The 121896-nt window shown below is 39.9% G+C and overlaps 1 protein-coding gene across 3 annotated transcripts; it reads left to right on the top strand.

The window, feature by feature from the left end:
- The first annotated feature begins 217 nt into the window (after positions 1–217).
- On the top strand, positions 218–119854 carry CSRNP3 (cysteine and serine rich nuclear protein 3). 3 transcript variants are annotated; one of them, XM_060778261.2, is made up of 6 exons: positions 218–374; positions 25032–25199; positions 84495–84665; positions 104630–104889; positions 109001–109297; positions 111531–119854. In XM_060778261.2, the coding sequence occupies exons 2-6, from the start codon at positions 25055–25057 to the stop codon at positions 112602–112604; spliced, it is 1947 nt and encodes a 648-aa protein (XP_060634244.2). In that variant the 5' UTR covers positions 218–374; positions 25032–25054; the 3' UTR covers positions 112605–119854. The 3 variants fall into 3 exon arrangements, with proteins under 3 accessions (XP_060634244.2, XP_060634254.2, XP_060634263.2); XM_060778271.2 differs by lacking the exons at positions 218–374; positions 25032–25199 and adding an exon at positions 68136–68411; XM_060778280.2 differs by lacking the exons at positions 218–374; positions 25032–25199 and adding an exon at positions 70221–70341.
- The last annotated feature ends 2042 nt before the right edge of the window (positions 119855–121896 follow it).

The following is a 121896-nucleotide window of genomic DNA, read 5'->3' as shown; positions in this document are numbered from 1 at the left end:
TTTTATATATATATATATATAAATAATCTTATCAATGTATTCATAACAGATAATTTAAAAAATAAAGAAGGTTTGGTTGGACTGTGAGCACAATCCAGAAATCAGTCCCTTTCCCATTTTGGCCCTAGCATGTTTTGCCTTGAATCTGCTGCATCTCTCCCTGCTTCCCTCCCCACTCTCCCTCCCTCCTGTTGTTTGCACAGAACTTGAAAGAAAGGAGGCAGCAGAGGCAACAAGGAAGCCAGAGCAAATTCCAGGGGATGCCAGGATGTCTTGTCTCTGATTGGCCGACCACCATTGAACGGCTGATGGAGGACGGAGCAAGTCTTTCCTTCTGCCTTGATGGACGTGCACTAACAGCATCCCAATTGCAGGTAACTGAAATGCGGGAGGTCTAGGGAGAGAAATAAGGGGAAGAGGAGGTCCCATTCCTTGCCAACATCCCAGAATATTTTCTGTGCTTGGAAAATGCTGCTGTGTGCATTTTGTATAACCCGTCCGATGCTTAGTACTAATGGCTTTCATGCAATCGGACAATTTGCTACTAACATCTCTTTTGGTCCATATACAGGGGATGGGAAGAGGAGTGTATGCATGTGAGCCCTTTGGCAACTTTTGGATGAGGTGACTCACCAGGCAGTTGTAAATTAAGTTGAAATATTTGGAGCAGAGTGTCCCAGTGCAAAGTGAAGCTAGATTGTAAAGATCATAGCAGCGGCAAATAAGGACAACACCAGGAAATCAAAGGAGGCCTAGGACAAATTGAGACATCAGCTGATATATCTTTCCATCGAAATATGGTCTCTTTATTTAGATTGTACTCAGATATGTACTACTGAAAGAACTGAGAAAATGTTTTGTGCTAGTTGTTACCTTTAATGAATTTTAGAGTGTTATTTATTTTTAAATATTTCTTCTCCCCATAATATGAAAAAACAAGATATTAAACAATTTAACATACAGCCTGAAATTAAGATTAGTTAGAAAACAGAGATTTAGCACCAATATCCCAGTGTCGTAAACAGAAAAGTAGAAAATTCACGCATTGCAAAGGCTACAGTGAATTCCTTCAGCTGTTTAGCCTTCATTATTGCATAGCTACTAGGACTCCATCGACACCGTCATATAATGCAGTTTGACATTTTATTATATGCTCAGTGTAGACTCACATAGTGCAGTTTAACCTTCTCTGCCAAAGAGTATTGGTGTCTCACAAACTACAACTTCCATTATGCGTCTATTGTGATCATATAATGCAGTTTGAAACTGCATTGTACAGCAGTGTAGATGGGACCGTATATGATCAGTTCATATTATTGATCTAGATAGCTTCTCTACGTACAATTGTCAACTCTCGGCATTTGTGCCAGCATTATTCTAAGCATGATTTTAAACCTGATTGGCATATATTCAGTAGAGTCTCACTTTTCTAACCTTTGCTCATCCAGTGTTCTGTATTATCCAACGCAGTCTGCCTCCTGCCCGCATCCACACCTGTTTTAATATATTGCAATGTTTTGGTGCTAAATTTGTAAATACAGTAATTACTACATAATATTACCATGTATCAAACTGCTTTTTCTGATGATTTGTTGTAAAACATGGTGTTTTGGTACTTCATTTGTAAAATCATAACATAATTTGACATTTAATAGGGTTTTCCTTAATTCCTCCTTATTATCCAACATTTTCACTTCTCCAACGTTCTGCCAGCCTGTTTATGTTGGATAACCGAAACTCTACTGTACAATATCAATTAAATTTGGTCACCTGTGACCAGGCCCGTAGCCAGGATTTCGTTTGGGGGGGCTGAATTTTTTTCAGGGGGGATTTCGGGGGGCTGAGTTTCGGGGGGGCTGAGTCTGAGTGAAAGAGGGTCTAGCCTAGCAAAACTTTTGTATCATTACGCCAATACCCCCATGCATATGGGATATATTGAGTATGGTGATCAGATCATGATATGAATAAACACAGCAGTTTAAATAATGCACCAGTAAGGCCCTTTCGCGAACCACCATGAGAATTTCGGGGGGGGGGGGGGCTGAAGCCCCTCAAGCCCCCCCCCCCCCAGCTACATGCCTGCCTGTGACTATATATCTTGTACTGAAATCAAGTAACTCCTTACAATGAATACTGTGTTGCATTTAGGGAAAAAATGTACGTATTTCACAAATGGCTTGCAACTGCTGTCAGAGACGAAGGCACTCTGGATTTAAATGGTTTTTCTCTCATGGGATTTTAAAATCATTATTATTATGATTTGATAATGAGCACAGTATTTTTTGGTTAACGTACCAAAATCAAAGCAGTCCTGCTTCATACACAAATTATCAATTAAGCATGGAGAAATATTATGCAATTTCTGTTGTCTGAAATCTCAGGTCCTTTCCTGGGCTGCGGTAGACCCCAATCAACCCAATGAAACATACTCAGCAGGAGTGAAAGACAGGACAGAAATCAATGTATTCAGCTATGGCCAGAGTGGACACCTGGGGCAGTCCCAAATCCAGCATGACCCCCCTGGCTCAAACCTGAGTATTTTGTAGAAAAATTACACACATTCGAAAATATGAAGGACAGAACTGATTGGTGAAGTTCTCAAGATCTGTAGTTTCGCTGGGTGCAGAAGCTCAGCCATACCTGGCTGCAGAATGGCTAAAAGATTTAAGGTCCGTGAATCTCAGTTGATGATTGACTGAGCAGTCTGGAAGGACTTGTTTGAAAATGAAGATGTCTGTTGCCTGCTGTTTCTGCCTCCCTGAGAGGGTCTGGGAATGGAATTTGGGCATGACTGGGAGATAATGGTGCCTGAGAGGATTTTACCCAAGGACACAGTCTGGGATAATGGTATTCCAAGACATCCTGATGGGTTCTGGGATTTAGAGACAATGGCTGTTTAAGTGCTCTGAAGGGTCCCACAGATAAGACAAAGGGGCGAGGAGGTGGTTAAATAAGTTTTTTGGCTCCTGCTGGGCATGGACCCTTTGTGACACAGGAAGAACCAGCTGAGACCAATTCATATTTATAGTGATGGTGCAAGTATGGAGAAATGGGTGGTACTTATGCAAACTTGGGGCCACACCCTTGTTGGAAATACAACCTTCTGAAGCCTCCACTAGTTGTTTGGTACATATATAATTGCTTGCTGTATTTTATGTGTGTATTTATTTGATATTTTATTTAACTTCTTTGTTGTGGGAGGGGCTGCAGACCATGTGATCAGAACTGGGCATGTTCAGATCTAAGACTCTATTTTAGTTTGTAGAAGCCATTAGACAAGGGTTCCTCAAACTCAGGGGTCGGATATGGCCCTCCAAGGTTATTTACCCGGCTCTCGGGACCTAGAGAGGCAATTCATCCATTCCTCATTTTTGGGTCCATTTTCAATAGTCCTATGGACATAATTTCTGGACATTAATCACCGAAGTGTGAAATATGAAGACAGTTTTCCTATGTCTTCCGCATATCCCATGCCAGTAGTCCTGACCTTTCCAACTAAAAGGAGTGGATTATCAGGAGTGGCAAAGAACTTGGAAGGTTTAGGCTGGATCTACACAACCATATAACTGCATTATGTGGTCAGTGTAAACCCATATGTATTCAGTGTAGAAGTAGCTTGGAGGCATACAACAACTACTACAACATTATGCATCATCATTATAGGCAATCACTCGTGGCCGAGTAAAATTGTCTTCCAAGGGGAGAGTATTGACAGGGGGTCCGTAAGTGACTGTAGAGATCTATATCCACATGGCTGTTCACAATGAGGAATAGATTATGTGCATAGAGGCTGAGAGGAGACATGATAACCATGTATAAATATGTGAGGGAAAATCATGGGGAGGAGGGAGCATTCTTGTTTTTTGCTGCCCTGGAGATTAGGACATGGAACAATAGCTTCAGACTACAGGAAAGGAGATTCCATTTGAACATTAGGAAGAACTTCCTGACTGTGAGAGCTGTTCAGCAGTGGAACTCTCTGCCCTGAAGTGTGGTGGAGGCTCCTTCTTTGGAGGCTTTTAAACAGAGGCTGGATAACTATCTTCTGAGGGTCCTTTCATTACAATTTTCCTGCTTCTAATCAGGGGGTTGGACTGGATGGTCTCTTCCATGAGGTCTCTTCCAACTCTATGATTCTATGATTCATAGATTCAGTCATTGTTAAATCCCTTTTCTACATTTTCTCCTTTATCTTTATGTCAAACTACTCTGAAGGACTTATTCTTCCCCTCCCCTTCCCACTGCTACTTTCTTTCAGCTGTTTTAATCTGTTCTGTTTTGCAATTAGTAATTTACCGTTCGTAACAGGAAGGTAAACATTTAGTTTGCAACTATGGTTTCTGAAGAGCACATTTCAGAGTAAATCCTGTTATGGGAGGGAGAGAAAGCAGATTTATCACAGGAATATACATTCTCCTTAACATCGGTTTGATTCATAGGGTGTAATTCAGTCATCTGTCAAAGCTTTCACAAGTGCAGGCTGAAAGCATTTCCCTTTGGAGATGAGAAATTTTTCTTCCTCCTATTTTAAAAATGGTTGTAAAGCTTGCTTTTTTGCTTCGGCTATTGAAGTAACAGTGATAGAACTGTTTATGATTTATTCTGTTACTTGAGATGTTTTTCTGTTATTATTTTTATTTTTTTATATTGTAAGCCTTTTTTATCTTTTATATTATAAGTACAGTGTATAAATACTTAAAATGAATGAGAACATTCTGAATGTTTACTGTTTTCAAACCCATTAATACAGAGGCTCGGGCAGGCAAAGATCTTTTCTGAAGCTAGTGGTATTGACTTTGGTTTGTTAAACTGAACCCACCAAAATGAAACCTGGGGAGTGCTATCATTATTACCATTACCATTACCACCACCACCACCATCATCATCATCATTGCCCCGCTTTATCTCCTCAAAGGGGAGACAAAGCGACTTGACATGAAAACGTTAGTATACAATTTAAAATAGACAAATATGCAACCATTGAAACAAAATTAAACATAAACAGCAGTAAAAAATTCACAGTTAAAATCACAGAATTATAGAATAATAGAGTTGGAAGAGACCACATGGGCCATCTAGTCCAACCCCCTGCCATGCAGGAAAAGCACAAAGATGGCCATCCAGCTTCTGTTTAAAACCCTCCAATGAAGGAACTTCCATCAGACTCTATAATAAGGTCCACTCTCCCTCTTGACCACATTATCTGCCAGGCTCAGGAAAAGCCAAAATGAACATAAACATATGTTCATTTTAACATATGAACATCCCCTCCCGTGTCTAAGCATCACAGCTTATACCCATCCTACTCTGCCCTACTTTGGCCACATCATGAGGAGACAGGAAAGCCTAGAGAAGACAATTATGCTGGGGAAAGTGGAAGGCAAAAGGAAGAGGGCCCGACCAAGGGCAAGATGGATGGATGGCATCCTTGAAGTGACTGGACTGACCTTGAGGGAGCTGGGGGTGGTAACGGCCAACAGGGAGCTCTGGCGTAGGCTGGTCCATGAGGTCACGAAGAGTCGGAGACGACTGAACGAATGAACAACAACAACTCTGCCCTGTTTTGCCTTTAATTTACTCATGTCTCCTAATATGAAAGCCAGTGAGGTGTGGTGATTTGAATGTAGTACTGTATAATGTTTTGTCAGACTTAGAGGGAAATTAGGGCTTGAATTTCTGATAAACTATGGAAACCTATTGGATGGTTATATTTTCTCAGCCATGTAGGAAGGCAATGTCAAACCTCCTCTTGCTGCTGTCGAGTTCTAGGTGGTTCTCATCCAGTAACCAGGGCAGAGTTTAGTTAAACCAACACAAAATGAGCCAAGACCAGATTTACCTAAAAGGAGAACTAAAACATTGAGTCTTTCAAAGGACAGAAATATAGCACACAGCTGGGTTAACACAAAACAAGGTCAACCATTCCAGTTAACATCAAGAGTTTTACTAAGCCCGTCCAGGTGCAAGACCAAACAGTAGCCAAGGTTCCAGTCCAAAAAACTTTACTTAGGACCTTATCAGATGGGCAGGTGTAAAGCAGAAGACATTGGGGGAAATCGTGGGGCAGTGGAGGGAACTGTCAGGCTCCATTGCCTCCCGTCAGGCTCTGTTCCCTCCCATCAGGATCTGGCCTCTGCCTTCCCACATGGTTTCCTCTTCGGCTCCTCTTCTGTTCTTCAATGGGGAGTCAGGTATACACCCGACTCCTCTGGTCTCCACTGCCACAATGCTGCTGGTATGGAGCCCCACTGAGTAGCCCTGTGTCGTGATATGGGGTCAGTGGGACTCCGAGCCAGCTACAGAGATAAGCGGGGAAAAGACTCTTCTCTCACTGCATCTGATGAGATCCTTAGAATAACATTTCAAAATTCAAGAGTACAAACTGTAGTCAGAGCTCCACAGTCAAGTCAAATAGTCAAGGGTCAAATTGAAGTACAAGTCCATAAGTCACAGCCAGGGTTCAGGAAACAAGGTCCATGACAAGGTTACAGAAGTGGCAGAGTCCAAAATAGGATCGCAGGAATGAGATTAGGGCCCAGAGTTCTAATCTGGGACAACAGCTAAAGTCCAAGATATGAGTACAGCATTATCTGTTGCTGAAGTTTGATCCAGATCCATCACTGTTTCTTCCCTAAATCACTGTCATTTCTTCCCAAACCACTCCAGTATTTTCTGTTGTTCATGGTAGTTCTCTGTGACAAGTTTGGTCCAGGTCTGTCATTCGTGGGGGGTCTCAGTGGTCTGTGTAAATCATAGCTGAAACGGTTGAAGGGCATGCAAATCCCATTATCCATTGCCCATACTCCCCCAAACATATTATTTTTGTGATTAACCACTATACTTTAATTGTCTTCATTTTGTGAAAATGAAAATACATCCTGCATATCAGATTCTTACATTACGATTCATAACAGTAGAAAAATTACAGTTATGAGGTAGCAACAAAAATAATTTTATGGTTGGGGGTCACCACAACATCAGGATTAAGGAGTCATGGCATTAGGAAGGTTGAGGACCACTGTCATAGACACCTATGATGCATTCTTCAAGAGGGAAGGTCAGCTTGACCCCTTCCCTATAGTCAGATTAACCCCTTCTAAGCACTCAGTAGCAGCCAAGCCACACCAGACAAAGTGCTGATTGTCTTGGGGAGAAAGGTAAGATTGCCCTTTCTTAGCAACCTGATTAGATTAACTCCTCCCAAGCACCTCAGCAGCAACCAATCCAAGCCAAACAAACTGCTGGCCATGGCAGTTATCTGAGGCCAGGCAGATTCTCAGTAGAATTATTCCCAAGGCACTGGACAGTGGAATGCTAACTGGTGATGCATCCCACATTCTTTTGGCAGCAGGGCACGACACAATCTACAAGAAGAGGAGCACAGGCATTCTTACTGTTGCCTATTAGTGTGCCCCACTACTGGGATGACTGTCATCAATCAGCACCTTGTTCTCCAGCAACTTAGAAATCCATCTGTCATGGGCAGGATTCTGAGGAACTATTTTGGTCACCGCACACTCAGATGTCTCTTTTAATTGGCAATGGCACTGTTTGCTCTTCAAGAAGAATGTCCCAATCCTTCAAATTATGTAGAAAATCACCTTTCTTATTCTTGTGTCATGTATAGTTGGCTAGGCTCAGCACCATTGCTGCAGTATTGCTCAGACCAACATATTGCTCTTCTACATCTGCATAAATTATGTTGGAGCATGCAAGAAATCAATTAGTGTGTGTGTGTGTGTGTGTGTGTGTGTGTATCAACTGTAAAATAAGATGCATGACACTGATTGGTCGGGCTATGCCCGGGGAGCAAGCTAAGCCTTTATTTATTTATTTCGTATCAAAAGCATTGCATAAATTAGTATAAAACTGACAGAAATAGAAGGCGCAAAGGCAGCTAAATATCTTTTGATCCAAAACAGGCAACAGCAATGGCATTGTCTGTAGCTTCCAACAATTCTTCCTCCATAAATGAGGCAGGACATAGTGGACAAGCATACAGATGTGGAGTTGTCTGTTCTGCTCCACAGTCACACAAGGTGGAGGATTCTTCTAGGTAGTGTCATTTTGCCAGGTTGTCTTTTGATCTACCCACTTCACTTCAGTATCTGTTCAGGGACTTCCAAGATACCCATTCTTGGCATGGAGGAAGACCCTCGTGGGGGGGGGGGGCATCCAATGGGGATTTCCTGATTTAGCTGCCCAGAGGGATACCCTTGCTGTTGCTGGGGGGACGCCAAGAGGAGTGGTAGTTCTCATAAAGCTTTTCCTTGATTTGAGTCTACTGGGAGGAGGCTGGTAGCTATGTAGTGGAGGGCTTTCACAGTGTTCAACCTTATTTTTCTCTCACGGGACACAGAAAGAGCCTCCTAAAAGACAGAGTAAACAGTCGGGCATCCCCCGGGCAACGTTCCTTGTAAACGGCTAATCTTTCCAAATTTATTTATTTACAGTATTTATATTCTGCCCTTCTCACTCTGAAGGGGACTCAAGGCGGATCACAATGTACATATACATGGAAAACATTCAATGCTGTTTTTGACATACAAGACATACAGACAGATAGAGGCCATTCAGCAGTTCTTCCATTTTGGATCTTGGAGGTTGCTCAATTCAGCCACTGAGGGAGCTGTCGCTTCATCCACTATGACACCGAGCCTTTTTGATCATAGTATTTCCTTCTTGCTCTCCAGCGGTCCCTAATTCCTCTACTCATAGCACACAGCTGTTGTCAAACTGCTTAGGTCGTCAGTGAGCTGGGCATTTTTTAACAGCTTTTTTAAAACAAACAGTTATTAACAGTCAGGCACTCAACCCTGGCTTAGGCTTCGAACTTGCCACCTTATGGTCGGCAGTGATTTATTGCAAGCTGATTAACCAGTTGTGCTACCAGCCCAGCCCCTTAGCATTGCTTTTAAACAAGCTAAGCTTGGGACTTTTGGATACTGTAACATTTTTTCAGGCTTGAGGTATGCATGTGCACAGACAGAAGCAGAGAGAGTTTGGTATGTGTTCTTGCTTCAGGAGCTGCTGAAGGAGTTTCCCTAAGGACACCAGACATGCCCCAACGCTGGCAGTCTTTAGGAGGAGCCTGAAAATGTGGTTGTTCCAGTGTGCCTTTCCTGAATAAGGGAAACTCTTAGCAATATGTCCTCAAATGCACTTTAATATTGATTTAGGATTGTCTGCATGCCCTCATCTTTCCTCAAAAACCCTATTCTAGTTTAATTTTAATTATTACATTTGGTCCAGCCATAGGTTTTTAAATGCTGTATGTTATTGTTATTGTTTATTGCTTATTGTGTATTTTTTGTTTTTGAGTTTTACTTTTCTGCATTGATTTTTGTTATCGCTTTTGTTTATAGATGTGCTGTGGGCTTGGCCTCATGTAAGCCGCACCGAGTCTCTTGGGGAGATGGTAGCGGGGTACAAATAAAGTATTATTATTATTATTATTATTATTATTATTATGTACATAGACAAAGAAAGACCATTTTGAATCTCTCATAAAAAGGACATTTTGTGAGTTGATGTAACTGATCACATTATTGTAAATATGTTGTTCTGATATACATAAAGTAAACTACTTGTTTTTTATTGTACTTTATTGTTCACCTGTGTGGCATATTTTCTTTATCTGGCAAGGCAGTGTGTGGGCTGATCAAACGTGACCTACACATGGCTTATTTTGCATTACGCCACAAATTATACCCCAAGAGACCTGGACAGTGGACACCATATTCTCTGCTTTAGGGGTGGTCCACCAAAACCCCCTTTTCCACTGCTGAAAAACTCTCAAATCCACAAAAGTCAAACCTGCAAATATGAGGGGCTGACTGTACTTGATTACTTTTCTTTGGAGCTCCATTTAGACAGGGATTAAGTAAGCTGTAGTTTATGGCTTTAGTTTTTATGAGGTGTCCCAAAATAAAAAAAAACCATAAAATACTCCCTCCCTGCAAAGGTAGACATGGGGTAAGGGGTCTGGCCTTTTACACAGAACATAATTTAAGGTTTTGGCTTGTATTAATCTGGCTCTGCTTCTCCCTCGTAGTTCCTGATCAATCAGCTGAACTCTTCTGCAAGGCTGGCCTAGTTGCAATTAAGAGTGGGTTGCGTGGGAGACACTGTACAGTGGACTGTGCCTACTAGCTCCAGTAATCAAGAGAAATTGGTAGAAACAGATCTGAGTTCCACACACATTTCAATTATTCAGTTTCCTTGGAAACCTTCTGCCGCAGATGGATTTGCCTTTCCGCGGCTAAAAATATCTATGTAGCCCCTCTTGGAACAACAAAGAAGCGAGAAATACAGAATGGGTGACTGCATAGAGCACTACCACACTAATTTCTTAAGTTCTCTTAAGAGCCAAAGTAGACTACATGAACTGCGGACCTGTAATTTCTTATCCCACGTTACCTTTCAGTGTGGTTGGCAAGCTTTCATCAGCCTTGCAGAATGGAGATAAGCTTCCTAGCTTTGGCTGCAACTCCTAAGGGGAGGCGGGGGGATGTGGTTGTGTGGGAGGGTGAGAGATAAAAGCTTCCAAAGAAAATAGCTGGTAGCTGGCAAGTGCAGAAAATACATGGGAAAATGTAGAAAAATACATTAGAGAATGTAGGGAAGTGTAGAAAAATACATTAGGGAATGCACCCCCCTTCTCTAATGCACCCCTCCTTCCCTTCATTTCAGCATGAGCAAAATTAGTGCTCTCTCTCTCTCTCTCTCTCTCTCTGCAAATTTGGTCTAGGCAAAGGATGCCAATCTTCTCTTCTTGTGGGTTATTTTAGGTTTGCTGCTTTAATTCGCACAAGAACTAGTCTTTGCATTTGCTGCATTTAGGAATAGGCTTTGAAATTTGCATTCCATCATATTTAGAGCTTGTCTACACTGAGAAAAAATCATAGTATTGTTGAAGGCTTTCATAGCTGTAATCACTGGGTTGTTGTAGGATTTTCAGGTTATATGGCCATGTTCTAGAAGCATTCTCTCCTGACATTTCACCTGCATCTGTGGCAAGCATCCTTAGAGGCTTGCCACAGATGCCACAGATGCAGGTGAAATGTCAGGAGAGAATGCTTCTAGAACATGGCCATATAGCCTGAAAAACCTACAACAACCCAAAAAAAAGTTTACAGTGACCCCAGTTTATAGTGACCCCAGGCCCTTCCATACAGCCCTATATCTCGGAATATCAAGGCAGAAAATCCCACATCATCTGAGTATAGACTCAGATAATCCAATTCAAAGCAGATATTGTGGGATTTTCTGCCTTGATATTCTGGGGTACAGGGCTGTGTGGAAGGGCCCCCTTTAACACCATGCATATCACACACATCATGGTGAGATTTCCCCGATGAACTAACCTCTGTTAGGGAGTGATCCTCATTGCCAATCCTCTGCAGTATGTTTGGCCACATGGCTATGGACATCCAGTTTTTTTTTTCTGTCATGCATGCAAATCAACATATTTCCTGTTAAGCAAAGGTATTCTAATAGAAGTATCTATATGAAATACTACCTGTGGGAAAAAAAATTAAAACTGGCAGTAATACTCATCTCTCACCAATCAGAGCAAACAAATTATCACAGCCGTTCTATATCAGAAACGGAGTGTCAATGAGATGAGAATGACTTTTAAGTCCATGTAAACAAGCCCTTAATCTTACCGCTGATTGATTTCAAGTGAGGTATTATCCCCACACCTTATTCTGTACTGGCTTCCAGTTTTAGCCAAAAGATACCCAGAGCTATTTTAAAAGGACCTTCTCAGTAGTGTCACCATAGGCTTGCAACTTCCTTCAGTGAAAAGCCCATCTGGCCATCTTTTTAATGGAACATGGTAAAAACATTTTTAGAAAAAACTTCGGCATCATTAAAAAAACGTTTTTGTACTGTAGGGGATTTTCAACTGTTTTGCTTTTGCATGTGAAGATGAATAATTTCTGTAGCTTTCTCTCCACTGCAGGAGAATATGAATATAAATGCAGGTTTATCCAGTACTAGATACATAGACTCTGATACTAAACAAATGTTTTCTGTCAGAAACCATACTTTTCATGTTTTATTGAAGGCTTTTATGGCCAGAATCACTGGGTTACCATGGGTTTTTCAGGCAATAGTGTGAGGGTTGGTAAATGTGAATAAGCAGAATAAGTAGAAGCTTTACCGTAGTATTTAAACCAAGGTATATCCTGCTGTATAATAAAATGTCACTCAGACTTGTGAAACAAATAACGGTATCTTTACTTTGGTTCAAAAGTTCAAACAAGGTAACAATATATACATCGATCTCTTTGGATACAGGCAGAGAGCAGAAAATAGCTCTTTTAAACAGTCTTTGAAATATGCCTCATGCCATAAAATGATCAGTCCTTAAGATAGTTGGCAGCCAGCACTTTCTCTTCACTGCCCAAAATGAGAACAATGACAGAATGACAGTTTGAACCGTTGGCCTCAGCAGCTAACCAGAGGCAGTAGCCAATCAGAACCCTGGCCCCTGGCATACTCAGCCAATCGGCTGCTGACACATCTCTCTCCAGTTAACTCACCATATCATGGTGTTCTTTTTCAAATCCTATCAAACAGAACCTCTGAAAATGCCAGTATGGATGAAGGTGAAATATCAAAAGAGTATGCTACTGGATTATGGTCATACAGCCCCCCCAAAAAAAACAACACAGCAACTCATATTTTTCATGTCAAATACACTTACTAGATATGTATGTTTTGCACAGACATAATGGATTTGCACAAAAAAAAAACAAAACCTTTTTTTCACAACACTTTCCCATGTATTTCTGGAAACTGGGCCAAAATCCTACATTGGGAGACATACATGCAGCTACTGCTCTGTTCTTGTGTTTCCTCAAAACCCGCCTTGCATGTCTCTACATGGCAGAGAGTGGAGGATCATCATCATCATATTATTATTATTATTTTCCTCTAGCTGAACACAACTGTGGTGAGCACCTGGAATATTTAAAATATCATTGCAGCATGTACAGCTAAAGCGAAATAACTGGATGAATATGCATCACTCCTGATCCCTTCACTCATCCTGATCCCTTCACTCATCCATAACCTAGAAGTTGGGGTGGGGGTTACAGCAGTGGTGTCCAACCTTTGGTCCTCCAGGTGTTTGGGACTCCAACGCTCAAAAGCCCTGGCCAACTTGTTTAATGGTCAGGAATTCTGGGAGATGAAGTCCAAAACACTTAAAGCACCAAAGGTTTGAAACCACTGATGTTCAGAGTGAGTTTAGGGAAAAGCTTTTGGTTGTTGCATATTTGGAAGAGAATTCTGATCTAGACAATGGCAAAAGAATTCAGTTACAGAGGTATACATTGGATGCAATCTAACATAAATTGCTAACAGAACACCAGGCTGTCTTTAGTTCAAAAACATTGTTATCCACAAGACACAATTTTCACACTTGTTTCCAGGACCATGGAATATTTTACTTTATTTTATTTTTGTGTGAAAAGCATGGATTTGTGCAAAGCCCACCGTTTCCTTTTCACATACCCTTTTCATGTACATCGAGAAACTGGTTTTTGCTCAAAGTCCACACTTTTGCAAATAAAACTATGTGTATCTGCCTTTCCTGAATTTCCCAATATGTAAATATCAGGTAAACAATTGTAATAGTCTCATACCTATATTTATTATTTCTGACTGAGTTTTCTGAATGGCAAGACATTCATCTTCTACCTGGGAAGTAAATAATAATAATCAGAGTGATCTTGTTTGCTGTGGACTCATCTTGTTGTGTTTCAAATAATAATAATAATAATAATAATAATAATAATAATAAATTATTAGAAATTATTATTATTATTATTAATTAAAATAATAATAATAATAATAATAATAATAATAATAATAACTAAAAGGCCACCTTACTTGGATCTGAGCACATCATTCGAAAATACATCACACAGTCCTAGACGCTTGGGAAATGTTCGGCTTGTGATTTTGTGATACAAAATCCAGCATATAGATCTTGTTTGCTGTGACATACTGTGCTTTTGTGTCTATTATTATTATTATTATTATTATTATTGCTATCTGGTATTGTAATTATCTTTAATAATTATCATATGGAAAACTGGGGAGGGCTTCTGTACCTTTAATGGTTGCATTGAAGGGGAAATTTCAGTGAGTTGTTGCTTGTTGTACATCCAGGTAACAAGCAATACCGGAAATTCCCTCTTCTACACAACAATTAGATATTAGATTTGCCAGTTTTTACTCTGGCAAATCTAATATTCAGAGTTAGCCACCTTGAACACACACACAAACAAGGTTGCGATACCTTTTTCAAGGTGTAAATATATTAATATGCCAAGAATTAACAGAATATCAGTTGTTGATGGGGGTGTTGTATTTACATCTCATTTACAAGCTTTCCAAAGTTGTCAGCTTGGCCAAGGGAGGAAACAGAATGCTGAACAGTATTGCTGTTTTAACACTGAAATATTACTAGGAATTGAACCAAGCTTAGAGCGAATCAGATACTCAGGCATAAATTCAATTTCCATTCTCAACCAGAGTTCAAGTGAATTGAATTAAATTGAATATGTGAAGCTAATATAAGGATTGACTTTCCCAGTGGGTCTCCTTAAGATGTGACCGGAAACAAGATTTAGGCCAGAATTTTCCATGAATTGCATTACAAAGCTACTTGTACATTTCACATGGGTGAAGTCATTACAACTGATTTCAGAATGTGCATTTTGAAAGTGGTCATATGTTAGGCATTGTTTTTGTTTTTGTTTCAAAAAATAGGTAGTTGAAATGAGTGTGGTGGTAAAAAGCATTTGTACTAGTATAGCTTCGACTGGAAGCCCCTGGTAGTGCAGCGGGATAAACAGCTGAGCTGCTGAACTTGCTGCCCGAAAGGTCAGTGGTTTGAATCCAGGGAGCAGGGTGAGTTCCTGCTGCTAGGCCCAGCCTCTGCTAACTTAGCTGTTTAAAAGCATGCAAATGTTGACAAATTACCAAGGAATATGGAAGAAAGAAAAAGATTGGAGCCCAGTGAGGGAATATCTACAACAAGAAAGAAAAAGAATGATGATCTAGATGAACAAAATAAAAGAAGTATGGCCCGAGGAGGGACAGAAATGAAGATGTGAAGCTTATATCAGATTATGTAACTAAAGACTGGAAAGAAAGGGAAGAACATACCACAAGGAAGAAGACTGGAAGTGAAAAATACCCTACCCCTTCTCTCTTTTTTCTTTTAATACACTCGCCTATCCTTCTATTATTTCCTACTTTATATTTTTTTAATTTATACACGCAAAATTTCAATATTTTTTTTAAAAAAAAGAAAACATGCAAATGTGAGTAGATCAATAGGTACCGCTTCTGCAGGAAGGTAACGGTGCTCCATGCAGTCATGCCGGTCACATGACCTTGGAGGTGTCTACAGACAACGCCAGCTCTTTGGCCTAGAAATAGAGATGAGCATCACCCCCCAGAGTCAGACACGACCAGACTTAATGTCAAGGGGAAACCTTTAACTTTTCTATTTTCGATATACAAAACTGATATTTTCCAAATTGCCCATGGCCCATTATTTTTCAATTGATAGATGTCCAAACTGCTGCTGCTTTTCTCCTATCAATTATATTAAGAAAATTATTTAGTTTTCAATGAATCATTATAATGCAAATAACATTTTGTTTTTATGCAAATGTTGCTGAGTAATAACTGCAGATAATTATTTGTTCTGCTTCCCTGCCAGACTTTTTCAGAGCACGTCGTTCCTCTCTATTTGATTAAAGTGAATGAAAACTAATATTTTTACACTCTTGGACATTTAAAAAAAAAGAAAACATTAAAATGATTCCATAGTTAATAAACATAGACAAATAAAAATAAGATTTCCCCCTCTATTTTGTCACAGCTTCCTGTTGAAACATTTAGAATTCCAGTGAGAATGCTTTTCGATATTGTGTGTTTACCTTCAACTAATATCTAAACAGATACTACCCCGTTGCACATCTTGATAATGTGTTTGCTTTTGATTAACTGAAATAACTGCTCTGGGTATTTCTTTCTTTGTAAAGCAGCATATTGATGCCATATATCAGAAAAGACATCTCATGGATTCATCCTTTATTTTTAAAGTATTTCAAATGCATATATCAGGTCTCCTTGAAGAAAAGAAGAATATCTATTTCATAGCAACAGATGAAAAAAAGAAAGACAATTTAACTACAATATTTTTCAGCCCAATCCACAAGGACCTGATAATGTTAAAGGACTGGAATGTAATTGCATTATCCCTCTTACCATAAGGCACACCTATGAGAGAGGCAGCATCTCCACCCACTTAAATACTCTGCTTTGCTCTCAAACCCCCCGGATGCAATTTAGGAGCGCCCCAAAACAGTTATGCTGTCCTAACAGCTGTTTCAGTGATCAGCACATTGGCACCAGTTCCCTGTCCTCATGGAGGCTGCGGCCCCATCTGCACTACCATATAATGCAGTTTAGATTCATATAATGCAATGCAGTTACACTACATTATATGAGTCTATACTGACCATATAATGCAGCCTGAAAATGCATTATATGGCAATCTAGATGGGGCCTGCTACCGCCACTATCTTGCCAGCATAAAGCAGCTCCCTAAAGGCAAAGCCATGCTTGCAATGCCATTTCTCATAGGTTACAGTGGGGCATCCAGCTATACTATCACCAGAAGAAGTTGCTAAATAATAATAATAATAATAATAATAATAATAATAATAATAATAATAATCGGCACAATGGGTGCAGTGCCTAAAGACCTTGGCCTGCACTTAAACACAATTGGCACTGACAAAATTACCATCTGCCAGCTGCAAAAGGCTACCTTACTGGGATCTGCACACATTATTTGCCGATACATCACAGTTCTAGACACATGGGAAGTGTCCGACATGTGATCCAATACAATAGCCAGCAGAGTGATCTTGTCTACTGTGGACTCATCTTGTTGTGTTTCGAATAATAATAATAATAATAATAATAATAATAATAATAATAATTTTATTGATTAGCCCTTAGGCCATATCACAATACCAAACAAAACAACAAGGCTTAATAAGTCTTGATTACACCCTATGTAGTAAATTAAAATAAGACACTATGTAGTAAATTAAAAGAAGACACGAATAAAATAAGATACAGTAAATAAATAAATAAATAAATAAATAAATAAATAAATTTGTTTTGCTTAAGTACAGAGCTGTTTTATATGTTATTTTTGGATCTTGGCCACATATAAAATATGTTTTTCTGATTTGAGATTCCCAATATATTGTCCGTTTGATATATGGACCAAGGTAGAAGTTTCTCACCTTCGGATACAATTTACAATCAAATAATATGTGTACTATATCCTCAATTTCAGGTGCTCCGCAGATACTACTACTACTACTACTACTACTTATTATTACAAGGCACTCCAAGTGCAGTATATAACATAAATGGTACATGAGTATAAAACAATATCACAAACAAAATTATAAAAGCAACCGCTATCAATACATAAAATAAAATAAAGTAACACAATTTAAAAATGCAGAGCATCTGTAGTTAAAACTAGCTGCCATCAGTCAAGGCTTCTTCTTGTCAGGGTTTTTCAACACTCAAAATGCATTTCCCAACTATTTTTCAAATATACTTTACATTCATAAGAACATAACTGAAAATGTAGGCTTCAATGGCTGTATCATTTCACCTGTTTCTAGGACATCTCAGTAGTAAAACATAACAAAACATCATGGCTACTTGATTTTATCAGTCCACTCATTCCTCATGCATTATGTATCACGAGTTATTATATTGTGATTTGTTGTGAGTAGCTTTCTGCACAATCCTATGGGAAAGTTGCATGCAAACAAATGGATTGTGATGCTGATGCTGACCTTTTGGTTTTCCATCCTCTTAATAGGCTTCCTGGGGGATTTCATCTACCTATACCCAGTGAATGCTTACCTTTTCCCAGTGATGGATTTGTAGCTATGCTTGTTGGTCTTAGATCTCTTGCATTATCGTAAAACATGGCTATTCTGTATGAGATATATCGTTACTGAATCACTTCATAGTGTCCAGTGCAAAATATTTTAGAAAAACTCAAAACCTGTGCCATATTTAGATTATGAAGGTGGCAAATAGAGAATATTGAAGAAAAAAAATCATGGCATGACCTATGTCAATGTTTTTAAGTGTTTTTATGTTGTTGGGGGCGTCGAATTGTGCCAAATGTAAACCGCTCTGAGTCGCCTTCAGGCTGAGAAAGGCGGCATATAAATATGGTAAATCTATATAAATAAATAAGGAGCCCCCGGTGGCGCAGTGGGTTAAAGCACTGAGCTGCTGAGCTGCTGAGCTTGTTGATCGAACGGTCGCAGGTTCGATTCCGGGGAGCGGCGTGAGCTACTGCTGTCAGCCCTAGCTTCTGCCAACCTAGCAGTTCGAAAACATGCAAATGTGAGTAGATCAATAGGTACCGCTCCGGCTGGAAGGTAACAGCGCTCCATACAGTCATGCCGGCCACATGACCTTGGAGGTGTCTACGGACAACGCTGACTCTTCGGCTTAGAAATGGAGATGAGCACCACACCCCAGAGTCAGACATGACTGGACTTAATATCAAGGGACTACCTTTACCTTTATATAAATAAAAATGTCATGTCCATTTGTGAGATTAACAGAACTCAAAAACCACTGGACGAATGGACACGAAATTTGGACAGAACACACCTAACAGCCCAATGTATGTCCTCCACTAAAAAAAATCAATTTTGTCATTTGGGAGTTGTAGTTTCTGGGATTTATAGTTTACCTACAATCAAAGAGCATTCTGAACCCCACTAACAATGGAATTGAACCAAACTTGGCACACAGTTCTCCCATGATCAACAGAAAATACTGGAAGGGTTTGGTGGGCAGTGTCCTTTGGTTTTGGAGTTGTAGTTCATCTACATCCAGGCAGCACTATGGATCAGGACCAAACTCTACACGAATATTCAATATGCCCAAATGTGAACACTGGTGGAGTTTGGTGAAAATAGAATCTTGACATTTGGGAGTTGTAGTTGCTGGGATTTATAGTTCACCTACAATCACAGAGCATTCTGAACCCCACCAACAGTAGAATTGGGCCAAACCTCCCACACAGAACCCCCATGTGGGCCACAGCAACGCCTGACAAGGGACGGCTAGTAAATAATACATAAATGAATTGATGCATCCATTCATTCTTAGGCATATTTTTTAAAACTGAAGAACTGTTGCATTTGGTGATGAGCAAATTTGCAAAGATAACTGAATGGTGACGGGTGGATTGGTTTGATAGTGGGGATGTAGAATCAATTATACCACAATGTTTATCAAATGGATTTATCCCTCATGTTGTCTCTAGATTTCTAATTTGTCATGAATCAAGAAAGAGTTGTGTGGGAAGGCCTAGTTTCATTTTTTCCTCCTTTTTTTTTTTAACTTTTACTACAATCTCTTCCTGGAGAAGGCAGGTAGCTTGATTGATCTTATCTGTTCCTTATCAGCGGAATACCAATAACTTTGCAAGCCGTAGCTAGCAATATCTCATCTATTTTTGAGATATCATCCTCTTACTTTTTTGTGTGGTTAGAATCTATTTGCTATTGGGGGCTCTGTTCCTACAGGCAAATTTCAGACCTTTCATTATGAAATTGCAGTTGCTTGATAGTAATTCGCAAATTTAATGCTGCATACATTATCAAAAAAAAAAAAAACACAATGGAGGACGTTGTTTCTAAGGGACACATTATGTAGGAAGTGGGAGGATAAGAAAGTATGCTGAACACGCTTCATCTCAAACCCTAGGGATCCCCGACCAACCGCATCTTTCTCATTCTCTCTCTGTTTCTTTTTCACCTTTTGTAGTCCCTCCCTCCACGTACATTTTACTCCTTGCAGTGACAGTTACAATTGCTGCAGTAGATACAAGAACAACTCTGTGTGTTTCACTGCTTCTCTTGTTCAGACAAAGTGATGTGGTTTCTCCCCTCACTGCCTCCAGTATAAACATGCAATTCTTTGTCTGCTGTCTCCATTAGCATTTCTGTCTTGCATCCATGCCGCACAATTATTTTTCTTGGGGAATGTGATGCCAGGAGACATCAGCTGGGTTATAATTAGCTCTGTGCCGGCAGCTCTCAAAAGCTATAGACAAAGTGGCACTCGGGAAGGTGCAAAACCATTTATTCCTGGACATTTGAAAACATTGACGATGCAGCTACTCATGTATCATAGAATCGTCGAGTTGGATGAGATCCCAAGGGCCATCCAGTCCAACCCTCTGCCATGCAAGGATACACAATTGACAGATAGTCTTCTATCTTCTGCTTAAAAATTACCAAAAAAAGGGTATTCCAGCACACTCTCCACCATAACCTTTACCATTTTGGTTGACATTTTCTTTTTCATTATTGTTTCTGCTCATGGGAGTCCTGTGTGCCACTTTTGGTTCAATTTCATCATTGGTGGAGTCTTTGATTGTAGGTGAACTATAAATCCCAGCAACAACAACTCTCAAATGACAAAATCATAATTTTTTGAGTTACGGTCACTCCTTGGGTTAGTAGGTGTCTTGGGGCCAAATTAGGTGGCAATTCGTCCAGTGGTTTTTGAGTTATGTTAATTTCACAAACGAACATTATATTTTTATTTATATAGATTGCATTTACTACATTTATATCCCGCCCTTCTCATCCCAAAGAGGCCTCAGGGTGGCTCACAACAAAGGCACAATTCAATGCCATAAATGCATATACAGAATAATAATAAATAATAAAACTTTATTTATACCCTGCCACCATCTCCACACGGGGACTCGGGGTGGCTTACATGAGGCCAAGCCCAGCAATACAATACATCAATATAACAGAACACAGCCATAAAATGTAAAAGTAAAAATACAATACAAAACCAATTATAAATAACACATCAACAATATAAAATCACGACATTTAAAACACAGAAGTCGAACACTATGGGTAGGGCCAATTCTAATAGAATTAAAAATTAAAACACTGGGTGAGACAGCAATGTAATATATCTGGATAGGGAAACCGAAGGATAAAATAGGATTGATTGCATTAACAGGAAAAATAAAGTGCTTCCGAGGGCATTCTGCACGAATTGGTCAAGTCTAGGGATTATTGTACATTCATTCAGTGAAGGCACACTGGAATAGCCAAGTTTTCAAGCTCTTCCTGAAGACTGCCAGAGTGGGGGCTTGTCTAACCTCTCTGGGGAGCGAGTTCCAGAACCGGGGGGCCACCACAGAGAAGATCCTCTCCCTTGTCCCCACAAGTCGCACCTGTGATAGAGGCGGGAGTGAGAGAAGAGCCTTTTAGGAAGATCAAAGAGATCATGTGGGTTCTATACAGAAATGTGGTCACGCAGGTAGGTGGGTCCCAAATTGTTTAGGGCCTTGTAAGTAAGAATCTGCACCTTGAATTGGGACCAGAAGATAAACAGCAGCCAGTGGAGCTCCTTGAACAGGGGGTTTGACCGCACCCTGTAATTTGCTCCAGAATAAACAACATATACTTTAAAACCACATAATTAAAACATATCAATCTTAAAATGATTAATTAAAATCACACAATCCAAAGGCATATTCCAGAAGCCATTCCCGTTGTCAATTGCATTATTCATTATTACACTGGGAGATCATTATTGCACTGGGAATCATTGTCCAAAGTCTTGGTCCCACATCCATGTCTTCACTTTCTTCCTGAAGGTCAGGAGGGAGGGGGCTGATCTAGTTTTCCTGGGAAGGGAGTTCCATAGTTGAGGGGCCACAAATGAGAATTGTCTCTCTGGGCAAGATCCTAAGGTGTATTTTGACATCTAGTGCCAATAGAATTGCGTCATTCTTTCCTTTGCTTTCTTGCTAAAGATCACTGTAACGTGTGTAATATGGTTCCACATCCCTTCAGAACAGTTTTTGGGGATGTATGGGGGTGTGGGCTGCAGTAGGAAAAGACACAAATTCTGGTAGAAATAGTGAGATCCAGCAAAATTTCACAATTAGATGCTTATAGTCATTACAACTATGGCTTAATGAATTCATAGATCTCTTACAAAGCAAGGTTCATTAAGATTTTTCTTTGTGCAATTCGGCATTCAGCGGTCTTTATGTTTTAAAAATGTTTTGCATTCTACATTTTATGCGCAAAGCAAAACTTTGCTGAAAATTCAGTATTTGTGACTTCTTGCCTTGCTAATACAGGTTGAGCACCCCATATCGGAAAATCCAAAATGTTTCCAAATCATCCACATGGGTTTGCAATATAATAATACCTTTGTGTTGCGATTATACAGAATAAACAAACTTTGCTGCATGATGTAAAATATTCGATATAAAATTTCCTTCAGGCTATATCTGTAAGATATATATGAAAAACGAATAAGTTTTGCCTTTGGAATTGGGTCCCATCTCCAAGATATCCCATCATGTATAAGCAAATATCCTAAAATCTAAAGGGGTGATCCATAACCCAAACTTCTCTATTCTGAAGCATTTTGGATAAGGAATATTTAACCTATACAATTTTGATATGTAAACATGTACTGTGTTTATGTAATACACGTTGCTTTATGCATATCAAAACAGAAGTATTCCACCTTCATTGGACTATGTGGGTTTAACAATTGGTGTAAACTTTAGATGTTTTAATTTCTTTGGTTTTAATGTGTGTTTTAATTATATTTTGATTTATGACATTGAATAATTGCCTATGTGTAAATGCCGCTCTGAGTCCCCTTTGGGGTGAGAAGGGTGGGATATAAATATGGTTAATAAATAAATAAATAGTAGATGCTGGTATAAGACTGCAATCCTGTGCGGTATGCATTTTCCTGAGAGAACACAGTCGGAATTACATCTGCATAAATATGCATGGAATTGTTCTGTAAATGGAACTGCTGAGTTCCAAGACATACAGAACTACTGCAGTCAGGATTTTGTTCTGACTGTACAACCATTATAAACCTACCACATCTTGTAACATCTCTTCTCTGTCTTTATTCGTGGAATATCAACTCGAAGACATTTTTTTATTCAGTTGTACACAAGTAACAATAATAAATACATCATGCCTTATACAGTTTTCTTCAGCCATTTAGAATGATAATGAAGGATGCAAATATAGCTGTAAAACTAAAATTTCAACAATTGAAACTATTACTTGGTTCCAGGTCAAATAATACACGATATTGTGAAGGGCAACATGTAGGACATTACCCAGTGCTCCATACCCTTTTCTTTTTCTAAACCTATGTTTCGATCTACACATAGGGCGCTTCCAGACAGGAGTCAAATCCACGCCAAAGCAGATTTTTAAAACCTGCTTGGGTGCAGATTTGAGTCCTCACACCCATACCCAGGCTACTGAGATGGCATGGGGCCATCCCCCCCCCCCCAAAAAGCCTTTAAATTAAACAAAAACTTAGGGGGTGGGGAGGGGGCAAGCAGGAGCAGCGTAATAGTGGCCTTGTTTTTGTTTAATTTTAAGGCTTTTGGAGGGATTGGGAAGGGGGCACCATCTCATTCCTCCAGGCTTTTGGAAGCCCAAAAAGGTGAGATGGCAATGGGGACTAACCCCCAGGTAATCCAAAGACTACCCATGCATCAATCCTCACAGGCCCAATACCACATTAGATCCAGGCCTTTCAGAAGATTTGGGTCAAATGGGGTATCAGATTAATTCACTTTTACCTGAAGCATCATTTGGACACCTCAAGTAAAAGCCCAACAGGCTCTGCATTTTGGTCCTGTCTAAATGGGCCCATAGTTTTTCTACATGTATATTCAGGAGTAAGTGCTGTCTGTGATGGAGGCTAGATGATACAACTCATACCAGCTTTTTCTGAATTACTATAAGGCCCCTTCTGCATTTTTTCTTAATTTATAGAGAATTGTCCTATTGCTTTTATGCTTAGTTATGTGGTGTTGATTTCTGATTTGGTTTACATATGTAAGACATTGAATTTTGTCATTATCTCTTTCTAAACAGCTTTGAGTTCCCCCAGGGGTGGGAAAAGTGATATATAAATATTGTAAATAAATAAAATAAAATAAATACACTGCCATATTAAATCTAGATTATCTGCTTTTGAACTGGATTATATGGTAGTGTAGACTCATATAATCCAATTCAAAGCAGATGGTGTGGTTTATTTACTTTAATAATGTGGATTATATGGCAATACAGAAGGCCTAAGATGCTATAAGATTGCTTTGCGTGCTAGAACAACTATGCCTTTGAAATATCTTTTTAAAAAGCAAAATGTACTAAAATTGAATGCAAACAGTTCTAAGAATTGTAAAGTTATTGCACTGTGTTATGGTTATTATTGGTCTTTTTCTTATTGCCTTTGGCATGGCGTGATTTCAGTTTTGAGTATTGTCCAGCTGTAGCTGAAGGTGCCAAGATCTGAAATATTGATCTTTGGCTCACAAAGTGTTCTCACTTTTATGAAAAGGAGACAGTATTCTTTCTCGTGGAGCAATACTGATTTGAATTAGAATTGATTGTTAATTTCAAAGCTCCACGCACAGAGAAACTAGGATTGTAAAAGTGAAAAACTGGAAAGGGCTTTTGGCTGTATAGAAGAAGCCATTTCAGCAGGTTTGTTACCTGATTGTGCGACAAGCAAGAACTGTTGAAATCCCCTTTGCTGCACAGCTATTAAGCGTATAGGATCCCCCTCCAGTTCTCAATCTGGCCATCCTACCATATATACACACCCTTTATCCAAGGGAGTAGAAATCCAGAATATGTTGAGCTTTGCTTTTTAATTCTCATTGACTGCTGTAAGAAGTACCAATTTCCCGGGAGAAGCAGCAAGCAAATGTGTTTGTAACTCCTTCCCCCTTCCTCCCCGCAAACCTGCCTCTAGCAATGACTTTGGAGATCTTGATAGCATGGTCAGCGGTCAAATGTTTTCATGCTTCATTTCTCCCATTCCTCTGACAGGTACATGTGACAATGTGGAAGCTATGAGTAGAATTTTAATGAGGAAGTTTGAAGAAGTTGGCAGCTCCTCTCTCTTCTCTGTGTGGGAATCGGATGATGAAGTTTCGAGCGGCAAAAGTGCTGACGATGGTGATAGCGTCAATCTGTCCACTCCAGACCCTTTTCTTCGTAAGTACCAAAGTAACAGATGCCAGGTTCTTTTGGGGCGAACGTTTGTGGCAATGTGTTCCTTTTGAAAAATATTCACTTTGGAATTCTTTCATCTCTTTAAATGCGTCGGTAAAACCTATATAGCACAAACATTGAGTCAGAGCTTTAAAGTACAGCTTGAAAGGCTGCTCAAAAACAGAATAATTTTCAGAGATTCAAGGGAGAAACTCTATGAAAATTGTTATTGTGGGCTCCCCCACCCCTCCCCCTGGCAAGATTGGTTGTGTAAGTTTGTTTTTAAGTTGAATTTGTATGTAAGTCAGAACAAGTATATTTTTAAATTGTAACTCCAGATATACATCTTCTGGTTTTGGATAGCATAGGGAAGAGTTAACACCCCTGTGGTGTTTGTTTTGCTATCTGTGCCCCTGTTCAGAAGATTTCACCTCACTTTCTGTCCCAGTGATACTTGGATTTTGGAAAAATTGGCTTATTGTAGATTGGTTATAAAGTGTTAGTGGAGACATCTTTTCCCATGATAACTCTTTCAGGAGAGAATTTATCTTCCTAGAGGCAGATTCCTCTCACTTCTTGTTGCCTCATCTCCGCTCTTAGCTATGAGTCGTATGTAAGTTGGATGTTTATAACTCAGGAACTGCCTGTATAGACTGTAGATTTTTTTCTTTTGCTGTGTAAAATTTTGTGAAACATCACTAATGAATGAATTGATTATTCTATTTGAACTCATATTTATCTGAATTTGCTTTGATCTTAATGATATATATAAATGATATATATCTTAATGATATATATAGAACCACAGTGGTGTAATGGCTTGGTTGTTGCGCTATGGCTCTGGAGACCAGGCTTGACTCCCTGTTCAGTCATGGAAACAATTGAGTGACCTTGGGCAAGTCACATACTTTCACAGCCTTAGGGCACTTCCAGGCAGTGTCAAAATCTGTGCCTGAGGAGACGGGAGGGGCGAGGAGGAAAATCCCCACCCCATCTTCTCGTGCATCATTTCTTTACACCAGGAGGACGTGAGGAGAACCTTTATGGCAGCCAGGTACCTTTTAAGTAACTTTTCAGGGCTAAATTTGGGGCTTGGGGAGAGGGGGTGGGCGCTATCCTGCTCCTCTGGGCTTTTCAAAGCCCAAAGAAGTGAGATGGCTGTGGAGACTGACTCCCGGGATGTCGAGGTAGTGAGTCTCTATAGGCTCAATATTTTAATAAACCTGGGCCCTTCAGAAAGGCCCGGATCTAATCAAGTATTTAATTAATTTGGAACAAACCAAGGAAACCTTCATTTGTTCTGAATTAATTCATTTTTACTGGAGGCGTCATTTGGATGTATCCGGTAAAAACCGAGACAGATTCTGCTTTTTGGACCTGCCTGGATGGGCCCTTGTAGGACGGTAATGGCAATCCTGAACAAATTCTGCAAAAAGGAGGAGGAGGAGGAGGAGGAGGAGGAGGAGGAGAAGCTTGAAGATTCCTCTTAAGGACATCATGAAACAGAAACAGAAACAATATATATATATAATGAAAATTTAAGAAACAGTGGTCATTCCTCCACCCACTTTTTGGACAAATTAAAGCAAACCTATAAGATCCCAGCAGTAGAGTCGTATGCTTGATTTTGTTTCCTTCCACAATTTCAAAATAGCTCCTGCATTGTGCTGCGGCATGCCATTATTGAAAGATAGACCATTTCGACAGCTGTTCTGTTGTGGCCAGTCAAAAAATGGTGGTGGAGCCCATGCCGCTACAGGCTTCCGAACCAGCCGAACATGTTGAAGGAAAATGTCCAAATGAATCCGTGCACAAGCCTATTCTGCCTGATTTTGGAAGTTAAGCAGGGAGTCCTGATTAATACTTGGATAGGAAACTGCCAAACAGTGCCTGGTGCTATTGGCTATATTTCAGGCCACATAGTCCATATATCCCAGGATCTAATTCCAGTTTATCTGCTTATCCTAGATTATTTGATTGTGGGAACTCATATAATCCAGTTTAAAGCAGATAATCTGCTATCTGATCCTGGGATAAAGGGCAGTGTAGAAGGGGCCTCAGTGAAAGGACCTGGGCAACCAGGGGCGGCTCAACCCATTACACAAAGTAAGCATTTGAAGTATAGTTGATTTTGCCCAGGGGCGCTCTTGAGGCACTCTTGGGGAAAAATAGACCTTGACATATGCCAGTTGTAATCACTGGGATGTATAGTTCACCTACAATCAAAGAGCATTCTGAACTCCACCAATGATGGAATTGAACCAAATATGGCACACAGAACTCCCACGATGAACAGAAAATATGTATCAGTGATTGGTTGGGGGGGGGGGCAAAATACTGTTTGCTTACCATTGAAAATTACCTAGGGCCACCTCTGTGGGCAACCACCACCTCTGAGTAGTCCTTGCCTTAGATAGCTATGTGAAAGTCTGGGGTTGCCATAAGGTGGGGTGATGTGTATAATATTATTTCCCTTGACATTGTGAATGAGGTGGAGAGATGTTTAATACTATGCTTATTTTTTAGGCTGTAAAATGTTAAGATTTTGCACACTGAATTCAAGGAAATGAATTTTACATAGAGGGAGAGAGGGCAGAATATAAATGAGGTATTATTATTACTATTATTATTTTTAAAATATATATTTCATTGGTTTTCTTAGAATACATCAATACCTTCAATACTCTTATATTCTGTCCTCAATTCATTACATCAACTATAAGTGTATATATATCTTGTATACTTTTTTTTCACCTCTGTGCCCCCCCCCCTTCTGAGCCACTTCAATTTACATTCTCGTTCCAAAATACCATTTCTTCTTGTGGAGGTAATTTCCCATCTACTTATTTTAAGCTGTTACTACTACTGTTAGTACTATTATTATTATTATTATTATTATTATTATTATTATTATTGGATGCCAAAGGCTAAATTTAACTTTGGACCTATATAGAGTAAATCCATTAAAATCAATGAAATTGAAGTTAGTTGAGACTTAACAGTGCCCATTCATAGTGCTAACACTTGATTTATATGTGAACAAAAGCTTGCTGTGGCATTTAGAAGCTGATTGTATTAAAACTGGGGCATTCATGTACCTTATATGAGGGTGGAAATAGAAAAATTATACTGCTGCATAGCACGGAGTCAAAAATGTTGATTGTAACAGCTACTGATATTTTGTATTTAATACTACAATGCTTTTAGATCTCGGGGACGACTTGGCTTTCCACTTAAATTCACCCAAGCATTTCCAACACAAAACCCTGGGCTGCTGAGTGATTTCCCAGCAGATCCTCCCCATTATGCCATTGCTATGTCATGACTGGCTTTCCACTTTTTGCAGTTTCCATGACGACCATGATCTTTGATCTGCAAAGAATAATAATGCATCACTAAGAGGTATAAAACATTTTTGGAACATAAAGTGTGGTTCCCTCAAAGGAATAGATTGCAGACAGCAGGGCACTTATCATTAATCAGGACTATAATTGCCAGGACGCTGTATAAATATGAATTCCTGTTGATGGCAGACAGCAAACCACATCTACTAATTTTCCAGGCTCCGCAGAAAAACTTGAAAGTACGGGAAGCCATCTGACAATAGCAACATTATTAGCTGGCATTCAGCTACCGCTGCTTGCTACCACTAGGAACATTAATGAAAGAGTAGCATGAAGGAGACTTTGGTAGAAAAATAAGGAGATCTTAAGAAACATTCAATTTCTATGAGCAACAGAGAGACGTTGACAAGGAATATATGACCAGGATAGCAAAGGAAAGAGATGTGTTTGCTTATATGTTTGTATTTGGGATTTATGCTTGCATGATCAGAACCGGTTCTGCCCTTATGGGGTCCTCAGCATTGGATCCCCTTTTGCTTCTTTACAGGTGGTAGCAGTTCTCCGGTTCTTGTTACTGGGCAGCAGAAGCAGTGTCAATGGAGGTAGTGCATGGAAGTGATACTATGCTACTAGGGAAGTTAAATGAATGGCTCTGAATGTCAAGGGAAAATCAAAAAAGTGGGTAGCCAGCTAAGTGGTGAGTTCTCCTGAATGTTAAGGAAGCAATAGACACTCAAGCAGCACACTGAGGAAAGGGTTTTGATGAAGTTTGTAGATTCCTTCTCCTTTTTTAAACAGTGGGTCCTGATCCCAAATGGGGTCTCTTTAGTTCAATGTTGGGGTCCCAGAAAATTTGGCATCAATAAAAAAGGTTGTTTCAGGCATTTACACAAATCTATTGTGCAATGTTTACAGACGACTCTGCAGAAGATGCTTCAGCTGTGCTTCATAACTTTGCAAATGCTGACTTGTTATCAGTAAATGTTTGATTTTTATACCTGTTTTATATACCACACCTATATATCTGGGGTCATGTAAAGTTTTCTTGGGCCAAAAGGGGTCCCGAGTGGAAAAGTTTAAGGAGTCCTGCCCTAGACAATGCAGAATGTCCTCTTCTTTTGAAGTACCTTGATCAATATTTGCCTGCAAGATCATGGAAATGGGAAAGACCCAAAGACCTTGGTGCAGTTCCACAGTTGCTTTGAGACATAGTATATTAATGGTATATTCTCCCATGAAACCTAAGCCATTCTCCAAATTTCCCTATTTTTTCTGTAATATAAGTAGAAAACTCTGTATTCCTTTGTTTTGAGTATATCATGGAAACATCACTTTGGTATGCCTTTAAGTCATATCTGACTTATGAGAACCCTAAAGCAAACCTATCATGAGGCTTTTGAAGAGCAAGAGTGTGAACTTGCCCAATGTCAAGTTTTCATAGGTAAGTCAGGATTGGAACCCTGGTTTCTAGAGTTTTTGTCCAATGCTCAAACAATTCCACAAGATTGTCTTTTTCACATATTTATTAATCTTTTTACCTATATCTGGTTTGTGGTCCCCACAAATCTCTCTTTGAACCTGTTTGGTGGCTCTAACCAGGGAACCCAGCTAATACATCCCCTTCGAGTCCCAATTACAATAGGCTTATTGGATGAATAGCAAATATAAATCTAATTATATTCTACTTTACTAGGAACTTTCAATTGGGAACATATATATCAGAACCAGTACTTTCATATGAATTGTGTTCTTAGCTTTTCTTTTGGTAAATAGAAAAAGACTGAAATTCAATGAGCCTTGTTATTCACTGGAATTTGGCTACAGGACTCTTCCCTTTCAAATCAATGAATGCTTAAGTCCAATTACATACAATGGTGTAGTGAAATGGTATCCCATATATAAACTGGAAAAATTCAGGTCTGCTTTTTTAAAAAAAAAAACTTTCAAGCTGTGGATGTTTGAATCGATGTATGCAAAATCGTGGATAAAAAGGGGCAACTGTACAGTTTTTCTAGTGTCATTTTATGTAATTTCATACCATTTTCCAGTGAACAATATGAGTAATAGCATTTTCTTCCCTTTGCTATTAATTCTTTCACCATCTTTACTACTGATCCCAGTAGATTTTATTTTCCTGTGGTGGGTGGGCAGCAGGAACAGCTGTGAATGCGTAATTTATGATCTCATCACATGTGGAAATTTTCCTGTGCTATGACACATTCACCTTAGTTCAGGGATGGAACCTGCTGGATCCCATCATACAATGTTTATCTACTTCTGGCAGGGCTGAGGTGAAAGTGTCGTAAGAAGGATCCAAGAGAACATGGCAGGTTTCTTATTGAGAAGAACAGGGCAAGCTGGGTGATGATGCTTCTTCCTGTGGGATAAGTAAGGGGCAATGCAGGGCAATGGGTTCTGCATGCTGCCTGCCAGATTTGCCACAGTGCATGGTGAATCCCCTTGATATCGCTCACCATGTGCACCTCAATGTGATGACGTCCCTGTGATTGTTCATATTCAGGGAATCCCTATGCATTCCCTGATTTAATGGACAGATAGGGACTGAGAAAGTCCCCCAATCCACACTAATCAGGAAGTAGCAACTGCGATCAAAAGACATTCTATTCCACTGTCAATCAGGAAACAGTTGACTTCTCTTGTGTGAGGAATATATTTGGCATGATGGAGAATTGTGACAGCGACTCTGCTTTTACATGTTGCAACAGAGATTACTCACATGAGGAATAGGACCATTCCTGATTGACTGGGGAAAAGACCCCTGTTGATCACAGCAACTGCTTCCCAGTACATGAGGATTTGGGAAGGGAGGGGTGTGAGCCAGAAGTCACTGAATAGCAACACTTAACTATGATGGTGAACACATTCTTAACTATGCTAGTGAATTCCTGTATGAAAACTGAAGAGAAACAATCAGGAGTCATCTAGTATTGTTTAGGCTTAGAGTCTTCTTTTCAGTCTATACCTTTCAGAATCCATCCCTTGTCATATTCCTTAAAATAGATGGGAAAGACTCTTGTCTCTGACCCACAAGGGAGTACAAGCTGTAGAGAGACCTTTAGTGCTTCTAGACATATATGAAACATCCAAGGCATTTGAGCACCATGGGAACTACAGCTCCCATTATGTTCTGATCTTTGGGATTCTCTGTGTAATAAAAGATTCAGAACTGTGGTGATGAAAACATTAATTATATATGTCCTGGAATGTAAATCAACCCCAGCCAGTGCATGCTTCTATTCAGGATCAGATATGGGCAAAGAGAAAGTAGAATCTTGTTTATCTCTATGTTTTCATTACAAATAGGGCACTACCCACTGGGCAAAGTGAAGAGAACCCAAAAAGGGGTGCCACTTGATCCTCCTTCTCCTCCCAATAGTGGACTGCACTGCTAGACTCCCTGTTTTGTTCTGTTCTGTTTTGTTTTTGTTTTTTCCTGCTACTCCTTCTCCAGTGTTTGTCCCTATAATAGCATTGCCAGCATGGCTACACTTATAAGCTACCCAGGACTAGCTGGCTGCACAAGGTTTTGCTCTGGGAATGCACCCTTCTTGACACCACCAAATGGGGTGGTGACGTCTCCAAAGACTGTAGAAACAATGCAGCTGCATGCTATCTCACAACATCATAAGTATTATTTTAAGTTTAACAGTATTTTATTTGATTTTTAAAGATGTTTTTTGACAAAGTGGAAAAACATGGGTCAAGATGGCACTGTAGCAATCATCATCATCATCATCATCATCATCATCATCATCATTTATACCACACCCCATTTCCCCAAAGAGACTAGGAGTGGCTTACAACAAACTTGAGCCACAATGCCTCACTCTGAGGAAGGGTTCTACCTTGTGATGTTTCTCTGGAAACTTTTAAATAGAGGCTGGATGACCATCTGTTAGGGATACTTTGATTGTGCTTTCCTGCATGGCAGAGGGTTGGACTAGAAGATGATCCATGTATCTCTTCCAACTCTGATTTTATGTCACAGTTTAAATTTATATCTGATTTTAACATGGCAACTTGTAAGGAACAAGTTGCCATGTTATTTAATGTTATTACTTTACCAGGAAAATGTATATATGACTGCAGATTAAAGCTGAAGTCCTAAATAAGATATAACTGGGGTGTCTGAATAAACAAAAGGTTGAAAATTACCTTCAGAATAAGTGGCTGTAACTGCATCAGATTATGTGGCTGTGAACATCCATCAGAATTGGGAGCACATAGAGTAAAACTTGGATTTACATTTGGATATATATTAGGTTGTAACCAGTGAAGTGTTCTCCATATAAAAAGGATTGAAATTCACTGGCAATTTTCAATGATTCCCCCCTGAAGTTCTCTTATCCATTCCAATCTCTCACATTTTTGTGAAGTATTTCCCAACTGTCTGAGCAACTTTGTAGGGGAATCTGGAAGAGAAGAGAAATCAACCCAATTTGGCTTTTGCCCCTTTCTTTTTGCAAGAATGTCCTATAAGCAGCTTAGGTCTTTTGGCAAACACCATAATTTTTGTTTTCTGGTAGTTAAGTTGTAACTGATTCTCCCTACAATATTGTGCCAATGCTTTCAATGCTCTTTTGAGGCCTATTGGTGTTCTTGAAATCAGAGCTGCATCATCAGCATAAAGTAGAGTGGAGATATGTTTCCCTGCGAGTTTTTGAGGGTGAAAGTCCATGTTGTGCAATTGGTCCACCATAGAGTTGACGTATAGGTTGAATAATGATGGGGCTAAGATGCAGCCTTAAAATTCGGCGGACAATGATTGAGGGTTAAAAAAACCTAAGCTTCTCCTGGAATATAGATGGGAAATCAGATATAGACTAATATTTATAGGGTTGAATATTCCCCCCTTCCCAGTGCCATCCTCACTATCTCTCTTTAGACTGCGTCGGATGATCTCGTGGGTTGAGTTAAGTTTTAATAACTTCTTGCATTGGTTTTTAGCTTAGATTTCAAAATTTGTTGGAGTTTGAAGTCTATAACCTTTTGGGTTTGATGTGAATGTACGGGACTGGGTCCCAATATTGTGATCTGGATTTGTATATACACTTTGTGCTGGTCATGGACTGTAATAAAGTTTTGATTGGATCCTATAAGCAGAGTTCCTTCCATGGGAAGTCTGGAGCCAAAACATTCTCTTTTTGTGGTTGTTCTCTGAAATACCACAATAAAAGTTAACACTGCACAGATAATGAAGTATAAAATCATGGGAATGCTCCACTGTCAGGATTTTCACATTTACTTGCAGAAATAAACACTCACCCTCAAGTATCTGACATGCACATAACGTTATGAACAAAGACTGTGCTTCAGGCTGCTCTACGAATATTACAAGCCTTTCTTTATCATAGTCTAAATAAGCTGTCAGTAAGTACATGTAACAGAATCAGAAAAAAAAATGATAGTGTTATTTTTCTGGGCATCTTTAAGAAGGATTAGATATAACCCTGGATGTGACAGACATATTGGTACAGGTTGAATATCACTTATCCAAAATGTTTGGGACCAGAAGTATATTTGATTTCATCCCCCCCCCCCCTAGAATTTTGGAATGCCTATACGTGCATATACATCCAAAAGTGATATCTTGGAGATGGGACCCAAGTATAAACACAAAAAGTATTTATGTTTCACAAACTCCTTGAGCACATAACTCAAATATAATTTTATATACAATATTTTAAAAATAGGTTTGTGCATAAAAAACTGGTGCACTGAACCATGGGAAAGCAAAAGTGTCACTAGCTCCGCCATCCACATGGACCATTTGGGTTTTTGATTATTTTGTATTTCGGAATTCTGAATAAAGAATGGTCAAATTGTATGATCTTTGAGTCGGAATAAGGCCGGGGATCCAAACTGCAATCTTCTTGGTCAATGCTCCTTATCATTGACAAGCTGGAATGTGTCCAGAGGAGGGCAACTAAAATGATCAAGGGTCTGGAGAACAAGCCCTGTGAGGAGTGGCTTAAAGAGCTGGGCATGTTTAGCCTTCAGAAGAGAAGGCTGAGAGGACACATGATAGCCATGTATAAATATGTGAGAGGAAGTCATAGGGAGGAAGGAGCAAGCTTGTTTTTTGCTGCCCTGGAGACTAGGACGCAATGGAAGAATGGCGTTCAATTGCGTCCTACAAGAACGCAAACTACAAGAAAGGAGAGTCCATCTGAACATGAGGAAGAACTTCTTGACTGTGAGAACTGTTCATCAGTGGAACTCTCTGCCCTCTCTGCCCTGGAGTGTGGTGGAGGCTCCTTCTTTGGAGGCTTTTAAACAGAGGCTGGATGGCCATCTGTCGGGAGGTACTTTGAATGCAATTTTTCTGCTTCTTGGCATGGGGTTGGACTGGATGGTCCATGAGGTCTCTTCCAATTCTATGATTGCCAAGTGTCTCTGAGCCAACTGAATTACAGGACATCCAGGAAACAATAGTAGAGAGGGAAGATAGTTCTATTTGCAGAATAGTATTAGAGTACAAGTAGAGGCAGCATGGTGTAATGGTTAGAGTGCTGGTTTTAATTCCTGCTCAGCCATGGAGACCCATTTGGTGACCTTGGGCAAGTCACGTACTTTCTCAACCTCAGAGGAAGGTGAAGGCAAATCTTGCCAAAAAAACTCCAGTCATGACAGGTTCACTTTGAGGTTTCCACAAGTTGGAAATGACTTGAAGGCATGTAACAATAAACAAACCATTATGAAAGAGATACCTGTATTGGAAGCCTACTGTTGTGAAATATAGAATTATGTTTTTAAATGGAAAAATACTTGGTTTATGTAGGCAATTTGCATAAATCTATTGCTTAAACAATCAACCATCATTGGAAGCTAGAGACTGCTGTGATCTTTAGGGTAGCAGGAAGGTTTTCAGAGAGCTTGTCTGGACATTCATTCAGAATCATCTTGGAACTACTGCTTTACTGGACCAATAATGGTCATTATTTCTATTGTAGGCTTCCAAAAGCTCTTCAAAAACCATTCAAAAATCATTCAACAGATCTGAAAATGCACTGAGGAATTTAGCATATTAAATAATTATGATGATCCTTTCATAGATATTTTGTGACCATCAAAAGAAGGAAATCATCATGAAGTTCTTTGGCATTTTTCTTTTATTCCAGTATGAAGGAAATGTGATGGTACATTTCAATACACTTTAACAAAGGTTTAACTACAATTTACAAAGTAAATTAAATTATACTGTTTTATTAAGAGTTTTGCTGTGCTGCGTATCTTTAAGAATCCATAGCTGAGTGGTTGGCAGTCACATGATATTTTTATTATGGAATAATCTATTTAACTGAGTATTTCAAATGGTGTAGAAACAAGCAAAGAAAGACTGCAGAACTATTGAAATGTACATTCACGACAACAACCAAAAACACATTTGAAGACATATTTTTGGGTCTATCTAGACACACCCTTTGGACATACTTGTAGGTTTGTTTCTGTACAAATCTGACGATCCAAAAAAGGAAGGAAGAGGGATGGAAGGAAGGGGAGAAAGAAAGAAAGAAAGAAAGAAAGAAAGAAAGAAAGAGAGAGAGAGAGAGAGAGAAGGAAGGATGGAAGCAAAAAGCAAAGGGGGGGGAGGAAAGAGGTAAAGAAGGAAAGAGAAAGAGGAAAAGAAAAAGGGGGAAGGAAAGAAAGAGGTAGAGAAGGAAAGAAAATAAGAAAGGAAGGAAAGAGGGAACGAAGGAAGGAGGGAGAGAGGAAAGAAAGGAGAGAAAGAGGGAGGGAAGGAAAGACAGACGGAAGGAAGGATGGAAGCAAAAAGCTAAGGGAGGAAGGGAAGAGGTAGAGAAGGAAAGAGAAAGAGGAAAAGAAAAAGGGGGAGGAAAGAAAGAGGTGGAGAAGGAAGGAGAGAATGAAAGAAAAAAAGGAAAGAAAGGAATGAGGAAGCAAAGGAAGGAGGGAAAGAAATAGAGAAAGAGGGAGGGGAGGAAAGACAGAAGGAAGGGTGGAAGCAAAAAGTAAAGAAAGGAAGGAAAGAAGTAGAGAAGGAACGAGAAAGAGGAAAAGAAAAGGGGAAGGAAAGAAAGGTAAAGAAGGAAGGAAGGAGAGAAGGAAAGGAAGGAAAGGGAGTGACAGAAGGAGGGAAAGAGGTAGAGAAAGAAGAAAGGAGAGGAAGGAAAGAAAAAAAGGAAAGACAGAAGGAAGAATGGAAACAAAAAGCGAAGGAAGGAAGGAAATAGGCAGAGAAGGAAGAAAGGAGAGAAAGGGGAGGAAATAAAAAAAGGGGGAAGGGAAGAGGTAGAGAAGGAAGGAGAGAAGGAGAGAAGAAAAGGGAAGGAAGGAAGGAAAGAGGGAGTGAAAGAAGGAGGAAAGAAGGAAAGAGGGAGGGAAGGTTGGCCACAGCAACACGTGGTGAATACAGCTAGTGTATAATAAAATAAAGGTGGTATATCCTAGAATCATAGAGTTGGAAGATACTTTGTGGGCCACCTAGTCCAACCCCGTGCCAAGAAACAGGAAACTCACATTCAAAGCACCCCTGACAGATGGCCATCCAGCCTCTGCTTAAAAGCCTTCAAAGATGGAGCCTCTGGGAGGTTGGGTACTCTTACGAGTGTACCTGCCCTCTTCTTCTGTGCTGTGCCATTGTCAATTCCCTTGCTTCCCTTTTTTTTAATTATCATTACCATTATGTTATGATTATGTTTATTTATACCCTTCTTTTTTTCTCCACAAGAAGACTAAAAGTGGCTTTTACTCCATCTGAATGATGTTGTGGTGATACTGAGCCTGCTGAGGCCAAGGCAAGCACACTAAGGGCAATTTGTATGAACTCCTATGTCTAGATCTAGCACTGATTCTCCCACATAATCTGGAGCTGAGCAGGGCAGAGGCCCCACTGTTCACATAGAATCACTTCTACATTGCAGGGGGTGGGAGGAATAAAGACACAAAAGGAATACATTAAAATGTCAATTTAATTAGCAAACGACTCAGTTGTAATCAACATTAGCAATGTAAAATAATTAAATTTTTGCCAGGTATGCCATCTGGTATTGCTGCAGTTGGAGAATACAAGAACTTGGTTTTCTTTGCAGCGTTGTTGTGCCAGATTACATTACATTTGGCCTTCCATACTCACAGATTCTGTATCCATGGATTCAACTGCCCATATTTTGAGAGAGAAAAAATTAATTCCAAAAGGCAAACCTTGATTTTGCCATTTTATACAAGTGACACCATTGTATTACACTATTGTATCTAATGGGGCTTAATCCACTATGATTTTGGTATCCACACTGTGTCCTGGATGGAACCAAACCTCAATGGATACGACTGGCTGTATTTGTTTCTTTGCTCAAATACAGCCTACAGCCTCACTGAATTTATATCTATACTATCATCAAATAAAGAGTAGGTATCTATAGGGTCACAATTTGGTCCAATGGAGAATGGTTGAAAAGAAGAAACATGATAGATGCATTGTTGAAGGCTTTCATGGCCGGAATCACTGGGTTGTTGAAAGTTTTTTGGGCTATATGGCCATGTTCTAGAAACATTCTCTCCTGATGTTCTGCCTGCGTCTATGGCAAGCATCCTCAAACCCTCTGAGGATGCTTGCAATAGATGAAGGCAAAATGTCAGGAGAGAATGCTTCTAGAACATGGCCATACAGCCCGGAAACCTTCAACAACCCAAACATGATAGACATCCCCCATTTTTGAACGAATGTGATGAAGAAAGATGTAATAGCTTTGTCCTCTGTTTTTCCAGAGGGAGGGATAAGACCAATCGGTGGAAAATCTAGGGAAACAACACTGTTTAGGAAAACTCTAATTTCTTTTTCCTAAGATGCATATACGCAGAGGCAGGGCATCCATTTGTCCAGGGTACTATAGCTGTGTCCATGCGGTTGTAGTACATAAGTTACGAAAGTTGTTATAACCCTATGGTTCTATTTCTTGTCATAGTGATTACAAAGACCACCTCTAATCCAACAACAGACATCTGTCTTTCTGGAAATTTTCCTTTAAAATGGCTCTGTGAATCCTTAACTTGGAAAACTTTGTGTAAATAATAGCGTATTAATATTAAATTGCTTTTAAAAGTGTTAACATGTTAATCTTGGGGGAAATGAAAATTGATTCATTAATCAATTATATTCAACATCATTTAAACTTCCTAAGAATACATAGTATTGAAGAAGCACTGTGCATACAGAAGAATGACACATTCGACAATTGACTAGAGGAGCAGCCTCAGTCGAGCTCAAGGACAAGTTCTGGTGTCAATATCTAATTACTTCTAGCTTATTTTAAACTTCCAATTTTAATTTTTAACTGAAGACTGTTGACCTTGAATTCCTCGCTTTTATTGAAGATGGTTCTTGTGTAGTTAATGCAGTCTTAATGGCTTTATCTGCAAACTGTTTGGAATACACCTTCCTTCGGCTGTCCCTCTCCTGCTCTTCCCTTCTCCTGAAGTGCTGCTATGTCAATGTTAATGCATCCCAGCTTCCTTGCAATGATAGCAGTTCTGCGTTTGGGGCGTTCGCTGTCAGTGTTGTCCGTATGTTCCACGTTCCAAAGTTCATTTTTCTTTTTTTGGCTGCAGGGTGGTGACCCCACTGGATGCTGCAGTCCAGTCAGGGATAAGAGAGGCAGGCTATGTTTGGGGCACCTTTTCTAGCCCCTTCCCCATGTGGGGTGAGCAGAGTGGATCCTCAAAAGGGCTGCTCAGTCATGGATACAGCTGCCGAACTACTCAACTTCCTCGGACCTTGAGGTAGAACGACTGAGTCCATATCCACGGGCCATGTGCCAGCCTGTGATTAAGGGCTTCCAGATTTCACAGTCCTGCCCTAAAAGCACCAGTAGAGGTCTCCTTGTTTTGGTTGTGATAGTGGAGTCTGAGGGGAGTTTGAGAAGAACATTACGCTGTTCTGAATCTCTGTTTGTTTTAAATGTTTTTTTCCTCGGTTGGCTGGAAGTGCCTGCAACGCTTTACAGCGTTCAAAGAACCCAACGTTTTTTTTTTCTACTCTGGTTTCCATCTGGTTGCTGTTTGCCACACTGGAGTGCCGCTCATAAGGAAGCAGAAAGCTCTCTATTATGCAAGGCTGATGACTCGAGGAACACTCAATTAGCTGTTTACACCTGAGAGCTTGTTTGAAGCACAAATCTCTGCTACAGTAGTACATTTGACATTTCACAATTCAAATATCAAAATTTCATATTATTTAATTGTTAAATCAAATTAATATTAATGCATTATTAGCTAGCTTTGTATGGGATTCGCAATAACACCTCTAGGAGTTCCAAACAAATATGTTTAGGACAGGTACGTCACAGGTAAAGATATTGTAACTTCCCATATTTGTCTATTTTTTTTTATAAAAGTGGTCAAAATACGTTTTCCACAAACATTTCTAGTTCTAAAATGACAAGCTGGAATGTGTCCAGAGGAGGGTGACTGAAATGATCAAGGGTCTGGAGAACAAGCCCTATGAGGAGCGGCTTAAAGAGCTGGGAATGTTTAGCTTGCAGAAAAGAAGGCTGAGAGGACACATGATAGCTATGTATAAATATATGAGAGGAAGTCACAGGGAGGAGGGAGCAAGCTTGTTTTCTGCTGCCCTGGAGACTAGGATGCAGAACAATGGCTTCAAACTACACGAAAGAAGACTCCACCTGACATTAGGAAGAACTTCCTAACTGTGAGAACTGTTCAGCAGTGGAACTCTCTGCCTTGGAGTGTGGTGGAGGTTCCTTCTTTGGAGGCTTTTAAGCAGAGGCTGGATGGCCATCTGTCAGGGGTGCTTTGAATGCTATTTTCCTGCCTCTTGGCAGGGGGTTGGACTGGATGGCCCATGAGGTCTCTTCCAACTCTAGGATTCTATGATTCTAAAGAAGACTAAACTGAAAACTCTGTGTGTGTAATCATGTCAATGACTTTAAATTTCACTGTGCACTGTTCATATCTATTGAAACAGTGCACAGCGTATAGCATTGTGAACAGTGATGTCACAATGGCAGTTAGATACTGGGACACTATGATGTGTGAGGAGCTGATCTCATCTCAGACTTCACTTCTCAGGTAGTGAGGTGGCATGAATCAAAAACAGGAATGTTAAAAGAGTGCCTCTCGCAGTTGTGGTCCATAATCCAGGGTCAATCTGTGACCCATCACCTGCTGACATGAAAGAAAGAAACAGTTGTAGTCAATGGACAAAAGTATGTTATTGGTGCCAGATACATAAAAAAAAATTGGGAAAAAACCCATATGAGAAACAGTACTCTTGAGACCTTTAAAAAGAGTAGGATCAACATTTGAATTCAATAAGAAAATAGATGAGTGGGAAGTGTAAAGACTTCACGTCTGGATTGTACCATTTCCGAGGAATATATATTTGCATTAGTTGTGGGCAGTGAAATTACCATGCAGAAAGCCAACTAACTTATTAAAATGAAGAGCTGAAAACTGTTCTCTAGGTATCTTTTCCTGTAAATCTGATACTAACCTGGAGCAAAGATGTTTAGTATGGATTATACTGCGTCAGAGGAAAATTTCTCTCTCCAGGGTCTCTTATGTAGAAGAAAAATGTGCTTTAATGTTTTTTTAGGGGCTGTGGTTTTGGCTTGAAGCCTTGAAGGTGTGTGAGCCTGGGAAATTTATGAGCAAAATATAGTGTCATAACTTATGCAGAAATGTTCAGCATGGTTACAAGGGCATATATTTCTGAAGAGTTGGTGCAACTTGCTTGTTTAATAGCACTAAGTCGATATTTTTCGTTCATTGCCATTTTATCTTGCTAGGTAAACAAGCATTAAATATTTGTATATAGTATACATGTTCCTTTAAATATGATATAAATACTTATACACTTCACATAAATCTATCCATATTTCATTCATGAATTCCTCATCTGATTCTAAGGTTCATTTATCATTTAGCTTAAATTTAAAGTTGTATATACTTGTATATATTTCTCATGCCAGTAAGGTAATGCTCAAGATCCTGCAAGGAAGACTCCAGCAATACATGGAGCGAGAGTTGCCAGATGTTCAAGCTGGGTTTAGAAAAGGCAGAGGAACGAGAGACCAGATTGCCAATATCCGCTGGATAATGGAGAAAGGCAGGGAGTTTCAGAAAAACATCTACTTCTGCTTCATTGACTATTCTAAAGCCTTTGACTGTGTGGATCATAATAAATTGTGGCAAGTTCTTGGTGGGATGGGCATACCAAGCCACTTTGTCTCTCTCCTGAGGAATCTGTACAAGGACCAAGTCGCAACAGTAAGAACTGACCACGGAACAACAGACTGGTTCAAGATTGGGAAAGGCGTACGGCAAGGCTGCATACTCTCACCCAACCTTTTTAACTTGTATGCAGAACACATCATGCGATGTGCGGGGCTGGATGAATGCAAAGCTGGGGTGAAAATTGCTGGAAGAAACATTAACAACCTCAGATATGCAGATGACACCACTCTGATGGCCGAAAGCGAGGAGGAGCTGAGGAGCCTTCTAATCAAGGTGAAAGAAGAAAGCGCAAAAGCCGGGTTGCAGCTTAACGTCAAAAAAACCAAGATTATGGCAACAAGAATGATTGACAACTGGAAAATAGAGGGAGAAACCGTGGAGGCCGTGACAGACTTTGTATTTCTAGGTACAAAGATTACGGCAGATGCAGACTGTAGCCAGGAAATCAGAAGACGCTTACTTCTTGGGAGGAGAGCAATGTCCAGTCTCGATAAAATAGTGAAGAGTAGAGACATCAGACTGGCAACAAAGATCCGCCTAGTCAAAGCCATGGTATTCCCTGTAGTAACCTACGGATGTGAGAGCTGGACCTTAGGGAAGGCTGAGCGAAGGAAAATCGATGCTTTTGAGCTGTGGTGTTGGAGGAAAGTGCTGAGAGTGCCTTGGACTGCGAGAAGATCCAACCAGTCCATCCTCCAGGAAATAAAGCCCAACTGCTCACTGGAGGGAAAGATACTAGAGACAAAGTTGAAGTACTTTGGCCACATCATGAGGAGACAGGAAAGCCTAGAGAAGACAATTATGCTGGGGAAAGTGGAAGGCAAAAGGAAGAGGGGCCGACCAAGGGCAAGATGGATGGATGGCATCCTTGAAGTGACTGGACTGACCTTGAGGGAGCTGGGGCTGGTAACGGCCGACAGGGAGCTCTGGCGTAGGCTGGTCCATGAGGTCACGAAGAGTCGGAGACGACTGAACGAATGAACAACATATACTTGGCAGAGCTCTAGATGCACAATCTTTTAAACACGCGAGACTTTTACTAAGGGTACAAGAAGGAGAAGCAGATTCAGTATCAAACAATGCATACATTTATATTAATTAAATGTAATGTGCATGAGTAATGAATCCCACAATACCATCTTCATTCAATAGGGGGGGGGGGAGACCCTATTAACTAGTCTACATCACACTAGATTCATCTTCTGAATCCATGTGGAAACAGACTTCCAACTCCCCTTTTGTGGGACAGTCCATCTTCACAAGTGTGTAAACTGGTGTGACCCCCCCCTCTCCCAGAAGGGTGAAAGCCATGTTTATGAGTCCGAGTGGTCATTATGTCATTCAGATGGGACAAGTATGCAAGCTTCCTTGCAAGCTTTGGTGCGTCTTAGGGTCATTCCACACAGCCCAATATCCCAGAATATTGAGGCAGGAAATTCCACATTATCTGCTTTGAACAGGAATATATGGCAATGTGGACTCAGATAACCCAGTTCATACTGTGGAATTTTCTGGCTTGATATTCTGGGATTTAGAGCTGTGTGAAAGGGCCCCAGTGAGGGATATTCCAACCTGCACAAAATTGAATTATTCTGCTAGTTTTAAATTATCCACATTGATTAATACACATGTTATTCTTAGTCATATAAACAGTGTTTAATTTTCAGAGTGGAAGAGAAAATGCTAGCTTTTTTTTTTGCTTTTTTTTTTTTTTTTTGGTGGAATCCCAATGTTCCAGCTTGTAATGTTCCTCTATCCCTAGTTTAAGAAACGGATTTTGGACTAAAGCCTGGTTACATTTGGCTACTTCTGTTGACAAATAGAATCTGGCCACAATTTGACAATTTGCTATTTTTTTCTTTTTTAAAACAGTAGTGTCACATTTAAACTTAGATTCATGTAACGCAGTTCAATGTATACATTTATTTTTAAACTCAATTATACGGCAGTATAGATGAGGTCTGGATCAGATTGTTTGTGTTTGGACACCATTGTTTGAATTATGTAAAATTAGGTACTATTTTCACTGAGTAAAACCAAAACAAGAAAGCAAATAAATACAATTATCCACGAGTCTTATGAAAATGGACATACCTAAAGCATTTCTTTTTTAGTTTGCTAAATTATGAAGAAACTATACTCCTGGCAATCTTCACTACTTGTAACAACACTGTTGTAAAATTGCTGGCTTAAATAATTGACAAACTGGTCACATTTACACATAATTCAAAAACATGGCTTAGGTTTATGCCCACTGGTTTCTGCAAGCGAGAAGAAACAGGATTAAGCTATTACTCAGTTTTACCATTTCCAGTTCTTCACCAAACCAGGAATAGTGAAAGGATGCTATCTCTGTTCACTTGCTAACAAAGCCAACAGCATGTCCTTAATGTTTTTGCTGGATTGTTTAACAACCCAGTAAATCACTGTTCTTGAATTTTACAATTCCTGCTTTGAGCATAGTAACAACATAATAGTAAGCCAGGAAATGGAGAACTAGTAACTAGTTGGGTGTCTTCCTCCGAGAAGAGAAGAGCAGAGTGCACATGCCTGGGGTTACCTTCAGGCTCTCAAAGCTCATATATATGATAATAAATCCTGACTTAATGCTACATGCAAGGTTATTCTCATTCTGGTTATATTTCGGTCACCAGTGTTGCATAGTCCAGGAGTTTGATTTGGGAGCAGAGAAGGGTTTTGTTTTTGTTTTTTGTCATGTCAGGAGCAACTTGAGAAACTGCATTGGCCATCTGCAAGGATGTTGCCCAGGGGACGCCCGGATGTTTTGATGTTTTATCATCCTTGTGGGAGGCTTCTCTCATGTCCCAGCATGAGGAGCTGGCAGAGGGAGCTCATCCACGCTCTCCCCGGATTCTAACCTGTGACCTGTCAGTCTTCAGTCCTGCCAGCACAGGGGTTTAACCTGAGAGGTAAAAACCTAGAATTCAGTGCTGATTTATGTTGCCCCTTCAGATGGGCCCTTAGCTTCACTGAAGACAATGTGTTAGGTCCTGGTTTGTAATGTTTTAGCAGGTCCCTTCGCATCAGTGGGAATTGAGTTAGCTTTGAGAAACTGGATTTATTGGTTTTAATGGGGTTTTTTTTGGCCTCAGTTTAATGTTTCCCACATTAGTCCTTATCTTTTAAAAGATATGGGATTGACTGAAATGTGGAGGGGGAGAGATGTGGGGCATTCTGCTGTAGAATCATCAAAATGTTTAGAGCATATTTGTTGATTATCGGGAGAATGGAAGTCTTAATTAAAGGCGATGCAGAGCTCTTTTTGGAGCCATTCTTTCAGTTGTGTGTGTGGGTGGTGCTTATGACGCAAGCTGTGCCATTCTCTTTCATTATCGTTATTTGGGTGGCTTGCCCATTATCGAACAAGGGCACAACCCCCATTAGTGGGGAAGAGCATGGTATTATGCTGTATGCTTTTCTCTAAAGATGTGAATGCTCATCAACACATGCTTTGTTACCTTGACAATTTGCCCATGATGTTTTTTATTTTTTTTATTTTTAGAATTATCATCCTTTGCCAACAGCCTCATGTTATCATCCTATGGTCTGGCTAATTAAGTAGCACTATTTTATTTCACATTCAAACATGTAAAGCACATCTATGAATCTAAGTCATAGAATCATAGAATCATGGAGTTGGAAGAGACCTCATGGGCCATCCAGTCCAACCCTCTGCCAAAAAACCAGGAAAACTGCATTCAAAGCACCCCTGACAGATGGCCATCCAACCTCTGCTTAAAAGCTTTCAAAGAAGGAGCCTCCACCACACTCTGGGGCAGAGAGTTCCACTGCTGAATGGTTCTCACAGTCAGGAAGTTCTTCCTCATATTCAGATGGAATCTCCTTTCCTGTAGTTTGAAGCCATTGTTCCGCATCCTAGTCTCGAGGGCAGCAGAAAACTCCTTCCTCCCTGTGACTTCCTCTCACATATTTATTAGGGCTGGGCGGTTTCGTTCATTAATTTCGTAATTTGTTATTAATTCGTTATTTTTTTTATAACGAAGCGATATTGAACCATTCAGGAGCAACTAAAAATCGAAACGAATTTTTAAAATTTATTTTGTAATTGTTTCGTAATTGTTTCAAAATTGTTTCGTTATTATTTCGTTATTATTTCGTTATTATTTCTGTATGTCTGGTGCAGGTTTTATGGTTGTTGTTTGTTTTATCAGTGATAAAAAATAAATTATCACACCAACAGTCAACAACAGAGGAAGAGGGAAGCTTCAGAAGTTCTCCCTGTCCCATTTGGAGGTTTTTTTAGCGTATTGCGCAATCGCGTCCGCCATTAACGAATCGATTCGTTATTGTTTCGAAATTGTTTCATAATTTCCGAAATTTCGTAAATATCGAACTTTTTTAAAGAAAAATTTCGGAATTCTTTTAAAAAACAAAACGCAAAAACCCCCTAAAAACGAATCGAGTTTAGAAACAATTTTTTCCATGGTTGCCCAGCCCTAATATTTATACATGGCTATCATGTGTCCTCTCAGCTGTCTCTTCTTCAGGCTAAACATGCCCAGCTCTTTAAGCCGCTCCTCATAGGGCTTGTTCTCCAGACCCTTGATTATTTTAGTCGCCCTCCTCTGGACACATTCCAGCTTGTCAATATCTCTTTTCAATTGTGGTGCCCAGAATTTGACACAGTATTCCAGGTGTGGTCAAACCAAGGCAAAATAGAGGGGTAGCATGACTTCCCTGGATCTAGACACTATACTCCTATTGATGCAGGCCAAAATCCCATTGGCTTTTTTTGCCACCGCATCACTTCTCTCTTCCACCTCCGCTCTCCTGTTTTTACATAGAGCCATTGCTCTTTTGGCTGAGTCATAATCTTAGGCATTTGCTACCAATTTGGGACATGCAAAAGGGAGAAAAATAATTGATCTTGTAAGGGTTGATGTCTATATAGACAATGCTTAGCGTGACTGTTGGATTGAGTTATTGCCCTGCGGGTCAGGATTTGATAAGTGCCCCGTGGTTTGCCTGTCAGGCAATTCTCCTTGTTCCTTTCAAAGTTCATTCCCATTTTGTCTCAGATGGCAAACTTCGTACTATATGGCAATGCCTTAGATTCCGTTTTATTTCCCCCTGTGGATTGGCCTTCTTTAGAAATGTCAACAGCAATCACTGCTTTAATGGTATGTTAATCAGAAAGCAAGGGCAATCAGAGGCATTCTTTGATGCTTGAGATGACTTTCTTTTTTTCAGTCAGTCCCTCAAACTGGAAACTGCAGGTCTTGATTTCATTCATTCATTCATTCCTCCTTCTTTCTTTCCTTTCTTCTTCTCTCCTGGCGTCACGTTGAGGGACTTGGAGGAAATCTTGCATCTTTAAAAGATGTGGCACGGAGTTAATTATACAGGTGCTGCCTTTGCTCCACATAAAAGGGAGCAATTGCTAGCTTATTATAATTCTACTTCTTATTGTCCCCTGGTCACACAGCAAAAGTGCTTTCCACCACTGAACATTTAGCCGATAAAAGCAAAAAATAAACTCCATAATAAAAAAGTGTTTCAGGATAAACTGTGTTGAAAAAGAATTGCATGAACTTCCACCTTGTAAATGTATTTTTTGAGTAGCAATGCCTACATGACAGACTTCAGGTGTCTCATTTATTTATGCCTGAACATCAACAACAAAAGCGTGGTAGAGATGAGACTCAGCTGTTTGGTACCATATTGTCATTTAATCCTGCTTCTGCACAGAAGATCGCTGAATGGAAACCATCATAGGGTTCTTGACCTTGCAGCTGGCAAAGCAGATACCATCCCACCTTTAGTCTTTGGAAGTTATTGGGGTGGGACTATTCTCAGAATACAATGAAAAGATGGGGAGATGTTAAATTAGAGAGACTTTTGTGGAACAAAGACAAGGTTGAATAAAGTGTCTGTTTTCTTGAGGCTTTTCCTACCGAGAAAAACAGAATGCAGAAACAAAATGAACCAACAGCAACTGCAACAAAAACTTCTCAAATATGTCTAGCAGAATCATTTTTCAGGAAACCGATGTATGCATGGGATAAAAATAAATAAATCCATTTCTAATTTATTTCTATAGCCCTCATTTTCTAACTCTACTATTTTAAAACAGAAAGCAAACCTCATGATGAAAAAAAAAATCATGATCAAATTGTACTATTATTTTAAAACAATGTGTTGAATCTACTCCTAGCAATTGAAATAATGGGAAAAAATAATCATGGATAGATTTATTTATTTATTTATTTGTCTACCACTTTTCTCACCCCCGGGGGGATTCAAAGCCGTTCACATGGTAAAATCCATGGCAAAATTCAATGCTATACTTGTTGACCGAAAGGTCACAGGTTCGAATCTGGGGAAGTGGCACGAGCTTCCGCTGTCAGCCCCAGCTTCTGCCAACCTAGCAGTTTGAAAACATGCAAATGTGAGTAGATCAATAGGTACTGCTCCGGTGGGAAGGTAATGGCACTCTATGCAGTCATGCCAGCCACATGACCTTGGAGGTGTCTACGGACAATGCCGGCTCTTCGGCTTAGAAATGGAAATGAGCACCATACCCCAGAATCGGACACGACTGGACTTAATGTCAGGGGGAAACCCTACCTATCATTCACCAAATGTCTTCTTGAACAACCAAATCTTAGGTTGTTTCCTAAATGCTAGGAGGGGGGGTGATCTAATCTTGGTGGGAAGGGAGTTCCACACCCGAGGGGCCACCACTGAGAAGGCTCTTGTTCCCGCCAATCACACCTGTGAAGGCAACAGGACCAAGAGCAGGACCTCCCCGGCAGATCTTAGTGTTCTAGCTGGCTCATAAAGGGAGATGCGTTTGGATAGGTAAGCTGGACCAAAACCCTCTGAGTACAATGAGGGTGTATCTACACTAAAGAATGAATGAATTTTGGCAGTGCTTTAGGGATCATTGCTCAATGATATGGAATCATAGGAGTTGTAATTTCACAAGATCTTTTGCCTTCTCTGCCAAGGAGTGCTGGTGTCTCACAAAGCTACAAATTCCAGGATTCCATTTCATTGAGCCATGACATTGAAAGTGGTGTCAAATTACATTATATTTATTGATTTATTTACTGTATTTATTTACTGTATTTATATACTGCCTTTCTCACCCTTGGGAGGACTCAAGGTGGTTTACAACATGCTAATGACAAAAATCTGACATCTAATGCCAACATACAGTACACAAAGAAATCATAATAACTAATTACTACATATAACTATGAACTTAAAATCAATTAAAACCATTAAACATAAGACATACATAAAATTTAAACATTCAGACATAGCATAAAATCATCCTAGTATAAACATTAAAATCCCATGATCGAGAAATCATACTGGGTAGGTTCACCCTAAGAATAAATCCAACCCAATGACACCTTAGTTTCTGAAAGTTTGATAAAAATCACATTTTATTTTCAGATGTGGATTCTTTAGTATTCATCTAAACACATAGGTAGCCAAACCAGTCTCTATGTAAACAAATGACCTTACTTCCCTACATTTAGGCTGGAATTCTGTCCACACTAATCTGAGAGTAAGCCCCATTGGGTTTGAGACTTCAGAATGCATTTGTAACAGTTTTAATTAACCAGTATTATGTTAATTTATCCATGATACAATGTGAAAATAGATGTGGCAATGAGAAGCATTTCTACTAGGTTTGGTTGATAAAAAAATGGTTCAAAACTCATTTCGGATTTAGGGGGATTTGGAATTGAATTATAAATTATTCCTTTAAAAAATTCCGAACTTTCTGAACTTTCCAAAATGTCCAAATCCCTTCGTTAAAGTTGATTTCACACCTTTAGGAAGAATATTTTGACTATATGGGATTTGTAGTGTCTTTTCTGGCAACACAAGGCAAACAAAGGAAACAAACAACGGAGAGAGGCCTTTGTAGTTTTGGAAGTTGATTTCACACCTCTAGGAAGGATAGTTGTATTCAGAGAGTGGCTTGAATTGATGGGAGATCTAGTTCTATTGAGGCAATGCACAACACAGAGGCCAGGCCAGAGAGACCTGCTACAATGCTGGGGTTTTTTCAAATGTTGGAGTGTTTTGTTTCTTCCGTGCTGTTCCTTCCTTCCACCTACACCACACCCCCTCACACCCCAATATTACCCATCCAAGCATCATCCACTTGTCCCAAATCCCAACAGCAACAATGCACAAGCAGCAAGGCAGGCAGCCCAGCCAGACAACAGCCCTTCTCTGCTTGCCCTGCTCTTCCAACCGCTCTTCTTCCAACCTCCCTTCACAACCTCCCTTTCCTTTCTCTTTCCTTTTCCCTTCTTCCTTCCCTTCCTGGCTCTGAATGAGCCTCTGAGCCATGTGCTGCCCTTTATATAACGCAATGGCTGCTGTGCTGAAACCCCTTCCCTCCCCAAAATGTCTCTCCTCATTGACTGGGAGGCAAGCAGCTTGCATGCTGGGAGGCTGCTTGCTTCCAAATACTGACTCACTTCCGACTCACTTCCTGAGTCATATCAAAAATGGCGAAGGAAGCTTCAAAAGGGCAAAGGGACATCCTGTTTTTAAAATAACTTCGAAATCGCTTCAAAAAGGTAACTTTTCTGACTTATTCCAAATTATGAATATTCCGAGGATACCTAACCATGCCTAATTTCTACTAATGTTTTGGCATTATAGTGCAAATATGCATTACACTCCCAATTATATCTCAGAGCAATTTCATGTGCAAACAGCCGGAGTCTGCTTGTGAATCCTACACAAGGGCAACCATTATTTTACTGACTTCAGTGGGAATCTCAGATATGGTATTCTTTGGCAATGCTTCTACTTTGGGATGATCCCTGGAACTATGCTCATCCCTACTGGGTTTTCCAGAAAAGAAAGAGACAAATGGAGACAACAGGCGTAAATATGGTGCCAGTCCTGGTAGCTTGGGGAAAAGATCAATCAATCCTCTGCATTTTTGTGTTTAACTTTTGAGAAATCAATTATTCATGGATTTGATTAATATATTCTCCCAAGAGCTCTCGAGGTACTGCATAGAATTGTCCTGGAGGATCTCAAGATTCCTAGAGAAATTTTTAAGAAGCTAGCATTTTTAATCCACATTTTCCCCACTTTCACAGAGGTCCTGCAACCCAACCCCATGTGCAAGTGGGGAGCTGACTGTAAGTCAAGCAGAGAGCTCTGAGGGGCTCCCACTGAAGCAGGTGGGCCACAAAGATTGCAGATTTCAACCTCAGTCTTTCTGTCTCTTGCTTCACTCTGCACGTCAACAGAAGACAAGGTTGATCATCTCCTGGAGTGTCCGATAAAAAGCAGAGTGATGCGGTGCTTAGACAAAATGTATAACTATGCCCTAGCCTGAAAAAATCCTGTGCTTCTAATCTCTCCTCAAGTGTATCAGCAACTCTTTATTTAGGCTTCCATACCTAGCACTCTAATGAGGTCGGAAAGGTCAGCGCTGGCCGGCAGGAAAGGTCAGCATGGGTTCTGCATTCATTCTTCCCCTCTATGTTGGTATTCGGTTTGCAGAGAGGTGCAAGCAGAGGGCTGAGAGGCGGCTGGGAGAAGGCTTGCATTGTCTAGCCAAATAATGGTGTGATTTGACAGGTAGTCTTCATTATTCTCTCCCATGAAACACAGCAATTTCGACAGCATTGATAAAGGAATTACCTGTGGGAAAGGATGTGAACAGTTTCAACTGATTTATAAACTCATGCTGTCCCTATTATGTGTGTGCATAATGCTACTATTCACCTTGTATGGAAGATTCACCACAATGAGCACTTTCAAGTTTCCATCTTAATTAGCTTGATGGTGCAGACAGTGGTTACCAGCCATAAGAAGATGCAGAGTTTGCTCTCAGGAATTATCTCTTTCTTTAAGAAAAAGAAAATTAAGAAAATGAGAGCCAGATGTTAGTGCTTACTTATGTGACCAAAAGAAGCCAGTAATCATTTCTTGTAGTGTACCACTGTTGGTTGGTTAGAAGATGCCAATAGGCAACCAGAAAATATATCTGGCTGTGAATGCGAGGGGTGAGGCAGCCGACAATTCCTTTCACTCTCTATACCAGTCTGGGGAATCTCTTAACTTCTACAGCCAGTTTACAAGCAATAGGAAATGATACAGGTATACATCTACCTCATCCACTGAGTTCCTTATTGTTGCCAAAATCTCCTCTAAGTCAATAGGGTACTTACTTACTTAGGCAATCCCTCATTGTTTGAGTATGATGACCTTCCTAGTATAGAGTCTTGGCGATGGGTCTGTAGATGACTGTGGAGCCCTATTCTTGGCCCGCATGTTCTTCCACAGTGAGGGCATCGGTTTCTAGGTGGAAGGTGGTTCCGGTTAGGGTTGGCTTGATGCAACTTCCTCTTGGCACATTTCTCCCATTCACCCTCTATTCATGCCTCTTCAAATTCCTCAGCACTGCTGGTCACAGCTGACCTCCACTTAGAGCACTCAAGGGCCAGATCTTCCCAGTTCTCGATGTCTATGCCACAGTTTTTATGGTTAGCTTTAAGCCCATCTTTAAATCTCTTTTCCTGTCCACCAACATTTTGTTTTCCGTTCTAGAGTTGGGGGTATAGTAACTGCTTTGAGAGACAGTGATTGAGCATTCAGACAACGTAAACCAGTCATCAATCTGGGACACCTCAGATATTTTGGATATACCTCCTTGCATTTCTGAACATGAGCCATGGTGACTAATTCTGATGTGAGTTGAAGAAGGTTGAGGAAGGCTAGAACTTTGGGTTAACATGTTTGAAACAATGACAAGTTACTTTTGGGAATAATGATGACATAAAGCTGTTTCTTTCAACAATATAAAGAAGGCAGAGCAATTTATAGGAGTGTGTTTTACATAAAGAATAAGGTCAAATTTGAATATATAGGACCCATTATTTCTAAAAATTAACAAATACAGGTGACATGGTCTTTTTCAATGAGAGAAGCCCAGTGCCCATTTCCTATAAATAAAATTGATAAAGTACAACACATTTGAAAAGTAAGTAATAATAGCTAATAACATGGCTCTTGCACAGTTTTTAGTACAATCCGTTCCTTTTTGCTGGAAATCTAAAATAAATTGTATGCCTTGAGATACCTGTGGCCAGCACATGACTAGAGTTGCCTGAATAATACACATCCATTCTGGACCAGATTAGTTTTTCATTGTTACTCAACTTGGTCAAGGTAAGTAGAAAAACCTCTTTTGGCTTCATTAGTAAAAGATTTGTTTCTGAATGATACTCCGCAAGGTCAGGAGCATGACAACGACAACAGCAACAATACTAATAGTAAGAATCATGCATTTTGGCGTCTATGGAGGAGATCATACACTCTTGCCAAGAACTTGCATTTCTGTGGAGTATAACACTCTGTCATGTGATTGGTCCGCTGCTGCTATTTTTTTTTTTTTTTTTTTTTTTTGCCAATATAAAAGCAATTTGTGGATTGTGTCTCTACAGCCATTTAATAGCCAGAGGAGTGCCTGGGGCAAGGGCAGCATTTAGCTACATATTTTCCACTGGGAGGAAACAGCACGAAAAATACACCCTACCCCAGATATCCATTGTGTACATGAGAGATCCAGCAGGAGTCTGTTTCTTTCAACATGTAGGCACCCTGCAATCCCCCAAGATACAAGGTGGTTGCTCCATTCCCCTGACCACAAAATGGCTAAAGAAATAGCACTCTAGCGCATTGAACATGCCTAGCTGGGAAGAGAAAAAAGTAATAGAGCTGCGGTTAGCACAGCAGGTGAAACTATCAGAAAATCTTGCCAACCGGAAGATTGGCAGTTCAAGCCATGGGTGAGGGTGAGCTCCCACCATCAGCCTTAACTTACCTAGCAGTTCGAAAACAGCAATGTGAGTAGATAAGTAGGTACAGCTTTGGCAGGGAGGTAAAAGGCACCCCTGAAGACATGCCAGCAATTCGATCAGGAAAGCATCCATGGACAACAGGCTCCTTGGTATGGAAAATGGAACAACAGCTCCTCCCCATGGCCGAGCTGAGCACAGCCTCCGGATGCTGTAAATGAAAAAGAGGAAAGCCTTGCCTCTGTCTATGTACTGTCTGTCTTTGTTGTTAATTATATAACACCATTGGATGTTTGCCATAAATATATTCTGTAATTCACTCAGAGTCCCCTTGGGGAAATAGAGCAGAATATAAATAAAGTGTATTATTATTACTATTATTATTATTATTATTATTATTTACACAAGGAATGCTGGATCTTCTCTTCCACAGCATACTTTAAAAGGTATAATTCTAGGATGTACTCATCTATACCATCAAGAGGATTCTAATCAATATCTTTGTAATCTTTATGCAAACTTTTGAAGGTCTATCACTTGGATCCATATTAAGGTGAGGCTGAAAAAGCAGTGTTGCCTAGTACTAGTTTGTGTATGCCTAACAACAGATGTAAGAGCTGGACTTAGAATTTCACACAAAACCTCCTCATATTTAGGAAACAGGGGCACACCATCAACTGTAATTTTGATATATGTGGGAATGAGCTCTATGGTGTATAGTTAGATTTTCTTATGCTTTAGATGAAGGGAGAACCTGGGTTGACCAAGGTTTCCACTTTCTGTATTGAGCTCAGAAACCAAACACCAAAAGCCCAGTTTGCTGTAAGGATCTCAGTTCAGCGGTGGTCAATTTGTTTCTGATGCTTTTTCCTTCCCATGAATCAGGAACTGGCTTTGTGGAAAAGGAAGATGGAAATATCATCGCCAGATTGCAAAATATATCCTTCTCAGACCTATCTTTGAGAAGGACAGAAGTCTAATTGCTCCCCTCCCCTGCACTCCTCAAGCTCAGAGGAGGCAAGGAGCTCCATCCCCATTTATCATGTTTTTTCTCTCTTATATCCCTGTGCTGCCTAACTACCTCCTAACAATATATGTATTCAATGGGCCCTTGGTATCTGTTGAGTTTAGTTCCAGGATGCGTGTGCAGGCTCAAGGACATGCACGAGGGGCTTTTACTCCATGCTGTCATGTTACCTGACATTTTACAAGCTCTCCATTATAGCTGGTGCTGGAAGACAAATGAAGAAGTAAATAAAAACTTGTGTTTATTTCTTCCTTCACTGGAAGAACAAGAGCGGGAAGTGGAATTGATGTGGATAAACAGAAACAGACAATAATATAAATGAAAATCTTCTTGCCAAGTGTCTGCAAGTGCATTCTGTGTGGTATTGAGTTAAATAACATTAGAAAGGTTCCAGAGAGAAAGATATGTTCTTTTCTGCTTTTAACAACTCATGTATAAGAAGCTGCATTAAAGCCAAGGTCACAGACTGAGATGAAACGACTGTTATCCACAAGTATAACAGAAGCTGAAATCATACCTAAAAGGATATGCTAAGCACAAAATTGCTAAAATGTGGTTATGTTTGTCCTAGATTTACAAATAGCATTCAGGCTTTCTTCAGTCTACAAAAAAGTACTTTTTTAGTTCCTATACAAACCACAGCCCTGATACATTGCAATCAAAGTGGAGTCGAACTGTGTTAATTCTACAGTGTAGATCAATGGTTCCCAATCTGTGGGCCACTGCCCACTGGTGGGCTGGGAGACCTAAAATAAGGTTCATGGCTCTAGATTATTAAATATGGTTTTCTGTGGGTGGAGACTACTGGATGGCATATGTTTTTTTTATCAGAAACTAGAACTGATGTGGTCTATCCAATACAATTTTCTGAATCATTGGCCCAAATAACCAAACCAAATCTAAAGTTAACCAAAAACTGATTAGTAACTCTTTTGGTACTCACGTTGGAGAGTGGTCTCTGGTCAGTGATCCCTGGCCAAAGTGGTCTCTGGTCAACAAAAGGTTGGGAACCATTGGTGTAGATGCACCCATTGACAATTTGAAGGGTAATACAGGGTCTAATGCTGGCAATGAAGTATAAAGACATTATTTGAAGTCAACTCCTGGGAAAGGAGTCTTGAGTAGTCCTGTTGGCATAAGCTGCTTCACTGAGCAAAACTGTGGATAGAACAAGAAACATCTTGTAACCGGGCACCCACATCTATGGCAGGCATCCTCAGAGGTTGTGAGGTCTGTTGGTAACTAAACAATTGTATGTTTAGTTACCAACAGACCTCACAACCTCTGAGGTGTTTATATATCTGTGGAATGTCCAGGATGAACATCTTGTAATTTTTTAAAAATTTAAAAGGTGTTTTTTATTCTCTGTTGTTTTTTACTCTTCATTTGGGTACAGTTATATTTTTTATTGTCTCCCGAAATAACAAAGAAATTTTATTTTGTTTTTTTTAAGGGTAACTTTACTTCATCTAGAAAATGTCTCTGAACTGAAAATATAATTATACAGCAAAATTCAAGCCAGATATAATTTCAGTGAGGGAATTTCTAAAAAGAGGGAGTAGAAAATTGCAACTTGCAAGACATTCAGTTTGGTTGTTGTAAATTGTTACTGAGATAACAATTTCATACAAGCTCTAAAAACCTCCTCAGTCCAAATCTTCACCCACACTTCAGGGAGCAAGCAAAGCTATCGGGGAAAGGGGGGAAATATATACTTTGTGATACAGCACTTAATAGTTTGTGATCCCCTTTCTCAAGAAACCCATATGACACCCTAAACAGTAATATTATTGCTAAATTTGTCAGTTTCCACTTTTTTTCACGGAGCAAGTGAACAACATAAATAAAATCACTTTGTGCTTCCAGAGGTAGAGGAGATAAGGCAACTGCATGCTAGAATACAATTGGAAAGCACTCTCAAAAATATTCTTATTTTTTTCTTACCAGTGAATATCTATTAAGGAAAAAAAGATAGAACAACTACATCATGGCTTTTAATTCATAGTGTTAGGAGCTGTCCATGCTAGGAGTACTAATAGACCTTATATTACTGTTCAAGATGGTCTATTTAGATTTGTATTTGGCCTTCTTCTTGAAGACGGTCAATAAATTTAAAATAATAACCCAATCAAATCACTAAATGAAATTAACTGTTAAAGTGGAATGAAATTAGGAGTGCCTCTACTCAGCAGAATTAATACAGTTTGACATCACTTTAACTGCCCGTGGCTCAATACAATAGAATCATGGAAGTTGTAGTTTTACCGCGTCTTTCACCTTCTCTGTCCAAGAGTGCTAGTGCCTCATCAAACTACAACTCCCAGAACTCTCTGACATTGAGCCATGGCAACCAAAGTGGTGTCAGACTGCACTAATTCTACAGGGTAGATACACCCTATAATTCAAACAATCTGAAACTTTCTTTAGAATTACGGACTGGAATGCACTCAGGGACTTGCGTTTTCATAAGTGGATTTATGTCTACAGGAACTAGAACTGATCAGATTTGCAGTGCTTGCATTCAGCAAGGGATTGCTATATAGGTGAGTCAGCAAAGTCATCATTATGCATCAGGACCAGTGCACAATGAGATCCAAGGCACAATGTGATACCCACTGAGTGCTAGCTAGTGTGCCTTGTAGAACCCAATATGCATCAGGACACTCTTGCTGGTGTCCTGATACGCATCTTTCCAATTCAACACAGACCCCAACAGAGTATTTGGCCACATTTCTGAACACTACAGCAACTAACAAGCCCTATCCTCAACCAGAAGTCAATTACTGAAATCCAGCAATTAAAAAAAGCCATTTTCACCTGCGTGTCTAAGGATAACAGGGAAGTGCCTGTCTATCTACTTTTGACCTTGTAGTTGTGCTACATCCTGGTCTCTCTAAAACTGTTAGTATGAAACATATGAATGGCCGTCTACATCAGAGCCTCCCGAATATTTCATGCTAGTGGCACACTTTTTAGACATGCATCATTTTGCGCCACAGTAATTCAGTTTTACTAGCAAACTGGAGTTTAATCCAACCCTTTGTAATAATAATAATAATAATAATAATAATAATAATAATAATCCATCTGCCTGTGACAAAGAACTGGTGGGATCACAAGCCTGAAAAGGTTAGAGAAAATGAACACGTCAAATTACTCTGGAACTTCCGAATTCATACTGACAGAGTTTTGGAGCAAAATACTCCTGACCTCACAATCATGTTGAAAAACAAAGTATGGATTGTCGATGTTGCAATCCCAGGCAACAGCAGGATTGAAGAGAAACAACTGGAAAAAATGACACGATATAAGGATTTAGAAAAAATCAAACTGCAAAGACTCTGGCACAAGCCAGTCAAGGTGGCCCCAGTGGTGATCAGCACATTGGATGCGGTGCCTAAAGACCTTGGCCTGCACTTAGACACAATTGGCACTGACAAAATTGCTATCTGTGAGCTGCAGAAGGACACCTTACTGGGATCTGCACGCATTATTCGCCGATACATCACACAGCCCTAGACACTTGGGAAGTGTCCGATGTGTGATCCAATACAACAGCCAGCAGAGTGATCTTGTTTGCTGTGGACTCATCTTGTTGTGTTTCAAATAATAATAATAATAATAATAATAATAATAACAACAACAACAACAACAACAATACTTTATTTTAATACCACCCTAATTCCCCAGAGGGACTCGGAGTGGTTAAGAGATATAGACACATACATATATTGTAATAATGAAAAGTAAGGGGACACAACATATCTCATTAAAACCTTTCATTTATGTTTTCAAAACTATATGATTTGTAAGATAAAGACATACATTTCCAATATTTTCCTAAATGGTGCCTTTGTTGCATAAAAATGCATGCAAGTCGTTATTGCTTATGTTACATAGACTCAGAGGTTTCTCATTACATTCATGTGGCATTCATACATACACACTGCAGTTAATGCACTAATGTATTGTGACACACTGTTTGTAAAGCTCTGGTCTACATGCAGTAGCATTCAAAGTCGTCTCACTGCAGCAGAAGAGTTTTATCAGAAACAGGTGGGCCACAATCTTAGAGCGTTATCACACAACACCTTTATGCCGCATTGTTATTTGAAATCTGTTCCATCTACTCTCATGCAGGTAGCTGACTGCTGATGTTTTCTATCTCACCCTTGCTGTAGTTGTTCTTTAACAGCACAGTTTTTCATCCGTATTAATGGCTTCGTTACTGACTCCTGTACCCTGTCTCTCACGTCATGATTGGGTCATTTGGGTCTTTTAAAAATCTTTCTAGCTATAATATTGTAGTAATGACATCACAACAGTATGACTATACAATGGCATTACAGAGCTTTTTGTGACTGGCAAGAACATCTATTGGAATATCTCTTTTAACAGAGAAATTACAGAGGAAAATAAAGTGACCAAAGCATCCCTTGCCATTTCATTCCTTCCTCTTGCAGAGAGAAAAGAGACTGTCATGTTTTGACTGTGCCAGTTTTGCCTTCCTTATAGTGTTTTGCAATGGAACTGGTTATATGATAGCCATATATAAATATGTGAGGGGAAGGCATAGGGAGGAGGGAGCAGGCTTGTTTTCTACTACCCTGAAGACTAGGACGCAATGGAATAATGGCTTCAAATTACAGGAAAAGAGATTTCGTCTGAACATGAGGAAGAACTTCCTGACTGTGAGAGCTGTTCAGCAGTGGAACTCTCTGCCAACTCTTTGGCTTAGAAATGGAGATGAGCACCACCCCCCAGACATGACTAGACTTAATGTCAGGGGAAACCTTTACCTTTACCTATGACAGTATAACAGCATGGTGTGATAATGTCTATAATTATAAGGAGGGACATAAAATCATCTGCTAAGTCAAGGAAAAAGAGAGAGAGGTAGAGAGAACGTTTGGAACACCCTGAGACAATTCCAAGGACAGGTATTGAAATCACTCTTTAGGGGAAGGAAACATTCAGTACATGTTTACCACAGAGAAGCAAGAGAAGCAAGAAGCAAATGCTGATCAAAGGAACTGCCCTGTTTCCAAGCCCTCTTCCTCAACAGGCTAAGCAGCAGCAGCATTTTGCTTTCAACCTTGCACTAACTTTGAGAGCAGGACAGGCTGGCACTATGCCTTCTTGTTTAATTAAAGATCAAGACAAAAAAACAAAAACAAGGTTGCCTAAAGGTTGCTGAGAAGCTGGTTCCTTCCTTAGCAATGTAGCTTGCATTTAAGAAATATGGCCATAGTGGCACGGAGGGGAAGAAGGCTTGCAGAAAATAGAAGTACTGTGCTGTAAAGGAATCTGCAGATATCCTGCTGAACTTGACAAATGACTGTTTTCTGTGTTTTAATCTGTAAGCTGATGTATGCTAGATGCAGTAACCTTTTGCCATTTCCTTCTTATCAAAGAAATAGGCTTGTCTAAAGAACCTTATCGCTTGTGCATCATGACAACACATGAACAAATCCCTTAACTGATCCTCTTTTACAGCAACTTTGGTACAATGGAATAATTCAGCAGGGCTTCTATAAAGTAGCAATGTGCCAAGATGAAATATGGTATGCAGCAGATGGGGGCATTATGCCCTAATTATTTTGCACAGTACTGTACTGACATTGGATGAAACAGCAAATCAGTTGTGATTCCACAGTGGATGGAGAGTGTGGGAACTACTTCAGCTTTCATTTACTCTTGTGCTCAAGATTTTGTGTATGTGCGTATGTGTTGCATAATTTCCATGCCTGATGAAATGGGCATAGAAATTAAGAAAGTAGTGCCAGAACACTGTTTTTGGTGTATTAAATGTTCCTTAAATTCTCATGTATCAAGGTGGATTGTATGTGTATGTCTGTAATACTGAATTTTACAAGCATTTCAAGAGCAATATTTAGTATGTGAAGGTTGTGGTACTTCATCCACACAACACTTTCATGGGAAATACTAGAGTAAGGCAGCTGCCTTTACATTGTCAGTGGCACTTAGGATATATTTTGCTTAACGTAATTAGTGTGAAAACTTCTCCTTCAATTCGCTACCCCAATATGACCAGTCTATTCAATCAATCCTTTAGAGCAGTGTTTCTCAAACTCTGCTCCTCCAGGTGTTTTGGACTTCAACTCCCAGAAATCCCAGCCATCTTATCAGCTGTTAGGAATTAGAATCATAGAATCAAAGAGTTGGAAGGGACCTCATGGGCCATCCAGTCCAACCCCCTGCCAAGAAGCAGGAATATTGCATTCAAATCACCCCTGACAAATGGCCATCCAGCCTCTGCTTAAAAGCTTCCAAAGAAGGAGCCTCCACCACACTCCGGGACAGAGAGTTCCACTGCTGAACGGCTCTCACAGTCAGGAAGTTCTTCCTAATGTTCAGATGGAATCTCCTCTCTTGTAGCCATTGTTCCGCGTCCTAGTCTCCAAGGAAGCAGAAAACAAGCTTGCTCCCTCCTCCCTGTGGCTTCCTCTCACATATTTATACATGGCTATCATATCTCCTCTCAGCCTTCTCTTTTTCAGGCTAAACATGCCCAGTTCCCTAAGCCGCTCCTCATAGGGCTTGTTCTCCAGACCCTTGATCATTTTAGTCGCCCTCCTCTGGACACATTCCAGCTTGTCAATATCTCTCTTGAATTGTGGTGCCCAGAATTGGACACAATATTCCAGATGACACTATGCTCCTATTGATGCTCCTATTGATGCAGGCCAAAATCCCATTGGCTTTTTTTGCCGCCACATCACATTGTTGGCTCATGTTTAACTTGTTGTCCACAAGGACTCCAAGATCTTTTTCACACGTACTGCTCTCGAGCCAGGCGTCACCCATTCTGTATCTTTGCATTTCATTTTTTCTGCCAAAGTGGAGTATCTTACATTTGTCACTGTTGAATTTCATTTTGTTAGTTTTGGCCCATCTCTCTAATCTGTCAAGATCGTTTTGAATTCTGCTCCTGTCCTCTGGACTATTGGCTATCCCTCCCAATTTGGCTTTGTCGGCAAACTTGATGATCATGCCTTCTAGCCCTTCATCTAAGTCATTAATAAAGATGTTGAACAGGACCGGGCCCAGGACGGAACCCTGCGGCACTCCACTTGTCACTTCTTTCCAAGATGAAGAGGAAGCATTAGTGAGCACTCTCTGTGTTCGTCCACTTAACCAATTACAGATCCACCTCACCGTAGTTTTGCCTAGCCCACATTAGACTAGTTTCCTTGCCAGAAGGTCATGGGGGACCTTGTCGAAGGCCTTACTGAAATCCAGGTACGCTACATCCATGGCATTCCCCGCATCTACCCAGCTTGTAACTCTATCGAAGAAAGAGATCAGATTAGTCTGGCATGACTTGTTTTTGATAAATCCATGTTGACTATTAGCGATGACTGCATTTGTTTCTAAGTGTTTGCAGACCGCTTCCTTAACAATCTTTTCCAGAATCTTGCCCGGTATCGACGTGAGGCTGACTGGACGATAGTTGTTTGGGTCATCCTTTTTTCCCTTCTTGAAGATTGGGACCACATTGGCCCTCCTCCAATCTGCTGGAACTTCTCCCGTTCTCCAAGAACTCTCAAAGATGGTTGCCAATGGTTCCGAAATGACTTCCGCTAGTTCCTTCAATACTCTGGGGTGTTGTTGATCTGGCCCTGGGGACTTGAACTCATTAAGAGCGGCCAGGTATTCCTGGACGACTTCTTTCCCAATTTGGGGTTGGATGTCCTCCGATCCCTCATCCACTCCATCTTGCTGAGGTTGAAGACTCTCTTTTTGTGAGAAGACCGAGGCAAAGAAGGCATTAAGTAGTTCTGCCTTTTCCCTATCCCCTGTCAGCATTGCCCCATCTTCTCCTCGAAGAGGTCCTATCGCCTCCTTGTTTTTCCTTTTTCTACTGACATAAGAATAGAAGCCCTTTTTATTGTTTTTAATGTCCCTGGCAAGTCTGAGCTCGTTTGTTGCTTTAGCCTTGCGGACCTTTTCCCTACAGGTGTTGGCTATTTGTTTGAATTCTTCTTTGGGGATTTCTCCCTTTTTCCACTTCTTGTGCATGTCTCTTTTGTGTCTTAGCACAGTTAGAAGTTCTTTGTACATCCATTCTGGCTTCTTTGCACTTGTCCTATTTTTTCTCTTTGTTGGCACGGTTTGCAATTGCGCCTTGAGTATTTCACTCTTGAGAAATTCCCATCCATCCGTACCTCCCTTGTCTTTTAGTATCTGTGTCCACGGAATGCTGCTCAGCGTTTCCTTCATTTTTTGGAAATCAGCTCTCCTAAAGTCCAAAATGCAGGTTTGACTTGTCTTAGTTTCGGCCTTCCTTTGTACCTCAAATTGCAGGAGCACATGGTCACTTGCCCCTAAGGATCCTACCACTTTGACCGCATCGATCAGGTCCTCCGCATTTGTTAGGATGAGATCAAGAGTAGCCAATCCCCTTGTTGCCTCTTCTACCTTCTGGACCATGAAATTGTCTGCAAGGCAAGCGAGGAATTTGTTGGACCTTGTACTCTTGGCTGAGTTTGTTTTCCAGCAAATATCGGGATAGTTGAAATCGCCCATGACTACTACATCTCTTCTCTGTGGGAACTGAAGTCCAAAACATCTGGAAGAGCAGAGTTTAAGAAAAACTGCTTTAGAGTGTCTATGCACAACACCATTCTAGCTCTAGCCAAAGTTCCATCCTAGAGAATCTTCATCAGGCTACACATTCCAGGAGTTCATAGAAAGAAGTGTTGGATGGTTGAATGTGTAGATAAAGATGGCTGACAAAGTTTTGTAGCTATGTAGTATAGATCTACTTTTCAGTTGTTGTGACAGCATCTAGTTGTTCAAGAGATGCCACCTGAACATTAGGAAGAACTTCCTAACCATAAGCTGTTCAACAGTGGAACGTTCTGACTTGGAGGCTGGTGGAGGATCCTTCTTTGGAGGTTTCTACACAGATGCTGGATGGCCACTTGTCAGGGGTGCTTTGATTGTGCTTTTTCTGCATGGCAAGGGGTTGGATTGGATGGACCATCTTCCAACTCTATGCTTCTGTGGTTCTATGATTCTAGTGTGGGAAGTGCTGTTGTACAACAAACAGCTGTCAGAAGAGTAGAAGACACTTCTAGACAATCAGGAAAGTTTTTATTTACCTGATAGAATGTTTCAGAATGAATGTTGCTGGTTGGATTCTCTATCAGTGTTTACAATACAAGATTTTCTAATACCATCTCAATAGTCAGACAGGTTGGTTGGAATACGATGTCATTAAGCCACATAACCTCAAAGACCTAATTAAATAATTAATATCTTTGTCCATTCAGTTACCAAAAGAAAATGAGAGTGGCCCTGACCAAATCACATGCCCCAAAGCATGGCCATTGAAATTGCCAATCCACAGGGATGCTTTCTCTCCCATATATAAGAAATGTCCCTGATGGAAAATATTTGCCTTCTCGGAACAGGCCTGGAATAACTATGCAAGACTTAGGGAGGCCTCTTCTGGTGAAGGACTGAGGCAACCATAACCAGTTTCTTCTGACTTGGCCTCTGTTTCTTACTTTTTCCAGATGTATTTAGAAGGAATGGGGTTGAATACATTCTAGGAAAGTAAACTGCCCTTTGGAACTTGTTATGAAATGCCATGGTATGTTCAAGCATGACCCTTATGTTTTGACACATCTGGGTGTGCTGTGGCAGAACTCAGAAAACCTATTATTTTGGAATGCACAGGGACACCATCTTATGGCAGCAAATGCCTTAAATTAACCATGGATTGTGAATAAATACTTTTTGTCCACCTTGAAAATATAGCTCATCATCTTCGCTTGAGGGCGCTTCTTGACAAGGCTTTTATTGTGCAACCACAAGTCCATCTTCACGACAGAAATATAGCCCTCTCATATCACTTTAAATGATATTGTTCCAACCTGTGCAATCTTGGGAATTGTTGTTCTGCTTTCCTGAACTAGTTTACTTGAGATAGCCCACAAAGGATTCTAACTGCCTCCACCAAACTACAAATCACAGCACTCCAGAGGGCAGAATATGAGCCAGCAACTGCTGTGGTGGTATAATGTAGATTCCCTTCATTGTGTCTTACTCATGGGATTCTGTAACAGGTTCAGACTTGGCCATTTTCCATTTGTAAATATGGTTTCTTCCATTTTGTCTTTTTTAAATAAGTGCAAAAAAATGTTAAGCAAGAAAACACAGTAATTGCATAGTGATTTTTGAGAAATAGCACCAAGAGCTGTCCATCTATAGCTGTAGTTCTCAACCTGTTTACCAGCTGTTAGGATTTCTGGGAGTTGAAGGCCAAAGCATCTGGGGACCACAGGTTGAGAACCACTGATCTATAAATAGTGACAACAACCTCAAGTTCTAACATTATTAAAGAGTTAAAAAACATTATCGGATTATTCACGCCATTCATATTTTTGTAAGCCTTTACAAAATGTGAACTCTGCCTCTAACCCACTTTCCAGGAGTGAGATACTACCAGCTCTATTCAATGGGCCTTTGGTATCTCTTGTGGTTTGATTTTAGGACCCCCACCCCACCTATGGATACCAAGATCCAAGGGATGCTCAAGTCCCATCAGACCACAAATCCTAGAATTTCATAGAATACAGTTATGAATGTTAAAATAGTACAGTGGATGTCTATTTTTTCCAATTTTCATGTGCCTCCATTTGCTATTTGTTCTGATATCTCTACTGCAGCAAAATGGCTACCATTCCTTTATTTATTTAGTATTTCGCCTCTTTGATCCAAGGTGACTTATCACATTTAAAAAAATATTCTTTATACAGAACTTTAAAAACAATTAAAAAGCAGATTGATTAAAGCAGAAGATAAAAACAATATGAAAATACAGACCATGATAAAAAGAATAAAAAGCACAACCTTGCCCCCAAACTCTTTCTGTTATATAGATTTTAAAACAAAGGTCTTCCTGGATGAGGTTTCAGCCTGCCAGGGAAAAGAGAGGAAAGAGGGAGTCAAATGAACTTCCCACGAGAGACAATTCCACAATCTGGGAGTATATTTATTTCTGCTTGGTATCCTATAACAACACACACACATACACACACACACACACACACACATATGGGGCTATTTTTAAATTCTCACTACAAACCATCTATCCAGTTAGTGCTGTATAACGTATTTTCACAAAAATGTTGGAACTTGACGATATTATTACAGATGTCATTTCTTATGTTAGGATTAGATTCTAAAGATAATTCAACATCTCATTAAACGACTTGACTTACTTGAAGAGCTATAGACAAAGGGCTCTATATCCCAGAATATCAAGGCAGAAAATCCCACAATATCTGCTTTGAACTGGGTTATGTGAGTCCACATTCACATAATGTGGGATTTCCTGCCTTGATATTCTGGGATGTAGGGCTGTGTAAAAGAGCCTTTACTTAGATAATATTATCTTTTCCTTCATTGGATTGCAAATAGATGTTTTAAAGCTTATAATTACAGTCAACTCTCCTTGTCCATGTATTCTGCATCCATGGATTCAACCATCCACAGCTCAAAAATATCCCTCCCCTCCAAATAAATCAGAAAAGCAAACCTCGATTTTACCATTTTATATAAGAGTCATGATTTTACTTCACCAATGAATATAATAGGACTTGAGAATCCAAATAATTTGATATCCATGGGGAATTCTGGAACCAAATCCTACTTTCCATATATTTATTTTTCCAGTTACAGTTTTTAAAAGAGAATGTTTCTTAACCATTGTATTTGAGGTTTTTGATGGCCCCATTGCTGTCTCCCTCCCATTTCTCATTTAAACAAATGTGGAGGTGGACTTTGGGATTGGACCTCCAGCATTTATTTTTGTTAAGAGTTGAATCTTGAATCCACACAAGTCGGAAACACCATTTGTGCTAACATCATTTGCACTGCTTTGGTCATACCCTTAATGAGCAACAAGCAGTCAATTACTTATGCTAATGAGTGAACCATTGAAAAGGATAACAAGTAGAGTTAAAGTTCCATTTGCAGAATGCTAATAAGTAAATGACATGATTATTTGTCATCAGTCTACTTTCAAAATGTAAACAGAAATCCAACAACATTTAATCACAAGTCAGTGTACTTTTATGTTGTGAGTAGTGAGCGCACCATTATTTCAACACCACTGATTTTCAGAGTAAAAGAGAGTTTTATAGATTTATACATTGTGTGGATTTTAAATTTTCTAAAATTATTCTTTATTTCCTTCCTGAAAATGACATATCATTTTCAGACTGCAGTGGTTTGTAATGCTTTTGAGGAAATCAAACAATTACATCCACGTGGAACCTCTACGTCTAAAGTGATTTATGATACATTCCCTTTGAGGAAGCATCTGACAATTCTTGTCATTCAAGATAATACATCCACAGTAAAATATTAAATATTTCTACATTCATTTATAAATCTTGATATTTGGAGTTACATTTTTAAAATCTGAATAGTTCAAAAGAAGTATACAGCAATTGTTGTCTGAAGAGCAATTTCATCCATATGCAATAAATATGTTAATCCAATAGGAAAATGTTTTACATGCAGCCCATGTTTACTCTGACATAACCCTACTGAGTCCAATGGGGATTAGTCCCAGTTAAATGCATACAGGATTGCAGCTGTAGCTGAGTCATTTTATTTCAATTCATGTCAGGATTTAATTCATTCAGAGTACTAGCATAATAAAAAAGAAAGAGAGAGAAAACATTATCCAGACTTTTGAGAATTGTTAGGTGTACCTTAATTAGTTATCTTCCCACTGTGATTTATTTTCTGTGTTTAAATTATTGTGATTTTACATTGCTTGATGATTATTTATATTGTTTCTTGTATTTTATTTTTTATATATATTTATATTTTACTGTTGTTGTATGTTGTTTATTTGCACTGCTGTATTGTTCGGCTTGGCCTCATGTAATCTGCCCCGAGTCCCCTTGGGGAGATGGTGGTGGGGTATAAATAAAGATTATTATTATTATTATTATTATTATTATTATTATTATGTTTACTCGAAAGTAAGCCTTCTGAATAAAGGTGCTTAGAATTGCAACCTTATTCTTCACACAGTATTAGCAACTTTAAAACATTTCAAGTTTATTGGCAAGATGCCACCTTTTATGAGCAGCAAGATGAGCCGAGATTACAGTCCTGCAGGAAGGCAGTATCCTGTGATGCTGTCATTAGCCTTCACAAAACAAGTATTAATCACATCTTCAAATCTCTAATGAATCCATGTTTTGTAAAACAGGCTGCGAAGGGATTTGTAATGGGCATGGAAAGAGGTTGTGGAGGGATTTCCATAATTTGCGTTTTGCATTAATGACTTAAAGCAGCTTTATCATTTGTTGTTGTTGTTTTTTTCCTCTTAGTATAGACCCTTAGTTGATAAACACACATACATACACGCACACACACACACACAGCCCATCCATACAGAGTGAAATCAGTAGTATGCCCGGCTTTATCAGACAAAACTCCCATGTGATCACATAGGCAGCGTCAGAGAGACCGAAGCTGCTAAGCAAGCAGTAGGTAATGAGTCTTTGTGCAGAGGGTAGCTCTTGTCGCTGAACAATAAAGCATATGGTACCGGCAATAAAACACAGGGCTGGGAAATTTAAGAAGATTTTGCTGGAACCAGGGAGGCAGATGACACATCATGCACTGACAAAATGACAACCTACGTTGGTGCATAATTATTAGGAAGAGCAAGAAAACAAATCCCCGTATGGATTGGAAAAAAACATTTGAACAGGTCAGTTTTTATGTACTCTATTTCCAATGATTCAAGGTTGAAAATGTTTTGGATGTAATTCAGTGCTTGGGTTGTAGCATTCAGTTGTTATTTTTGAATTTTGTAAGGTGTGGCTTCTTAGATGCCTAGCTAAATAACCTGTGCAAAGTATAGCAATTTATTTTCTATCTTACATTTCTGCAACCAGAAGCATTACAGAGCTACAAGTACTGGGAGAGCCATTCATTATCATCAACCTCCAATCTCTGATCAGGAGCCAATTCTGAAAATGCCATATTATTTTAATACAGCAACCATCTATTATGCCAATGCCTTGTCACCCTCATTATTTTGAGAGGATATCATGTGGTTTTAATGAGGCCAATTTTCTTTTATGCCTTTAAATGATAAATGGTATACACTGGAATGTTAATTAGGATGCATGCAATTTTTTAAACAGTCTTTTGTGAAATATTTTTAGGAGCAATGATGCAATGACAGATGTACACACACAGATGCACATATCGAACTAAACAGCATGCAACCCATCTTAGCAGACTCTAAATATGTGCACAACTGTGTGTGTGTGTTTTTTTTAATATATATATATATATATATATATATATATATATATATATATATATATATATTCTCTTGCTAAGAGCCAGGGGTATCTTTTCTAATACTCACTTTAACAAGCAAAGAAAGATTTCATATGTTTACTGTCACCAAGTGTTGGATGCCAAATTAAAATACTGCTATTTTTTAAAATATTCCGTTTTGAGCAATTATCACTGTATATAACAAAAGTTTGACAGGTTTACAGTGAAAAAAACAACACATCCAGCATTTTGGAAAGCAGTGGAAGCCTTTAATTTTCATTTCATTAATTGGGAAGCAGCAGTATGTTTGATGTATGCTACAGGGTGTCAATACAGGAAGCAAACTAGGAGGAAGCAGAAAAAAAAATAACAATTGATTAACAAATAAAACAAAACATGCCTTCCTGGCACATTTTACTGAATTTAATCAGAGAAGGGCAACCTCTTACATTTTATTATTTTGGCACAATATTAATTGCAGACACAAATGTGGAGAGCTTAGCAGTGTTATTTTTGTACAAATCTGTTAAAAGGGTTGAGTTGTGCGAACCTTGAAGAAATACTGCTTCGTTTCCTTCCTCTTATGCCATTTTGCTGTCCTATTCCCAATATCATCCTTCGGCCCTAAATTAGCTAAGGCAACGTGAGTCCCAAATGTGTTCTGAGTGAAAATATTAAAATTGACAATGATGCCTTTATTTTGAGAGATTTAACAATCTATACTTAAAATCAGTATTGAAGATTTTTAGAAAGCACTTTCTGGATCTAACTGGGTTATTATTTCTCTCCCCCCCCCCCCCCCGCCCTGTTTTTATGATCATCCTGGAAACCGGCCACTAGAGTGTGATTTGGGGTGAGTGATCTTGCAAGGTGGCTTTCCAGATTGTATTGAAAATAAAGCCTTTCCTCTCCCTCCCTTGCTCAGCCGTAGTTTCCTATCTGGCCAGGCTCATAGCCCTGCTTCGTGCAAATGTGCATGCCTCCTTCTCCTCAGAGTGGTGCAGGTATATTCCCACAGAACTGCAGTCCTTCCATTTCTGACTCTGCTGCCAGCATTCTGTTTTTAGCTGCTGGCCGCAGGCCTTTGCCAGCTCTATGCAAATCGGAGAGGCACAGAAGCATTGACTGCAGAGGGAGGTCTGGGACTGGCATTGGGGCGGGTGGGGGTGGGGGGTTGAGAGAAGGAATGGGTTCAAAGGTCACAGAACCCATGGAAGGCTATACGAGGAGACGGGTGGGAAGGCTGGACATGTACAGACAACTGCAGTGAGCTTTCGTTGACACAAAATGGGGTTTTGTGCCTTGTGTTGCAAAGACGGCTGTGCATCTGGAGCCAGAGCACAGTTCAGGTATGAGCTGCAGCGTGTGTCCTTATTTAGTTATTCCTACTGGGGAAATGGTCCAAGAGTCAATCTCTCCCTACTTTTGATGCTTCTGCATATTCTTCATTTTGCAAGCTGGGGAGAGAAGGATTATCTTTTTGTGGATCAGCATCTTTCACTCTGGGAATGCTAGGCCTGCCAAAATGAAAGGGCAGTTATTTGAAATGTGCTCTTCCATACATTTTTGAAAATGGAATTTAATGAAATACGATTGTCTTCCACAAGGATTTCTCTTTTAAAATATCTTAATAATCTTAAAGGCAGAACGGTGCATTCTTGATTTCTGGCATGTTGTTGTTCCCTGTGTCTTAATGTGCAGCTGTAGGTCACACATTACTGGCATGGCAAGTTTGATAGTGGCAATCATATTGTAGGGACTGCTATTGTGCAGCGGGGTTTGAGGGGTATGAATATGAACTGGATCCAACAAGACCATTTTATAACCATGGGTGGTAGATGTGCTGTTTTTATGTTGTGCATCACCTTTTAAAATGCATACCCAGAAATTAGCCTCTTGAAAGCTTTGTTCTAAGTCAGTGCATTTATGCTTTTATATCCAGATAAAATAAATATAAACCCAACTGCATGTGTAAAACTTCTGAATGTAGAACTTTCCTCATATTAAAATTAATTACGCTTAGGCATTTTGCGTAAAATCATACAATTCATGTACAACCCTGTAGCTACAGATAACAAATTATACAAGCTAGGAGTCAGCTCTGTCTTTTCTCTGCACAGAGCTCTGTTCAATCAACCCACCTCAAAAACAATTGTTTAGTCTGGCACATGATTTTAATAATGTAGTACTGATTGTCTTTTGCAACCAACCTTCCTCCCCTTCCCCTTTTCTTTCTTCCTTCTTTCCTTTCCTCCCTCCCCCTTTCCTTCCTTCCTTCCTTCCTTCCTTCCTTCCTTCCTTCCTTCCTTCCTTCCTTCCTCTTTCCCCACCCATTTAAAATTTACTCCATAGTATAAAAATAGCAATTTAGCAGTTCTTTTGGGACTTATGACTCCTGTATCCCTTCAACATTTTTAGTGGCAAACTGGAAACTCAGTATAAAAATAAAGAGAGGTGAATATCAGAAACCTAAACATGACAGCAAAATCCTCTTCCGAGAGTACTTAAATCTCCCATTGAAATTAGGGTGACTTAGGAATGTTTGACTTTCTTTGAACTATGCTCAGATTTTGAATTCATCTGTACAAATTGCACAATATTTTGTCCCTCAAAGCCTTGGAAACTTGGCTATATAAATGTATTTGTAACCTCTGTTCTGCATCTGCAAAATTAAGATGTTGTTATGAGAAACCAGGCCCATATTCATTTTCATGTATTCTTGACCAATCCTAATTAATTCACAGGTCAAGCATTCTCACTAAGCTGATTGACTCTTAATATTCAGGTATCATTTGGATAAAAATGTCAAGTGTGATGATGATGATGGTGATGATGAGTTGCATCCTTATCCCATCTTTTCTCCAAGGAGCTGAATATGGCATATATAGCTCTCTTTCTTCCTTAATTATCCTCACAACTTGTGAGTTATGTCCTGCTGAGAAAGAATGACTGACCATTCAATGAGTTTCATAGCTCAGTGAAGACTAGAACCCAGATTTCTTAAGGTAGTGGTTCTCAACCTGTGGGTCCCCAGGTGTTTTGGCCTACAACTCCCAGAAATCCCAGCCAGTTTATCAGCTGTTGGGACTTCTGGGAGTTGAAGGCCAAAACATCTGGGGACCCACAGATTGAGAACCACTGTCTTAAGGGTTAGTACACTACCACAACCATTGTGGTGTTCTTGCCCTGTGCTACTTCTCCTGTATGGTATGACAGAGGTGACAGGTAAGAGGGATCAAGTCTCAGTTATGCTTTGTACAGCCAGGTAGGTGTTCAGTAATGGACAGATGTTTAATAGTAGGCATAATTATATATTATTTAGTCTTATTTACTGACTACAAATGCAGAATCTTTTGCCAAGACATCAGGAAAACAAACATGGAGGATTGTGACTCCAAAAGAACATATCAGTTACTGTGACTTTTGCTGATTTATTATTTGAAAAAATATTCTAGATTAAGTGGCTAAAAATGTCCAGAAAAATCTTAATGTGGCCTAACTCTACATTCATTGAAATGAACAAAGTATACCAGAAAATTGCACAATATATCATGAATGCAACAGAAGGTTCCCATTACAGAATATGAAAGAAAAATATGAAAGCTAGGAGTATGAAGAGCTCTGGTTACTGATGAGATTGCAGGCAAGAGATCTCTAATATAAGACCAAGGTGTTTTATTTTGGTCATGCTGTCTGTAATTTGCAAAAAATTGCAAATTTGTGCCCTTTCTTTCTTTCTTTCTTTCTTTCTTTCTTTCTTTTGCTTTGTGAAAGTTTACAGCACCACAAAATGATGAACTGATTAGGGACCATCCAATTATTAATAATTATATCTTGGAACAACAATTCCCCCTTTACCCTCATCTCAATCCTTCAACAAGGACAAAACAAGTCAGGATTCAATCCCTAGGAAGGCATGAGGGAAGTAGAAGGAAGATGTCCTACAATGGCAGCTGTTGACATCCACATTAATGAAGGAGTGGATATGCCCTCAGTTTTAGCCTAAACTATAAAGGAGCTACCCAAAGTCTTGAATCTTATCATCCCAATGGCATCAGTACCTTGGATAGCTTATGTACAGTTCAGATTAAAACATGCTGAAAATTCACTGTCCCATTGACATGTGAGCTACTAGATACCACTGATGAAGGTAGAGTGACAGCGTCTTGGAATATGCAGAGCATGAAATCTTGGTAAATTATGAATTCTCTCTTTATTTCTCTCATACACACATACAAACCTACATTTCTCAAAGTAATATTTTGGAGTATTTATTCTTCAGCTGTTGCCTACATATTTCCAAACCGTTTAGTCCTATAATTTTTCTCCCCCAATGAAGCCTCGAATTCAGATTACAGAGTACTTTGTTGTATGTGTGTGGATGACAAGTCTGACATTGTGCCTTAGGGTTTCCATCTCCCACCTAGCAGCATTTCAAAACCCATAACCAGCAGCATAGGGGGGTCTCTGATGAACTTGGCACGCTGGTCAGCTTGATATTGCTGGCCTCCATTTTAAAAAGAAAAGAACTCCATGTTGGAATCAGCAAAGCCAGTTGTCTTGCTGAGCAAGTGCATTTCTTTGTCAATTACCCAGGCAACAAGATCTGGTTCTCCCCTCCCCTCCATTCATCTTGTTTGATTAATGTTTAGCCAATAATTAGAATTTCTCAAATGCTTTAGAGAACTTCCCCGTTTTTTACTGCTATAACAAAAGGCTCTACACTTAAAAGAGTGTTTAATTCAAATCAAGCTTCATTGACACAGGGAGTAGGAATTCCTTCTTAGAATATGTTTCTCTGATTAGCTTTTTGGAGGTTCTGCTTTGTCTTGCCTGGTGAGATACGTGTGGTTTCCATCAGAAGCGAGGGCCATTTGATCTGATCCCAAAGGCTTTGAGAACGACAGTGGGGTTAGTATCTCATTTGGAGGGAAGCACTTTTTCATTTATTTCTCTGTGATCACATTTTGACTTAAGAATCTTTTCTGGTTGAAGGTGGCTTTGAGCAATGTCCTCATTGACATGTACAAGAACTATTTAACCAAATCGTTTATTCCATTATAAAGTTGTTGCTTTTAATTGTGGTGAGGAGGTATTGGGAGGCTGCATAAATAGACTGGGGAATGCCTGTTGGGCTTAGGCTTTACAACTCCATTTGATGTCATTATGGGGTAAAGAGGGATAGTTTTAGGTGGAGTCAGAAATATTTTTCCTGACATTTTAAAATTTATTTTTAAATAATATTTTATATTGTTTTCTAAGTTGCTTTTGAGTGTGAATCTGCTTCTCTACATTCTTCATGCTATTAATAAACAGATACAGTGAGCTCTCTATATCCATTGGGGCTTTGTTCCAGGACTACCACCACCCCTCATGGGTTCCAAAATCTGTGATTCCATCATATGCAGTAAAACTATATGATATAGAATTGCAAAAACTAAGTTTGTTTTTGGATGTTTTTGAAGTGTGCGTGGCATAATCCAAGTTTGGACATTTTTGGAATATGTGTGTGTTATTTTTGAGCCATGGTTGGTTGAATTTGTGGGTGCAGAATCTGTGGATTTGAAGGACCAATTATATTTCGGCTTTGTCTGAGAAATGAGAAGAAGTTTTAAAAGATCCATCCTGCAATGCTAGAGCCACACACCTCTCTCAGCTGCTTCCTGTGTACTGCTTGAATGGGAACCCACCCTGCTTTCCCCCATAGTTATTCAAGAACTTCTGGAATGGTTCTATTTTGTGTTCTCATAATAGCAAGGGAAACAACAATCTTGGTGGAAGTTACTAGCAACAGCACAGATAAAACATTACTCCTGGCCTCAGTAGTTGTGGTTCCTTGGGAGTGACAATATCCATGGGTGATTTCAGAGACATAGGAGAAGTTTGAGAAAGGTAGACAGATCAATTTAAGCTGGTGGCTGCTCTTGGTCATAGGTTTTATGATTACTATCGAATTATAGGAATGTCTGAAGACGTTAGTTGAAGCAATTGGTAAAAACTTTTGCTTGGTTGAGGGTGTCCCATAGGGGCATCTTCTTCTCTTTCTTCTAGTTCAGGGCTGCCCTTTCTATACATAGGAGAATTAGCCATAAGAGAGTTGTACAGGAAAGTTAGAAATCTCATAAAAAGGTAGATAGAATGACTAATGATGATGCCAGAAAACAATTGCCTCTCCTAAGTGTCTCATTCTACCTGATTCTGGATTCTATTTTCTCTGCTTGCTGTCCGCAGTATTGTATACCCCTGGAAAATAGGATCTGGTCCCGAAAGTACTAGATTCAGATCCCGTGGGATCTTTGGATCCAGACTCTTTGAATCCAAATCCAGTGGGATTTTTTTTGAATTCAGACTATTATTTTTGGAGGATATGGTGAATCTTTTAACTAATGATATAATCTGAATCTGTTGAAAACTCATTTGTCAGGGGCATTTGCATGAAAGAATGGGTTATGAAAATATTGTAGAAGTTCAAAACCATTTAGGTCCCCACAGAAATCTGAAATGCAAACATTTGTTTGAGAAACATGTATGTAAAAGAAAAAAATCAGGAAAGAAATGGGGAGGGGGAGAAATAACCAGCAGAACAGCCAGGGCACTCTTAAGTCAGAATGCCAGACATGGTCCAAGCACTTCTGGGTTTCTGCCAGAAAAGCAGAAATGAGAGAGGAGCTTTGTTTGCCACTCTTCCTCTGTTTTGGTTTTTTATTGTCTGTCCAGTCAAAGCAGCTAATGTAACCTTCCTCCTAGTGAGTTGGGTGTGGTCAGGAACTTGGAGATCTTTCTTGCTCCACCCAAAGACTCCCCAGATTTTTCCATGCATGGCCCTTCTGATCACATCCCAGACTCTCCTTCTTTTTCTCCTTCATGATGTTTTACCTCAGACATTGGAGAGTAAGAACCATAGATCTATCCACAAGATTAGACATTGTGTGCCTAAGATCAGATTTCGTCCAAAGGGGAATCTCTCTCCTTCTTTCTGTTTCTCTTTTCCCACCAGGACCTCACAAGAGCTGATTCAATCTTTTTATGTGTTTGTAGATTCCCCTCTAGACTGTAAAGGCTTCATATTATTATTATTTTGTATCCATGAATCCAACCATCCATGACTTGGAAATAGTATTTTTTTTAAAAAAAAATCAATAAGAACCCCTTTATTTTGCAATTTTATATAACAGACATAATTTTATGATGCCATTGTATATAACAGGATTTAAGTATCCATCAATTTTGGTATCCACAGCAAATCCTGGAACAAAATTCTAGTGGATACTCATGTACATCTATGTTTGTCTGCTAGGTTTCAGGAATTAGTCTAAATCATGAATGCCATTTTTTGGAAAATGGGGTCTTCTGCCATCCACTCCGTTGACCTTGTACTGAAATCCTCTAATGGACTCTGGAGGTAGTGATTGCTCAAGTTTTCCATGATCCACTGCTAGGATTAACTTGAATCTTGAAATGGCTGTGTGCTGCCAATATGTGTGACTATGTATAAATATGGCATGACAATGAGTTTTACACTAATTTATGCAGTGCTTTTGATACAAAATAATAATTATAATGACAATGAAGGCTATTGAGGCATGTTAAAAACATGGAAAGCTATAGTGTTTCTCATGTTAGATGAAGTTTGACTCTCCTGGGAAGATTAAACCCTGAATATTGTAAAATCACATATTTTCAAAGGTGTGCATTTATGTGAATATGTATGTTTAATTTGCCTATCTGTATAGCAAGTATAGATTTCAGAATGACATATACAAGAGGAGATTTAAATATTTATAGTAAACAATATAAATGATTTTTCAAGGGTTACTGCATAAAAGCACCTCCAAGTTGATTACAGAATTATAGCTATGATTCTCCTAGGAGCCCCCGGTGGCGCAGTGGGTTAAAGCACTGTGCCGACAGGACTGAAGACCGACAGGTCGCAGGTTCGAATCCGGGGAGAGGCGGATGAACTCCCTCTATTAGCTCTAGCTCCTCATGTGGGGACATGAGAGAAGCCTCCCACAAGGATGATAAAACATCAAAAATCATCCAGGCGTCCCCTGGGCAACGTCCTTGCAGATGGCCAATTCTCTCACAACAGGAGTGGTTGCTCCTGACACGACAAAAAAAAAAAGCTGTGATTCTTTGAAACATTTTCAACCACATTTTCCAAAATCATTTTGGAAAGTCTCTTCGGTTTCAAATACTCGCTTATCCAACCTTCGCTTATCCAACATTCTGTATTTTCCAATGCAATCTACCTCCCATCTGGAACCACAGCTGTTTCAATACATTGCGGTGTTTTGGTGCTAAATTTGTAAACAACGTAATTACTACATAATGTTACCATGTATTGAACTGCGTTTTCTATCCATTTGTTGTAAAACATGATGTTTTGGTGCTTAGTTTGTAAAATCATCATGTAATTTGATGTTACATAGGCTTTCCCTTAATCCTTCCTTGTTATCCAACATTTTTGCTTATTCAACATTCTGCCGGCCCATTTATGTTGGATAAGCGAGACTCTACTGTACCTTCAAATAGCTGATTTATTTCAGGATGGACATGGTTCAGCCTGTGAATAAGTCAGTTATTTGAAAAGGGAAAAGCCAAAATGCATCATTGCCATCATTGATAACACAGAATTTTAATAAATGGCTTGCTCCCTTTTTAATGTTCCCCTTGTTTGTTTGGTCATTGAATGTATACCCTGCTCTTTTCTCAAGATGACATCCAAGGCCTTTAAAATTGATTCTTTCATGTAAGGTTGTTATCAATGCCAATGTAAAAGGAATCATCCTGAGACAAGGATGAGAAATACATTTTTTTTTCTGTAGATGCTGACACTCCACCTTTGAAAAAGGTACTTTTAATAACCAAACCTTGACATTTTAAGCACCCATCCCAAGGAAAGACCAGATGGCCAATTGTACTACACGAGACAGGTGCAATCTGCTGTGGGATCAAGAAAGCTTTTTTGAAAGATGAATTGGTGCGCTGTTTGTCAGCTGTCAGTCTTTGTCTTTGCTCTGAACCAATTATGGAGTTGAGAGAAATGGCATTATAAGGGTGCCACTCGAATGTGGTGAGGGAATACTGTGTTTGGGTCTGAGTGTCTGCTTTGTATTATCCATAAAAATAGTAATTTTAGTTTAAAAAAATTAAAAGCTTACTGCTGCAGTAATACTTCACTGCAGAATATCAATGAATGTAAATAAAACACAAAACAATGACTTTCTGTTTGTACTCTTGCATATGCAGCTCATATAATTTACCAGATTAAATTTAATCTAGGAGAAATAATATGGCATTTGTTTTTGCTGACCTTCCTTGAAAATGGCTGCAGCATACTAATGATAATCTTCTCTTTGAATGTTTTTAACAAAAACTTTAATGATCATATTATTGTTCTAATTTTTTTTTCCTATTTGAGCTCTTCTTTATCAACTCACTTCCTTCTGAATGTTTCTTCTGTTTTCACTTTTTAGTGCAAAAATATACTAAATAATAAACAGGCACAAAATGTGGTGTGTGTGTGTGTGTGTGAAGCTCCCTTCTCATTCACTTCATTTAGATAAACCTCTTAAGCTCGAGCAGTGCCAAATCTCTGATTTTTGTCTGTAGACCACAGATAAGCAAGTACAATATCCAGCATAAAAAAAAATCACATGTTCAAATAAACATGGGTTTGAGACCCAAGTTAATTGTACATGTCCACTGAAATTAGTGGAAAAATATAGGTCTCTTTCATATGACACATCCTCTGTTCGGATATCAGCCAGCAAGAAATGGTTTTCTAAGATCTACAGAGATACTTACAGGAACATCTCAGCAAGCGAGAGTCCAAAAGTGGCAGGCTAAAACCCGGAACCTCAACCCATGGCTGATACCAAATGAGAGACTTCCTCCTGGGCACACAGACATCTTTTAATGATTCCAGTCCCCCCAGTCTCCACTAACTGGAAGTAGTCATTGCAATCAGTAGGGTCTATTCCCCTGTTGATCAGGAAGCAGTTGACTTTCCCGCCTCCTCCCATTAGTGATCTCTAACCAAAATAAGATCCCTGTTGAAATTCTTCCGCACCCTCTACATTCTCACATGAGGGGCAGGTGTCCTTTTCTGATTGGCAGGGAAACAGATCCTAGTGAATGGAGATTGGGGGGATTTCTTGGCCCCTTGTTTTTGTATGCCTTCAAGTAGTTTCTGACTTATGGTGATCCTAGGGCAAACCTATCATAGAGCTCTCTTGGCAAGATTTGTTCAGAGGGCATTGCCTTTGTTTTCCTCCAAAGCAGCACAATGCCTAAAATAGAAGCAATGTTGGGATTGTGAATATAAAAGTCATGAGTGTGTAACTCTGGGTTATGCATTCATAACTGTCCAACAGGATTCTAGCCATTATTAATTTGTTTTATATAGATATACCCTATATAAGTCTAGAAGTTTTAATTAAAAAATCAATTCCAAAAACCTGGATAAACATCCATTGCTCACTGTAAGTAGTATTATATCATAACTTAGAGCTTTCAAAATGTTTCGTGGTGGTGACACCCCTTTTAAGAAATGCATTATTTTGTGACACAGTAATTCAGCTTTGCTAGCAGACCGGAGGTTAGACCAACTCCTCATAAGAGATAAGGACACATACATAAATTGTAATAATGAAAGAAGGGATCAAGAAGCATCTTCCAAATGATGATGTTGATGATGATGATGGAGAAACGTCACAGTGCAGGTGGGGTGTGCATAGGAACTTGTTGAGGGGCTGCCAGGGTGGGTAAAGGTGGGGTGAAGGCACAGGAATTTCCCTTAGCTTCCCACATGAACTTCCCTCTGCTCCCCAGAGTCTGGTGTCTATTGGTATGGTGCATAAAATGCATGAAGTTGATATTGCTTATTTCACATAGACTCGGAGGATTACTTACTTTTGTGCAACACACCTACACACTGCAGCTGACACTAACATGTCACGACACATAGTTTGGAAAGTTGTTTTGATAACTCTTATCAAAACAAGGAACCACTCCTGTTCTGAGTTGAAGGCAAAAGCTTAGTGCATCCCAGGAGAGCATAAACAAAGCACTGATCCACTCTCCGCCATGGTGGCATTTCTGGAATTTTAGAATGCCTTTGTTGGGAAATGCCGTGGTGGCAGCCAGGGACACCTGGCAGTATTGGTATTTTCCCCTCTTCAGAGTGACCCTTGAATTATCCATGAGTCATATAAGGGCAATTTATACATGAGTGCATACAATATGTGTATGTATGATTCATATTATAGGAGCCTTATCATATTAAGTCTCTGATTGTACTGATCCATTTAGTTTTCATGTCAAGAATACTGGGGTGGGTTGCCATTACTTTCCCCAGGAGTTGTATTATAAAGCATAATAAGTTAAAGAAAGGGGAAAAAAACTGATGGTGCAGGAGACATGGTGGGACTGTGTCTTTCTGGGTTCTCCCTCTTCACTCTGGCCCCAGAGCGGCAGTTTGTGCTGGGGGAATGGACTCCAAACTGATAGCACAGGAGACATGGTGGAAGGTCACAAAGAGTTGGAAACAATTGAATGAATAAACAACAAATCACAAGTGAGGGATTTGCCACACATCATGGCAAATCCAGGAGGTCCCAGCATGGGGTGTGGAGAACTTGTCACCCCACATCACCTGACTTACCGCCAGACCCATTCCATGGGGGGAAGTGTCTAACACCCAGTTTCCAAAGGCAACATGGGAAGCCTCTCATATTTACGCCAGGATGGCATATGCCACTTCCTCTCCCCTTTCACCACAAAGCACGTCTGGAAGTAGATGTGCATCGTGTAATGGGCTCTGTAGTAAAAGGGACAAGGAAGTGGCGTACGATGGGCAAATCGGCCCATAGGATATTGTAGGACAACTTGCCACCTGTTGAGATGGAATGAATAGCAATGAATCTTTCCATCTGCCAGCAAACGAAGAATATTATAGACCCCTATCCAGCACAAGTGAAAGGGCTGTTTTGACACTGTCATGGATAACAGAATAGACATTCTTAAGAAGTGATGTCTACAGAATTACATAGTGTTGTAGCAGCAGCATTTATCATTTCCAAGGGTAAAAGGTACAGCCTGGAGTCATTCTAGACTTTTCCTGTTGGAATGAGTAGTTGCAGTAGTAAAAATACTGATAAAAGAATACTGGAATAAAGTCTATGGACTCAGGTGTACAACCCTTATGTTCTACTATGAGAAAGTTAATTGTGCATATTTTTGGGTATTATGTGAAATATTTACTGGAGAAGAATTCATTGTTGCTTTAAATAACTGCTTAAAACTAGAATTTTCCTTCTGGGTTTCCAGATGTGAGGGGAGAGCTTTTTTTTCCTACACTGAAGGCATCATATAACCAGGAAGGAAGGCAGACAATGAAAGAATAATGTAATGGCGGAATTGCCCAGCACCAATTGATTCTTGCCAGAGGCAGTGCTAATTTATAACTTTACCCTTGGTTTGACTTTTAGCCTCCTTTTGCCTTCCTTCCTCCCAGTCTTCTCCATTCTTTGGCCACTTCCCTCACTCCCATCAATGTTCTTTGAGGAACATGTTTTAAATCATGTTTGTTAAAGGGTTGCCTTAGTCACTTCTCAGAACTTCAACTCACACTGATTGGTTCTTTGTGACTCTTAAATTATCAGTTCCCAATTCAGTATTTCAAGTTATAATCATGGTCGCCCCTGGATGGGATGAATGTCATCTGGATTTTCATAGGCTGCAAATACAAATACCTTTCAGCAATATTTGTCTCATCTGGATGTGTCCTTAGATAAAATCAAACTAGGGGTGAATCATGGTTTTGGGTTCATTTGGGTTAACACATTTTTAAATGATTTGTTACTCCTATATATAAGCTATAGAATTGTCTCTCAAGCTATCTGACTTCTTGGCAGGGATTTGGACTGGATGGGCCATGAGGTCTCTTCCAACTCTATGATTCTATGATTTAACTGGAATAAAGCAGAAAGATGAAAACAGAAAGGTGTTTTTGGCTCTATAGATAGATGTATAGTTCACCTACAACCAAAGAGCATTCTGAACTCCACCAATGATGGAATTGAACCAAATATGGCACACAGAACTCCCACAACAAACAGAAAATATATTTCAGTGATTCCTTGGGGGGGGGGGGAATACTGCTTGCTTACCGTTAAAAATTACCTAGGGCCACCTCTGATCCCATCACTGAAATATATTTTCTGTTTGTTGTGGGAGTTCTGTGTGCCATATTTGGTTCAATTCCATCATTGGTGGAGTTCAGAATGCTCTTTGGTTGTAGGTGAACTATACATCCCAGTAACTACAACTCGCATATGTCAAGGTCTGTTTCCCCCCAAGAATGCCTCAAGAGCACCCCTGGGCAAAATCAACTATACTGTAAATGCTTACTTCACGTAATGGGTTGAGCCGCCCCTGGATGGGATGAATGTCATCTGGATTTTCATAGGCTGCAAATACAAATACCTTTCAGCAATATTTGTCTCATCTGGATGTGTCCTTAGATAAAATCAAACTAGGGGTGAATCAGGTAGATTTAAATTGCTGCATAAAAATGATAACTATTTTGCGTGTCTTCCCTAAGGTCCATTTGGATGACGCCTGGTTCTTTTTGGATATGAAATAGAAATGGCAAGCATTAAAAAAAACCCTATAATTTTATTTAAAACATAGAAAGGGTTGACTATTTAAGCAAATGAAAAAAAACCTGCTTGAGAATCCATTATGGCCATCATGCTGTGAGGTCATAATGTTGCCCAAAGTGGGTGGGGCTAGCTTTTCACTTCCCACTTTATGTCACAGGCATGATGTCCATCCTGTGTGGCATGAAGACAGCATGAGCAGGATTACAAAGGGGTTAGTGAGGTAAAGAAAGGAAGTCCATAACTCCCAGTTTACTTACTGTGCGATGCACGGAATGTACTGTGCTGTGCAGCAGCATAACTAACAAAATGAATGAATGAATCTGGCTTACACTACAATAACCATATCTGTGGCACTAGTATCCATGGTTTCATTTATCCATGCCTGATAAAATGTGCTCTCCATAAGCATTTATTAGGTTCTCCAACAGAATTCTATGGTATTCTTGGGTCAGAGTTGGCTGTTATCTGTGTTTTCATGTAACCATGTGAACTCTGGGGTAGGCTCTTACTTTATTTATGGAGTACAATGGTCCCTCGCTATTTCGTGGTTTTTCAATATGAACTTAAGAGCGTTTGTCTTTAAGGAGAGGCTGCCTCTGCGGATAAAGCTGGAGCCAAGGGTTACGTTCAAGAAGGGTTATGTACTGTGCAAGTGTGTGGGGAGGGTTTTTAAAGACTTAAAATAATGTATATTAAAATAATGTATAAATATTAAAATAAATATAGTGCCCCTACTTTGCGGATTTTCACTTTTTGTGGGTGGTCCTAGAACGAAACATCCGTGATAAGTGAGGGAACACTGTAATAATTTTTTAATAGGCTGATATAGGAATTGTACAATACTGACTAAAGTAAATTCTTTTACCAAAAATTACTATTTTAATCCTAAAGACATTTGCCTTTTTAAGGCTTAAAATAGCTTTGGATTCTTAAAAAAAGATATGTACACAGGTTCTTGCAAAGACTGTTCTTCTCTGAAGATCTATTTGTAATATATATGGGTGTGTGTGTATTGTTTTATAAAAAAATTAATATCACAATGAATGAATGTTAATATTGCCCAGAATTTGAATTAACCTTCTCAGATGACTAACATTAGGAAACATGTATATGTATTTGTCGTTAGCTGCCTTGATTCCTGGAGGTGGGGGTGGGCAGGATTTTGCTTATGAACGTGGAAGTGGGATTAGCATTTAAAAAATTGATTCTTCCTTCCTTTTGAAACATGAAGAGTCTTAAAGCAGTTTTGTGTGTGTGTGTGTCAGGAGCTACTTGAGAAATTGCAGGTTGCTTCTGGTGTGAGAGAATTGGCCGTCTGAAAGGATGTTACCCAAGGGATGCCTGGATGTCTGATATTTTAGCATCCTTGTGGGAGGCTTCTCTCATGTCCCCGCATGGGGAGCTGGAACTGACAGAGGGAGCTCAACCCGTTCTTCCTGGTTTCAAACCACTGACCTGTTGGTCAGCAGTTTTTCCATCACAAGGGTTTAACCCATTGTGCCACCAGGGGCTCCACCTTGAACATTAAAATATACTATCGTGTTTATCCCTCTCAGATATCTAGAATTTGAGTTCCTCTTTTAAGACGAAGTTGTGACATTTTCCATTATTGTTTCAGTGTTTGGGTTTTCTCTCTGTCCACTGTTTAATAATGTGGTTTGGGTCCAAATATTAAACTTTTTGTCAGTTCTTTTGTTTTCTGTGAAGCTTATTCACGAGAGACTGGAGTTTCTCTCCTAAAACATCCATTTCAGAATGACTCTAAAGACCTTGATTGCCTGGTCTGCAGTCAAATGTTTCCATGCTTCATTGCCCCTGTTTCTGTATCACAGGTACATGTGACAGCGCTGCAGCTATGAGTGGAATTTTAAAGAGGAAGTTTGAAGAAGTTGACGGATCTTCACCCTGCTCTTCTGTGCGGGAATCCGACGATGATGTTTCCAGCAGTGAAAGTGCTGACAGTGGTGATAGTGTCAACCCATCCACTTCAAATCATTTTACCCGTAAGTTTTAACATCATAGAGTGGAACACAGTAGAGATTTATCAACAATTGTACTCTGTGTTTGGTTCTTCCCCATCCCTTTGTTTACTTACCGTTCAACGTTGTTTGAAGTTAATTCCGTGTTCGACAATAGACTTTTGTGATGAGTATTTGGTTTGGCTTCAGAGGGTAGCTCATGAATGACAACTCCATGCCTGCTGTTATTTTATAGGGTTGGGTATGCTGAGGTTGGCTCCATTCCTCATCATGCAAAAGCCTTTAACAACAATTTTTATTGATTAGCCAGTAAGCCTTATCAAAAACAGACAGTGCAGACACAACATACAACATACATCTAGTTCTCTTAAAATAAAATACAAATATACAGGTAGCCATAGATATATGCATCAATCTATCCTCATCTCCCCTATACTGCACCCCAATTTGATCTATGTACTCCGATCTCCTTTAAGCAGCTTTAAACAAATAACGGGCAACTGCAAAAGCCTTTAAAGTAGAGCCACGTGTCTCAGTGAGGCCAAAACTGATTTTGATCTTTCAGGCAATACATGGTCAGAGACCGTTATATCATATTAAACATTTTGAACCTGCCAATGTATTCAGAATAGCAACCGAAACTCCTCAATGTGCCCCTTAGCTGTTCAAATATTTGGTGGGTAGACCTAAGGGACAGAGCCTTTTGATAGTGGTAGCCTATGAAAAGCCACCACAGAAATGTGTTTCCTGGATCCATAATGGTTAAGTCTTTTGCAAGTCTGTTGAACTCTTTTGTTTCCTGCAGGCGCTTTTTGGGGAATATTTTAAAAATGCTTTAATTGGATAATTTTAAATATTTTTATATTTTATATTATTTGGTTCCATTCTGAAAGCTGCTTTGGATGCCATGTAAACATTTATTGAAATACAAATAGTAAAATAAATATACATCAAAATAAATAAATTGGTACTGTAAAAGATGCTGTGATGCAGATGTAACAAGTTCTGAGGAAAGCTAATAGAAATTCTTGTGAATTGGGTTGCTGTGATTTTTCCAGGCTGTATGTCCATACAGCTTGGAAAACTCAGCAAACCAGTGATTCTGGCCATTTTTCGTGTGTGTGTGTCAGGAGCGACTTGAGAAACTGCAAGTCGTTTCTGGTGTGAGAGAATTGGCTGTCTGCAAGGACGTTGCCCAGGGGAAGCCCAGATGCTTTGATTTTTTTACCTTCCTTGTGAGAGTCTTCTCTCATGTCTCTGCTTGGAGAACTGGAGCTGACAGAGGGAGCTCAACCCACTCTCCCTGAACTCAAACCGCTCACTTGTCAGTCAGCAGTCTTGCCAGCACAAGGGTTTAACCCACTGCGCCACCAGGTGCTCCTGAAAGCCTTTGTCAACACTTCCTGTGAATTGTTAGTTTAGCTCAGCAGATGAGGAAACCTTGAAAAGAGGGGCTGTATTTGAACACTAAAGGGAAGAGGAGAATTTTTTTTGCCAGGAATAAGAATTGAGCTTATGTCACCTTGAATGAGGACTTTGAGGTTACTTGCAATAACTATTGAGCACAATATTTTTGCAAGCAAGTCCTGCACTTTCTGAGATACATGGAGCTTTGAGAGGCTGTCTATGTGCTGGTTGCATTATAGAATATGTTGTACTGTTGCTGTTAAATTTAAATTTTCAAGCAGTTTAAACCAATGTGATTATGTTTGTTGTGTTAATTTATGCTTGGTCCCATTAGAACCCATGGAAGTTGTATTCCTTATCAAACTAAATTGTGGCAACTTAATTACAATAATATTTAAAACCCGTGTAAGGGTCACTTCTATATAATGGTCTGATTCTAGATTTAGGTATGTGCTGCTGAGCTGTTAAAAGCACAATTTCCATCCCCTTCCTTTCTACTGCAGTCACTCCAGCTCCCAGGGGTACTGGGATCATTTATGGTGATGGAGGAGGGAGATGACCGTAAATTGGATGGATTCACTTTCAATGACCAGAGCCATTCTGTCCATGCAATGCAAATCTTGAATGTCTTGTTGACAGCCTGTGAGAAGGTGTGGCTATGAAATGTTAAGCGCATCAGCCTCTTTGTGTATTTGAAAAATGTCAAAAACAGATCACTCACATGCAGATTTGGTCTTCTAGTGCCACTTGCTGTTTCCTTCTGCTTGAAATAACAATTGAACAGTAGGAATTAATGGGCATATTGCAGTGCAATGCCATAAAAGATCCATCATTTTTGTTGCCAAGTCTCTGATTGACAACAGCAAAATGGAAGCAACAATGCTAGCAGGAAGATGAGAAAGTGAGAGGAGGATGTGGATCATAACTTGGTGGTAAAGGTCCTGTTTGGCATTGCCAGCTAGTGCTGAAAAAGCTCCATGTTTGAAACTCTGGGAAATTATTTATTTGTTTCATATCAAAAGCATTGCATAAATTAGAATAAAACTGATAAAAATAGAAGCACAAGTGGCTAAATATCTTTTGACCAAAAAAGAGGAACAGCGACCGCATTGTCAGTAGCTTTCGACAACTCTTCTGCAGTACATGATGATACAGTGAACAGATGCACAGTTGTTTGTTCTGCTCCACAGTCGCACAAGGTGGAGGATTCTTCTAGGTAGTGCCATTTTGCCAGGTTGTCTTTTGATCTGCCCACCCCACTTCTGAGTCTGCTCAGGGACTTCCGAGTTGCCCATTCTTGGTTTGCCCCTGGAGGAAGACCCTCCTGGGTGGGGGAGGGGGGCATCCAATTGGGATTTCCTGGTTTAGCTGCCCAAAGGAATACTCTTGCTGTTGCTAGGGGAAGGTTAAGAGGAGTGGTGATTCTCATGATACTTTTACTTAATTTGAGTCTACTGGGAAAAGGCTGAAAGCCATGCAGTGAGTGGCTTTCACAGTGTTCATCCTTATTTCTCTCACAGTCAGCAGCAACTTCCCGGCACACATCAGGGGGGCAATGCCAGCTTGCTTGTAGAGTTTATCAACAGGTGTAGGTTTAAGGCATCCTGTAATTATTCTGCATGTTTTGTTCAATGCTATGTTCACCTGCTTCGTGCAGGCAGACTTGTTCTAGACAGGGCAGGCATACTCAGCAATTAAGTAAGACAAGGCCAGGCCTGATGTTCTTATTAATTTTGGTTCTGCAACCCATGTGCTGTCAGTAAGTTTCCACAGGATGTTATTGCGGAAACTCTGGGGAGATGCTAGCAGAGAGTGTAGACAGTGTATGTGGTAGAGGTGTCAAGCTCCATCCAAAGTTAGGCTACAGGTGCTGTCATCTCTAACCATTGGCAGTCATGGCTAGGGTGATGGGTATTTGATTCTAAAACATATAGAATAACCTGGTGTGGGCAGTACAGAGCTAGATGAACAAGAGAACTTACTGATTTGTGTGTCTCTTGAAGAAAGGGGTGGTGATGAAGAGATGAAGTGGGTCAAATGTCGAGGAGGTCAATGCTCAGTGAGATATTTCTATTAAGAAGAGATGGGGAAGGGGACACAAGGTTAAGGAGGAAAACTTGGGAAAGAAGGAGAAAAGACAATCACATGTGGAATGAATTTGGCTGTGGAATATGATATTTCTTTCAGGAGAGTGGGGCAGGGCACCTTTTTGCTATGGCTGTGAGGTTGCCGGTAGAGAACAGCAAGGATGAAACTGAAATATAGAGGGATCCTTGAAATAACATCTGGATATAATGACTAGTTTACCAGGTGTGCTAAGATTTTAATGTGAGACTTTACAATCTCACATTACAGTCTTTATGTCTTTTATTTTTCATTTTATTGAAAACACTGGAGATGCATTTCTAAACAAAATACATAAATCCTGAACTACTCACCATTCTGTGTACAGAATGTACAGAATGATTATTTGAGGCTTTATATGTATGTACCAGCATCATGACATTTGACTGCACTTGTATATCATGGTACGTTATCATTTAGGGACTTGGTGATTCAGTCTTTTTTCTTTTGTTTTATAAGCAGGAACCACTGTTTATGAGTGTACGAGCATGTACAATGAAGCCAAGGACAGGAAAAATCTTTAGTCCATTTTGTTTACATTGTGTTATAAAGTAGTTCAGAACAGTACTGGAGAAGGCAATATTGTCTGCATCTTGAATTAAACACCTTTTCACACCAGCAGTGTTTTTCAGGTTGTACTGTGAAGTGGAATTTCATGTTCTGTTATTTTTTGAAGTACATGTACAATGTGAAACAAATTACATATTATATGTGGAAGAAAATGGAAAATGTAAGGCTGCTATGAACAATTTGCAGTATTGACAACTATAGGATGCAGGAACAGCTTCCCAGACTGCCTGCCTAGACAAAAAATTGCTTATTGTGATGTCAATATTTTGTGCAGATGAGCATTTGCCTCAGAAATGGCACAATGGCTCAGTTTCACCCCCCCCCCCCCCCTTTGTCTTATTATCATTATTGTATATGAACAGATGGAAAGAGAGATGGCAGCCATAATTAAGAATAGGGTTGGTTTCAGTGGTCACAACTTACATTTTCCTAATATGTATCATTTTAAAATAAATTATTCCATACTTCATTTCCATTCATTCACTCACATTCATTCTTCCTCTCTCTTTTTTGCTCTCCACCACATATACAGTCTACAAATCCAAATACCAGATATAGGTATTAATTACCCAAGAAAGGAAAGTCAGTGTGTTGTAGTGGTTTGAATTTTGACTCTGCCATAAATGACTTGGGCAAGTTACATTTATTTATTTATTTATTTATTTATTTACTTCCAACATTTGTACCCCATCCTTTTCAACCCCCAAAGGGGGACTCAGGGCGGCTTACATCGGCAACAATTCGATGCCAACACATACAGAATACATACACAATATATATCACAACATTACACATTAAATAAAACCTTTAAGTTAAAATCCATTATTAGCATTGTCAGTTCACATAAACGTTGCAACCGCTATCAAACCTGCTCCCCAAATGCCTGGTCCCAGAACCATGATTTAAGCTTCCTCCTGAAGGAGAGGAGAAATGGAGCTGACCTAATCTCGCTGGGGAGGGTGTTCCACAAACGGGAGGCTGCCACCAAGAAGGCCCTCTCTCTTGTCCCTGCCCAACGCGTTTGCGAAGAAGGCGAAACCGAGAGCAGGGCCTCCTTGGTCAATCTTAAAGTCCGAAGCAGGATGTAGAGGGAGATACATTCGGACAAGTAAGCTGGGCTGGAACTGTATAGGGCTTTATAGGTCAAGACCAGCACTTTGAATTGTGCTCAGAAATGAACTGGCAGCCATTTGACTCAGTCTGATAGTATCTGTTCTTATCAGATGATGACAAACACTCTCTGATCAAATCTGGCCAAGAAATCTGTGTGAAAGGGTCTACTTAGGGACTCCATAAGTTAGAATTGACTTGAAAGCATGCAACTATGAAAACATTAATTAGAATGGAAACAAAGTATTATATTTCAAACAGACAGTATCATTTGCTACCCACCTACCCCAATCACCTTAATATATTACACTTATATACATGCTCTACACTACAGCAGTGGTTCCCAACCTGTGGTTTGTGGACTATCAGTGGCCTACAAGAACATAAATACGGTTTGTGGTCTCACCATTACTACACTATTGCCTCGAAGCCATGTGACTATGAGAGCGACTGTTTCACAAAACCCTCTTATAGTGCTGAGGCAACAGGGATGTTGGGAGGGAAGAGGCTGACTACTCACAAAAGATTACTACTACCACATCAGCTCTAGATTACTAAATATGTTTTTTTTGTGGGCAAGCAGATGGCGACTACTGGACCGCATATGTTCTGTATCAGAAACTAGAGCTGATGTGATCTATCCAATGCAATTTTCTGAATCAGCACCCCAAGTAACCAAACTGAATCTAAAGATGAACAGAAACTGATTTGTAACCCTTTTGGTACAAATGCTGGAGAGTGCTCCCTGGTCAAAAAAAGATTGGAAACCACTGCTCAACAGTATATATCGTGCAGTATATTAGAACACAACTGACATCAGAGATTTGAAAGTAGGGTTGCATCTTATGTTTTATCCTGAATATATTAGCGTCTTCCATAAACTAGGAAACAAAATTAAATTGAATTTCAGTTAATATGCAAATAGGCACTGTCACCTGAATTTATTAAAAGGCTACATCTTTTAGCTTTGCTTATCCACTCAAGGCAAAAATCAAATGAAAATGAAAATAAAACAGCGTGGCCAGGTTTTCTAACCTTAAAACTATTTGCGTTACGGGATTTGCATAAGGCAACATGTTCCAGGCATCAAATTTGCTGCACTCGCAATTAAATAAATAATCTCTCTTCTTTCCCTATACTGTGAGCGTGTCAGGAAATAACCTTGGTGATGAGATGAGGGGAAGGAGAGCCGGGGAGGAGTTGGCGCTCAGCCACAAGCCCTGCCTGCCGCTACAGCAAAGCTGTTACTGCTTCAGAAGAGGGACTTGAATGGGAGCCTCATCTGGTTATTAAACCAGACAGTGGAGAGATATTTTTTCCCCCTGGGAGGTAGTTACAAACCTCAGGCACTGAAGCGATGTGAGCGCATGTGGCGATTGCATTTCAAAGCAGGCTGTGTCTTGAACTCCGGGGGGAGGGGGGAACGACGTGCCCTGCATAAGTGGACTGGAGCTCCTGGACTCCTTGACCTAGTCCCTTCGATTTAATAAGACTCCAAGTCAGTGCCAGATATTTTACCGGGAGGGCTGAGGCATTGGAGTCCTTGTATTCATGACTCGTATGCTGAAAGCCTTATCACACAAGGCAGGTGAACTGCAATTGCATCTGAATAACAGCACCTTCTGTTGGGGGATTACCACATGACGTTTTCACTCTTCTCTTGTTGTCCTATGAGAAGCTGTTTTTAAAGGACTGCTTCTTACTGATACAAAGGATTTATTATCGATTTCCATTCTTAATTCTATCCACCTGTGATGTCCTATGTGAAACCCCAGTGACGATGATTTGTCAATTTTAGATGGTTAGAGGATGTGTGGGTTGTTGTAGGTTTTTTCGGGCTATATGACCATGTTCTAGAGGCATTCTCTCCTGAAGTTTTGCCTGCATCTATGGCAAGCATCCTACGAGTTTGTGACCTCACAATGTCTGAGGATGCTTGCCATAGATGCAGGCAAAACGTCAGGAGAGAATGCCTCTAGAACATGGCCATATAGCCCGGAAAAACCTACAACAACTCAGCGATTCCAGCCATGAAAGCCTTCGACAATACAGAGGAAGTGTGCTTTGGGTGAGAGAGCAGTCCTTTCCCAGAGCCTCTGTTGCTACAAGGGTATGACCCTATGGCATGTTAACACCTCATTCTCTCTCACACCTATCATACCCATGCTGCAGTCTATGAATCAATTTTACTGTGACAGTCACAGACCAGGAGTACAAAGCATTAAAACATTAAAATCAGAGTGATTTTTTTGAAAAAAGAAAAACATTAATGTTAAGAGCACCGCAACTGAAGAGAGATATTGACAAGCTGGAATGTGTCCATAGGAGGGCAACTAAAATGATCAAGGGTCTGGAGAACAAGCCCTATGAGGAGTGGCTTAAAGAGCTGGTCATGTTTAGCCTGAAGAAGAGAAGGCTGAGAGGAGACATGATAGCCATGTATAAGCATGTGAGAGGAAGTCATAGGGTGGAGGGAGCAAGCTTGTTTTCTGCTGCCCTGGAGAGTAGGATGTGGAGCAATGGCTTCAAACTACAAGATAGGAGATTCCATCTCAAAATTAGGAAGAACTTCCTGACTGTGAGAGCTGTTCAGCAGTGGAACTCTCTACCCCGGAGTGTGGTAGAGGCTTCTTCTTTGGAGGCTTTTAAACAGAGGTTGGCTTTTAAACAGAGGCCATCTGTCAGGGTGCTTGAATGCAATTTTCCTGCTTCTTGTCAGAGGGTTGTACTGGATGGCCCACAAGGTCTCTTCCAACTCTAGGATTCTATGATTCTAAGAGCAATGATTCAAAACATTAAAAGCAGAAAGTCGCCAACACAGAGTCGTCTGGATCAGCTCTTATACAATCTGTAAGTATAGACACTAACATGGGTAAGTTAAAACATCATCCTCTTAAATCATCCACCATCATCCCCAATCTGTCTCCTTATTTTTATAGTAGCAGGACAAAACTTAGCCACCCTAAGAGTAATTGATGCTGTAGTCTAGGATCAGAGTACATAGGACTGGAGTGGAAAAGATTGATGTTGGAAAGCAGATAGGAGTTCTTCACTGTTATTTTTTGCTTTCTCCCATCTATGTAGGGATAATGCCTAAGCTTTCTTCCACAGTGCCATGATTGCAAAGTGTGGGGAAGAAGGAAGAAACCCCTGGTTTGAGGGTCCCCAACTGGCTTTTGACTGGTGCTGCATTGAGGCAGGAGGCCGCTTGCTTTTGCTCTCCCATCCCTCCCTCCCTCTCACCCTCTCTGAGACTTCTCAGAAAATTTTGGAGGTGGTAATAGGAAGGCAGCCTGTGTGCAATGATTTGGCACGAATGATACTGTAATCTTGGAACTGGTCCAAAGGTGTTCAAGAAAAGACAGCAATTCCAATGGCATTGCCTTTTTATAGACAATGCAATTGCAGTGAGCGAGGAGGCTCGTGCGCTAAGGCAGGAAGAAAGTCTGGCATATGCAAGTGTCAGAGTAAATCTTCCTATAATAAAGTCAACTGAAAGGTATTTTCTTGACTTCTGAGCTTTTCTCTCTGCCTAACAGTGCTATATAACGTCCTTTTCATTCACAAAAGATGAAGTGGGTACATGTGTGTGTGAAACGGACACACTTCAGCCAGCTGGTCAGTCAATTAATTCATTGTTAGATTTATTAGTCATTAAAATTCAGCAGTAGTAATGATGATTGGATTTGACATCAGAAATCTTTAAACTGCTATACAAAAAGAAAACAATAATGAAGCGAGGACACCCATGCTATTACCCTTAGCTAGCTATGGCTGCTCCTTAGAGATCTTGTGAAAAATGTCAGAAGGAATAATTCAGTTTGGTTTGTGGAAAACAAAGGTATTACCAAAGAACGTACTTTAAAAATAGGGAATGGGCCAGCGAGCATCATATATGTATATATGTGTTTGTGTGTGTGTATCTCCCCTATGATAAAATCTGATTCATGAGTCATGTTCATAATTTGAGGCTGCACTAGCAAGACCTGGCTTGCAAAAGTGAATGAATATCCCATGGTATCTTAGCCATCAGATACAATACGCCAGGTGCTTTTGAAGCAGTTTATCCTATTGCTTTATCTCGCACTAAGATTACCATATTATGTGGATCTAATGCACACCCTAATTTTGGCAAAGTGATTTAGCCAAAAAGGGTGAGCTCTAGATTCAAGTAAATAAAGTAATTTATTGTATTTGAGATCGAATTGCATCTCCCCCGGGATGACCAGCCAAGAGAGATAGGGATCAAGAAAGCGGGTTGTCTTCCTTGCTTGCCCCAACAGGTTGTCCACAACAGCAGTACTCACCAATTGCAACTGATCCAGTGAAATCCCACTCACAGAGTTGCTGGACACCTCGTTGTTGGCTTCTGCTGCAATGACTCCATCTAAGTCAACTCTTATGTGAGAGACCTTACCTGCAAACTGGTTGTCAAAAGCATCATAGCGAGTTACTGAAGCTTTAGCAACAGGCTAAGAGAGGAGGGCACCTGAACAGCTCAGCTGAACATGAGTCTGCAGACACAATGCGTGCAGAGAAAAAATGTTTTTTTACTGCGCATATTGCCACCTCAAAGGAGCAGAGGCGCCCTTTATACAGTGTTTTGTCACATAAAAGTTGAGTTTACTGCCATCTGCGCTCTAGTCATCATCCTTCCTGTTTCATTTCCCTGAGGGTCTCTGTATACCAGGAAGCCTGTTTTGTAATGGGATAGGACATTAGGGAGTGATTGTGTCAATAGCCCTGGTTAGATTCTGATTCAATTTATTGACCAGGAATTCAACAGGATTGTCGGTGATGCCTGGCATTGGGTCCTCTAAGGCCTCCTGGAATCTCAAACGATCAATTAGCCTTTGTTGGAAGACCATTTTAATAGGTCCTCTATCTCTGCAGGGGTAAGTTCTAGCTGTGATACTAGCTCTGACCAGAATGTGATCTGTTCATGACAACTCAGAGGTATTGATCACCTCTGCCCACAGATCCTGTGCTTTTGTGGCCCATAAACCTTCATAGAGCTGCTTCGTGATGCCCCTGTGGCAGCAATACTTTAAATCATAAAAAGATGAGACTCTAGGAGTGGCAGGCTTTGCAGGGCAGTTATAGTCTGCCAAACCACCCCGCCCTCCAGATCCCAAACCAGAGAAAACCAGAAGTGGCAATCTGTTCACTTTTGGTTCTGATTTGAAATGAAAGGGGCTGTTATATTTAGTTGAGCTGTAGTGCCCTTATAAAATTGTGAATATAGCTCCTTCAGGTCTTGAGTTAATGGATCTTGGCTAGGAGAGGACTTTGTTTGAGATTAGAGTTAATTGAGCTGGACTAGACACTATGATAGGATCACTGTAAATTGGAATTGAGTTGAAGGCCCAGAACGATAAGATGAAGGTTCAGTAGGAAGCTATCATTCACTATCATGCCCTCCAGATGCATTGCACTTTAATTCCTATCAGTTCATCACTCACATGGCCAGCTTCAGGATATCAGTGGCCTTTTCATACTCCAGAATTATAGCACTGTTATTCCACTTTAAGTACCATGATTTCATCCTATGGGATCCTGGGGATTGTAGTTTGGTCAAGGGCACCAAAGGAGAGCAATGGCTGAGAGGTCTAAAGGTCCAACCCTACACTACCAATCCCAGGATTCCATTGAATGGAATTATGAAAGTTAAAATGGAATCATAGTACTCTGGTTGTGTAGTGTGAACAGGCTCCTGGTTGGAGGATGCTGGTATAAGTCATGTGCTCAAATGCAAGAAAGAACAGCTCTATTTTTAGTCTGAGTGTTAAGGTGTCATGTGTGTTGTTACTTAGGATTTGCTTTTATTTAGTCGTAATGTTAGAAGTGAATTAATGTGACCCTCTTTAACCTGGTTTTGCTTTCCAGGATAGTTGTTATTCACCCCAGCACTTTTTAAAATGATGCCTTGACCTGGATTACAATGATTTATTGCACTTGACAGTTCTATCTCATTATACTTGATGAATACTTTGTGGAAAATCCACAGAGTGGATGGAGAATGGTGTTAATCCTTTTTTACTATAATGTTTCAGTGCGGTTTTGTGCATACATTAAAAACAGGGAAATAGGTTAGTGGTTTTCAAAATAGCACTGTTTTGTCTGCCGTGAGGCTAATATTCTAAAAAAATGATCTGCGCTGTGTGTTCTCAATCTCTCTGGTTTTTTTCTGCATAAGAATTTACCTCCCTCTAAAATATTTCTGTGTTGGTGGCAAATGAATTGCATTGCCCTCTTGGTTGTAAACCTGTGGGTAGTCCGCTGCGAAGCCATATGGCTCACATTTATTTTAATGTGACTCTGACATGAGGAGAATAGCTGAGGTTGCTGAGGAAAGTGCTTACGCTTGGATCTCAGCCAGCCAAAACTCAATTCGTTTATGTTTAGTAACTGAGTAACTTCTTTTTTACAGTTAAAATGGTGCTTGAAAATGATTAAAAGGCTTGGCACATCATTCCTGCTAAGTTTTGTGGAAACGAGGCAAAAAAATGCCTTCCGTTCCCAGCATAGGTTTATTTTTAACCAAGATGAGACTCCCCCCACCCCTGTGACTGTGGAATTCCCTGATCTATTTTTGGAAAGCTTGAAAGAATTTACCTTCGCAAGATTATCTATAAAGCACTTCCTTATAGGCAGACTATATTAAGGTCTCACTGGTTCTTGCGTTAGACAGAACGGATAGAGGTGGGCACCAGGAAATACTTTAGAAATACCAGATGCTACAGCAATGCTGAGGGTAATCACATGTGAAGGTTTAACACCTTGGAAGAGTTACGTTTTTTGGAATACACTTGCCAAAATTCCTCACTCAGCCTAGACAGTGGCTAGGTTGGTGGGGAATTGTAAGAGCTGTAATCCAAAAAAGGATTTTTCTTCCAACTTTGGAAATCATTTCAACTCTCAATTGATACTTTAAACTACTGTGGTGCTAGAAATGTGTAGACAGAAAGAACATTTCATTTTGGGGAGGTACTTGTTGGGGGCACTGCCCCTATTTTTCTCTGTGTGTAGCTGCACCCCTTCATGGCTCTATCTTCCAGAATGCTGAGGTTTGTAATTTGGAGGAGTGTCCTCAGATGAACTACAGCACTGGAAGACAATTTTGAGTAGCTCTTGAAACTACAAAGTGATGTCATTATGCAGCGTGGCTACACCATGTGGCCTGGAATGATTCCATCAGCCAGGCCTGTAGCCAGGATTTCAGCAGTACTAAAGCGATGATCCTCCGCCATCAGCTTTGCTGGACTGGCCACATGCCCGAATGCCCAACCACTGTCTCCCAGAGCAGCTCAAGAATGGAAAATGGAATGTCGATAGACAGCAAAAGAGATTTAATGATGGACTTAAAGCTAATTTTAATAAATGTAGAATAAACACCAAAAATTGGGAAGTCCTGGCCTTGAACACCCTAACTGGAGGTCAGCTGTTACCAACAGTGCTATGGATTTTGAAGAGGCACGAATAGAGGGAAAAAGGGAGAAAGGGAGAAACATGTCAAGAGGAAGGCATGTCAGATCAACCCTTGTTGTGACTGCCTTCCATCTGGAAATCTATGTCCTCACTGAACAACAGAACAGGTCTCCAGAGTCACTTTATGGACCCACCACTAAGACTCTACCCTTGGAAAAAACAATCATGCTCAGCCACAAGTGATTGCCTGTAGTAGGTACTCATTTGAGCTCAGTGAATTACCTTGGATACCTATGTCTAGAAAGAGGTAACTGAAACATCTTGCAAGGTGGTAGTAACTTTTATGAAGTTACATGAAAAGAAGGCAAGTGTGTTCATGCTTTAATTTGGTACAATGTTGTCACTGGAACTCCGAAAAATTATTAGAGGGTGACTCTGATGCCCATTCAAAAAACCTAATGTCTTCAGGTTCTGCTTGCATTATTGAGATATGTTTTGTGTTTAATGTCTAGATTTAACAAAAGACAGGAACCTTTTGCTTCTCATAGCTGGTCAAGGTGAATGCATCCAGAGAAGGTCAACTAAAATGATCAAAGGTCTGGAGACTGTGCCCCATGAGGAGCAGCTTAAAGAGCTGGTTATGTTTTGATTACAAAAGAGATGACTGAGAGGAGACGTGATAGCCATATAGAAAAATATAAAAGGATGTCATAAGGAGGAGGAAGCAGGCTTGTTTGGGTTTATAGGCTTGGCAGGGTGTTGGGCTAGATGGCTTTTGTGGTCTTTTCGAACTCTATTATTCTATAACTCTAATGGGATTTCAGCAGGTAGGGCACATCATGCCTGCTCCGTTAACTGAAATTCTGTCTTCTGTACAGTTCCTGAAAATCTAGAAGCCCTGTCCTTTTGGCATCTCCCCTTCCCAACATTTGGAGGGGTGATTGTCTTTATCTAATTTGATTCACTTGTTGCATGTGCAAATTGGAAATCACAGATCTGCCAAAAAAAAAAAAAACCCTCTGGTATCTTGTTAGAACAGATCCATCCCAGAATTGGTTGTGGTAGCTCATAACAGAGCCTTCCTTTCACAAAGGTTAGTAACAGCTACATAAATGTGATTTCTCTCTCACACACAAAAGCATCATGGAGGCTCGTCTTTTGTGCAGCTGAAAGCCTGCTTCCCTCCCTTGGCTGCCCCTTGTTGCATTAGGTCAGAAATATAATAACAATGTTCCAGGTTGCAATTAAAAAAATAAAAGCAAGGAAATAATGGGGTTAAAGTCATATAGGCCCCCTGTGACATTGTACTTGGCTATTTATGAACCTAATGAAACAGGCTACCCGGAGGTGTAAATGAAACATACATATTATAAAGAAATCCACACTGCAGTAAAAAAAAAAGGTGTGATTTAGGAAGATATTTTAGTTCTCTTTACAGAGTTTCAAGAGTAACTGTAACTGATGCTTAAACGTAATTTTGCTTTTCTGCAATAATTTTATGTACAAAAATGGTTCCATCATAGATTGTTATCGTTTTGGATAAACCTAGACTGGTTTCAAATTTGTTTAGTTTTAGATGTCTTGCTAAAACTTTTCATCTTGTTGATCTGCATGGTTTTTGGCTAAAGATAAATTTTGTCATTTTCTGGTTTTTAGGAATCCTTTGTTCTTAATTTGTTGTTTTGATTTTATAATATTTATGATTGTGAGTCATCTCTTTAGTAACTATATCAAGTTAAAAATACATTCATTAACGGTAGAGTGGATGACCTATAAGATGGAGCATTCTTGATCAAAGTTGGGGAGGCTGTGATAGATATTCCAGATGTTGAAGGATGTCAGTTTTCATCATTTCTGATAAGCTCGTTCAGCAGTAAGGAAAATGTGTGGTAGGTTGTTGTGTGTTTTCCGGGCTGTATGGCCATGTTCCAAAAGCATTCTCTCCTGACGTTTTGCCTGCATCTATGGCAAGCATACTCAGAGGTTGTGAGGTGCTTCTGCAACATGGCCAAACACACAACAACCCAGTGATTTTGGCCATTGACAATACAATGGGATGGTAGTTTGTCAACATCTTAGAAGGTGACAGGGTTACCACCTCTGCATCAAATTGTGTAGCTTTATATTGTGGAACAGAGGACAATGAGCAGGAATTGCCAAAGAAGAATGAGATTTTCATGATATATACAGTTTTTGCATTTTTTGCCCTAGGCTGACATGTTTAATAAAAAACATTTTAAAATGTCTCTTTTGGCAGTGCTTCTTAAACTGCCCCCACTTACCCCCTTCCCCAAAGTGCAACAGGATCTGGTACAGCGTTTGTACCTATTGGCTCCAGTTGTTTCTTTCTTTCTTGGAAATTTTATAAGGACTGGTAGCAGATATTTGAGAGAGTAGTTTGAGGCCACGGGACCCCCCCCCCCCCCCCACACACACACACACTTTGAATACCATTATGCAGAAAATTCTGCGGCATATTCTGGATTGTACACAGATGAGTCTGTTAGGCTTCACTCCTTTTTTCTCTCCTGAGGGTGTATCTTGGAATTTTGAATGACAAAATGATGGTTGTGGGATTCTGAGAGTTGTAGTCCAAATGATGTGCCCCTCTCAGGTTCTTCTGAAATGCACATATCACTTCCCTGTAGTACACCTGTAGATATAGGTAAAGATGTGTGATGGTGGATAAGCAGTCTTAACTACCATTAATTTTTCTGTAGTATTTTCAGATTATGTCCTGGATAACTTTGGAGCCCCTGAAGATGATGTTCTCCAGGACAACGTTTGAAAATGCAGCTTCACTTTGGGCCTCCTGTCCAAGTTACATCCTCTTTTCAGTACCTCTATAATTCATCCCATCAGAAATAATAGGTTGCACTATTATACTCAGTTTCACATATCAATGCAAATGCTCTCCAGGACAATATCTGAAAATGCAGCTTCACTTTTTCACTTTGAGCCTGCTATCCAAGTTACACCCTCTTCTCGGTACCTCTATAATTCATCCCATTGGAAATAATACTATTATCTTCAGTTTCACATATCCATGCAAAGTCTGGGAGAATATCCTCCACAGATATGGGGGGGGGGGGGGGGGGAGGATCATATTGTATATTGATGTTTGTGAATCTTTTCACTGACTTGCTCTGTTTCACTTCTAATAACAAAATCTTCACCTCGTAACAAAAAGATTTTTGGAGCCTATGATGACAAACTCTGGCATGGATGTGTAGCAGGAATAAGGGGCTGAAGGCCAAGGGACTAATTGCCTGAAACTGTTTTTAACCAACTGCATGCCTCCTATTGTGCCAATGATGTTAAAATGTATGGCTTCATTTTACAAAGACCTGTCAGCGTCTTTTACAATGGCTTCACTCTCTCTTTCTGCCTGTTACATATTTCCCGTCCTACCTGTGCAGCTGTCACACCTAAATTGTGCAGCTATAACTCATCATCTAGTTTTCTCAGTCTTTTACTGCCATGTACCAGTAAATCAGAAGGGCTGGTGTCATATCTTCAGGCTTCAAGCTGCTGCTATAAGTGTGGCTCATGTTTTGCCTGATAGAGCAAAATACAACTTGCTTCTATAAGAAACAAAAGAAATGCACTTGCAAGTTCCATTACGGAGCATCTCAAGCTTGCTGGGAAATAATCACTCCATATTGAAAGAGAGCACTAAAATATGTGGTGTTCCTTCAGTTATCATTGGTGAGAGGGTGATTCTCCCCAATGCTTCTTCTTCATCCTGGAAAGAAGTAACGAGCGGAGTGCCACGGGGTTCCATCCTGGGCCCGGTCCTGTTCAACATCCTTATTAATAACTTAGATGAAGGGTTAGAAGGCATGATCATCAAGTTTGCAGACAAAGCCAAATTGGGAGGCCAATACACCAGAAGACAGGAGCAGAATTCAAAACGATCTTAACAGTTTAGAGAGATGGGCCAAAACTAACAAATGAAGTTGAACAGGGACAAATGCAAGATACTCCACTTTGGCAGAAAAAATGAAATGCAAAGATACAGAATGGGGGATGCCTGGCTCGAGAGCAGTACGTGTGAAAAAGATCTTGGAGTCCTCGTGGACAACAGGTTAAACATGAGCCAACAATGTGATGCGGTGGCAAAAAAAAAGCCAATGGGATTTTGGCCTGCGTCAATAGGAGCATAGTGTCTAGATCTAGGGAAGTCATGCTACCCCTCTATTCTGCCTTGTTTAGACCACACCTGGAATATTGTTCCAATTCTGGGCTCCACAATTGAAGAGAGATATTGACAAGCTGGAATGTGTCCAGAGGAGGGCAACTAAAATGATCAAGGGCCTGGAGAACAAGCCTTATGAGGAGCGGCTTAAAGAGCTGGGCATGTTTAGCCTGAAGAAGAGAAGGCTGAGAGGAGATATTATAGCAATGTATAAGTATTTGAGAGGAAGGCTTTTAAACAGAGGTTGGATGGCCATCTATTTGGGCTGCTTTGAATGCAATTTTCCTGAATTTCGGGGGGGGGGGTGAAGCCCCTCAAGCCCCCCCCCCCCCCCCAGCTACATGCCTGGGGTCCCTATAAGTTAGAAATAACTTGAAGACACATAACAAGTAGAAAGGATGTCCGACGTCACCTGAATTTTGGGTTGGATTTAGTTGGTTCAAGTTAATTTCTAGGCCTGATTCCCTAGGATCTTTTTGTCTCCTGAATCAACACATATATAATAGTATAAACTTTGAACTTAGTTGGTATGTCATGTAATGATATAACCTGGTTTCATATCATGAGTTAGTAATCAGTAATGTTAGAATGTAAAGATTGGACTGAATATTAGGCTCACAATTCTTTTTGCCAAAAGTATGTGTATCATTGAGCTTAGCTTAATCATGTAACCTGTCTGTTCGTCTCTCAAACCTTCCGCGAAAGAGCTAGAATAGGTCAAACACCATATTAAGTAACTTTCCCATGAGCACATATTCCTGCAAGCACAGGATTCCATGCTGGCAATTCACAGATGAGTTGACGGTGATGAAATGTCAAGTGATGTTGATGGATGTGCGAATGAGCTTTGGCTGACACTTCACATCATGGGCCTAAATGTGACACCGTTGTTATCAGAATATCTTGGGTATTTGGTTTTCATCTCACAGGTGTAACAGCAGTGTAAGCAACCTAGTTTAGGGTAATAAACCTGCTTATCACATCTGACACCTAGGCATTTTGAGACCCCGTCATTTCAAGTTGAGGTACATGTACATGCTGCTTGGTGGGCTTATTCTACAACTACTTGTGCTACAAATTTCTTTCTCTCTGTTAGTATCAAAAGTGGTACAATATCCCTTTGCATACTAATAAACCTGCTTATCACATCTGACACCTAGGCATTTTGAGACCCCGTCATTTCAAGTTGAGGTACATGTACATGCTGCTTGGTGGGCTTATTCTACAACTACTTGTGCTACAAATTTCTTTCTCTCTGTTAGTATCAAAAGTGGTACAATATCCCTTTGCATACTAATAAACCTGCTTATCACATCTGACACCTAGGCATTTTGAGACCCCGTCATTTCAAGTTGAGGTACATGTACATGCTGCTTGGTGGGCTTATTCTACAACTACTTGTGCTACAAATTTCTTTCTCTCTGTTAGTATCAAAAGTGGTACAATATCCCTTTGCATACTGATCCAGGCAAATACAGCTATGTTTTTGACTTCTATCACAGGTAGCTCTTGTCTAGCACAATATTCTTTTCCTGTGTTGGTGTAATTTTATGGCTCTAAACTGTCAAACATACTTCTGAGTTTCTAATGCTTTGGAATGAAAGAGCATTTTTGAGAACAGCTACTCGGGCAGGAAGCAAATTATTGTTCTGGTCGAAATTTTCACATATGCCATGAACTGGTGCTTTCCAAACATTTTGGACTATAGTTCCCATAATTCTTGATAATTGGCAACCCTGGCAGGAGCTTGTGGAATATGGTATCCAAAGAATCTGAAGGGCACCAGTTCATATGCCTCTGAAAATTGTTATGTAGTTCTCTCTGGGGAAAGTGGGGTATATGAAAACAAGGAATTGATTTACTTGGGAGACAGATCTAACCATCATAAAACTTCCTTGTTGGTATTCTTGCAGCCATTGGATCATCCAAAAATCAACTGAAAAAGAGATCTGTGAATGATTGAAAGTCTCCTCTATTATTATTATTATTATTATTATTATTATTATTATTATTATTTGTTGTTGTTGTTGTTGTCATCGTTGTCGGGGGAGTGCAACAGGAGACTGGATTCCAGTCAATTTTGAGCAATGAAGCTAAGCTGTGGGAGTTGGGGAGTTATTTTGAAGCATAAGTGTGGCAGGTACTCTTTTGAAGCATAGGTGTAGCAGGTAGCCTTTTGAGGCAGTTAATGGGCAAACCATTAAAAACAACAACAACAACAATAACAACAACAACAACTTTATTCCTACACCCTGCCAAAATCTCCCCAAAAGGACTCAGGGTGGCTTAAGAATGGGACAAAATGCCAATAGACACAAATACAAAAGAAGCCATCAAAGCAAAAACATTAATTATAATAAAAAATAGTTAAATAAGTAACATAATAAATGTAATAAAAATAATAATAGAGTAAAATAATGGAAACGTAATCATAGGAACAATAGAATAAAATAGTAAATGTAATAATAAAAATAGAGTAGAATAATAAATGTAATAATAAAATGTAAGAGTATAAAACAGCAGCATTAAAACTCAGTCTAAACAATACTCAACAAAACCAATTGCCAGGAGTACAAGGGGCAAAAGAATTAAATGTTCGAGTTTGTAGGCCACTAAAGGGATTGGGGTCCTATATGTATCCCATGGGCTGCACTTTCCCAATCTAATCTATTGCATTAGGCATCATCTCCAAAACCTTCTCAATGCAGTCTTGGACAGAAGAAAATGTCTCTTTTAAAACGGTATTAGCTACCACTGTTTTTGAGAAAATACTATTAGTAACCACCATGTTTTTTAATAAACTTGATAGGCAATCTACTACGCTATCATTTGGAATAGACTCTTTAACCTATTGGGATGCTCTTAAATAATTAATTTAGCCAGTTAATTGACTAAATGTATCATGATGAATAGTTTGTGTGTGATGATAACAGGAGGTAGAAAGCACAAAATGACCTCGTCACCGCTCCTTCAACCAAAGTAAGGGGTGAGTGAGTGAAAAAGTCAAAGTGCTGACATTATTTCTTTCCTCCTCTGAATGTACTGGTTTCCCACTCAAAATGGTCTGCAGCTGCTAACCTGATTGTATTGTAAAGCTCTATGAAATGCTGGGAATGGCTTTCTTTAAACATGTCACTTGCTTCCTTTTTAGCCTCCTCGATTCTGAAGAGGGAGAAACGGAAGAGGACCAAAAATGTCCACTTTAACTGTGTTACCGTCTACTACTTTACGAGAAGGCAAGGGTTCACGAGCGTCCCCAGCCAAGGAGGGAGCACCCTGGGCATGTCCACCCGGCACAACAGCGTGCGCCAGTACAGCCTGGGAGAGTTTGCCATGGAACAAGAAAGGCTTCACCGGGAGATGTTACGAGAGCATCTCCGGGAGGAGAAACTGAACTCTTTAAAACTTAAGGTAAAAACAGGGCAAAATATATCTCCTCTTGATGGCATGAGCGGGAACAGTCAACTTGGCACTTCATGGCTTTGGCAAGGTTGCACTGCCACTTCCCGAATGTCTGTAATTCAGTTGTCCCAACCAAGCTGGCATTTTTCCTATTTTGCACATTAAGTTGGCAGATTTTTAACAGGGTTCCACTGGAGCTCTTTAAGACAACAGCTTACTTCCTGCTAGGCAGATATTATGGCAATTTGTTCCAGCCCATTGAAGCTACCATTTTAAATGTTGATTAAAGACAGCTAAGCAAGCTGCTAGGTGTGGAGTGCTCTGTGCAAGAGATTTTGGCCTGTTGTTAAGGAAGTACTTTCTGTCCCTTTGAGTCATCATAATATGGAATCAAGCTGCCAAGGAAGATATAATTAGGTGTACTTGTTCTCTACAAAAATATTTTGTGGCTTTTTTTTTTTTTTGCTCTGAACTCAAACTTTTCCTACAAAGTTTTGCTTTAAGCAAGTTGTTCACAAAAAAAATTCCTCTCACTACAAATTATCCCACAGTAGTTCACCATTTTCTTGCTGGGATACCTCAGTGTGTTGAGATACAAATTTTCACCAAGGGTGAGAATAAATATTAAGTATCCCTTATCTAAATCATTGGGAACAGAAATGTTTTAGACTTTTAATCTTTTCAGATTTTACAATATTTGTAAGTCGCTCCAGTTAATAGCCTGGCTGCCGCCTGTTGTACCAATGAAATTTCTGAACTGTCTTCAAGGGCAGCCCCACATAGAGTTCATTGCAGTAATCCAGTCTGGAGGTGACTAAGGAATGGACCACCATGGTCAGATCCGACTTACACTGTCTGATACATATTTTTGTGTCTCAAGTGTTTCTGGATATATTTGACTAGCTGATTCCAAAAAATTGTTAGGCTGTGTTACGATTGTGTACTGTATACTGTAATTTTAAAATTGGCAATGAAAGATTGAGGTGTAAGGTGGTCTTTTTCAAGATACTCTGTTCTATTCCTTCCTCAGGAAAAACTGATGAGCATGTTGTGCCATACTTTATCATTCATTGAGTGTTTTGGGGTCCTCTGTTCCCTTAGTCTGCCGTTAAAGATGTGATGTGTGTCTCCTGATCCTTTTAAAAATTCTCTCATGTGGGGGAAAGGCAGCTAACACACACTCCTTCCTTACATGTTTACTATGCTCTCTTTTAAAATGACGGCAAACAGCTCTAGTGGATGGAAGAATTGGCATTGGGTCTTCTCCCACCGAAGGCAGTGTCACTCAGAATCACTGAGGTGTGAATGATTCCTGCATCTATTTTTCTTTTCCCTCTCTCCTCCCCTTCTATGCTCCTTCTCTTTGCTTGGCAGTATTTTCCATAGTGGGTAATTCATAGTGCTCTGGAAAGTGATGCTCCATCATTCAGGAAATAATTTAATTCCAGATGCCGCTTGGTCCCTTCAGCTAAGCTCTGATAGCCCAGCAAACAGAAAGGGAATCCTCTCAGCCTGAGTTGGTGAACAGTCTTTCCAGCTATGAACAGTGAAATCACTCCAAAGGTTGTGGAAAGCTGTAAAGCTGATAGCCATCTATGTAATCCCCGAGTTGATGTAAACATGAGATGTTCCATGATAATATCTGCAGGGCCATGCCTACATTTGAATGAATATTTTCTCGTGGGGAATGTATGTTTAGTATCAGCTGGCATATCCTAGAACTGAATATGGATATTTTCCGGTTTGCCAGCACAAGAACAAAAGTCCTTCCAGAATTTAGGCTTTTATTTTATTATTTTTATTTGTGAATGAAATAATTATTTAATGTATCATGAGCCTCTTGATTTTTCTGCCAACATGAACATAAGTTGCAAAATTGAAATGAGAAGAACCATGTAGCCTGTCTGGATTTTTAGATCATGGCTGGTTTCAAAGAAAATTTACCCCAGTGTACAAGGTAGATCTTAATAAGTCATAATGGTTGGGTTGGAGCCATAATCTTTCTTGTAATCAAGCCCTCTTGAAATAATGACAAACAGGCGCACAGGATCAATTAATGTTTGTCATTATTTCAAGAGGGCTTGATTACATGAAATAATTATGGCTCCAACCCAACCATTATGACTTATTAAGATCTACCTTGGACATTGGGGTAAATTTTCTTTGAAACCAATCATGATCTAAAAATCCAGACAGCCCTTCCACACAGCTGTATAAAATCCACATTGAACTGGATTATATGTGGACTCAGATAACTATGCTAAAGTATCTTGCATGTTAAAAGTGAAGATATTAGTATCCAAAACCCAAACCAGAAAATATGCAGAGCCCTAAACCAGTAAACAGTCCTCTCCAAACCCATATCCCAGGAACTGGTAGCATATTTGTCCACATTGGCTACAACGTTTTCTTTCCTACAGACTTGGCAAGGATTGGTAACCAGTCACTTAGGGACTAGCCCTGGCCCACAAACTAGTCACTTCTTGATCGGTAGAAGAACACATCCTCATTAATTGTAGTGGCTGATCCCCGCTGAGATTTGGGGGATTTGGCTGGAGAAACTATATAGCAACATATCTAAGGTTGTTACATATATGTAAACATCTTAATGAATTCTGATTCTTTTTTTAAAACTCAAAAAGCTTCCTGGCCTTCTAGTGGGCAGTTTGTCTTGTTTTTGCATCTCTCTCAGCAGGCATGTAAGGGGGGGGGGGCTTGAGGGGCTTCAGCCCCCCCCCCAAATTCTCAGGGTGGTCCGCGAGAAGGCCTTACTGGTACATTATTTAAACTGTTATGTTTATTCATATCATGATCTGATCACCATGCTCAATATATCCCATATGCATGGGGGTATTGGGGTAATGATACAAAAGGTTTGCTAGGGCAAATCCTCAACCCCCTCCCCCCGGAATCAAACTCAGCCCCCTGAATAAAACTCAGCCCCCCGAATCAAACTCAGCCCCCCCAATCAAACTCAGCCCCCCCGAATCAAACTCAGCCCCCCCCCGAATCAAACTCAGCCCCCTGAATCAAACGCAGCCCCCCGGAATCAAACTCAGCCCCCTTCTGAATCAAAATCCTGGCTACAGGCCTGTCTCTCAGCCATTTAAGAACAGGGAAAATCTTTCCCATAAAAACAGACCTAATCACGTCTTGCTTTGGAAAGCGTCTCTGCTGTGATTGATATGGTCTAAAAAAAAACCCTCTACAGAGAACAGCCATTTGAGATCCTTGGGATGGCTACAAGAATTTGGGAAGTTATCTACCTCCACCCTATGCATTTCCCACTGCCACAGCCACAGTTTCAGTCTTTAGGGAGACCCTGCTGTATATGTCATGGCCAATGGATTTCTGGTTAGCATTAATGTGAACTATGGCACAGTCTCACCTTTGCTGTTTGCCAGTCTTCTATCATTTTGCACATGTTTTGAAAATAACTGTGTTTACCTGAACATCCCTTAGTCATTAGCTGTGGAGAGCCGGATGAGCTCCCTCTGTCAGCTCTAGCTCCCCAAGCGGGGACATGAGAGAAGCCTCCCACAAGGATGATAAAAACATCAAATCATTCGGGCGTCCCCTGGGCAATGTCCTTGCAGACGGCCAATTCTCTCACGCCAGAAGTGACTTGCAGTTTCTCAAGTCGCTCCTGACACGACAAACAATTTTTTTTGCTGTTTTGAGCACCTTTAGTACTGAATTAGTAATGCATTTTAGGTGTAATTGTCTGAAGATTGGAGAGGGCACCTTTACTTTTCAGGGCCACATATAAGAGGGAATTTTAGTAGGTGTTCCTTGTCACACAACCAGGTAACAAGCAACATCTGCTGAAATTTCTCTCTTCTGCACAGTCATTAAAGTCTCAAAAGCTGTCTCATGAATCTTGCTCTGTTGTTTTACTCTTGCGAATCTTGTTCTGTTGTTTTATAATAAACTGTTCATTGTAATGAGATGTGGGGCACAAAACCTTTTAAATAATAAAATACTAATAAATAAATTGCTTTGAAGAATAAATTCTCATGCTTCTAGTATGTGAGTCATTTCTCTGAAACTGTTTTCCAAGCTCAAATGTCTCTGCTTGTTAGTGAAGCCCTGATGCTTCTTTACTGCCTGTTTCTTCCAGATGACTAAAAACGGCACGGTGGAGTCAGAGGAAGCAAACACTTTGACGTTGGATGACATTTCTGATGATGATATAGATCTCGACAACACGGAAGTTGATGAGTACTTCTTTCTACAACCTCTGCCAACAAAAAAGCGAAGGGCACTCCTGCGAGCCTCTGGAGTCAAGAAGATAGATGTGGAAGAAAAACACGAGCTGCGGGCCATCCGTCTTTCGAGGGAAGACTGCGGCTGTGACTGTCGAGTCTTTTGTGACCCAGAAACTTGTACTTGCAGTCTTGCAGGCATAAAATGCCAGGTGAGAGCTGAACTGGAGTACACTGGGGTGGGGAGTCTGGGAACCAATTTATATTTTCATATATGGAAGCTAGTGTGGAGAACTACAACTTTGGGAGACCACACATTAAAAACTTGCCAGCCAGGGAAACCCCTTGAGTGACTTTGGGCAAAGTCACACTTCCTCAATCTCAGAGAAGGGCGGTGATAAATGGTGCACTAGAACACATGCATAAATGCACACTTTTTTAAAAAAAACCTGAAGTGATAAAATTTTAGGAAAGGAAGAGGAGGAGGAGGATATTCCACAAAGCTGGCTATGATGCAAAATAATGGTTAGTACCTACTTGCCAAGCATTAAAAAACAAGCTGTCTTTGAACACATACAAGGACCTCGTCACATTGAGGTCCTTGATGTGGGGGACAATGAGAGGGACCCGTAGGGTTGTGTAGTGGGGTGAATCTGTCGCCCAGCACCTTGCATTACGTGCACCACACGCATGCCCATCACTTGCCAGAATGTGCAGCTTTTCATCATGTCCCCATGATTCTCCACCTGAACACGGTAGTCTCCTGTGTTCAGGTTTCCCCATCCTACAACATTCCACTGACATAGCCAGCACAGAGCCCTGCTGGAAATAGATATGTGTCATGTGATGAGATGTAGTGGGCTCTGCGCTGACTGTGTGGGTGAAGTGTGGTAGGACAGGGAATTTCTTTAATGTGATGAGGTCCTTAGTCTCTGAAGTCGTCATCAGAACCAGAGGCAGACTAATTGTCTCCTTTTGCAAATGAAATCCACTCCTTTTCCCAAAGCATTTTTGGGAGAGCAAGTTCTATTATTAGATAACTGGAAACTCTTCTGATTCTACTGCACATCATCAAGATATTTACTAGTCGATCTTAAACCTACTAGAAGGAATATGAGGTACATCTATTTAATAGTTTTAAAATGTTTTAATCCACTTTGTGTTCATATTTAATAATGTTAAATGGATTGAATGATCAGTTTCTGCACTGGGACCATCTGAAATCACACGGACAACAAACATCTCTACATTATAATAGCATTTATTTTTCACAAAATGGACCTGAATGTCCACTTCCAATTTTGAAAACAAGGGATGTGAGTTCATGTAGAGGGACCCTGAGATCTATTTGAAGGAAGCTAGAATGAACAGTCATTCACTGTTTTTGCCCCATTGCAATATTTTGGGAGTAATAGTAGCACCCTTTGGGCACTTTTCCTACCCGAATTAATCATGCGTGTTATCTAATAGTAAAAAGCCTTGTGGTCCATTTTTTTTAAAAAAATCAGAAGTTAATAGTCTTTAAATGGAGTAAATTATCTTCATGCCTATATGACAAATAGTTGATGTTATTCTATTGTGGCATTAGCACAGCATTGCAGATTCATATTTCTTCTATGGAGCCCCTGGTGGTGCAGTGGGTTAAACCCTTGTGCCAGCAGGACTGCTGACCGATGGGTGAGCAGTTCAAATCTGGGGAGAGTGGGGTGAGCTCCCATCTGTCAGCTTCAGCTTCCCATGCAGGGACATGAGAGAAACCTTCCACAGGATAGTAAAACATCTGGGTATCCCCTAGGTAATGTCCTTGCAGACAGCCAATTCTTGCACACCAGAAGTGACTTGCAATTTCTCAAGTCACTCCTGGCATGAAAAAAAATGGCTGTTGCAAGTGTAATTTCCTCAGCAGTTAAGCACTTGACTGAAGATTCAGGGATCAAATAACACACCTCAACAATCCTGACCTCTGGCATAATTGTTACCTCCTCCAACACATACATAGTAAAGTTTTATCTCAGCATACACAGTAGGTTTTCAGATAATCCTAAATCGGACAGCTGATTTTGGTTTCAGATGGTGAGCCTTGATGAGACTGAAACAAAAGTGTCAGTTAGCAACAATTAGACCCTGTATATTTAAAAAGTGTGTATTGAAAGGGGCCTCTAATTTCTCTCCAAAGTCACCAACCCTTACATCTGTACTGCTCCCAGTATCTTTAATAGAGGCTTTGATTTTGATGTTCTTCATTTTTGATCTATCTCTTTTTTGAATATATTTCAGCCCAAAAAATAAAATAAAAAAGATGACCCAGAAGGTTTTAACTGGTGCAATTAATCTTGCTGAAATTCCTTGGTTTGTCAGTTTCTTCCTTATCAAAATTATGCAATTTGCTTGTTCCCACCCTCCTATTTTCAGACATGCATTTATTCCATGCTTTCTCTTCTTAAGGTGGATCGTATGTCATTCCCGTGTGGTTGCACTAAAGAAGGATGTAGCAATACGGCAGGCAGAATAGAATTTAATCCCATCCGTGTTCGGACTCACTTTTTGCACACTATAATGAAACTTGAATTGGAGAAAAACAGAGAGCAGCAAGTCCCTGCACTGAACGGGTGCCACGGTGAGATCAGTGCTCATAGCAGTTCAATGGGCCCCGCAACCCACCCACTGGAATATTCAGTCCCAGACAACTTTGAAATTGAAGCAGAACCTCGAGGGACTGTGATGCACTTGCAGTCGGTTGATGATTTGGGATGCCCAGGAGAGGAGGAGGAAGAAGAGGAGGAAGATGCGAGCAGTTTTTGTAGTGGAGTCACAGATTCCAGCACACAGAGTTTAGCACCCAGTGAAACAGATGAAGATGAGGAGGAGGAGGAAGAGGAGGAAGAGGATGACGAAGATGAGGAGGATGAGGATGAAGAAGAGAAGGTGGATGACTTTGTGGAAGGGTTGGGTGCTCACGCTGATATGGTTCAAGCACTTCCTTCTGTCCTTTGCTATTCTGACAGCACTGCCATGCATGAAAACCATTCGAAGGCAACCTCCTACTACACAAATGCTTCTTCACTTTATTACCAAATAGAGAACCACAACCCTGGCACTCCTAATCAGATTCGGGAGACTTACTCTGAAAGGGACGCTGTTAAAAATGGTAATATTTCTCTGGTGCCTTACAACCCAACGTCAGAACAGTTAGTGGACTATACGCGGCAATCAGAGGAAAATTACGGCAGTTCACTTTATCCATCTTCAAATCCATCTGTCATAGTATGCTGCTCTTCTTCAGAAAGCGACAATGCTATTCCATGTAGTAGTTTGTACACTGAGCATAGGCCGAGGCACTCCCAAGTGGACTTTCCCTCATACTTGAAAAGCCCTTCACAAGATGGATTTGTTTCTGCTCTGAACGGTGGTGCTCACCTCCCAGAGCATCCCACCGAGAATTCACTTAGCCTTTCGGAAAAGAGCAGACTGCATGAAGAGTGTATCAAATCACCTGTCATGGAAACAGTACCTGTTTAAATTATTTTAGGACTGAATCCCTTCTATTTAAATGCACTCTGTTGTAACTGGATTCCTTGGAATTTTCTTCTTTTTTTACGCCGTGGAGACAAAGGGACAGATTCTGATTAACATTTTTTTGTTTCTTTATTTCAAGCTATATTGGCTTAGCCATTGCACAAAAAAAAGGTTAGTGTACAAAGTAAACTGTAAAATGGGGAAATCAAATGGTCTTTTGATACAAAATACCTAGATTTTAAAAAACGGAATGCAACAAAACAAACAAGTTTTTCGTTTTCTGGTCAGGTCCCATGCAAGATAATGAAAGTTTTACTTTGGAATCCTCATGTTTAGAGTTCTAAATTTTCACATCTATTTGAAGATGGTGAATTTTTAAATGTCGATGTAATTAATTACAGAAAACCCACAACTACCCTGAATTGTTTAGTAATGTATATTTTTTATTTAGGTAGCTTTGTATTCCTGTCTTGAGAAATTGGAGCTGAACATTTGAGCAGAACAGCACAGCCACTTCAAATTGTGTTAGGCAGACTATGTTTCTCTTTTGCGATGGTGTTTAAAGTTGACATGGAGTTACATTTCTTTGATCTGTCCTGGAGTCAATTCATAGGTGGAACCTAAAGATCTAAGTGGAAGAACGATTGGTTGGGCACATTTCATTTATTTCAGTTTGCACGGAGGCCTTGTTGGTGCATCAACAAAATCTCCCCAGAATGAAATGAAGGATGGGCATCAGCCCTGTTTGTTTAAATTAATCTGATAGGTGTGAATGTTTTCTAGAAAATTGAAATGTTAGACAATCCGCAGATTTTTTAAAAAAGTTGCCAACACAACCAGGAAGTTGAGCAGAATTCAGCCAAATTTAACTAATTGGGATTGGCTCATGTGGTTTGTTATTTTATTTTAGCTTTTCACCACTCCATCTTCTTTCCAGAAGCTCCCAAGGAAATGAACAATGTGAAACATCCAGCTACTTTTCATATCCTCCCCAACATGCAGGGATTTTCTGCCATCACCCATACCATACAGCACCTTTTTCATCTGCAGAAAGCTGTTTTTACCAGACAGTTATGTATACAATTCAAAGAAGGACCCCAATTAGGCCTTGTACCTTAGTGGAGCACTTTCTGTTTTTCTACGGCTGCTTCTTTACACAGCTTTGGTAATATGTACAATTGGGAGCCCTCACGATATCTCCATTGACTTGCTTCTATTTCTGTTGATTGCATTTCTAAGCAGCTCAGGACTGAATACATGGATCTCCCTACCTCAAATGCAAATTGATCTTCATGACAACTCTATGAGATAGTTGAAAGACAAATGGCCCACTTTTATTTTGTGGGATTTGTGTCTTAACTGAGGTTGTACTGTGTTTTCCTGGTTGTAGGCCAATCCTTTAACCTTGACATTGCACTTGTTCTCAGTTAAATCTTGTGCATTGTCTCTCTCTTACTTACATAGATATTAAACCATGTGTGAAGCTGTCACATGAAAAAGGGTAACATTTCTAAGATAATGTAAACTTAGCCTTATGTTCTGGTGAAATCAATGGGACTACATTAAACTGTAAGTCTTTCATTCTGCTTAGTTGGACTTGTTGCAACTGCACTTTGATGGATTGTACACACTGTGCTCACTTTCAAAAGCAAAATGCTAGTTTTTGCATGCACATCCTTTTGTTGCCCTGCATCTGTACAGCTACTCAATGCACTTTAGTGCTTCCTCTTACTTTTGGGGTTATGAAAAATATCGGAGATGATGTCAGCTTTTGTTCTCATTTTTTTAAAAAAAAAAAAATTACATGGGCAGCATGCAAATACTACCAGGAAGAGCTTGTGTAGATTCCCCATGCCAATTACAGAATGCTTCCATCAGCCATTCATAAGAGGAGAGCATTATTCTATTTGTTGAAAAAAGGACAGACTGTGAGTACTTGCAAATGGAAGATGGAGACAGTGTTTGAGGGCATTTAGCCGTTCCCTTCAATGCGAGATGAGATTTCAATGACAGTCTGATACATGCATGAAAGGCTTTGTCTGAAAATTAACATATGTCAACAGCAACACAGGCAGTCCCCAAGTTATGAACAGTCCCCAAGTTATGTAGGTTTGTTTTTAAGTTGAATTTGTATGTAAGTCAGAACAGGTATATTTTTAAGTGTAACTCCAAATACACACACACACAAACTTTGGATAGCATAGAGAAGGGTTAACACCCCTGCGGTGTTTGTTTTGCTCTCTTTGCCCTTTTTCAGAAGATTTTACCTCCTTTACTGTCCCCATGATAATTAGAATTTGAAAAAAAATGGCTTGTTGTGGAAACAAGGATTGGTGAGACAACTTCAGTGGAGCTCCCTTTTCCCCATGATTACTCTTTCAGGAATGAATTTCCCAAGGGGTAGATTATCTCACTTCCTGTTGTCTCACCTCTGTTCTTAACATTAAGTCATTTGTAAGTCAGATGTTTGTAACTCTGGGACTACCTGTATATCCATAAATGACCATTTTTATTTAAGGACTTAAACCAAAACTCCTAGCTGCTGTTATTAATTGACGGATGTACTACTCCAGACTTGTGTTCATATGGAACTTTTGCACACATTGTCTTCTCCATTTACTTCATCGGAGAAAACAGATCTGTGTCTGCAAAGGACTGCAGGCCAGATCTGTTTCCTTCATTGAAGTCAGTTGGGTATTTCTGCAGGCACCAGAGCACTGCAAACATATTAGAGCATGAGCTCGGGCAGATCCAACTAGAAAACATCAATTTATGATTTCTTATTAGATCACATGAATGATGCCTATATATGGAGTTTGTTTCCAAAATGTTCCAAATTGGAAAAAGAGCTAAGGATATGAATCCTTTTGCTACAAAATGCAGATTTCCAAGTCCTATAACAAAGTAATTTGACAGATTTTGATAGTTTTAATTTATGCATAATATTCTACTCCTAGCCAACTATGTGTTGCCACCTATAGCTCAAATTTCAATTATTTTTATTTTTATTTATTTTTTTGGATTTAGTATCTTTGAAAACAAACTCAACATGTGGGTAACACAGACAACAAAAAGCTGTCTTCTGGCTTTCCCACTGAATAGCCAAGTCTGAGTTTTTCCTGGTTCAGGTATCACAACTCACAATATATGTACATATATACCTGTTGAAGCTCTACTTTTGCAAAATTACAAATTAATATGTCATCATTTTTAATAATGGCAATGCCCAGTGCTTTGAATGTATCCTTGCTTCTTTAAAGTATAAGATACTACTACTTGTTTGGGTAATTCTACCTTTTTTTGGTAAATGCTCAGCCTAGAAACCAATTAGTTAGTGAGGAGGAAGCCCCTTGTGTGGATGAAACAGCTGTGTGGCATGCACAATCCCTTACAGCAGTGGTTCCCAACCTCTGGTTCTCCAGGTGTTTTGGACTTCAACTCCCAGAAATCCCAGCCCTCTTACCAACTGTTAGGAATTGTAGGAGCTGAGGTCCAAAACACCTGGAGAACCAAAGGTTGGGAACCACTGCCTTACAGCCTGGCACTGTGATAAAAAAATAATTAACAAAATCTGTTTTTAATTATAATTAATAGAGTTACCACTTTCTGAGAAATGTTTAGCAGAATTGTATATATCATATTGAAATACATTTTTGGCTCGTGACTGTAGACTGAAGGAAACAATCTTAACTTCAGTTTATTTATTGGTTTCCATTGGGAAATGCACATTTTCTGCCTGCTCCCAGGGAGGGGACATGGCCCGGCTGTCCATCAGTTCAGATTACAAAGAGCCATGTAACTGTATAAAGCCTTAAGCTTTTTTTAAATTCGTTTTGTTCATGATTTTGGGTCATCTACCTGCTGGGTCAACATCTGCCTCGCAGCCAGGCCCAGAGTTTCTTGGATGTCAGGAAGGAGCTGAGCTTGCTTCCCATTAATTCTCTTGTACTTGACAGCCCTGAGGATTTCTTTCAGACTTATCCTGCTGTCTTCTTTTGGCCATATGTAGCACAATACATGGGAGAGGAAGATGGGATGAACTCCTGTGGCTCGGTTCTTTAAGTGCTGTATTTCCTGCATTGTTACGGTTTTGGTTTTATATCTGTGAACTTACCTCTATGTGCCAAACGGCTTATTGTGACTAAATGGCAAATAACAGTGAATGTGTTTTGTACAAGTTTTGCATGTTATCTTTCCTTTTCACGGTGGCTGTCTAGGTCACACAGATATTGAAGATGATCCAGCTGAGTGCATCATATACTTGATCCGTTAGTTTTGGATGCTAGTCAGCAAGTGTGAAACACAGCGTCGCTGCTGGAGATATTCATTCTTTCTGCCCACTCATGTCGAATGCAAAATTACCCCACACACATCAAAATTAGCTGGATGGGAAGAAAACCACTGGCAGCACGTTCCTAACCAATCTGAAGAGCATATCTTTATTGACCATTTGAGATGGGCAGATTCTAATGGAATAGACTTCTAACTCATCTCCCCAGAATTGAATTTGTTTGGGATTGTGAATTGTCACAATCCAGAGGGCCTTGTCATGACCAGGGAATTCTTCTCACATACAAGGTCATGTAGAGAATGTGGAAAAATCTAAGATGCCTGGTAAACTAAAAGACTACCAAGACCTACAGGGGATTCCATGTTACCACTCTCCTGCTATATCAGTTTATTCTCTTTCTGGGGAAATATTCATAATTGTTTTTTCAATTCAGTATAAAAAATGCATTGTTTGGGGAAAATATATAGTTTGATGCACTCTGAGTAAGATTGACAGTAAACCAGGGATACACAACATTGATTATGTAATATACATTTGACCTTACTATACGTATGCATTATAGCCATTGCATAAAATTATTATTTTTCTAATGGCCATGTATATAGTACATGAGCCAGTGCTGTGTAGTGGTTGGAGCATTACACTCAAATGTTTGAATTCCTGTTTGGCCATGGAAACCCACCAGGTGACCAAGCAAGCCACATTTTCTCAGCCTCAGAGAAAGGCAAATGTACTAAATGAGACCTTGAGGGTGTGAGGCAATTAGAATAACAAAGCACAACTTTGCTATGAACCTTAAACAAATTGCTTTGTTTCACAGTTATAGGTGCATCTTAGTGTGGAAACAGAAGATTTTTTTTTCCTGTGCTAGGAGTGGCTTGAGAAACTGCAAGTTGCTTCTGGTGTGAGAGAATTGGCTGTCGGCAAGGATATTGCCCAGGGGATGACCGGATGTTTGATTTTTTTAAACCATCCTTGTTGGAGGCTTCTCTCATGTCACCACATGGTGATCTGGAGTTGACAGAGGGAGCTCAACCCACCTTCCCCAGATTCGAACCACTGACTTGTCAGTCAGCAGTCCTGCTGGCACAAGGGTTTAACCTACTGCGCCACCGGGGGCTCCAATGGAGAGGATGAAACTAGTGTAAAGTCACATGCATTCTATTCCGTTACTGCAGACACTTAGCATCTTTCGAACTAAATAGTGCAACTTTTAAACCATATTTCAGTATTCAGCAATCCAGATTAAGAAAATATCTGAAGTAGGAGCATACAAATGGCATCAGTCTTTATGTGGAAACTCTCTGCATGATCAGGACCCTGATTTTTCAAGTTTCCAAATAATGCGACCAATCTTATATCTGGCTCTGGCTGTCATTCATATAGTCACTCTCCATCTGAGGGAAAAGGCAGGAGAGGGAACAGGATCAGCAACTTTCCCTCCTCATATTTTCAACTACGCTATTTACAGTCTGAAAAGGGCTCTGAAAATTATATTGATCCATCTCTGTGCCATTTTATCGAATGCAATAGCAAGGGGAAAAGAAGGTGCTGAACAGTTAAACCAGGAAGGGCAAAGGTTATCTAGAGCTGGCCTGGAAGCCAGACCTTATACAGTATATACTCCTCAGGTGGAAATTATAGGGCCTGAGTCTTTGGGGAAAACTTTTCACTTACTGGTTTAATATCTAACACCTTACGCCATCATTGGTATTCTATTGCTTGCATTTTCTTCCAGTGGACAAAAGTCTCAATGAAATGTATCTGGAGTTCAGTTCATGAAAACACGTGTATAGCGTTCTATGAGCTTTTTACCAGAAATTGAATAATGCATAAATAATGAAAAAGGAGTTGTATCCCCAAGAGCCCGTGTCTTGTCATGAAACCAACCCACTCCTGTTCTTATTTTATTGTTTTACCTGGTGCAAGAGCTGTTCAGAATCAAAACCATTCATATGTGGAGCACTGTTATTAATCCACATATGCAACACAAAACTTTTGTAGGAATTACGGAGTTTATGTTGAGTGATAAAACAAACTCTATCAACACTGACCATTAAAACACAGAGACTTGTGATCTTGAAAAAACCCTCTTCAAATAATACCTACTGTTGTAAGATTTACAATACTTGCCTTAGACCCCTTCTCCATTTTATACCCTCTGATGTAAAATTCATCAGAAACTTTGTGGTCCAGAATGCTTCTCATTAATGATACATATTTACTGTGGATGAGTAGATTATCTAATAGTTTTCCCAGTCAATTGTTCTTTGGGAATGGGAATAATTGAAAAGAATGATTCAAAATTGGTGCAGACTCTAATAATTACAGTGATATGTAATCATGAAACAACTATAATAATTTCAGCCAACAACTTTCAGGGCAAATGCACAGACTTCCCTGTTATGAGTCCTATACAAAACTGTTCTTACTCAGTTGTGTACTCAATCATATTCTGAGCAGGACGGTCACAGGCATCAGTCCCTACAGAATTCAAATTTTAGAGGTTGTTGTCCATTTCTATTCCTTCAACATTTTTTTCTTCCTCCTTCCTGTCCAAGAAACCTATGAGACAAGAATGTTAACAAAATATACACAGAAATGCTAATTGCCATTATACTGTCCATGTGTTGATTCAATTTCTTTTATCTGCAACCTCACACAAACCAAAATGTCGACAATAAAAATCTTAACCTGATCCTTATGGTGTAATCTTTATTTTAACTATATCCTTCTGTATTTATGTTTTCCGTATTTATGATGAATGACATGTAATTTGATGTATTTATTGTGGCTTATTTCTGCAATGTATATATTAAAAATAAGCATTTATAAGTCTTAAAATTAGGTTATTTTTTTTCTTAGTGGCACTCGTATTATGCTGTATTTTTACTATATATTGTACAATATATATTTATTGTCCATTTGTTTGCAACAAAGTAAATCAGGTTTCTACGTTAAACTGATTATTGTCTCTTTTGTACTGTACTGTGTATGTGTGAAGTACTTAAAATATTCATGTCTTTTTTGTTCATATAAGAACAACTACTTTCACGTCTGGAAAACTAACTAGGATTTTTCAAAAGTGACATCCACCATGTCACTTTGAATTATTTAGACCAGTGGTTCTCATCCTTCCTAATGCCATGACTCTTAATACAGTTCCTCACGTTGTGGTGACCCTCAACCATAAAATTATTTTCGTTGCTACTTCATAACTGTAATTTTGCTACTGTTATGAATCGTAATGTAAATATCTGATATGCAGGATATATTTTCATTCACCGGACCAAATATGGCACAAATATCCGATACACCCAAATTTGAGTGCTGGTGGTGGTGGTGGTGGGGGAGGGGATTGATTTTGTCATTTGGGAATTGTAGTTGCTGGGATTTATAGTTCACCTACAGTCAAAGAGCACTTTCCCCCCCTACCTTGAAGGGATGCAAGTCTCTCTCCAGCCTCACACACTCTTCCTCAAATTGTAATGTAAAATATCTAATGTGTGGGATGTATTTTCATTGTCACTTCTCTTTTCCCCTGGGATTCTCCCTGGGACATATTTTCTCCCTGGAACGTCACCCCCTCCCTCCAGAGAAGAAGCTTCTGGGAAAGAAAGGGGTGGAAAAAAGTTAATGGTGTCTTGGTTCCTAAGAGCACTGGAAATATGTTTTCCAATGATCTTAGGCGACCCGTGAAATGTTCATTTGTCCCCCAAATGGGTCATGACCCACAGGTTGAGAACCACTGATTTAGACCCGTGAACAAAATTATAATAGCAGGGGTGGGCTAGAATTAGGCTGTTATGAATTGTGGGAGTTGAACTCCAAAACACCTGGAGGACCAAAGTTTGCCCAGGTCTGACCTAGATTTTCAGATACTGAGCCAAAAGCCTATCTAACAATTTGGTGAACTTGCAGGGTACTGCAGCCAGACTGAAGGACTGCACATGATACTGGTAGTACTTAGTGTTGTAAGACATTTAAAGCATTTTTTCAATGGTTCTTTCAGACTAGAATATGGTGCTGTGCTTCCAGCAGATCCAGAAGTGAAACAAAAACCACAGCTTCCAAAGGGACTTTTACTAAACAACACAATGTATCCATTTTATGTGTTTCTTGCTCATGCATTTGTTGAGAAATTTATATGGCTCTGAGACTTCATGTTGAGTAGTAGGGTAGAAACAAATGGAATTGACAATTTATAAAACGAATTCCTGTTCCAATTCTTTCAGGGCCCTTCTACACAGCCATATAGCCCAGAATTTTAAGGCAGAAAATCCCACAATATATGCCTTGAACTGGTTTATCTGAGTCCACACTGCCATATGTTCCAGTCCAAAGCAGATGTGGGATTTTATTCAGCTGTGTGGAAGGGGCCTCAGTCTTGTTCTTTGGAGGGAAAATGGAAAGAGAGAATTGGAGCAGAACAAGGGATTGTGTTTTTAATCCCTCAATACTTTCCCTTTGAGAGGTGGGGGCTTTTTAACAACAGCACTCCAATTTTTTTGTTTTAGTATTTATTTCCTTTTTTCACCTGCTTGTTGAAGCCATAGATTTAATAGATTCACCCCCGGGGAAGCCAAGTCATTAAAACAATATAGAAGAAAGATCGGGATCTTTTAACCCTAAAATTGCAGTATAAACGAAGCATTGATGCTGGAGTCCTTGGTGCTCTGCAAACTCTGAAATAAGCTGCCATCTTGATAAGCCCATAGTAGTTTCCTGCACATTCCTTGGCAAGAAGTGCTCCTCTCTTTCCTTTCATATTCAAAATTCCTAATCATATGCCTTCAAGCGTAGTTACAATAAGGTTATTTTGGTACAGAGCTAATTTTTTCTTGCATCTCTATCCATCATATCTCCTCACTCATCTGAACGTTGTTATGCAATACTAAGGTGCTAGGAAGCCATTTTCAGATATAGTTGGATATGATCTGCCCTCTGCTGGTTGAATAGAAATTTCAAATAAAGTTAAACATGAACAATAGTATAGTTGATACT

This window comes from Anolis sagrei, chromosome 1, assembly GCF_037176765.1.
Source record: "Anolis sagrei isolate rAnoSag1 chromosome 1, rAnoSag1.mat, whole genome shotgun sequence".
NCBI classification, from domain to species: Eukaryota; Metazoa; Chordata; class Lepidosauria; order Squamata; family Dactyloidae; genus Anolis; species Anolis sagrei.
The sequence above is the reverse complement of the archived record's forward strand: the minus strand, read 5'-3'. Positions and strand labels throughout refer to the sequence as shown.

Bases quoted from the DNA above. Each gene is read 5' to 3' on its own strand.
- CSRNP3 (XM_060778261.2), top strand. From the start codon at position 25,055: ATGAGTAGAATTTTAATGAGGAAGTTTGAAGAAGTTGGCAGCTCCTCT. The intron at 84,666-104,629 runs GTAAGTTTTAAC...CTTCCTTTTTAG, and splicing joins CACTTCAAATCATTTTACCC to CCTCCTCGATTCTGAAGAGG. The intron at 104,890-109,000 runs GTAAAAACAGGG...TGTTTCTTCCAG, and splicing joins TGAACTCTTTAAAACTTAAG to ATGACTAAAAACGGCACGGT.